Source organism: Apus apus, chromosome 4, assembly GCF_020740795.1.
Source record: "Apus apus isolate bApuApu2 chromosome 4, bApuApu2.pri.cur, whole genome shotgun sequence".
Taxonomy (NCBI): Eukaryota; Metazoa; Chordata; class Aves; order Apodiformes; family Apodidae; genus Apus; species Apus apus.
The window spans coordinates 53,750,882-53,895,060 of NC_067285.1; the positions used below are offsets into that span (position 1 = coordinate 53,750,882).

A 144,179-nucleotide genomic window follows, 5' to 3' on the forward strand; every position below is an offset into this window, starting at 1 on the left:
GATAAGTTGACTAGATCCAATGAAGGTCATATTCGCCTCCCAGCTTCACACAAGTTCATAAAATAGGTAAACACCAAGTTACATATTATATTAAAGCAATCAAAAACCCTGAGAATACTCACTTTAAAATGCTGCCCAAGCTTGATACAAAGTCCATTCTTAAGGCATCACCAGTCATTGCATTTCTATATGGCAGCATATAAGGGCTTCTCAGCTGCAATTGCTCTAGGGACCAGCAGCTGCATTATACATGACCCTGATTTGGCACCTGTACCTGGTGACCTTCCAAGAACTTGAGAACTTTCTCCCAAAAATTTTTTTCCTAGCTGAGAGAATGTTGCAACAAAACTAAAAAAAACAAACCAAACGATCATCCACTCCCCCTCCTGACTGCAACACTGGTGAAATCTTTCCCATAACACTACCCACCTCTCCCTGTTGTCTTGCCACGTGGCCTTAGAATGAGAATCTACAGCTCTCTGAAGTCACGTCTTCTATCTGAGAGACACACCACCTACATGGCTAAACTTCTTTGAAGCTTTATGAACTCCTTCAGTTACATCCACAGCCAGGAACTATCAGCCCAGTTTACTGATCATTTTGCCTAGCCAGTTAGCAAGCAGAGAACCCTTTCAATTACTTAACGCTATAAAGGTGCACCCACAGGTGGATTTCATCCTTACTTCAGCCAGGGAGGGGAGAGGATAATTGGCCCACAGCTGATGAGCAGAGTCCATGGCTGCTGCTAGAGAGCACACAGGAATCAGTCATTTAGCTTGATTATGCTAGGAATCTAACCAATGATGGAAAACTTGAAACAATAAAAAAAGAAAGAAAACTAGAGATTTCCACGTTCTGTCTGAACTTCTGAAGTCAGCTGTGTTCCTGCTTTTAAATAGCAAGATTCAATCAAAATGTCAAAACAAAATCACTAATTCCAGTCCTCTATGTCACTGTTCATCCTCACACCTCCATAAAGTTCTGATCAAAAACTTACAGGAAAGCAGTGTTTAGTCTGCAGCTTGTCCTGGGAATGAACATATAAAGGAGCTGACCTCCTAGACTGCCTTTATAGTCATTACCCCTTAAAGCTCACAAGTTTTGCAACATATTAGCTCCTTCTGGAGTGACAGACAAGCTCTGTCAGACTGTTGACACCTTGATGTTGCCAACAAACACCCCCGGTTCTGGCTGTCAATGGTTATTTGTTAGAGCTGGCAGTCATCCTGTAGTTGTTTGGATGGGTTACTCCATTTGGATGCTCTTCTAAGTAACCCTTCACTGGCCTGTTCACAATTACTTTCTAAGAAGAACAGTGGCATCTGCTCCTCACAGAAATAAAGGGTAGATGGAGTAACACTGTAAATGGTCAGCAATTTTTTCCTTGCCAAGTGCTAAACCAAATTGTTTTAAAAGAGACTTTAAAGATAACAAGAACAACAGTAACTCTTAAAATCACGGGCACAACACTAGTTTGGAAATTCCACCTTTTCTCTTTTTCATTGCTTTTAAAGTTCATTGATTTCACAATTACAAGAAAATTAGGAAACTTTACTAATGGAGACATTTTAGCTGCACGTAATGTAACTAAAACTAAGAAAAGAGAATAAGAAAAGGAAAATAAAACCTACGGTTCTTCCCCTCCTCATATATATATATATATATATACACACTTTACATTTTTTAAATGTTTGCACCAAGTCCTACAAGCTTCAATTTTTCCACTAATGTGGATTTCTTATATAGTTAAATATCAGGTTGCATACATAAGGAAACTACACAATATTATTTGGTTTTTTAAAATATTTTACTCTACAATCTTTCTAATATAGCCTGTGGCAAATTCATACAAATAGCATAGCCTTAGGACTCCTAGTTTCTTAACAGTCAATGCCACATCGGATCACCTGCTGCAAGGACAAACATCATTGCAAGTTTCTTTTTTAAACAAGCTGTTACTCTTCAACAACAAAAAACAGCCAGAAGCTTGCTACTCCACCTTTTGCAGAACAATTGGATTCCGATGCTCTGACTCCTGCCAAGAACTCCTTCCTGCACAAACATTTCCTCTGACTGAAGTGTGGCTATGCAAATCCTTGAACCATCAGGCAAAATGTAAAGAAACCCCACTCAAGTCAATTGCCATTCTTAAATGTGAGTGGAGACATAAACTGCTTGTTGAATTTTGCTGAAGATGATTGTTAGGAATGAAGAAATTAATTAGAATTTTATTTGAAAGGATCTAACCAGCCAGAAGGAAAACAGACCCCTACTGTTTAAGGTGTGTCTTTAAAATCCTACTATGTCTAAGGTGAATAACTGGGTATCCAAAGAAAATGCACCTGTGCCTGGTTCTGACAAAACACCGTAATATAGATATGAAACCCATTCTCCACCTCCTAACTATCCTTTTAAAATATTGTGATTTCAAATATAAGTAGTTTCACTAAGCTCTACAATATAATTATTATCCTAAGAATTATACGTAACTCTGGAGGGGAAAAGAGTAAAATAAAAATTTATAGAGATTTCCACAGACTGTAAGTGTAAGTAACAAAACCTAAGCAATGCATTGGTCATATGTAATAAATAATTGTGCAAAACTCAGAAAAAGTAAAAACAGACTGTGTCTCAAAGGCTATTGAACACACAAGCTAAAACCCATATAATTTAGTATTAGCAGAATTACCCTGTACTCCAGATTTCCTTACAAATGTAGCACAGTTGATTTATAATTAGTATTTTCATGGAAAACAGGATGAGGCAAGTGCATCCGCCCCTTCAAACAGGTGCAATGGAAAGGTCCCTCCCTTAAAGCAGCCTTCAGACCAGAATGAGGCAGAATGAGAGGGTGGCCTTTGTGTGTGTTCTCCTGACTGAGCTTGGGCTGAAGGAGCCAGTCTGAAAAACATTTTCAAGGTGGGTGGGTCTACATTTGTAAAAATCAAAAAGAATTATACAACAGGTAAAAATAGTAGTCAACATTTTTATAAGCCAACATTATTTTGGTAGCATGGTTGGGTTGGGTTTTTTTTTTGATAGGTTGGTTGGTTTAGGAAAACACTTGCCTTTTTGCCACAGTGATGTGGTTAATGCACCTAGTCTCTCTCAAGAGCTCCACAAGCCCAAGTCTTCTTTGCCTTGCTCAAGACAGAATGGCCCGTACCTCTGCCAAATGCTGCCATGGGGATGTGACAGAAATCACATGCTTGGTAAGCACTTGAGGTGTCCCAGGGCACAGCAGGAGAAGTTCAGCCCCTGGATCTCTGGTTGAGTCCCAAAAGAGACACTTCCAACTACTGCAACTTCTAAAATTAAGCTATCCCATCCTCTGGCCTTGAGACCTAACTTTTCTTTGCAGACAGAGCATGTGCGTCTTAACCTCTTAATGCCTTAAATGGTCATCCAGCAAACAGCATCTACCAACGGGACCTTAATTTTCACAATGCCTGTACCAGCAGCAATGCCAGAACCACAGATGATGACAGCGTATGCATTTGTTTCTGAGCCACACGCTGCTTGTCTGAGTTTTGACCTTCAAGCTTCTAATCAAAACTGTTGTTTTTGGCAGAAGCATAAGTTCTTGACCACAAAATAAGGAGGAGGAGGGAGAGGAGGAGCAGTGATGAAATGGAAAAAATCAGGCATCTGACTGGAATTTAGGCTGTTGGTAGAATAACATTTCCAAGTTATTTTTCTCACCAGAAGTAAGGGAGAAAAGGACATCATGAAATTGTGAGCTGCAGGAGTGGTGGGATTTGTGGTAAAAACAACAACAACAACAACAAAACAAAAACAAAACACAGAGGTATTTATGTTTCGTTCAATGCTCTCTAAACGTATAAAATCGAGAAGTGTTACCATTCCCTTGGGGATACTGAGGGGATGAGGCAACATTATGAAACAAGTGTGCCAGGTGACTTGCCTTTATGCCTTCCCCTCCTCATCTTGCCACCCACCTCCAGCTCCATGCTCCAGGCACCATGGCAGAAATTAGCTCTCTTATTTCCATGTGGTGTGGGGCTGGGGTAGTCAGCAAAAGAAAAAAAAAAAAAGCTACAAGCTAAGAAGGAGCATCAGAGAGAACAGCTTTGGAGGGGAACAGGCCATGCACTTCTTTGAGTCTGGAACAGCCTGTAGTTAATAGCTCACATAAGAAGAATAAACTAGTGGTGCTGTAATTGAATTTTTATGGAAATAAACAGGTGGCAGATTTACTATGGCTGCAGGGATAGCAGGGGGTGAAATGCTGCAGCCACATTAACCTGTTTAATTTAATAACCTCTCTACTCCAAGAGAAAAAAAAAAAAAAAAAAGATACTGTGCAGTTAGTTCAGTCAGCTGGATGCCACAATTATCCTACTATGCCCACGTGCTGGATTAGAACGGGGCTTTGTGCCAGCTCTCACTTAGTTGTCATGTTTATTAATTAAGCTCCAGGAAGTTAACAAAAAACCAAACCAAAACACCCAAACAAAAGAATACCCCAAAGTTTTCACAAGAAATGAAGATGGGCAGGAGGAGCATGCATATGGCAGCAAGGCAGGGCTTATCTGGGTCCTCTCTGCAGTGTCTGCCACTGAAACGGCACAGGAGCATCACTGCCAGGGAGATGTGAGCCAGTCAGTAGCTTTGTGCCAGGCTACCTACCACCTCCAGGGCTATTGAAACTGGTCAGCATTTAATAGCAACCTTTAATGCTCACAGGGAACCTGCATCAAATTAGCACAGGTAATCCAAAACCATTATGTATTTGTAATCAAGGTAATTGTATGGGGAGGGCTGGAAATACTAGATTCAGCTTCTTTTCCCTTAACTGCTGGTGTGAAACAAAAAATAGACTGAGGCATTAGTAGTGCTATATTTGCATCCTGGCATGTTAGAAGCACATGAAAGAAATGCTGTGATAATCTTTGAAAGAAGGCTCCAGGGCAGCCCTATAAAATTACACATTAAGGGAGTGGGGAAGCTGGCGGCCACCAGCCAAAAATGGGTTCCAGGGCTGTGCCACTTGAGCGTGTGGATGATGACACAGTCTTTAAGTATATAATGAGTCTTTAATGGTGAAATATAATAACCACATGCTTCCTGGTGCACTGCTTTCAGTAACTTTGTGTAACCCCCTACACCTGTGAGTAGCCATTAAAATACTTTATACATATACTTTTAATTCAAGCAAGTGAACATACTTCTCCAGAAAATTCCTCTGTTCAAGGCAGAGAGTCACACTTTCTGTCAGTGTATACTGCCATTGGCTTTAATAATGCTACAGCAATTTATATGCATTGAAGATCTGGTCCAAGTGATCATGTAATTAAAGGCTTCCAAGCAATTGCATCTCATTAGTATGGCTGAGATAAAGCTTTAATTTTGCCACTACCTGGCTTCTGAGCAAAATATCTGGGTTTTTAGCATACTCTCACTGTTAGTCTTTATGTAATTTCCTAGTTATCTTAAGGAGAATTTGACTGGAAAAAAAAAAATCCCATCATTTGGAACACTTCAGCAAGACATGACAGGAAAACTTCATGTTGACCTGTTGACCTATGTCTCATTCACTATGCTCTGTGCAATATAAATACTGCACACACAAGAATCCTTCATTCTCCACTAATCTTTGGTAAATTACTGCCTTTTCTCATTTTTTCATGGACAAAAAAAAAAAACAAAACAACACAACAAACCTGCCTTCCCCTCTGAAAGCAAAAATGGACTGGAGTTTTTAAAGAAAAATGCATTTTTAAACACAACAAGTAACATTTGGCTTGGAAAAGTCCATTTTTTTCTGTTGTTCTAGGTATTCTCTAAGTCCCAAGAAGAAAAGCAGAAGCTTACAGTCCTGACTCCATTTTAATATTGTACTTTCTGAAATAATACTGATTTTGAGTAGTTACGGTGTTAAAAGTATAAAACAAATGCAAAACGGGCCAAATTTTCAGTCCCCAATGATGCATCTAAGGGAACGGTATTTTTAAATACCAGTATGGACTGCATGTTGCAAACTGCAATTGCTAAATTAGAACTTATTCTTTAGATATTATTAATGACCTTTCTCTTAGCTATGATCTAGCTTGAATGTTGCAATACACAATTAGGGTATGCAAGGGGTACAAGGTAATGAATCTGTAAACTGGGGGTAAAATAATAATTTATCTATCTTCTCTCGACAGCCACGTCCTGAGCTGCATGAAGTCACCCTGTGGGCAGCCCCAGCCCCGAGCCTCAGTTCAGCCCCGCAGAAATGCTCACATCACCTTCCGTGATGCTCCTGCCCAGGAGCAGCATGAAGCCGACAGAGCAGAAAGAACACCGACTCCTTCCTCAAAATGGCAAATCATGACGGCAGCGACATCTTGGAGGCACAGCCCGGGGTGCCGAGGGGAGCTGGGAGCTGCAGCCGGGGTGATGCTACCACCTAGTGGGTACCGCGAGGGGAGCGCGGCCACCCGCGGAGGAAAAGCAGCTCCGAGGAGCACAAAGCATCGCAACTCTCTGACGAGCCTGCGATTTGCCTGAAACCACAGCGAAGTGCTGCTTGCTCATTTCCAGGGAGGTCTCCAAGCCAAGCAGTAAGACTTGCTGGAAAACGCTTTCCTTGAGCAAAAAGCAAGTCAGGACTCTCTCATCCACTGATAGCAAAGGGTGAGCCTTGCTCTGTGTCTTTGGGTTGTAAGAAACAGCCTCAGCTCTGCAAACTGAAAACTCAGTATTTCTTAGTATTGAAGCTGCCTTTAAACTTCTGAGTCATTATTGCTACAACTGAAAGTATAAACTCACCATACTGGCATCAAATCTGAATTTATTTTTAAAAAATAAATAAAAAGAGTTTATTTTATTTTTATTTAATAAATAAATAAAAACAGTTTCTTTTTTCCCCTTGATCTTCAGGAGGGTTGTTTTTCTGGAAGAAATATCTTCAGGCTCCCTAGTCCTTCACACCACTAGGATTTAGCAAGCAGGGAGAAGATATTATTATGGGCAAAATATGCAAAATATTGCACTAGTGGGGACCTTTTTCCTCAGAAACGTGTGTCTAAACTGGCCGCTACAAGCCATAAATGCAGGAGAATTATGTTGCTACTCGCAGTGGAAAAGTATTGGAACTAGAGAAATACGATATAGGTAAATACAAGTCTTGGGAATCTGAAGATATGAACCACTCAGTCTTTTTTTACTATCAGAACCACATAATGCCTATGTAGTGTTTTATCACCAGTTTTTCCTCGGTTGATTCTTTCCTCATTCCATATGTAATGGATACAAATAACTCTTGTACATAGTGATGAAATACTCAGTTATGTAGTAGTGGTAGCCTAAATACTCTGATTTTATTTCTTCTTCAGGGAACTGTTTGGTTTTGGTTGTTTTTACTCCAGGTTACTCTTTGACACACGTGCAAAAGAAATTAATATCCCTTTGAATTAACAAAAAAAAATTAAATAAACCAAATAAACTTAAAAGGATTTCCCCCTGACAGGATGAAACATATTCCAAGGAATTTAGTTCTATATATGTACAGGGATTTTACTGATGTTCTGACATGCATTCAACAATATAAGTGTAAAAAACACTGCAAAACCAAAGACCCAATAGTTGTTTTGCAGTTGTTTAAGCAAGTGTAGCTTAGCTCACATCCAACCTGATGTAGCAGTGCAGTCATTTAAACTGTTTGAGAAGCTCTACAGTTGTGAAACAAGCACAGCTTTGCTTATACCTGTGAGCTGTAGGATAACTTGAATAGCAGGCCAGAATACATCCCATGCCTCTGAAACTTATTTCACAGTCCAGGCCTGAGCCATTGTCCTGGTTTGAGCCAGAATGAAGCCAGTTTTCCTTTTAGTGATTTGTTTGTTTGTTTGTTTTCCTTCAGTAAGCTTTCTTTTAGCTAAAAGCAGAGTGTTCTAAGACTGATAACAATGGAATGTTTTTCTAACTGCTGGGTCTTCAAGGTCGCACCTTCACTCTGCTGGCTCAGACACTACAGGGAGATCTATGACCCCCCCGTAGGAGGTTGAATTAGACAGACAGCAAAACTGGCCAGAGATATTCCATTCCATATATCTACGTAAGCTCAGAGGAAGGTCAGAGATCACAGAAGACAACTTACTTCCTGCTTCTTCTTCCCTTCTCTTCCATCCATGGCCAGCATCCAGGGAGGACTCCATCTGTCCATCACTGTCAACTCCCAGGCTGGAGCTCTCCTGACCCTCATCACTCTGTGCTCTCTCCAGCAGCTCTGGGATTTCTCGGGACTGTTCCCAGCTCAGGAGATGCTGTGGGAGTTGCTGGGAGTGGGGGGAGGCAAGAGGCTTTTGCAGATATCTGAACATATTTGTATATAATTGTATATATTTTCTTTTATCATTAGTGTTTAATTAAAGCTGCGTAGTTTGGTTTTCAATCCAGCAAAGTCTCTCTCTTTTTCTCTCTCTCTCCTTCCCTACCTGGGTGGGAGGGGGAGGGGATCGAGAGCATTGTTGTCAATCCTGAGTCAAATGGTGACAGCATCATGATTGAAGCACTACTGCAATTTGCATGTTTCCATTTGTTTGCAAATTTATCACATGGCTTTTTTTTATTAAACCAACCAGGTGTGTGAATATAGACACATTAACTTGAAGGGCCTGGAGTCCCTGCTTATGAAAGTCAGTTTATATTGGTGGAATTGGGTAATTTACACCATTTAACCATCTGGACCTCTGGCATTCTCTATCAAATACAGCTAGAGTAACAGCTGAGTAGCTAAGCATAAACTAACAGATAGTAAACGTATGCAAAACAGTTGTACAAGTTGTAATTGGAAAGTAAGAAAGAGATTTTCCAGATGAGACTTAGCTCTCCGTCTGGCACAGACAGTGCCTTCACCTGGAATTTAAATACTGAAAATACTGAGCTGTAATCTGCCTGTTGGTAATAGACAGAACTATTGCAGCTGGACACACAGACCTAGCCAGCACTTGTGCTGTGGCAAATCCCCTGGAGCATTGGCCAGCAGCCTTTCCTCACAGCCTAGGGACATGCTGGCTTTCTTCTGCTGAGTGCCTCCACTTGCAAAAAAAGAATCAATATTAAACAAATGATGAACAACAAGCCTGTGCTTAGGCAGCTGGCATTTTTCTTTCTCACTGTAGTGGTAGAATCCAAAATCCTCTCAAGCCCTCAGAGAGCTTGGAGCAAAACCAGTGGCCTCTCCCATGTCCTTTGGACTTTTCTGTTTGTGTGCTTGTTTGGAGTTTTATTTCTGAGCAAGGCAACTAAACCCTTCTTTTCCTTTCTGCTGGTCAGGCTAGGCAGTTCCCTACTCAACGTGCCTTTTATCAACCCTGGTCTTAGTCCTTTAAGATGTACCTACGAAGCCAGGCAGTAGTATTCAAGCTAGCAGGGGTACATGAAAGGCCCTGGCTGGGAGGGAGGCTGTTGGTCTAACACGTCCCCTCTCACTCTGATGCTCCATCCAGCTCTCTGGGCAGTGCAAATTGCATCTCCCTCCCTATTGCTTTGGACTGCAAGATTCATATTGCAGCAGTAAGCCCACTTGGGAACCTATTCTTATTCTTTCCTGTGGCTAGAACTGGCTTATTTGCCTGTTGAAGTGGCAATAAGAAAACTAGATTTTTTTTTCCTCTTTTGAGATTCTGAATCCAACCCTGAAAACCTTCCTCATACTCCTGTCACTCCTGAAAATCCCTTCCATGTGTCTGCCAATGCTGCTTGTCTCTGCTTCAACCATCACACCAAAATAATATGGTCATTGCTCAATTGCCAGCCTCTGCCATCTTCTCAGTAGGAAAAAAAGGATCTTTGATCTGAGCTAGATATTCTTCCTACTCCACACCTACTAGTACTGTTAAAAAACACAACACATTGGAGGGAGATTGTACTATATTTCATGAACATTCACTGCTGGCGCTAAGGGACATACCCATCTGTTATTTGCTCTCAGCTTTGCTTACTGATAAAACAGGAAAGACAGCTTGCTGATGGCCTTTTTGAAGCAAAAGACTTCTCTCTTTTTTACAATTAAAGTCTATAAATTATTTTTTCAGTAGATGGTCTGCAGCCTACCTTAAATCAAAATTACTTCTACTAAATTAAAATTAAAGATTCTGTACTTTAAAAAAAAAGAATCACGTGACTTTGAGTGATGGAACCTTAGAGCAGCCTGACTCCCTTTAAAATATGTTGAATTGGACTTTTTCCCAGCACAATCTGGCTTTCTGTTAGCTGGATTTCAAACATATGCTCTGGTGTGTTTTTCAGTTCTGCTGTCATATAAAAATATGAGTTAGTGTGTTCTGGCTCAGGGACCCAAGAGAGAATTAAGGGCAGATGTCAGGCAGGAGAACATGGCTGCCTATAGGACAGAGGCAATGGCAGACACGGGGCTATGTCTTTTCGAGTGTTCTCTCTGCTCATTTTTATGGCCACCACAGATCCTCCCAACAACATCTCAGTACTGGATAGACAGCACGCTACACATTGGGAGCAACCTTAGCTGTCCAACACACCACACAAATCCCCTCTGGTGGTTACTCCACCCACTAGAATTGTTGGAAGTCATCCTCCACTTTGGGCTCTCTCAACACAAGGATAGAGAAGGTCCTGTCAGAGTAGGTGGGTGCAAGGACTTGAGTCTTGCCATGATGATCAGGCGTTCCTATCAGCTTGCTTCTAGGCATCTTGCTGACCATTCCCAAGCCGAATTTCTGATCGAGATGGTATAGATCTCTACTGTGCATAGAACATACATAAATGCAGAAAATCGATGCCAGGAATATACCTCCCAGAAAAAAAACCATTAAAAACATCCTTGTTTTTGTTGTGCTTCTGCTCTGCGTGGGCTCAGACACTTCAGTTACCTCAGGGTTTTTCAATAAAGCACTATCTGAAGAAGTCACCATCTACACAGAAGTGGTTTTCTCCTCCAGGAACATGCAACCGGAGATAAAGCACATCTTCTGCATGTGGCTGCTGTGTTTTCAGAGTGAGAACCTGTTCCTTCTTTTTGTTACTCAGAGCAATCACTGCATTGCCAACCATCACCAAACAGACCCTCAGCTCAGATTTAATACCAAAAAATATTAAAAGCCTCCTAGAAAGATTTCAGTGTTGCAAAATAAACCCATAACCTGGCAGCAACCCATCCAGCACATACCTGTGCTGCCTTTCAAGGCCTACCAGTGGACCTCTGGCCAGGCACTGGCTTCCTCTTCATTCAGCACAGGTACATTTGGCATTGACAGTTCTGAGGAACAGGAGCAATTCAGTGGAAAGGGACACAAGTGATGGATGCTATACAGTTTCTTTTGATTTACAGTTCAAAGCAACACTTAAAGCTTGGTGATGGAAAGTTACTTTTCTGACATGATAATGCCTGCTAGTGTTATACCATCAGGAAGCATAGGAAGAGCCATCCTCTATGATTCACAGCCAACAACTTCTGAGCCTTCCAGATTTAGTTACACTATCTAATGAAATGCAACAGTGAGCAAGATACTCTGTGCACTTCTCAAGGTATTTGAGAACTCCTTGTTCTGACAAGGCCATTTTTACTGCTCGGACCAATTAAACCTCTCAAAGAGAAAAAAATACATTGTCTGTTAGCACAGAAAATTCACCTGCAGATTCAAGATATTTCAAAAAGGCCTGCATAGTTGAGAATAAACAACCTTATAATATTGGAACAAATTTGCTAACAGAAACATCTCTGCACAAGCGTTTTAATTTTGCTAAATGTGTTTGCTACTCAGAATACCTAGAATAAAGGCCTATAGGTGTGCAACCTCTATGTACAAGATACCCAAAGAACTAGACCAGCAATCTTTTCCCTCTCTTCTTCCTCTACTGCTCACAGCAATTTACAATGTAGGAGCAAATTCTGAAGAGGAGTGTTGGCTGGTGAGTTTCTATTGCTTCAGGAGCCTGGAGGTCTACAGAGCGGAGCTACCATGCCAATGGTGTCATCTTAAGATACCCTAGGAAAACATTTAGGGAACAGTACCAATGCTCTCTGATTGTATTACTATTCTACCTTTCCCATACCAACAAGCCCTCAGAGGAGACTGACAAGCGCTATCTTACTAACACCTGTTGTGTGTTTTGAGATTCTCAATTAAAAACATTGCAGAGGTGCAAGTCTCACAAGCTGTGAGAGGTCTGAGCCACCAGAGCTTGGCGACCAGGGCAGTGGCTTCATGTAGGGACAGGCATCACAGCTGCAGCATGCAGGTTTACCTGGTTTATGCTTAATAAATTATTTAAGACTGAAAGCAAATGCAGGCAAATGCCATGCCAAGTGCAGTCACCTCCTTGTGTGCCTCTGACTGAAGGAACTGATTTGCCTGAAGCACTTTGTACAGGTGGGTCACCTGGGCTCAGGTGGACTTTGGGAGATGCATTGGCAAGTATGAAGTTTGGGTCACCTCACAGTGGAAAAATCTCACCCATGTTACTGCTTTGCCTGCAGCAACCATTCTTATCTCTTCTGTAAGCAGATCTGTCATCGCGGCAGCTGAATGTAATTACAACAGCAATTTCTCTACACTTTGAAAAAAATGTGTAGTTTGCAATAGTGTGACCTCACTGTCACAGACTGCCTTGGCTCCCTTGTTCTCCTCCGTGCAGCTTGCTTGTCACATAGTCAGGGTTTTTTTTTTTCCTCTTGGGCAGAATAAACAAAAAAATCACTAACAAAACCTCTGCCAGCCCCAAGGCCCTTAATCTTTACTCAGGCAAACATGCCATCAAAGCTCAACTGATACCTGCCTGTGTTCAGAGGGACTGGCCCCAAAAGGCAGGTCTGTTTTTTCCCAGTAGACTTCCCTGTTCTGGCCACCCCTGGGCACTGACCTTCACCTGGGAGCACTGGAAGAACAGCAGGGGTGCACTCGATCCTTGTGAAGAAGACTGTCAACATTGACCAGGAGTTCTCCCTTCCTGCTCCTGGCACTGAGGACCTTCCTCTGGAGACTTTTTGGGGCTATGGTACACAGTTCCTCTCCCTGGAAGAAGAAAAGGCCACCTCTCACAGTCCCGCAGCATTTCTGAGAACACAAAAAGGCCTTAAGTAGCATAAGGTCATGCAACATTGTGTCATCTGGAAAGGGCGATCTCCTGTGCCCTTTTCCCTGCTTAGGAAAATGAAAGAAGGAAAAAAAGGAGATACACGCACATGCACAGCAGAAGTGGGGGGGGAAAAGGTAGTAAATAAAAAGTAGGCAGAAATACCTATGCTTATTCATTATTTATGATAGATTCATAAATGTTTTTCATCTCTGGTCACCTAATACAGCCAAGCCTTGAAATATACCTAGATGTGTATATATAGATACATATGTATTCATATTTCCTGGTATAGGTTCATGTTTTTATGCTCTTGAGAGCCTTCTGGGAGAAATACTAGGAATTCCATGTATAGCCTGAACTTTTCATCCCTTCCTGTCAAATGAGGTCTATGGATTATTTATCCAGTCCCTTCAAGTGTGAACACATTCTGTCATACATTATTACATGAACCTCCTTAGGGACTACATAATGCAATTAGACCCCCTTCTGTTACCTTATTTCTAGGCCTGAAGATATTGTACTCTCCAAACCTCTTCTCATACATAACACATACATTCAATTCCCTGCAGTACACTTTTTACCCTTCTCTGCACTTCCTACAGAATTTGGGTACCATCTTCAAACTTTTGTTATGAGACAAGTGAAAAAAACAGCACACAGGAATTAGTCCAATTTTTTGAGATGCTGTAGAGATGTTTTCTTTTCTTTGACTCACAGCAGTGCTTTTCCTGGTCTTCTGGCAGCTCAATCCTTTGAGAAAAGGAGCCTCAAAAGCAAGACATTTCTAAAGGAGAGCTACAGCTTGTTGCTTTTTCTGGTGCATTTCAGTCATTTTCAGGGCTGTACTAAGGATCCTGGGTTATATGATTTCCTTTTGCTCAAGCATCTCGACTCTGTTCTGGTGGTGTTTCAGGCAGCACACAAACAGTGCAAGCACTGAATTTCAAAATTTAGCTGGGTGCTAAAGGGAGTTTTCTTTGTTTTCAAAGTATTGTCACAAAGTGCAAAAAAAACCTTGAATATCTATCAGAAAGAATGAAACATCTGCTTAGGAAAGGAAAGTTATAATTTGTAACAGCATGAGTTGCTATTGGAAAAAAACAAACAAACAAACAAACAAAAACAAACTGAGGGAAGAAAATATCAATCTCTCATCAAACAACCTGCTTGACAAATCAACTATCTTCTTACAAGCAACACCACTTATAAGTGAAGCATTTTCCACTTCTCTTTCTCAAATGAATTTTCTGCTCAATAAAAGCATGAACATGTGATCACATTATGCTTCTTACAGTTGCCTGTGCCGAACTATATTTAGTCCACTTCTAAACCCTGTGAAGTTTAAATTTTCCCTATTGTTAAATAGACTATTTTGTGCAGTTTGTTTCTTCTGCACAATACTGAGCAGACTGGTATGTGTCACTCCTGTACTGTCATTAACAGAAGACTGGAAAGAGGCCATGCCTTGCTGGAGCAAAGCCAGAGCAGGGAATTGTCTTAATAAATGCCAAAGCTTGTCTGAGAAAATACCCCAAACAGAGCAAGCCAGAAAATCTCCAGCAAAATATTATAATTTTAATGCATTAGGTTCCTCAAACACAGAACAGGAACATGCTGATTTCAGTGAGAGGGGCCCTGAGAAATGCAACTGTTTTCCAGCTGGGTGGAGAAACCCTCAGGAACCCAGCATCTGTGGGTGGAATGCATCTTTGCAGTCAGGAGCCTAGCAATTTTTCCATGATTCACAGCCAAGGGGGCAGATTCCACTTGCAGGCTGGCACATGTAAAGGATCCATTAATTCCTCAAGTTATTTTCCCTATTTTTTTTCTTTTTTTCCTCTAAAATTAAAAAAAAAAAGAAAAAAAGGAAAAACAAAGAAATAATTCCAAAGTTCCAGGGTTTCTGAATACCTCTCAGCTTTCCACTAGCTCTGTTCTCCAGTACGTTGACATCTTCAGAGAGCTCGTAGGAAGTTTGAAATGTGGGTCTACACAATACAACACTCAGGGTGAGCGTATGCTTTAAAATGTAATTCCTTTTGTTTCCCTACAGGTGGAGGAAAAAACACATTAACATTACTCTTATTTCTTTTGGTGGAATACACTATATTTCAATTTTTTTCCAGGAGTTATCAGCAACACTGTACAGCCTTGTTGTACGGAAATTAGGCTCCTCAAAGGGTTAGTTTGGATTTAATGGTGGGTTTAATGGTCTAGCTAGTGTGCTTCTCTTCCTAATCTGAGTGTCATTGCAACTCACCTGTGTGAAAGGACACAAAGATTCAAACCAGGTGAACGGGTACTACATCTGCAAAATGAGCAAGGCACTGAACTTCCGTCTTCTCACTAGTGTGGTGCAGCACAACTGTAGAGATGACTTATGAGGCAATTCCTCTATATTCATTTAGGTGACAAGCTCTCCCCTTCCAAAATAACTTAGGCCGCCTTCTGCCCATTGCCACAAGTGCATTCTGCTTAGTCAGCCTTTAGCTAGCCCTTTATTTCAATGCCTTAAATTTCAACAGGTGATGATAAATTATACACTTTTTCTTGCTTAGGAGCACCAGAAGTTTAAGGTCTACATTACTCTAACCCTGGAGCTGGGTTTGGTCATAACAGCAGTTCCTGGGGATAAAAGTAGTTAATTGTTCCCGACCAATACTTTTCCTTAAAAACCATTCACATTTGTATATATAAATATACATGTGTCTGTGTTGGAAAAAAACCTCTTAAGCAAGCAAAAAATTCAAGGGATGTGAAAATTTGCCTCATAGCTGCGGACAGGTGTGGAGGTGCTGACAGCCATATTTACAAATGAAACCACATTCCCTTTTGGTTTTAAGAGTTAAACTTGCCTTAAAAATTCCATCAGCAGTAGCACCTGGTTTTGTTGGGTTTTTTTGTTTGTTGTGTTTGGGTTTTTTTAGAAGACCACCTATACACACTAAATCCTAAAGGTAAGATTTTATTTTACTATTATCTTGAGTCTGATAGGGGCCTGGGTTGCTGTTTCTGCCACTTTAATCTTCTTATTTGCTGGACGCATTCTCCCGGCCTGTGTGGTACCATGCCAGAGCAGGAGAGGTTTGCTTTCTCCTGGAGCCCTGCAAACACTGTCTAGAGGTTCACCGACTTTTAGGGGTGATCATTTGTAGCATACTCAGTACCTGGTCCTACTCAAACAGTATCAGCCTGTGAACTGTATTTCATGTCTAGACAGATTTTATATTCAGTTTGCTTGGCAAGGACAAGAAGATGGGGTTTTAGCTCTCTGTTGTGTGGAATACAAAGTGATCCCCAGTCTCAGATGGCTGTTCTGCCTGGCAAAATGCTCTGCCATAGGGACAGAGAACACTGGTGTTCATGTACATATGCATACACATACATAGGACCTAATCTCAGTCTTTCTCTGTTTTTGTCCCTGACTTCTCTCCAGTGCAGCTTCCTGAAGTTCATTCTTATTTTTGCCTTTGATTCACTTACCACAAGTCTTATGTTGATTATTGTGTATCAGAGTGATTTGCAACATGTGGAGGCTGGTGACAAGTGGAATAAATGTTTTGTAGACCCTTCTAACCCAGACATCAACAGTACAGTTGTCTGTGGTAGTGATCAGATGATTCCTGCATTTCCAACACATTTAAGCAAATGTTAAATGCATCATGCCCCTTCCATCACATTGTTTTTCCTCTTAAAATATCATTTGTAGAATAAGGCTTGTGAGACAGGAACATATCGGAAAATATCTGGTTTAAGGCTTAATGTACCTTTGCTCATTAATATCTGCCATGCCAAGGAGAGAACTCCAGCATCTTGGAGGTAACACTGCAATGCCTTGGAGGAAAGAGTGAGCATCAAAACACAGATTTTGAAAAAAAAATACGTACCCAGTTTCATATAAGCTATCTGAAGGTGTAGGTGGGTATGTTGAACCTTACATTTAACTTCATGGGGAGATTTTCTCTTTGTTTTGTCTGTAAACACAATGATAGAGCAAGCCCAAAGGCACTGATTCAGTTCAAAGGTGGCAAGTGCCCCTCTATATTGTATCTCAGGCCCTGTAGGTGAGGTTGTTTGCTTGTTCTGAATCCCACTGCTGGAAATATCCCCTAAGGGTAGAAATCTATAGTTAACATCTAAAATTAATCTTCACGACTATTCCAAGGTTTCAGTCTGAAGTAGAAGCTTTAAACAATTGCAGACAACTGAAAATTGGATGTTGTACTAGAAATAGTTCCTTTGTTCAGCATTGTTTTTCTCCCTCTCCAGTAGCTCTAATTAGTTTATCTTGAAAGTACTCCTTTTCCAATGGGAGTTATCAGTACACTTGGGCTGATGAAGGTTGACTATGGGGTGTACCAGAGGCAGCAACTCAAGTGAGATATTATTCTCCTCCTCTTTGTAAGCACATCTGAAACCACATCTGGAGTAATGTGCCCACTTTGGGGCTCCCCAATACCAGCTAAGGGCTATGAAGATGGTGTGAGGAGAGGCCAAAGGAGCTGCTCAGTGAGGAGAAGGCAAGAAAGCCTGGGAAGAGAGTTTCACCACAAGGGTGGTCTAACAGTGGAGCAGGCTGCCCAGAAAGTCTGTGCCATCTCCATCCTTAGAGGAATTCAAACCATCTCTAGACATGTCTCTGAGCAGCCTAGTCCAGCATAGAAGTTGCCCATCTTAAATAAGGAGGCTGGACCAAACAACACAAATTCTGCTGTGGTTCTGGTCTGCAAATCTAAAAGTCCTCCAAAGGAGTGGAGCAACATGTGAATCAACAGGCAGAGGTATAAAGAAAGGGAGTAAACCAGGGGAATTTTAATCCTCAGCTGAATCCTCTTCCATTTGAGATGGTAAATTATTTCATAAGCATAACTAGGAAAATGTCCAGCTCCTGAGACTGATTTATAAAATGCACTGACATTGAAAGAAGTCTTCCAGAACAGCATCCTTTAGTGTCTCACAAAATGTGCTTGGATTTTTTATGACATTTCACAGAGGGAAAAGTCAGCCCAGAGAGAGTTCATTAATTCTCCTCCGTGTTCACTGGGGGTAGGTTTAAAGCTGGAATGCAGGCCTCTAGCCTAGCAATACCAATTATGATAGTAAAATGACTAATGAGATGAGTAATGGAGGATATCATGGCTTAAAATTTCACCTTTCCAAGAGATGAAAGGTTGAGAGAGACAGTTGCATTTATACTCTAATTCCTCCCATATAGGGACCAGATGGCTTTTAGAAATTATTCCATTGATTATTTTTTTCTTTTTTTATGTTACATTCCAGCAAGAGAGCTTCTATTTTATAGCAGATGTGTGACTTATCTTTGCATAGTCTGAAAACAGTTCTTTCCTTTTCCTAATCTGTGCTTTTTTTTTTGCTTTTTTTTTTAAATAACCAAAAAGCCAATTTTGCAAAGTTTAAATGTAGCAGCAGTGCAAGATGGAAAGATTATTCTTCTGCTTGTCATTAACATGGTTTGTCACTTATACTTAAATAAAATTCTGCCCTCAGAAAAAAGGTTACCCACAAGACAGATAAACAATGGATTACTGTACAGCATGTTAAAATGTTTTGCCTTCTGCTAGGCCCCCACTAGTCCAATACTAACGTGTCTAAGTCACGCTTGGAAAAGAACTTAGGTATGTACCTATTTATAGGTTGCAGAAGTAGTTTGCTAGCTAGGAATGGGATACTCATCTGGGCACTGCCTTTACAAATTGCACATTTATCAGCAAATCTGAGAAAGTATTTTAAGAGGAACTATCTGAATAGTGCTCATGTGGTGTAGAAATTGCCATATCCCCAGAAAGGAAATAGTGGTAATGATAATCACTATTATAAGTATTCTAATAAATGAAAATGATGAGCAACTAGTAATAATGTACCCCAGTGTTTTGATTGGAAAGTTTATTTTCTGAGATTAGGAGTTTCACAAAAGTTTGCACTATAAATGGCAATATTTCAAGAAGGAAGGAAGGCTTAATGCAGTGTTTTAAAGAGCTCTGAGCATCAGGATATCTCAACAGCCCAGGCTCATCCAAGCATGATTTTGCAGGCATCAGTAGGTGGCACTGCCAGCTCCTACTTCAGGAGCTCTCATGCTCCCTGTGAATCCCTGACTGGTGCTTGAAATGGTGCTGACTGGGCTCAGGTTTGCTACTGTGGGTCTCTCCAAGTAGAATGAACTGAAAATGCAAGACATTTTGTGCTTTACTTTAGACACTTCATCCATTGACAGTTATTGAGATGAATAAGCAGTTTCCAAAGAATTTAGCATCTGTATCAGGCTGTCCTGAAAAAGAAGGTTTCCCTATGCTGTTTTACAAGCTTTGCAGTGGAGACTGTAGCAATAAACAAGGCTGTTTCACAAGGAAACTCTGGCTTTTATATCCCCAACTTCCCTCTGACAAGAACACAGCTTGCAAGATGATAACATCTGCTGCATCATAGAAATAGGTTGATGATATTAGCTCAGCTGTACTGCACAGGCAGGATACTTACATCCATGGAAATGTCAAGATCTGACCATAGGGAGTGCACTGCCCTCCTGTCCTGGTTTGAGCCAGGATGAAGCCAGTTTTCCTTTTTACTGATTATTTTTTTCCTTCAGTGAGCTTTCTTTTAACTAGCTGGGTGGGAGGGGGAGGGGATCAAGAGCATTGTTGTCGGACCTGAGTCAAACGGTGACACCTCCCAAGTCACTTAGAAACTTTTGAGAGTCTTGCACATTACGTTAGATCCACCATTCCCACCAGTCTTCTTTTGCCTCAATGGAAACCATGATAAATGTGTTCACAGATTTACTTCACAGTGCATGGAGAGTGCCAGTAGTCTTTGCTAGGTCTTTGCTAGTCTTCAGATCTTTTGTTAAGAGATCTATCTCTCTATCTGGAAGGGGATTTTTATGTTTTCAATTTACTGCCCTGAGTTACTTTTGGTTGAATGTTGTGTGAGGAGAGGCCAAGGGAGCTGGTCAGTGTGGAGTTTAGTGACTTGAATTTATAGGCCTTCTGATAATAACTTCATCTGACTACAGAGTGCAAACAACAATGGTAAAGACACAGAGTAGTCTTATAGTAAAACAGCTTTTGAAAAATTGAAGTTGAATTTATACAACTACAAATAAATGGAACTAGTCTGTGACATCTCTACAGAGATAAATAACACAGCAGGGATACTTCTTATGGCCTTTCTCACACCTCTTTTTGTGATTATTCAATGACTTTCAACTTCATGCACTTCAGAGAAGAAGTGAAGGGGTGTCTAGTTGCCATGGCAGAACTAAAAAACTTTTAAATTCACCAAGAGTGTAGTCTCTTGCCTGTACAATAGTGGGTTTTTGCATGTTATTGGTGTCCATGAGAGGCATGGTCCTGGTCCATGCATTGCAATCGGGAAATGGCGAGTATTTACCCTGCATGAGTGCAAGATGTGAGCTCCCATGTGGGCCAAAATCTCTTCTCAATTCCATACCTTCAAGAGCCGTTTCTGTTTCCGTTGCCATGCAGCAGAATAAAAACCACTGGCAGATACTTTGGAGAAAGGAGCTTTTCTCACAGTCCTTCTCTCTCTGTACCCCTCCACTCACTGGCATTGCTGAATACACCCAATAAAAATCATAGAGTCAGAAAATTATTTGGGTTGGAAGGGACCTTTAAAGGTCACCTTATCCAACTGCCGAGCAATAAGCAGGGACATCTGAAACTATATCAGGTTGCTCAGATCCCCATCCAACCTGACCTTAAAGGTTTCCAGTAACAGGGCATCTACCACTTCTCCAGGCAACTTGTTCCGGTGTTTCACCACCCTCATAATAAAAAAATTTCTTCCTTATATCTACTCTAAATCTACCCTCTTTTAGTTTAAAACTATTACCCCTTGTCCTATTGCTACAGACCTTTCTAAAAAGTCTGACTCCATTTTCTTATGAGCCCCCTTTAAGTAATGAAAGGCTGCAATGAGGTCTTCCTGGAGCCTTCTTTTGCCCAGGCTGAACAACCCCAACTCTCTCAGCCTTTCCTCATGGCAGAGATGCTCCAGCCCTCTGATCATTTTTGTATAGAAAAGAAGGAAACATACTCCTTCCCGACACCAATGATTTTATTTGCAGTTGACATTTATCCAGGGTTTAGACATCACACCTATCTGTCGCCTTCTCCAGCCACCCTCCTCTCTCTTTTGGGAAATACGAAACCTGTCCCTTGTACTGCCCTTTCTGACTTTTAGGTGGGGCTATGACTTCAGTTGGATTTAGAAAGGTCTGTGTTACCCTTTAACTTTTTCTTTCCATAGCTGTAGTTCAGTCACCGAAGTCTGGTCCAACTACAGCATCAGGAGTTGAAGAAGCAAGAGGGCAAATTCAAAGCACCATATGGGCAGCTGTGCTACATAACTATGTCTGTGTGCATGAGAGAGCCAACACACACACAAACACACACCAATTGCTAAATTACTTTTTTTTCATAACTTCAGTCTGAGACAAATGAAATTGCCCTCCCTGAAATAATGAAAGCCAAATTGATCTCCTAAGTGGATCAATAGAAGCCTAACTGAAATAGATAGGGGAGTTTATCAGACCTGATGTAGTAAAACACTAATAAGATCACTTCCAATTCACACATATAGGACTAAATTTTCAGCACAAATTGATTTCATTGCCAAGGATGAATGGGAACCTTTAGTAATGGATAAGGGATGTAAAGCATACTTTTTCTATACAAACAGTAGATTTTCCTCTTACCCTTACTGATTGCAAGGTTTTACTGCTGCATTTCTTCTGCACAAAACAATAGATTTCTCTCCGAAGTGCCTGTTTGTTTCAGAAAACAAAATGTTGGGTCATTGTCTGCACCATTTTGCATTGAATAGTACCTGAGAGTATGGGATCAAAAATTGCTTATGGCTGTGAATGTAAAAGCATTCCTCTCAGAGCACTTGTTTCTACCCCTGTCTGCAGTGCCCACCAAACCTCAGGGGTGTGGGTGAAGCAGAGCAGCCTCAGGAGAAGGGATGGAGAGAGTTCCCAGCAGCACTGCAGAAGAGGGATGATCTGAACTGGAGGTTCCAGTTGCTGGCACTGACCACTGGATACTTGGCACTGTTTCCTTTAAATTTTGGGGTTTGATGTTGTCTACAAGAAAGAGTAAACTGTTTTCCCCCCGACACTTTGACTATGAAATCTGAAAAAGGCAAATCACTCCCTCTATGTCAGTGATAGGCACTGAGCCCTCTTTGGGAGTGGGGCTGAAACATCCTCTCCTCTGCCTTCATCTTCCCCTGGCTAGAGATGCTTTCCTCCCTCCGCACATTATCCTGGCTGTTTACCCAGCCGTATGTACTGCTAGTTGGATGGGTAATTTCATTGGGCTTATCACTCCTACTTCAAAGAGTGGGATTTAACTCATCTATTTTCAGCTGCTCTAAAGTCTGATGTGTAGCTTATGTTCTTCCATAGCCTCAGGCTATTCTCCACGGTCAGCAGGGAAAACCAGACTCCTCCAGAGGGAGCGATGAGAAAACCCACCCTGCTCAAAAGTCTGGGAGCTGGGATGTGACAAAGAGCATCAGCGTGAAAGGCAGCAAAGCCCAACAGTCCTGGACGTGCAAGAAAGTAAAACTCCACTAAAAGCAGAAGGCAGGCAGACAGAAACTCATCCTACACACACTAGAACAGCTCACATCGCCTCCTGGAAGGACCACTTTCTCTCCAGTGATGCTACAGAGATCTTGCACTGACTAAATACTCGATTTTTCAGATGGTTAAAGGCAAGTGAAATGAATAATGCTTTCAAGATCCAGCCCTCACAGTTGTGAAGTTAGCTCTTAATCTGATCCTACTTTTTTTCTCGAAGGCTGTTCATGCAGCTGGAATATAACTTGTCTGCTGCAGGTTGATCCATTTAAAGGAGAAAAAAAAAATGAGGGGCAAGAGTAAGCAATCCCATTCCTGTTTCTCATTATATATGATAATAAATGTATTCAAAAAGGAGAAAGTCCTTGCACAGCTTTACCTTTCTCTGTCTGACTCCTAAAATAAAAGGAGAAAATAAAAGGAATTGCCAAGGGAAGTCTTCTTACGCTATAGGACGTGATAAAAACAAAAAACAACAAACAAACAAAACAAAAACACAACAAAAACAAAACAACAAAATGCTCTGTCAACACAGTAAAGTATGTAGATGTAAAAAAAATAACAAACAACTGAGTTTTGACTCTGCAAAGTTTTGGTAATGTTAAGAGGTGCTCCCTGAACCAGCAATTTCTGACGTACTGTGCACTGGATAGGGAGTTTTGTCACACCCCAGGCTGAAGCTCATGTACCTTCAGTGAAGTCAGACCAATGATTTTGGTACAGAGACATTAGGTAAGGAGTCGGGCATGCTCTGGGATTAGAGGATCCTGGAGACTTCTAGCAACACAGAGGGAAGATGGCTGAATATTTGTATCCTGAGGTATCACATTTAGAACAACAGCAACGGGAAAAATAGGGATGAAATAGCACAGCATAGTAACAGGCCTTTCCTAATTTATTTTTAATAAAGAGATATTAAAAAGGTTCATTCATGCTTTTTAATTGTAGAACCAGCATATTTCATTAAGAAAACTGAATTCATAGATAAATACATTTATAAAAGTATTCTACTGAAGTAATAATCTCTTTGTAAGGAAACCCTGTAGCAATGTACAAGAATGAACAGTGTCTACTAAGGAAAGCAGAATAATATTGGAGATACTGACAGTAAGACAACTGGAGATTACTACAAATAATCTTGATGAAAGCCAGACAGAACTGGAGAAAGATAAGATTTCTTGGACCAGAACTTCTGAACGTGAACTGTTGTCTGAAAGAAGTGTGTTGAATATGGCATATTATAATAAATGGGAAAACCAACTGAAGTGGAGTTACAATCAATTTTGGAAATAACAGAAACATAAATAAAAGAGCAGCAGTATCATTACACCCATCGGACCTGTATTTTGTTAATAAGGAGTAAAAGATTTCTGCAAAATAGGCTGCTAATGTAAAATCCATAACTGTGCCTAGACTTCAGATACTGTCTCTGGAATGATAGCTCCAGATCGGCTCCTAGCACTGCCAAGAATACAAGAACGTAAACTGGAGTACAGACAATAAAAACAAAGCCTTTTTCTTTTTTCTTTTTTTCTTTCTTTTTATGAACAAAATCTTTTAGCAAAGGACTTGAATTGCAGGCTTTGCAGGGGAAAAATTCAAAGCACTTTTGGAACCCAGTGAGCCATATGCACACTGTGCAGATGGAAAAAAAATAATTAAAAATTACTGCAACTTCTAAATTAAGGCTCTGCAAGTTCCTCTTAAGTCTGAAAATTAAACTCAAAATATATCAAATTAGATGCTTCAAAACACAGAGAACCAAAATCTGTTGCTGTCTTTTGATATATTTTTCTAATTACTTCAAACGCATAATTGTTACTGAAGCACTTTGTGCATGGCCTTTCCATTATAATTTGAACTGAAATGCTTGGAATAGGTGCCCTATAATAACAATAGTATGTGCCTGTCTTAACCAACCAAAATTGTTTTATGGATATAATTCCTCCACTGTAGACTAAAGAATCAAAAAAAAATATTTATCAAATCTGCTTGAATATTAGAGGGCTCTCAGGGAACCAACATTTTTTAATTGATACAATATTAGCAGAAAAAAGAGACAGAACTATCAGAACAATTATTTTAAAAATGCATTGGCCATGTATTAGGAACCAACCACATCAATAAATTAATTTGTATTAGATGCATGCACATTGGAGGCAGGATGGAGAGCCAAAAGTCTTACAAGAATAAATTTTCATGGTGAAGAAAGGCAGGACAGAAGCACTTTCAAACACCCCCTCCACCCCCTGGGGAAGGCAGTGCAGAGGAATGCAGTGGGTACCTGAGCAGTGAACAACCCTTCTCGGGCCATGTGTCACCATGGTCACCTGAACTCAGCAGGGTTTGTCTGAGTACCTGCTGAAGGCTCCCATCCACCTGGTCCCACCAAAGAGGACATTGCTTTCTTCTTCACCTCTTGCCCAAGTGTTCCACAGGATGAAGCGACTGACTCCGGTCATGGCTGTGGGCACAGGGACCTGCTATACACAGGCATTTTGTGAAGTATGACTCAGTCATTTTGGAGTCTAAAGAATAGCATTTTGGTGGATATTTTTCATTAGGAACTCATTAATGCTCAGTTATTTCTTTAAAGGGCTTTGCATAAGGCACAGCTATCTGTTTGGCGTCTCTCCCTCAACCAGAGCCAAACCAGCATCTGTTACACAACTTGTTAAAAATAATAGTTGCCTCTTGTGAAACTTGAAAATAATGTTGTTTGTCTTAATTCTTGGTTCTGACTTGGAAAGAAATTAAAGTAAAAGAAACCAAAACAGGGGGGAAAAATAACAACAGAACAAACAAAAAACAACAAAAAAACACAAACAAACAAAAACAACCCAAACCCACTATTTTTTAAGCTACGCAGTAACAGAAACAAAACTGGCCATCTAACTTTCTGCCTAGATAGGTTCAAAAAGGGAGAGAGAGAGCACATTTTTTGAGGCTGTGTTACTCACAGCTCTTGAACACCTTAGTCCAAATGCATTCCCTGACCCAGGGAAGTTCTTTCTGCCCTGGTTAACGGGAGGCATGTTGGGGAAGCTAAGTCTATCTCTCTGTCTGATACTTTTTTGTTTTCAGAAGAAAAGCCACAGGTAAGGAAAGACACTAGATTATGTGGACCTTTGGTCTCAGCCAACACAGCAACTTCATAGACCTGTATCAGTCATTTACGAAAAATATTTTTTTTAAAAAAAGTTAAATTGCACAGAATGCAAAGAAACTCCTGAGTCTCATTTTCCTTCAGGTTTTCGTCCCACCTGGTGACTGGAGGCTCTTGGGACATAAACACAGAACTAAACCAGGCCTCACCCAAACCGAAATACATTCGCTCCCTGAACATAAATAAAGGAAAAATACAGAAGGCAAATCAGAGAATTTGAAAGTGTTCAATCTGTATTCATACAAATGAGTGCCACAACAGCTTTGGCCTCTTTTCAGCTCAATCCTAGTCAATGCGAATCATCTCAGGCATTTCTTATCTGCCCTTAGGATTCATCCATCAGCCATCCATTTTTGCTGGCAAGGAGTGACAGGTCTGTCTCTCTGGCATCCTCCTTCAGGAGAACATCGAGCCTGTGGTTACCTCTTCAAATCACTGTGACTTGAAATTAATGGGGACAAAACTCTGTCCACTCTTTCTTACAGGCAATGACTCTGTCAGTGTATTGCCTTGAATCTCAATTTGCTCTGCCTCCCTACTGTTAACTTGTTAACTTTCTTCTTTTCTCCAGCCTCCTAAAATAAGCCAGCTTTTAGAACTGCCTCCCTTTTTTTATTTTTGAGATGTGCTTACCTCTCCAGGGAGTAGAATTAATTATCCCCTATGGAGATAGGAGGACAGAAATACACACCACTGACAGCAGTGATATGTTTAGTTTTGGGGCCTAGTTCTTTTATATGGCCCATTGTAGCTCCATATAAAAGACTTTATTGTTTGCAGTCTTATAGTAGCTTACATTTGTCACAAACACCGGTTTCTGGATGTGCTCTTAAAAGCCAACTCTTTTTCCCCTGGCTTTACTCTCATTAAATTGTGCTGGGCACAGCAAGAACAGGAACACAGTGGTGTAGGTCACAGGCCACCTGACCACAGGGCTGATAGCTTTCCCAGCCGCAGCGGTTCTGCTGATGCTCTGCACCTCCTGCCTCCCATTTCATGCAATCATAGAACCACAGGATGGGTTGGGTTGGAAGGGACCTTAAAGATCATCTAGTTCCAATCTCCCCTGCCTTCCACTAGACCAAGTTCCTCAAATCCCCATCCAACCTGGCCTTGAACACTTCCAGGGAGGGGGCCTCCACAGCTTCTCTGGGCAACCTGTGCCAGTGTCTCACCACCCTCACAGGAAATAATTTCTTCATAATGTCTAACCTAAATCTCCCCTCTTCCGGTTTTAACCCATTCTGCATTGTCCTACTCCTACACGCCCTTATAAAAAGTTCTTCCCCAGCTCTCCTGTAGCCCCTTCAGGTACTGGAAGGCCGCTATAAAGTCTCATTGGAGCCTTCTCCTCTCCAGGCTGAACAACTCCAACTCTCTCAGCCTGTCTCCATAGGAGAGGTGCTCCAGCCCTCAAATCATCTTCATGGTTCTCTGAACTCAGTTCAACACCTCCTGTGTTGGGGGCTTCAGAACTGGACACAGCACTCCAGGGGGTGTCTCACAAGAGTGGAGTAGAGGGAAAGAATCACCTCCTCCACTCAGACAGGGAAAACCACTCCTGCCAAATTCCTCCACAGTGTCAGCACCTGGAAAGCTGACAGTGGTGGTGCTCAGGAGGACAGATGTGAGTATGGGAGTGGCATCCCAGAACTGCAGCAGCACAACTCTCCCGCTGCAACACTTGCTCCTTCCCCACGGCCGGTGGCCAACAACTCAGCATTGGTATCCAGAGCTTTGCTTTTCTCCGCTGCCTCCATCTGGAATGCTTTAATCCCTCTCTCACACACACTCATGCTCACACACCCCTATCCACTTTTATTATTTTTAAAATGTTTGCAGTAGTACTTCTGAAGCATCCCCATCATCTGGCAAAAAAAGGGAAGTTAATACAAAACCATATTTCACTTGCTCTCCCAGCACTGCTGCTTCCCCTACAGAAATTGTTTTATTGAATCTGATTTTTTTGAAATTAATTTGGTATTCATGAAAGAGCTCAGATTGATAGCTTGGAAAGCAATGGCCAGATTTCCATGGAGAATCCAGGTGGCGAAAACTGATTTCAGTTTCACACCCACTGCAATGACTGCCTGAAGAGCTCCATTTTGGAAGGGGTTCATCTGGGGCTTTGGGTCTAATCCACAGAGAAGCATTTCACTCATGTGCACAACATCACACAAGGCAGTGTTCCCACTGACACCCAGGCTTCTTCCTGGGCTCATTTTAAAGGCTTGATGCCTGGATTGGGCTCTGTCAGATAGCAGGTACCGCATTTGGTGCCTTCAGGAGGCAGCGCAGTGACAAACAGCAACCAATAATGTGATCAAACAGTGATTCAAAACTACTGATCCAACATCAAAAAGCTGATTTATTACCTGACAGGTTCGATCTCCTCTTTCATCTGTTTAGTTAGAAAGAAAGGAAATTATTGTATTTTAAGAGCAATGTTGAAAATATGGCACCGATGAAGTACAAAATAGAAAACTTTTTCTTTCTTAGAGTATTAGAAAAGACTATCTGAAACCATACACTAATGGTTACATTCTCCAAAGGACTTCAAAGTTTGCAGCAGCGTTAGTAGCTGTCCAAGAGCTGTGTTCACACTACCCGATATGCACAGTCACTTTGATATGAGTAAACACAGGTGCAGATTTGCCTCAATCAATCAGAAAAAAAATAATCTATGTTATGTTTTTCCAGTAGCTCCCTTTTATTACCTTTTCCATATCTCTGTACCTTCGGTCCAAGTACAAAATAACAAGCCTTCACTTCATGCACAGTTGTAGTGTTTGGCAAATCAGGGGCTGGTATGATACCTTTCCAAAAAAGATGTTCCCACTAACTATGCATAGGGAAAGAGAGTCCCTCATATTTTGCCTTATTTATATTTGGGGAAAATAGATTCTGAAGTACCATAGATTTATTGAAGAGAGCTTGAAAGAACCTCCTAATTATTATTCACTGCTTTATAGATCATTGTTAAAAGTATTAATTTCAATTATCTAAATGTTTTTCTGGCTTGTATGTCATTTTCAATAAAATTAGTAGGGCCAGATTTACTGGTGTACACCATTTACTGTGTGCAATTCCAGCCTCAGGTTTACGACTGCTTTGTGTTGCTGGAGTGGTGCACTGTGCTTTCTAATGATTCTGGCTTACTGCCTTTTCCCCATACATTCAATACAAATTTATTATTCCACAGTGGATGGTTATATGCTTTCTGCAATTTACTTTAAAATAGTATTAAAAATGAAGTTGACATGCATTAAATAATACTTTATCAATTTTCTTAAACTTGCAACACAGGAATGAACCTCTGCATTTCAAACTCTAAACCATATATACGTGTGTGTGTATATATATATATATAAAACCACATGTATAATACAAGAAAGAGCCAGATGAAAGCCATACAAATTGGACATAAACACTTCTCAAATGACATCTTGAACAATTGCAAAGAAAAAAAAAACCCTCATACTGCACCAGTCTGTATTTGTGTGCATGCACATTCATAATATGAATTAAATACAATTTCTCCATGAGTGCAGCTCCCAAATGAGCCACACTGCTACAGTGGCTACATGAACCACTCACCAGCCACTTATTCAACAACAGGAAGCGTTGACAGGGACATGCTCCACACTCTCTCTGCCCAGGGAACTTGTTAGATTTCAGTCCGTATTTCAAGCACAGAGTTTTGGTTCAGACATGCTTAGTCAAGAGCCTAACAGCAGAAAATCAAACCTAAATCTGTAGGACTAGGTTGTTTCTGATACCAAATTAGACAGATTTTTCTATCAGCAGGAATACGGGAAGTGTTTGGGTGAGCACCTCACCTTTTGACTAGTGTATAATGATTTCATTTCCAAAAGCAGCAACTCTAAGTGAGCAGGAGATGAGGTATTTTATTACCCACATGTGTCTGCTTTAGATAAAGGCTTCACGTATCCATTTTGGAAAGGATTTTGAAAACAACTTTTGTTTAAAGTACGGGTAAAGGAATAAAAATGGGTCAAAGTGTGTTCAACAGAATAGATAATTATTTGCATGAGCTACAGCATGAAACGTTTTAGAGCACACATGCCGCTAGATAAATATGACACTGCTGCAGCTCTGTTTGCTGTCTTTTAGAAAGTGTGCTTTTCATCATCCAGATGCCTTTGCATGATCTAAAGTAGGGGTGCATGAGACTTTCAGTTGAATGCAGTGCTGTCAGAAGGGCATGATCAATCATCCCTGCCAAGCTGACAGCACAGGACCTGATTTAGCCTGCCTCTGACTCACATATTTATTATAAAATCAAAGCTTGCTGTGGGTTTAGCATCAGTACAAAGTGCTGGAGTTTTGTTCAATAGTGAGTTTCTGCATGTGGAACAAGCATCAAATCTCCTGGCATTTAATGATTCATTTTAAATATATCTGGCACATGAATTAGCAAAGAGAGCAGTGAAATACTAACAGCAGCCGAAAGTAATTTATGAATATTGAATTGCACTGTGCAGTATGTCAAGTAAAAATATGGCAAGAACTGAACTCCCTTGAAAGCTTCTTTGCCTGTCCCAGCTTTCTGGTAATCAGAGCACCTGAGAGAACTGCACTGAATGTAATGCTCCAAATGAATTAAAAAAAAACACCAAATCAACAATCCCAGAAAACCTGAAATGTTCCCCTAGAGATGGATAATATTTTTTTAGAGTGAAGCTGTTGGTAACTGAAAATATGCAAGTAACTAAGTATACATAGATGGTTAATCATAACATTCACTGCTGTGTACACACTTTCACTTTTTCCAAATCTGTCAATACCCTCACAGAGTTTTCATAACTTCTAGCAGGGTTTGTCATGTTTCCAGATTTTCTAATGCAAACTGGCCATGTCAGGACCTCAAATAGGGTATTGGAGTGCAAGTGCAAGCATGCTATTAAAACACTGCAGCACATCCAAGATACCCTAGAGAAGCTGAGTGTTTGCTGCGATAAGCTTTAAGATCCTCCAGTTGCAATCTGCAAACAAAACTATGTTAGCTTGTAAGGGAGAAGCTTCTTGGAAAGGTTTTAGATCCTTATATGACCATAACTCGTGATCATGTTGCTTTTAAAAAGTATTGTAATAGCCTGGAAAACTGGTTCTCTACGACATGACAGTTTTCAGATGAGGAAAAATATGAGGCTTAAAAAAAAAAAAAATCAAAAGTGGATGGGCAAGAATAGTACCTAGCCTAAGACTAAATACAGATGTCTCAAAAAGCTGGCTTGCAGAGGAGACACTGAAAGGAAATGCTTTCACTGAAAAGTTATTTGTAACCTTCAAGTCAGGGTGAATGTAGGAGAAAGCACTGGGGAAATGGTAAGAACAATCATCTGCCCAGGAATTCATAATTACAGCTCTAACATTTTCCTAATTTTCTCCCAGAAATTTTGCCAGTTGCATCAGAATGCACATATATCTACAGCCTAAAACACCTCAGGCTTTGCACACACCATGTCCCAGGCTGTGGCACAAGGAAAGCCCCCATCCACTTTAAGCCAGGGATCCTGCCTTGATGTTTTTAAAATAGCTTGATACCCAGGTACCAACAGCTTAAGTTCTCACAAAGACTCACTCACCTATCTGTAGAAGTCTGCTCTGCTATGCATATTCATTGATCAGTATCCTTAGAAATCAGCTAGGTGTCATAATTAAGACATGCCAGCACTGCTAGCAGCCTGTTATATGTGTGCTTTAGATCCAATTACACTGGTAACGACTGAGTGGCAAAGAGCTTGGCAGCAAAAGCTGCATCAAATGGCTTGCTTGGAGCAGAGCCAGCAGTACAGGGGCAAAGTAGAAAACTGCCCCATAAGATTTAAACTTCTGATAACAAACAGGGAGCAGGGAGGGAAATGAAACCCACCAACATTTCTAGGTAACTGTTTTATAAAACATTAGAATTATGAGTGGTCATTGCAAAAGCTACTTTATAAAAGCCAGGACTCCAGCTCCCCTCTGGGCTCAGCAAGTGCCCCATCTGCACTCTTGGTCACTAGTTAACATCCAAAACACCAACTCTAGGTGTTGAGGTGCACCCCAAAGGAAGGGATGCTCTTTTCCTTTCAAAGAAGATTAATTCCCAGGAACAGAAAAGGGCCTGCAGAAAAGCTTGGCAGTGGGAAAGTTCTGTAGCTTTGTCTTGTGAGGAGAGAATGAGATACAGAAGCATCAAACTGACTGTAGCCACAGAGCTTTTATAATCATGTTAGATCATCATCGATGGTATTGAGAAAATATCAAAGCTTTGATTTAGATCACTCACAATGCTGTAGACATTCCTGTTACAGGAATGTAAAGAGGATCCAAACTCTCTCTTGATAAAGTCAAGCCTTTGTCGAAAAAGGTGTTTTATCCATTTGGGTCTCTGCACTCGAAGGAAAAAAAAAAAATAAAAAAAAAGTCTTTGAATAAAAGGGAAACAAGAAAGCAAATGTAAACAGAATTGGTGTGTCAATTGTATACATGCTCCCCAGCAGTTCCTTGGCAAAAACACAATAAGAGAAATCAAATTAAATTTGCCTACCACGCAAGAAAAATACTTAGGCTTCTGAAGGCAAACACGAAATTCAACATTCATTTGCCAAGTCTCAATGAGTCACTTGTAGTTTCTTAAGGCAAGGAGACTTTTTCTGAGCTACTCCAGACTGATCACCACAGAGAACTGACCTATGTCTAAGGCTTGAACCAAAAATCCCGGAGGTACTGATTGTTATGGAAAGCCCTTCTCATCTTGTTGCATCAAGACAATTCGCTACTTACCTTGTAGATATATGTAACCTCTTTTTTTTTTTATTTTCTTTTTTTTTTTTTTTAGAATATTTGGAAAATATTCTTAAATTGAAGGCTGATTTTCCCCTGAAAATCAAAAAGCAGGAGCATAAACATTCAGCCAAAGAGTTATATTGACAAATACAAAGTCAAAGGCAGATGAACTTCTTGCAAGCAAAGTTTTTTGGCTTGGTTCTAATTCACATTGGAAAATCTGGACAATGTAGTGCATTCTAGTCAAAAGAAACCTCTATTGCAATTTAAATTGAAAATAATTAATTCTTAGGGGATAATTATTATATTCAGTATTCAATCAGTTTAGAACATACAGGCTTTTAGTAATTTTATGATAGCAGTTGCAGTAAGTTAGTGTTCATTGCACTCCTACTTGGTTATCTTAACGTGTTGAACATGCCTAAACTAGTCATCTCATCTCCTCCTTCAAGAAAAAACAGAGCCATGAGCAATTCCAGAGATCAGTTAATCTCACCTACCTTAAATACCTGTCTTAGCATGGGATGTATCACATCCTGGGGCATCTTGGTTTCCTCAGGCTTGTCTTTCTCTAGGCCAGCTTTGCCCTTACTTTGTGATGTCAATCAGATGCATACTTAAATCAGATTAAATGCCTTTGTTACTGTACACTAGTATTAAAAGACATCTTTTGAAATGTGTAAGTGAGACTAAAAAATAAGCAATAATTTCTGTATAAAGTGAAAGACCAACAATTTTAAATGTTGCATAAAACTTAGGACAGTTGCTTTGTTTTCATAGGCTTTTCCAAATGTACTTAGAAGTTTCCTCATAAAAACACAACTCAAATGCACATTATGGCAATACAAATACATACATATACACACTCTCCAATAAGCTGTTAGATGTTCAGCTGAAGCCACAGCTCTGCACTACCTACCTCAAGCCATTGTGGAGAGGCTCCAGAGCCAGCTGCTAAAGCACTGTGATTGATGGCTTAGTGTTTTAAGGCAGACCAAAATCAATGCAGGTCAACTTTATACACTACCTGGCAAAGTGGCAGCCTGGGAGCTGACTGACAAGGCAAGGAGCTGGGGACAGGCATCACAGAATCGTCACAGTTGGAAAAGACCTATAAGATCATTGAGTTTAATCATGCACCCAGCAGGAAAACAAAACAAAACAAGACCAAACAACAACAACAAAAACAAAACCACGAAAGCAAAACAACAACAAATCCACAAAAAACCCACACCACCACTGACGACAGCCACTAGAGCATGTCCTCAAGTGGCATGTCTACATGTTTTTTGATTACCTCCAGGGATGGCAACTCCACCACCTCCCTGGGGAGCTCATTCCAATGCTTGACTATTCTTGGGGAATAATTTCTCCCTAATATAAAGTATAAACTTCCCCTGATGCAACTTCATGCCATTTCCTCTTGTCCTATTGCTTGTTACTTAGGAGAAGAGACCAGCCCCCACCCCACTACAACCTCCTGTTGGATAGTCATGGAAAGCTACAAGGTCTCCCTTCAGCCTCCTTTTCTCCAGCCTAAACAACCTCAGTTCCTTCAGCTGCTCCCCATAACATTTGTTCTCCAGAACCTGCACGAGCTTCGTTGCCCTTCTCTGGACACACCCTAGCACCTCAATGTCCATCTTGTAAGTGAGGGGCCCGAAACTGAACCCAGGATTCAAGGAGCAGCCTCACCAGTACCAAGTACAGGGGGACAATCACTTGCCTAGTCCTTCTGGCCACTCTAGTGCTGATACAGGCCAGGATGCTGTTGGCCCTTCTTGGCCATCTGGGCACACTGCTGGCTCATATTCAGCCACTGTCGACCAACACCCTCAAGTCCTTTTCCAGCCCCCAGTGGCTTTCCAGCCATTTAGCCTTGTTGTACTAAACCTCATCAGTATCTCCTACTCACATAAAATGTTCATTCCCATTGACTTTGGTGACACCTCTGCCTATACTTCAGAAAAGCAACAAATTCTAAGAAAAACAGCAGTACCCACCTAAACAAAAAGCGAGAAATGTTTTTATACAGTCCAGTTGATAAAAAGATGCAAAGGGCAAGAAAAATAAATAAAAAGAAAAAAAATAAGGATCACTAAAATTCTCCACATAAATAGTCTCATTGGTCTGACTGTCACAGGACCTACTATGAAAAATTATCTATAAAGTTAGTCCTTTATTCTAGAAGAACTTCCTTCATTACTCTGAAGACAATACTTCAAAAAAACCTTGAAAAATAACTTGATGCTTAAAAAATATTTTATAACCTGCTTTTCCTCCATTTGAGAGGATATGTATCACTTTCAGATATAATAAAAGTTCTGAATACTGACTAACACAGGGGAAACCAAATTGTAATTTTATGTGCTAAAGAAACTAAACCTGAAAATAGAGTCCCTGTACATTTTTTTTAAAAGTTTTTTATTTTTCAGGGGCTTTTTGCCTTCCTAAAATATACAACTTCACAATAAATGAACCATAGGATTTCCCTTGGGACAAATTAACCCCTTATATGAAATAAGCCTAGTAAAATGCAGTAATTGAATCAGTCTTCAGAAACATATCTTAAATTCAAAGTGTACGACACAAAAAGAAAGCAACATTCAGCTGTATTTACAGAGTCCATTTATTTCCACAAGTTAACACTGCCTAAATTTCAGCTTTCAAGTAATATGGCACAATAGGAGTGAATTCATGGAATGAAGCAGTGGATGCTGAAAACCTGGCATCAGCATTCAGGAGGTTTTGCTTTGGACTAGCACAGGTGGGGCCCCATGCACTCAGCACCCATCAGCGCAGGAGGGTGCTAGGTGTGCTCCTGGAGGGCACCAGGTGCTCATTTTTATCAGAGAGAAATCCTGTTAATGTACTTTGAAGGTGCTCCATGATGACACAGGCCAAAGGATGGCAGGAGACAGTCTCAAAAGCAGGCTTCTGACCCAAACGTAAATAGTAATTAAACACATGCACTGTCAACATAAAAAAATCTCTCTAAAAATGTTTGCCTATAAAAGTCTTCAATTAACACTCTAAGTTACTGTAAACAGAAAACATTTAAAGAAAAAAAATCACTTGCAAACTGTTTTCTGTGTCTTAAATTACTGCTTTTCTACATAATCTGTTACTTCCATTTCCCTACTTCTATGAAGTTCCACCATAGAAATACAAGAAAGAGAAACACGTATAAATTTTACTGTACACTCTTAAAACACTACATATCCTGGATCTATACAACACATATACAATACACAGTCTCCCTTTACTGTAGTGGTCTGGCTGTTAGTTGTGCTTTTCTCCCTATTTAGGAAGTTTAATGTTGCTTAGTTCAGTCAAAGTTTTCATGAAACATATGACTTGCTGATAGCAAACAGCACAAAAACTAGTGCATTCAATATTTAAGCATTATATTCTTAACAGAGTGATATCAAACATTAATCTTAAGGTTGAGTAGTCTCAGACTAACAAGATAAAATTGAATTTCTAAGCATTAAAAATTTTTATTATCTACAACTACCTTAAAAAAGGGCAAAACTTCAGCTCATATTTGAGCCAAATCTCAGCTCAAACATCATTATGAAGATGAATTTTGTTTAATTTTATCAGTTTTTATAGCCTTTCCCCATTTCTGCTGAGACAAAATGGGGAAGAAGACATTGGCAATGCTCCTTCGTGTTTCAAAGCCCTATTAATTGGAGTGTGCCTGAATGAAATACCCTCACAATTAGGCACATGTCCTACTCAAATCAAAACTGTTGTAGCTTGCCTTAGACCTTATTCATAAAAAGGTATTGCATTTATTGCCATGTCTATACAGCAGTTCCACCAGTGACTATTATTCATTTTTACCCCCCAACAATGATATAAAATTTGAAAATCAGGCTTGCTTGACTGGTAGCTGTAGGTCTATATGCTTCCCGATAGGAAATATTAATACAGCAGCGGAGGTCACGTTCAAATGTTTTGACTCGTTCAAAGGTGATTGCTCAGTTGCTGTATTTCCTATAGATATGTACAGAAAGAAACATTGGTAAAAACAGTAATTATTTCCAGGCTGGTAGAAACTTTAACATGTATGAAATTCCTGCCCCCAGGCTAAAAACCTTCCTGCCCCACTGGCAGAAATATTGTCAGAAGATGGTCCCATCAGCTATAGCAGAACAACTCTGGAATGAGGAAGCATGGTGCTCGCCACCACAAAGGTGTGGAAATGGCTGTGCTTCTGCATCAGGGTGCTGGTGCTCCATGGGAGCCAAATGAAGTCGAATAGGGCTGCCAAATGGAAGGATGGGAAGACCATTAGTAAGTGAAACTCAGCAGCTTTATCTCACCCTTTCTCTGGTGAGAGTTGGGTTCTTCAGGGACAGCAAGCAGGATACATTCTTCACAGTACACCTGACCATTACTTACACATTGTTTAAACCTATTTTCAGTGACAATGCAACTGAAATCCTAGTTTGATCAATCTACAGTTTGTTAGAATATGACACTGTAAGAAAAGAAATAGTGAAGAGTTCCCTCACAGCACAGGTTCTTGCTTTCTACACATAAAACAACCACATGAAAATATATTTTGTGACATCGTAAAATATAGTTCTGGTAAGTGACTCGCTTGGTATCCATCTCAGTTGTGACTTCTTCCTCCATTTCACAGGACATACGTAGGGGGAGAAATCTCCCTACTCTCTTCCTCAAGTTGAAATGAAGCACCAAGCTGAAAACTGTAAGTGAAGATCATGATTTCTGGTCTTCCTCTGATGGGACGACTTCCAAGAGGATTTGCAATGTTAGAGTTGCCCTGTCTGAAAAGATAAAAGCATACACACAGAAAATTAAGAGAGGAGAAGGAGAAGGTAGAAACCAGCAGGAAAATTATCTTAGTTGCTAGACACTCTGCTTGCACTTCCAATTCACAGCAGCTATACATACCAGGTGCAATGAAGATTTTCAGGAATGAGGCATCCACAGCTTCTCTGGGCAACCTGTGCCAGGGTCTCACCACTCTCAAACTAAATAATTTCTTCCTAATGTCTAACCTAAACCTACCCTCTTCCAGTTTAAACCCATTCCCCCTTGTCCTATTGCTACACGCCCTTATAAAAAGTCCCTCCACAGCTTTTCTGCAGCCCCTTCAAGTACTGGAAGGTGCACTAAGATCTCCCTTGGAGCCTTCTCCTCTCTGGGCTGAACAACCCAAATGCTCTCAGCCTCCAAATAGCACAGTTAATTTACATACAGAATAGTAAAAGAGAATTCTCTTACCACTCCTTTCACTTGTCATTTTTTTTCTTTAGTAACCCATTTTAACAAGCAGGAGTTGTTGTAAGACAAAGTTCTGATTTTCCTAGTCTAGCATGACATGTCAGCATTTAAACCAGTGCAAAGCCAGGAGGGTAAAACAGCACAACTCACAGCAGATATGAACCAAAACGACTTTTCTGCTCTCAAGTCTAGGGCAGACTCTACCATCTTTTGTTCTTCTCTCTGGAGGTCACCAGTTCAGTGGAATGCCAGGTTGCACTTAGACTCTAAACTGATGAGGTTAGAGAGGATGAGAGTCACCAGGGACTGCATTTTCCTCCTGTCTCACTCTCCTACCCACAGTTGGCACTTCAAAGCTGGGCTGAGCCCAGCCGGGGTGAAGGGCAAGAGGAAAGCCAGCAGCTGAAAGCCAGCAGAGCTTCACCCCTGCCATCCCACCCCTTCCAGGTTTGCAGCTGAGCAAAGGAAGAAAAAGAAAAATAGACTTTCTGTCAAGTTGAGCTATGGCATAACAGCTCCTGGAAAAGGGCATGGCAGCAGAGGGAAAGGCTGGGCATCTCAAGAGCTGGCTGTGATGTTAACATCCCGTTGGATAAACCGGGCAGAGCTACCTGGGGCAGGCCTGTGCCTGCACTGGGGGGAGGCAGCTGCCACTCGTCTATTTTCATCCACGCTGGAATGAAGCCACAGAGGAGCAATGAGACAAGTTGAGGGGGGGGGGGAGGTGGCTTGCTTGCTTGGTTCTTTTTGGTAGCAATATACTGAGGATAAGAAAGTGTGAGGAGTATTTTCCTCACAAAAAGATGTTCCTATTCTGTTTCCCATCAGCATATTTATATTGTCTTCTTTGAGCAGTACCTGGAGTTACAGGACTAACTTCACACTTGTTACAAGACAACTTAATATATCACAACAGTAAAAATTACTTCCCCCACACTTTAAAGCCTGATTTTCCTTTTCAAGAGGAGAATTCACTGTAAATAGGTCCCAGAAGGCAAATTTTATAAAAAACCTAGACCTGGTATCTATAAGCACCACATAAAGCTTGGGTGAGGAAAGAAAGCAGCAATTTACTATATATGTATAAAACTGGACATGAAATCTGTGACAGCAAAATGCTGAGATGATTTCCCATGGATCCCAACATTGCAAACCTGACAAAGAGAAGCAAACTGAGCATATAACACTATGGTCTAGGTGAGTAAGTGACAATAACCCTGAAAGAGACATTTTGTATTATAAACAGATCTCTTTTCCAGCACAGGCTCAAACTATGAGGAAAGCAGGATTCAACTTTTAAGCTCCTCACAATTCAGTGCATTGTAAAGAAACAGATGTTTTAAATATGATTATAAGGTTGGGTTTTCAAATTAGGATGTTCAACAGAAGCCCTCTTTTGTTGTTGCCACATCTTTTTTACACACTAATCTGCTTCATAGGATTTGCTAGGCTTGACTTTTGTCATTTTCACATTAGTTCTGCAAAAAGTGAAGCCTGTACTAGCTGAAAATTATTTGTCCCAGCACATCTGGTCTACAGCAGAATTTCTTTGGACGAGGAAAGAACAAAATCTTATTCTTACTCCAAAATATCACCCAGATCCTATTAACCCCACAAACTGTGAAGTTACCTTTGTTCAATTCAGCAGTCTGGTAAGGATGATGGGCAATGTGTATGCCATTAAGGACAGTCAAAATAACCAGACAAAGACATTCAGCCTTGGAAAGGATTGCTTGGGTAGTCCATCCGAGGGATCTGCTGCTCTAAACAGCATGAAATGCCTTTCATACACGTTCTCATTGTCAGGCTGAGTTTTCTATCTTAATACTCATTCTGACCATTTGACATTCCTATCCTCTAGTCCTTACAAAACCGATTCTGAATATCCAGCCTAACCTTATGTTGAACTGGTCTGTACCCATGTGTTTTTGCACCAGTGCTGTGCTTTACTCCAATAGCAGGTGTTCCACATAGGGTTCATGAGCAGCAGTCAGCTCTCATGTCTGAAGCATGTCTGAGCAGCTGAACAAGTCAAGTACCCCAACAAGGCGACTTTGCAAACAGGCAAAGAGATCCCACAGCACCCTATTCATGTGCTGAGCTGCGCAGGTGAAGCTGCCTAGGAACAGCTTCATTAGCAGGGTGCTGTGTTCAGACTAACTGGCTTTGACTCCTCCTGCACTACCACACAAAATGCTTTGTTGAAGTCTAAGCAGATTGTGTCTATCACATTCTCCTTTGTCTAGAAAAATCAGTGATCTTAAAGAAAATCACATAGTTAATCTGGCAAAAAATCTAACTCTTAAATGACAATCCCATTTTTTTCATGTTGTCCTTTACCTCATGTCCAGAATTACACTTTCATGCCTATGTACATCTAATACATATTGTTTCAAGGTTAGAATATCAAGCTTGCAGCTGCCCAATGACTTTTCTTTTCCATATATCACAGAGGTACCTTAAGTGAATTTATCCTCATTCAATGCCTTTGAAAAATGCTCTCAGGCTGTACGATGGAGCTCCCTTAACATTCACAAAATAATGCCAGTTTAATGACTCCACACAGAAGGTTATTGCTTCTTCCGAGGAAAAAAAAAAACACAACAATTCTTTTAATTAACAGGTAAATCTCCATTCTGATCAATCCCAATCTGTCAGCATCAGTTTTCAGTCATTGCTGTTCTTATTTTGGGAATAATAATTGCAAAGCAAACAAGCTGTTTCACCCACTGACCAGCCTCCACTGCTTTCCCCTCCGAGCCAGTGCATCGTGTCCACCCAGACATATTACACAGGCACCAAGCCTTTTTCTAGGATAATTTTGTGTTATCTGAAAAGCTAAAAGATTCACCTTCATTGCCACATCTGGCAGAAAAAGCTCCACATCTCCCCAGTCTACCTTAAAGAGAATATTTATTTTCTCTCACCCAAGCAATGTAGTTCAACACTGGCATCCTGTGGCCAGAGATTCAAGTAACCACATTCCAAAACCTCTGAGACTTCACAGAAAATGCCAAAAATCTCCCGGGTTTGATAAGGGAAAATTTCCTAGTCCCTAAATGTTCAGGCTGAGAAATTATAAACAGACAAAACCCAAACTATTTAACAGAATGTCCTCTTGCAAACAACTGCTTTAATTTGCACTTTCTAGCCATTTCCGGGACATTGCAAGTAATTTATACATTTATGGACATAAAATTAAGATTACCAGAGTATGGTAACCTTAAACTAACATCTTTTCCCATACATACTTTCTGCCCTATTGCCTATGGACTTCCCAGCATGAATTGAGAGGGAAATTCATTAATCCTACAGTACATTGAATATAACTATGTAACCTATATTTATGTAGAAAAAAAAAACCCACGTGCAAATGTTTATAGTATAATAAGATACATACCAACCCCCCATTCTTCACTGTGAGTAGTTAATTTTAAATCATCCCATAGGACTGAAGCACAGCAGACATTTTTTATTCAGCACCTATATAAACTGTTTTTCATTGAAAAATTTAATTGGCTGAGTTTTTCTTTTGCAGCAGAAGATATTTTCTTTCAATTTTGTTTAATCACTTATCCATCATTTCATAAACATTTTGCATGCATTCTTGTTTCATGTTTTGAAAATTATCTCTATTTTGGAAACCTATTGTTCTGAGTAACAAAAAAGGGAAGACTGGGGAGCTGTAATAAATTATACTGACTTCTTTCTAATTTGAATGCTCTCAATAACCCTTTTCCAACACATCCGAGCTACCACAAATGCTTTCAAAAACTTTCAGAAATGGCATAAAAATGATTCTCCATGTATTTCAGGTGTGAACTGCTACAGCCAAGGCATGCAGAAGTGGTTTTTCATGAAGCACAGAAACAAATTCTAGAGAGGTATGTCAGGGACAGTATATTTTGCTACCATTTTAGTGAGCTACCACTAAGGATGATATCCCCATATCAAGCTTAACAGAGCCTATCCCATTCCAAATACTCCACAGACATGCAGTCTCGAAAGGAAGCACTGAGCCCTCCTGTCATCACAACTGGGATGTCTAAGTTTCCAAACTAATTCTCCTAGGAGTGTAATACTGTCTCTATTAGCATAGGCCAATGGCAAGGGGAAGGATAGGAGCAATTTTTAAAGAATCAGATGTTTGTAGGAGAGTGAGGGAAGAAAGGGGCAGGGGGAGAGTCATCCAAGCATTTAAAGTTGATCACTAGCTTAAGAAGAGGCTTGCTGTAAATGTATCTGTTTAGTTAACAGCCATTGATTGTAACTGGAACAGCAATGCTATCGCATGTGCCAAAAAGACACCTGCACTGTCATCCCCAGCTCAGAGCAGCCGAGAGGATCGATCAGGAGGATTCATAACATGGGGAGCCCTGAGAAATTCCCAGAGTCAGCAGGAAGGAGAGGAACCCCATCAGGACTTACCTAGGAGCTTTCTGAACCACTTTGGCTTCTTGTCCCATACAATAAAGAGGTAGTAGGCAGGAACTCCAGTCAAGGTTATTGCAAACCCAATCCCTGTGTTTACTGGGTCAGAGTAAAGTGACAGTGCAACCATGAAGAGGCAGGTGAAGGAAAACAATGCTGGAATAAATAGAGGCACCTGGAACATAATCATGCAAAGAACCATTACTTTACATTGACCTTGTTAATAAATTACTATAGCATTTCATTTTCCATAAAACAGAAACTGGGTAAAACCAGGCAGTAAGGGGTAGTTCTAGAGAAATACAGATACCTAGAACATGCACACAAAATGGCAGTGACTGCAGAAACCAAACTATGTGGAGTGCTATGCAGTAAGTACCACAGAAGTCTTTTAGTTACATACTAAAACATTACAGTGTTTTACATCCCTTAAAACGTAAGGGCTATAAATAAGTTACATTGCGAAAGCCCTTTCTCTAATCCTCCAGTAGATAAGTAAGCAGCACTAACTGCAGTAAAGATTTCCTCTTTGATAATTACCTATTAGAAAGCATTTTAAAACACAACCAGGAGCTCAAGTCACCTTTTAAATCTATTAGGAAGGTATTGATTTTCTTCCCAAGGTAAAAATCAAAATCTAGCAGGAAGAGAACAAATTAAACACCAATTTGACTAACGATAAAGATATTTGATAGCATTATGCAACTGATAGCTACTGAAAAAGTGCTTTCTGACTGTAGGACTGATAGCATTATCAGTGTCACTGTTGAAAGTACAAAAAATAACAATATCAAATTAATTCTCTCAATTTTCAAGAACAGCACCACAATCACTAAGTTAGCAGCTCACTGAAGGAAATGCCTAGAGGCATGGCTTGTTCCGTGATGTTCCATGTAATGGAGAAATGGAGAATTCCCTGGAGATTATTCTCTTCCTTTCACACCTTGAAGAATTATTGTTCCTCTTTGTGCACTGTCAAAGCATTTTTATTTAATCAAAGCAAAATAGGTTGTGCTGTTGGCCTTCTTATTTACAGATACACCCATAAGAATGCAGCAGCCCCCATTCTTAGTTCTTCACAAAACAGGATTCTTTGCAATATATAAATAGGGATAAATTCCTCCTTTTTTTTCATAATGGACATTACCTTTCTGGATACACAATGGGACAACTTACTTTGTAAGACGTTACTTAAAATAAGCAAGAAGAGTGGCAGAACCAACGCCAAAACAGCTGCTGTTCAATGGGCCAGCCTATTAGCATTTTCTTTCTGGCTTCACAATAACCATGTCTGCAAATCCATTGCAAGTCCCAAATATCATCATAATAACACTAACAATTTAATTGCAAATCAAATTGGCATATCCGATATTGGATAGGCAATGAAAGAAATGTTTAATATTAATGATTACGTGAATTCTGGTGGCAAAATTACTCGGGCTTTTATCAAAGGAGACATTGAACAGAGGACTGGCTGGAAATCATGTTGGCACATGTAACCCCAATATTTGCAGTCTGAGCCCTGTGTAACTACCCAGGACTGGAGGTATTTTCACCCAGCTTGCAGCACACTGCCTCAATGCTACAGACAGGCAAAACTGAGCAAACACCTTCACTTCGGCACAGCAGCTTCAGTTGCTGCCCCCAGGCACCAGGGAACAGGCAAGAATTATCTTTCAGAAGGAAAGGCAGCTGGGGTAGTGCTGGGGAGCTAGCAGGAAAACACAAGGACTTCAGTGCAAAATACTGTTTTCTATTAACTCTTCTATTCTTGAAAGAAAGGGTCAGCTTTCTACATCAGAAAATGCTCCTTTGCTGTCTGACTACACAGGGGGGAGATAGGATTCATGTAAAACATGAGCGGAGGTTACCTTGAAAGGACGTGGCATATCAGGACGTTTATATCTGAGATAAATCAACCCAGCAACTACCAGTCCAATAAAAAGCCACCTGGCAAAACTGAGGAAATTCAGGAGGCTGTAGAGATCCCCGTTGAATAACATTATCATTGTGAGAGGATGCTGCAAAAGAAATTCAGAGCATAAGGGAGGCTTAGTGGATTGATCTCAATTATTTTACAGCAGAGATGTCAATTTTTAACACGGGGACAAGCAGCACAGCCTTTCACAGAGACATCCAAGGGTCACAGACTTGGGGCCTGCTGTTGTCATGCAGTCAGGGGTGTGACCAATACCTGGCTGTCCCTCGAGATCACGTTCAATCAATATGTATCTGTCCCAGGTGGCCACCCATCATCAATATATATCCAACCCCTGTGACCCAGACAAATACACAGGCACAAAGGCCACTGCATCACCAAAATGCCTGAGCATCCTGCATACCGTTATCACAGGGTCTGACAAACAGATTAGCCCACAGCAGTTTTACTCTGTTATCACTGATGCAAATTATAACAGCAGGTAAATTTTGGTCACATCTGGTCATATGAAAGCAGAGGTTTCTAGGTGTCTTGTGGGAAGTCTTCCAGTCCCTCAGGCTGCACAAAGGGAACTCAGCAAAGAGAGCATGGGTAAGGGGCAGCCACACAGAATGGGATGCCAGCTGGGCACACCAGGTTGCCACCAGCTTGTATTTGCAGCATGTCTTCCAGGCTTACAGGGTGTAGACTTACTTCACATCAGAAACACAAACAGAAAGAGGCATTTAGCTGTCACTCAGGCAGCTACTGAGCAGCAAGAAGGAGAGGGTTCACTAGAACAAATACATTTCCTCATTAAGAAGTTGTTCTAAGATACGAGGCTTCTGTGAGGCAGGCAAAAGCTTCAGTATAGAGTGTTGTGCCTTGGGTTAAAGTAGGCTACAGAGATCTATTTCAGGGTAATCTATGGACAAAAGCAGAATATTTTTAGCATGGACCAACTCTGCAGGGTGGTCCACACTTCCCTCTTGAGACATCCTATGCCTACAAAGACACAGTCCTTGCATTCAGGGATGGAAGGAGGAGTCATCTTTGCTGTAGCTCTTATTGTTCATCCAGAGGGAAGATTCTGGCACCAACAGCCTTGCCAGGTTTATAGCAAGGCAATAGAGGAAATCAACTGCAGATGCAGTAAAACAGTGGGCTAAATCTTTATGTAAGAAAAACTAACTTGTATTACCATCTCTTTCTCTCTTCTTTTTTTTTTTTTTTTTTAGATGTAAACATGGATTTGAACCAGAAGGATCAATATTTCAAATACAGGTCTCTGGCTTCCAACATCTAATGACTTACAAAGGGCTCGGTTCTTTACACGCAGATATTAAGCAAACTCCTTCTCTGTAAAGGTCAAAGGAAATTTTACCATTAAATTATATTGGGCAAGATTTCTTCTATATAGAGTGAGCCCCTAAAACTTCAAAAACTCAGTTATAAGCATGCTAATGCAAGAAAAGCCCATGGACAGTGAAGGAGAGATATCAAGAAAAAAAATAGGGTTACAATTGGATTGCATGATTTCTTGGAGTTCCTACACACACATCTGTCACATACCAGTGCATACATATATAAACAGATTTCTTTATCCCTTAAATCCTAAAAGTGCTTCTTTTTTAATTTATCAAGACTGAAACACTGAACATGCTAATTTTCTCAGTTTCTCCTTAGGAGCTCTTTCCTTTCTCAGAGTGTGTAGACCTTGGCAGGAGAAATAAGAGGAAAATGCTAAAATGCAGACTAATGATGCAGAACATACCCTTCAATTGCTCTAGTTGCAATAAGGTAAGAAAAAAATTACGGTCTCTGAAGTAAAGCCATCTTCAGATGAGAATCTGGCTTTTTCAAAGGAAATCGATGCACTGGTGCAACAGGACTAGACACAACAGCAGAAAACATCTTTCAGGAAAAAAATGATATATTAATACATTTTATGCATTTCATTCTACAGAAAAAAGCCAATGCAATTTACCCCAAAGGAATTACTAGTTCAGCCCAAAGAAATAAAAGGCAAAGGAAATGCTTATGTAAAATGCAATGTAAAATGGTAAAACTTGTCACCATCCTCACATTGCCTAATTTTCAAAATTTTAATGCCTACAGTTGTATGCACACATGTAAAATTCAACACTTCAGCTGCCCCCTCAGAAGTGAGCTTATATAGGCATCTGTAGGAAAAACTGCTTTCAATTCCAGTACAAGCATCTGATCTTGCTGGCGTGCACTTGTAGATGCACAGATGTCTTCTGCTGCGGCTAGAACTCCCCCCAGGTGCAGAGGTCTGTCCAGATATAATAGAGTCAGTGGTGCCAAAAGAAGGGCTGAACAGCCATGGTTACAAGGACTGCAAATTAAGTGGAAATCTTCTTGGTGCTATGCAAATTGAAGTTTGAGGTTGGTATTTTGACATTTTTGCCCCAACATTTTACCACACAAATTAGTCTGCACTGCAAGCACAAGGCCAACATTCAGCTCTGCAGCGATTTTAGAAGTCAGTAATAAGATTTCCACTATAATACTTTAGACAATTCACAGACTATTGCCCAGACACATGTTCTCTCACTTTTTAATCACTGCTCAACTGCACTGCTGAGGGTTCCCCTTCCATTATCAGAGGGCATAATTGTTTGCATTTTCCGCTGTAAGGTGGTATAATGAGCCTTTAGGGTGCTCCCAGATGCTGGCGTTTAGTTGCACATTCAGTTAAATTAATCCCTTTTTTGTTTGTTTGTTTAACTGGAATTTGTTTCTCTGAAAGAGAAGTAGCTCATCACTAGCAGGTCCTTAGAAATAAAGGGCAGTAAGACATGAATAAGGCTGCAGCAACAGGCAGTCAAGTGCTACCAACAAGATAGCAAGGAGGAGACAGAATCAGAACAACCCCTAAATCTCATTCCTCTCTTTACTGTCCTCTGCCCTGCCCAAAGCCCACGAACACATTAATAAATGAGACTCAAACATTGCCCAAATTCTGCTCGAATCCTCCAGAGCAAGCCTGTAATACGCATTCTTGTGCAGGAACATTTGTTTGTATGATTTACCAAAACAATGACAGCTGGCAGAGGAGTGTGCTTGCGGACATGAATCATGGAGAGAATTTCCGGAAGGTGACCCTCGCGGGATGCAACGAAGAACATCCTGGTGGGAAATAAATGTGGACAGACTTTAAATGTGCTCATTATTGTGACTAGGCAAAGCCGCTCATGAAAGTCACAGAGCACAGCAGCACTTCTTAGGCTTGTTTGAGGCATTCTGAATGAAAAGACTAACAGGAGAAGCCCCTCCACAGAAATCAAAGTCATCTTGGAACGTGTCCCCTCCTTGCCTCACACAATGATCGGTGGTTAGAATTAGTTCATGTTTTCCCTCCAATTTCCCTCCTTCTCATGAAACAAAGCAACCATCATTTAAGTGCTGCACTCAGAGGGATCCATTTCCAGACCATTCAAAGGGTTTTAACAATAAGATACTAAATTCAACAGGACAAAGTGAGGAAAAGCCCCACACCTGGTAAACATTATAGTAATTTCTCATTTCCTGCTATCAGAATGAATCTTATTCTCCATTTCCCTTGCTTCCTCAGTTTCAGTGTATATCCCATGCCCTTCCCTCCCTGTAGTATTAGTGATGCTCACCTGGAGACTGCAAAAATGCCACCATTCATAGATCCAAAGCAGGAGAGAGCAACAAATACTGGTACAGCCAAAGAAAAGCTTCCCATTAATCGTTCTGCAAAAGTCTGTTAGAGGAGAGAGAAACAGAAAGTTATTTTTCAGAAAATGTGAAAGCAATTTCACTCTGTTAATGAACTCTTTCTATTATTGCATGAATTATTATTATGATTAATGAATAAATATGCTAAGCTTTATTTATATGCATTTTCTGCATCCTTCACTGAAAATTGTGGGTTTTATTTGTTACCTCTTAATTTGTGACACTAAGGCTACTGCACATGAGGTCTCCCACCCTTACTCCTGGCTGCACATGGAAGATCTCTAGCTGAGGCAATGCTGTGGAGGCGGGAGCAGGCCCAGTTTACGTCAGTTTAGACCATTATGACTCCAATAAAGATGACCCAGTCTGAATGGATCACGGTCTGATCTGCATACCTAATATTCATTTTCTATGACCTTTGTTTGACTTAGTTGATGCTATACAGTGGTATAGTCCATCCACGCATGCTTTATTGTTATAGGTTACCAGAAGAGCCTTAATTGGAGTTTTGGGCACCACAGGAGACATACACAATTTTCTCATCAGGTTTGCAAAATGTTTTGGTTTTAAATCTCCCATAAGCTACAGAATTTGGTAATTTTTTAGAAGCCACATCAGTTGAAATAGCCACAGGCAGTGTCACTACTGGAAAACAAACAGAAATTTTTATTTCCTCATTGCAAGACAGATCCCATAAATATAAAAATCAGTGTCATCACCACAATTCAGCAAGAACAATGAAAGCAGTATTTCCAAGCCAAGTTGCCTTGAAACTCCTTCCCAAATGAGCTCCAGTATTCACAGTAACCCCCTTCCTAAGGACACGTGGTGCAGAGACAGCATTACTACTTCCTGCTACAAAATATAGTTTAGAGCTCCCATTTCCACAAATCTCCATGTTTCCAGGTTCCCAGGAGTTCAGCCTACAATTTAGCATAGAATTTTTCAAGCACGTCCTTGGCTATGAAATTTAAGTCCTACTGACTTTGTTATAGCAAGTCAATAAATACAGTCTAACATTACATTCCAAATGCTATTGATGGCCTAAAGTGCAATCCCACTTATCAGTCAAAAATCAGACTAAATTCACTGGGATGTTAATATGTGGTGGAAAAGAGGAGCCTTAGAAAAGCCTGACTGGATGTGTCCCCAGATTTTTTCCCCTGGAAATAAGAATATATCAACAAACACAACTGCAGCAGGGATATAACTTGGTATTTTTCTCTGTAACTTACCACTGCTACAGCTTTTGAAAGCAGCAATTCCCCAGCACTGATTGTAGTGAAATAAGCCACGTTTGTTAACACATAGCCAACTGTGACGATAATCATTGAAATGCATATTGCGAGGGGTATGTTTCTGAAATACACAAGGTAGCTCATTATTTTGCAATCTGGTTGCTCTTCCCTCAATATGAAACAAATAACATGAGAAGAAGCCACTAATGATGGTGAATGCGCATTTGGTGGTCCCCAAATATAATAATTAGAAACTACCAGCAAAAAAGAACACATCTAAACAAAATCATCCAGACAAAGCAAATAGGTTTATAATGAAGAGGTAAGAAACCATTTGAGAAAGGAGCCCTTTGGGAATGCCAAGAGGTTCTGCTCCTAATGCTCGCCATACAAGAAGCCCAGCCCATTTGAGCTGCCTGCCAGTTTTGGCTTCCAAGGTGAGCCCAACAGGGAGGCAGCAGGTCTCAGTGCTTGAACCAGCAGCAAGGTAGACAACAGATGCAGGTGATTCAGCTCTCTGTTTATCAGGAGAGCAGTCACAGTGGCATCTCCAACATACCTACTGGCACTCAATGACTGCCCACCTGGAGGTGTTTCAATATTTTCCCCTTAATGCCAAATCCTCCAGCATGTGAAATTCTTCCCTCTCCTCCTCTGTGCAGGTCTTCCCCTGCATACCTTACCCTATCCCAGTTATCTCACTTGCTATTCTGGGATACATGAGGGCAGAGCATGACACAGAAATAGGTACAGCACCAATATGTACTGTTAGCACAGCACAAATAATACTGAACAGTACAAAACCCCTGACACCTTCACTAAAAGACAGAACAATAACACACAAATAAATAATAATGCTGGACTTTTATACAGCATCTCCTCTCAATCAGCAAAGCAGGGAAGCAGAATTATTTTTACTTTCAAGAAGAGGAACAGAGGTACAGTGGATTTGTCCGAAGCCACACTACAGAAAAACACTCGAGTTAGGAATGAAAACTAGATGCTTCAAGTGTTGCTCTAATTTCTTTCCACTTAATATCATTGCTTGATGTAATTTATATCTGCACCACACCAAGAGGAGACTCAGATCTGAGACCAAAGTTTGGTCCTTTAACTCCAAGGCAGAGAGTTGAAGATGGAAAGATGCAATATGTGCTTTCCCTCTAAGGAGAGCTGAGCTCCTGCTTCATGGCCCGTTCCCTCCAGCTGTTAGTATTAAGATTTCTTTTAAAGAGATGCAAAGGTTGCCACATTTAGAGAACTTTGTTGTGAAGGTCACCCCATCAGGTGGGAGAAAAGGTAGACAGAATGAGGAATTCTGGTGTCTCAGAAGAGACCACAAGCAAAGTCCTAAAGGACTATTGCAATCACCTCAAAGGAAAAGATATTTTTGAAACTCAACACAAAGATTCATCATTTTCTGATTTTTTAGTCCAAGAAAAACAGCTGGGTCAGAATTTAGGGATCTCCTCTTCACTACCAGTCCTTATTTTTCAAAGAAATCCTTGACATAGCTATGTCTGTACAGCTCTGAAAAGAAGCTCTAAACTGAGACTACTTAAATAAAGCAGGACAGTTTCACTGTTGTTGCCCATCTTGCCCACCTTAGGAACCACGTTCTCAAATACCATCATTAACATAGACACAGGGGTAGGTAAGGAGATCAAACTGTATTGCAGCATCAGATCCGGGTAAACATGGTGGTACTTCAGTAAGCCCCTGCTCCCTGATGCACAGTCTCAGGTAAGGAAGCAGGAAGGAGAATCACCCAGCTTCTAGCATATGTGCTTGGTGATGGAGAAAGCAATGGCAAGAACCAGAGGAAACAGCACAGACCACCAGGGCTGCATTGCTGGAAAAGCCACAATGTTTCTGAGTCAGGAAATACTGCAGTGTTGATAATATGTCTGTGCAAAAAGTGGTTTTGTAGGTCAGTTACCACGTATTTTGCCAGCCGGTTGGTTAAGCTTCTTACCTGACCTGGCTGTAAGATCAATTAAATCCTCTTAGCATCTGATTCAAGGTAGGGATACATGGTTTTAAAGCCTCTCAGAACAAAGATTTTAATTATATCTTCTACATCAGATGAATGCTTCCACCACCAAGCTGTTGGGTAAATCAGCACTTACTCCAGCCATAGAAAAATGTTTCCAGCCAGAGATAGTAAATTTGTACTATTTTCACAAATACCATCTGAATGACTGAAACCACAAACTTCACAAACTAACTTTGTCCATTCTAACTCCTACCAAACACCTACTTGCTGTATACACTTCTCATTTAAATCCCAGTCTATTTTCCTCTAAGACAAAATGACAGTTCAGAACTAAGGGGGGAAAATGAGTGTTTTCTTAGCACCAAGAAGCAGTCAGCAAGCCTGCAGATCATAACTCATGCCTGGAGCAGCACAAGGGATGCTGTGAGTTCTAAGCTCCTGAGTACTCATCTTCCAAAGGTAGTGAGAGCTCAGGTTGCCACTTCTTTTGTCTCCTGTACACACCCCCTTCAAGTGCTTCTTAACAGGCACTGTTGACAGATTTTGACAAAAAATGAAAGCCTAGATTCAAGATTTCAGGGGTGAGCAATACAGTACGGGTAATTTCTCACTGGCATCTCAGTTCAGATTTACACTTAGTCCTTGAATCGTCTGAAAGTGCTGACAGACAAGTACAAACCACACATAAAACCACTACGTGAGAACTTTAATCATGCCTTTTCTATCCATCCAATTTAAAAGGTGGTTCTCGAGTTGCAACAGGATACCATCATCAAATTGTCTGCTATGAACGTCAGTCACTGCATTGGAATGGCATTAGCATTAAAGATTACCTCATTTTCGTGGAGGATCAACGTTCCAGTTTTCTTGTATTTTAGATATTCTCCTAGACTTCCAAATCTTCTCTCCAAACCAGGAAAAATAGTATCTGAGTTCTATTCTCTGTTAAATTGCCTCTAGCGATGCAGGTTCAACTTTTCACTTCTGCATCCTATGAATCCTATGAATCAAACACAACCCAGGGTGCCAGCACACCAATAAGCTGTTTCTGATGTAATGCAAATTCACAGCTGGCTAAGAGTTTTGATTTAGATGGAGTCAGAAAATTCAAGAAAAAATATGTTTCTCTTTCAGACTTTGATTCACTGAAGTTAATTTTTTTTATGGGAAACTTGACCATTTCAGTATGACATTTCTTAGGAAAAAAAAAATAATCTTAGAACCAAGACAGAAATCCTGTCCAACTGGTAAAGACCTCAGGACGGCCAATGGTTTAGAAACCACAGCATGGTGTCTGCTCAGATACAATATTTTATTTACTTAAAGCAGTCACAGGACTTGAATTTGCATTGAAGGGACCTCTGGTTACTGTAGGGCAGTGCTTTCCTTTTGCATTTCATCTGAGAGTAAAATCTCAACTTCAAAATCTCAATTTCAAAATCAAGAAAAACTTTTTTCAAATTAGCTGTTTTTCTGAGTAGACTTTCAAGGTGCTGACATTAGCCCCAAACCTATACAACCAATTTCAAGTGTCTTATGTGCGACTGCCAAGATGATGTACAGGCAGGATGTTCCTCTGGTAGATAGGGAAGCTGCTACCAGCAAAGTCTTTTGCAATATTAATCTCTTCTCCCAGAACTCAGAAGAAAAACAGTATCAAAAAGAAAAACAAAATAAAAAATTTGAGGCAACCTGAATCAAGAAAGCATTGACAATATAATTTTAAAGTTTTTATAAAATCAGATGAGAAACAGCTGGGGTAGCTTCTAAGCATCTGCATGTTGATGAAAACTGAATTGAATATCCACACATTTTATGATTTACCTATCCCTAGCTACTATTCAAAGCCCAATCTCCCTCTTCTGCCCTAGCCACAAAGCAACTGTAATGAAGAATCACAACAGCTTAAATGAAGAACACATCTACCTTGTGCTTCCCAGAAAAAAAAATCACTGAGGAATCTACCATCCCAGACAAATTCAGCATTAGTAATACAGCTAGTCCATCCTGTGGCTGTACAGGGCTGAAAGGCAGTGCCCAGTTATGCTGCATATGTCTTGGAAGCAAATTTCTTCCTTCTAAAGCCTATAAAAGGTGCTGGAGGAAGGACACAGAGTTCAGTTAATCAGGATATCCACTGGGTTTTGGATTTGACCTTCTGTCTTGAAGAATCATAGATCTTCTGATAATCTGTTCTGGTACTGCACTACCTCCTACTAATATTTTGAGAGAAAAATCACAAAACAGACTTAGAAAGAGAGGGGGTAAAAATAAAAATAAAAAATAGAGAAAAGAAAAAGGAAGCCAGAGTAAGAACCTGGGGATAAGAACAATAATATCAATAAATCAGCCGAGGAACATTCCCAGTAGTCTACAGCTCATATTCCAGCTTAATGACAACTTTTATAAGAACAAACAGTGAGTGCTAAGAGCTGTGACCACTGCAGGCTATTCTTTCTATCAAAGACAGGCACACAGTCAAACATGCCCCACTGAGTCAGCTGAGTTCATAAGAACGAAGCACATTGTCACCACATGTAGAGGTTTAGAGGCTGTACCAAAATCATTTCCATTTCAAACCCAGGCTTTACAAATGCAGAACACAGACAGGTGAGGTAAACCATGTATTTCCTGTGCTATAGAAATTGTGAAAGATACTTTATGTCACATTTAAATAAAAAAATAAAATAAAGAGAGAGAGAAGAAAATTCCTAATAATGGTTTCCTGGCAATGATTTGCTTGTTTTTTGTGAGCATAAGCCTGTATATACTATATTTACTAAAATAGGTGAAAATTTATGACCACAGGAGTTTCAAGATCCTTTTCAAAAGTCCCCTTGTACAATAATTTACTCACCATTTGCAATCTGTTAAGCGACTTCCCAAATGAACTGTTTCCAAATTTGGGCACTCTTAAAAAACAATCTAATCATCCATTGCACCACCCATAGGGCACTTCCTTCAGAAGTAGTCACAAGTGCAAATTCATTGAAATAACGTGACACTGGAAAAAATAACCAAATACAATGCAGGGAGCAGCAAAGGAGCCCTGGTAAATTTTCCCAGGACTTCCGTGCAAGCCCAGACTTGTCTTAGTAAGTACCATATTCCAGAGCCTGACCTATATCTCTTACCATTCCCAGGTAGTCATTATGTAAACTGTGGCGAACTCAAACCTTGTAGAGCAAATCAGCATGCTCTGATACAAACTTACTTATTTCTGATACATCTTTTTCATGTGAAAAGCAGCCTACGAGACAGCTCATTACACTGAATGAATAAAATGGTTCTCACCAGGTCAACATGTGAAAAAAAATTACAATCCTACCCATCCATTAGGAGAAAAGGGAGATGCAAAACTTAAAAGGAGGCGACCTCCTAGGACAAAATCAAAGCTAGGAACAGAGAGGAAAAAGGGGTGGGAATGATCACAGCATCTCTCAAATCCACATATTTGTAAATGCTAATACAGGTCTCAGTAAGCTATTATTATTTTAATGGGTCAGTGTCCCGGTGGAGACAAGTGATAGACAAGTGACAACCCCTCAGGGGTCAGTACTGGGACCAGTGCTGTTTAACATCTTTACTGGAGACAGGGACAGCGTTACTGAGGATATCCTCAGCAAGTTTCCTGACAAGACATTATGAAATTATCTGACTTCTCTTCATCTTCTTTTGATTGTGATTTTCGAGGGGGGGGATGGAAATGGAAAAAGGAAAGATCAGTTATTAAGCTGTACTCTCATTTACACCACCACATGCTCCATGAATGCCACTGCTGGAGCAAGGATTAAAGGATTTCCTTCTCCATTTTGGTGCACTGGTTCTGCATCTCTGACATCTGCAGAAATACAGCAGCATGATGCTGACGTAAGAGAGTGAAGAATTGGGCCACCATCTGCATTTAAAAACATTCTTGCTTTCTTTCACCCAGTAAGAGAAGAAAAGAGATTCTGCTGTGCCTAATTACCTTCTTTCTTCCTGGTGTTCAACTTCACTAGTTTGGATTTTAACTGGTTACAGTTCATAAAAGGGGTCTTCTATGACCAACTGATTTTAAAGGGACAAACTGAGTTACAAGTGTGCTGGGAAGGGCAGTAAATTTTATTAATTTCTCAGATATTTTCAATACCCTTTCCAGCAGGCTTTCCTAAAAAGTGAATTAGCATAAACATTCTCTTGACTAAAAATTAAGACTTAGAAAGGTACCAATTGCCCAGGTAACAATGTTCTCCATTACCATATCCTTATAGGCAAACCCTCCCAGTTGAAGTCCTGAGCAGAAGTAGATCTGCCAACAGCCCTGGAAAGACTTAAGGGTAATTGCGATGCTTGCAAGGCCGTTTGCTTTATTTTAATAGATACTTGAACCTGTCTGCAGTCTCACCATGTACCCACTCAAGCCAAATCTCACCAAAGTGCCATATTAATTTATGTCATGGCCCAAACTCTAACTTCTCAAGGCAATGCTCTCTATGAAACACCTTTCTTTGAGGAGCGGAGTGGATTCCTCTGAAATTTAGACTACCGCTTAGAGAGACCTCTCACCTTCATGCAGAATCCTGAACCTTTTTGCACAGAGCAGAGAGCATTCCTGGCATTCCAAAAGAAAACTAAGCCCAGACAGCAGGTATTAAAGGTGACGGCTAAATCCACAAAGGACTTTGGAGGTTACAACACTAAATATTAATCACATTGTGTCTGCTAAGCCATGAATATTTCTTGTACGACAGAGTCATGAGCACTGTTAGGAGTTAGAAAGTGAGCACAAAAGGCAGTATACACAGTGCTGAAATTATATGAAATGCAAGTAAAATGGAAGCTTAATTTTAAAAATATCTCTTTAAAAAAATACATGGACTTAAAACATAAGACATAACTCATCCCTTGCGACTTCTCAGTCAACTCTTTGATAAACTATTTTCGTATGTCCACCAAGTGCCAGTATCCAACATCTTCACATGACCTCATTTGCAAACTTATTGAACAAAGTTTATGAGTGTTTCCAAAAGACGTATGAATAAACAGACCTGGCTTCTTTTCTGCACTGTAACTTGATCCCAAATCACACATCTCCTGAGGACCTAAATGTCCCAAAGATCTAAGCTGGCTTTTCTTTCCTATCGTAACACGCTGAGGCCTAGCCATCCCTGCAGAGAGCTTGCCCTGGAAACTCAGGCATTCTTGTCCTCAGGGATGCTGGGAGACTTAACTGGAGGAAAGTCAGGTGCCTGGAAATGTGGCCAGCAGCTGGGCAGGATCTCTAGCAAGGGATCTGCACTTCACATTTTAGAACCTAAAATGACAGTGAAGTTGCTTGGATGAAGATGCTCATTTATCAAGGGCATCGCAATTAAGGTGTGGTTTAGGTTGGACCTGTAATTAAAACAGTGACTGGCAGTTTCTTTCACAAAAGCTTGCCTTTCAAAAAGCAGCATAGTCTAAATTCAGAGGATTCAAACAGAAATATATTATGACTGCCAGGTTTGATTAATTACTTCCAGGCTTTTACCTAACACCAGCATTTTGACATGGTCTCTTTATTTTATTTGTGGGAAACTTTCATGTAGTCTAGAAAGTTTGTGACCTTTTCCACCAAAGACGAAACCTCAGATTTTACTTTTATTACCTTGCTCAGCTGGGAGATGAAGGGAGCACCTCTGCTCTTTCACAAGCTCCAGCATTTTATCTTCTTTCGAGGCCTAGTTGCTGGAAGTGCTTGCAGAGAAGCAATAGTAAATCACAGTGCTTGCTTGGAGGCAAGGAAGCTATAACCACAAACCTGATACGGGGTTGTAAAAGCAAAATACCTGCCTACACCAAGCTGATGTATGGAAATGAAGAGGAGGGGGGCAAAGGTGTGATTCAAAGCACTTCCTCCAAGCTGCCTTATCTGCCACGGGATTGCAGGTCTGACTTCCTCTGAACAGCATCACACAGACACATACTTCACTACCAGAGTTAAATGTAAAAAGAAGGATGTGATGTAATACTGTATTAAAACTAGTCTTACTTATTACAGGAGGTCCTCCTGGAAAATTGAAATTATTAATTCCCTGATGGCCTGATTTATGAACAGGGTCTGTTTTTCCCAGGCAGAGTCACTTTTTGTAAGAAAAACAGTCTCCTGAAGTTCTCTGCAGACTTACAAGCAGGCAGAGCTGCTGCCCTGCACGGCCACTTTCCCATGAAGCACAAAGGCAGCAGTCGGCAGACCGCTGGCAGTAGCTGGGGGAACATTTAGCAGTATAAACAAGGGAACAAGGGAATGGGAACGTGGAAATGAATGGATCCACCCTCAGAGCTGGGAAACTTAAGCCAGCAGCCAGCAAATACCACCTAACCATAAACATCATGGCCAGGGAAAGAGATCACAGAATCATTCTGGTTGGAATAGACCTTTCAGATCATCGAGTATAATCACTAACCGTTACAGTGGTTACAGAAGGAATCCCACTAAAAACCACGCTGCCTGTCACAGCAGCCCTTCCATACTGCTGCAGGGACCTTTCCCATACTGCTGCAGGCAGCCCTGCTACCCTGTGCTGGCAGCAGAGCTGGGGTAGAAGCAGAGCCCTGACTTGATCTGTATTTCCATTGTCTACAGCGAGGTTGTATGTATCTGATTTATGGCACAGCAAATGGCAAAGTGACACTTTGAGTAACATGAGGGAGCAGGCGGATGAGGCTGCTATTATTCCCAAAATGAGCCGCTCAGGTTCAGAGCCTGGGAACAGGCAGCCTGAATACAAAACACCTCACTCAGCTCCAGCAGAGGGTACAGGAGGGAATGATGTCTGCTCGGCACTGCAGCTGAACTTCTTAGGAAGGATCAGTGGTAGCATGTTAATGACTCCTTGTGGTAACGAGAGAAGACAAACGCTTAGGTGCAAAGAGGGATGAAAGAAAGGGCCTGTATTGCTGTGTGTGCATAAAAGGAGCCAGATTTTTCATACTTGTTAAATTCCTTGACATTTAATTTGGAGCAGGAGAGTTTCCACAATGCCAAGGGTCATAAAGGAACAATTTGCTGTTGTATGTTACCATTGATATTTTGGCATGAATGAAACTCACACTATTCGGTGATGAAAAGAGCAGCTACTTTTAATAAGGAGCACCATGGAAACTGAAATATCAGTTATCAAGTAAGATGCTTCTTCTGAAAGAATTCAAAATGAGAAAAATGGAAACTGTAGGTACCTTGAAACATTAGCATTTTAGAAGATATTAAAGGGTTTAAATTAAATTAAAAGATATCTTAACAATACCGATCCGCCATGATGGGGGCTCTTTGGCAGATAAATGGTTTTCTCTGCCAAAAGAAAGGAAATGAGACTTCTCTTAAGGACAGCCTAGCAGAATGGCTTCAAATGTAGAGCAGCTCATAGAGTATTTTGAAATTAATCTGTAAGAAATTACTACATTCTGGCACAGAAATAAAATCTAGAAAACTCCAAGAGTGAGCTGAAAGATGCCTTTGCAGCATGCAGTAACTGGAGGCACTTGACTGGAGTTCAAATGGGAATATCAGCTTTTTCTATTATTACCTTGAGTAATACCAGCAAGTTGAAATCCTCTCTTGCTAAAACTTCATAATACTTGAACTATAATCATGGGTATAGGATTTTTTTTTAAAATAAGTGATGAAGTGATGCCATGAAGAGAAATACACAAAGTTTCCAAAATCACTGGTAAGGCTGAATTTCCCTTTTTCTGTGTCCAAGCTGAGACATCTTAAACATAATCCTTAGAGATTCAGTACTGAAACCTTTCTGCAAATCAAGTTCCTTACAGTTTGCACAGTGACATGAAATAGCCAGAATTCTAAATATTTTTCAATTATCTTGGACAGCATGGGCACTGAGACTTAGGATTTTAAATCTGACTCATTCTTGCAATTGCACACTGTTCAGTGAAGCCTCTGTCAATTATCTGCTACTCTTCCATGCTAGAATCTTAACATCAAAGTGAAAATGATGGTTTATACAGAACTTACTGCTCTGTATCTCATTCTGACTCAAAATTAACCTGTCCAAAACCAGGTACTGGGGCCATGAAAAAGCCACACATCCTCTATTCCATAACACACTGTCCAGTACCAGCCTAACATCTGCACCTGAAAGTAAGCCTAGAGAAAACATCAGCTCTGTGGAACAGGACAAATTTATGTGTTAGTTTAGCAAACGTGCATGCAAGACTTGTTGCAGTAACCAAAATAAGCACAGAGCAAATGGCAGGATTCAGGCCACTGTAGGGGAAATTATTTTCATAGGAGGAGAGAAAATATGTAATTCATTACACCCCAGGGCATAACATTCCTCTAGGACAGCATTCTGATTGTGAAGATGGTCCACACCATGTCCAGGTGGCCCACAGTGGGAACCTACTTGTGTCTGGGATAGGCTGCAACTGAGAAAAAGACTCTCTTCATGGCCTTCACAAGCACCGAGCAAGAATCTTAAAGTGATTCTGTTCATTTTTCATATTAATAAAAACATTTTGTCCTTAGACCCACAAGGAGCTCCTCATCTAATGACGTTTTGCTCAAGGAGAAGGAATTTCATAATTTTTATGTAAAAATCTTTACTTTTATCTGGTTTCACTTAGCAGCTGTGGGTTTTTTCCTTTAACAGCCAAATATGAAAAAATAGAAATGACTGTCATTTCTTCACCGTAGGATGAATCTAATTCCTTTTTTCTCTAAAATAACCCCACACAGAAGTTAAACCTGTTGTCATACTAGAGTGCTCCTATTTAACTATTTTTCATGATCTATGGAGGAGGTCTCTCCATTTCTGCTTATTTTCAGATTATGATACCAAAATTACTCTTCTAAGGGACATTTCATTCCATCATACTTCAAATAATTAAATACTGTTATTATATAGTCCTTTTTTTTTTTTTTCTTCAATGAACAAAATATAATGACAAGGTGAAGATGCAAATAACAGTACTTGCTCAACAACAAGTGTTACTAGTGAATGAGGATTGACATAATAGACCACAGCAGTGCAACTTATAAAATGCAGATTATTCACTTCGTAGCTCCTCTGGAGCCATTAGAACCTTATATAAATCCTTTTAGTTTACAGTTCATGGACATAGGCTGTACTGCAATTTAAATGATTGAAAACCCTTACGCGTTGTTAGTCAACATTTAAAGAATTTAAAATTCCAACATACTCACAGTCAAATATCAAAGTACAAGCTACACTGTAAGTGACCCACTTCCAGAACATCAGTACACCCATAAACACACACACAAAGCAGCTACCATGTAGGGAAGGGGATGTGCAGGGGAATAGGAAGCTGAGCAGTCGCTGGGTAAGAAGAACCTGCAGCCTTCGCTGATGAGAATTCTGTGATCACACAGAAAGGGATATGCTCATCTACAGGAAAGATGCACAAAGCCAAATTATCTTGTTTTGATACCACTATTACATACCTTAAATGTAAATCAGCAAATTCACTACTTACTAAAGCTGAATAATCAAGTAAGACAACCCAATTGACTGTCTCATCCAAAAAGACGGTGTAAAAGTTGAATAAATTGTCCTGTGAGCTGAACCAAGTGGAATGTATTGATGATATTTTGACCATGCTGTTCTAAAGAATAAGTGATCTTGATGATGTAGCACCTGTAACTGTTTGTGCAGCTATAAAATGTCAGTCTGAGGCACATGAGTACAATAAAGAACATGCTACCCTTTTAATTTTAGTGGTCCATTCCTTTATTTGTATTTTATTCTCCCATTTTCTATTTTACTCCAGGAAAACAAAAAAAAAAAGCTATCTCACTTTCTCTGTCAGTCAGCTGCCAGCATCAGCCTAGAGAAATTTTAGATGGTGCCCTAGTAAAAAGTTACTGTTAATAGCATGCAAGACCCAAGACCCTCCTTTTTCTATATGCAAGACATAACCTACACTGGTAGTACTCATGAGCAAAGACTTATCTACACTTAGACCATTTCATAAGGAATGCACTGGCTTCTGCTGGGTTTTATGGTAAGACTTGAGTGCTGTTCGAGACCCAGATTTAAATCTCAGACTGAAACATGAAGGTTAGTTCTCAGAATCACCTCCCCCACAGCTAATGCTGTTGGTAAATAAGGAAATAGAGGCACCAGCATCAGAGGAAACCAGGCTCCTGTGAGAAGGGGAAACCTGGGAAAGGTTGGCCTGCACTGCAGAGCAGCATCAACACCAAAAGGTTGCATCAACACCAAAAAGTTGTGTAAACCACACTTGCTTTCTTTCACAAAGAGCACGAAAGCCCCATGGGGGCCAAGGTGATTAGTGTGGAGGCCAAGGGGGAGCAGCAGTGACTGTGCTGTGTATCAAATGCAGGCTCTGAACCACATCACCTGGACACACACTTTATCACCTTAGCCAACTGTTAGCCCAAAGCACAGTCTGATAGAGTGTATCAGCAATCAGGGGTTTCAGGCATGGCATTAGCATACAGAGAGGCCATACATCATCCTTAAATGAAAAACTGCCTCTCAATCCACTCATTCTTACACAGACAAAACATTTGTTGATTTGGCAGGGTGTTTGGCAGGAAGGACTCAGTGCCACAGCTGATGTTGTCAGCCTATAGACAAAGCTTTAGTTGATCCCTGTTTGGACAATTTTTATTTTTACCACATCTGGTTATAACTGATCTGGTGACTTTACTCACTCTTCTACCTACCATAAATGTATTGCTGTCTCATCTCTTTTCCAGTAACTTCAGTCAGACCACCTGTTTATGAGCCACAGAAAAGGAATGAAAATGTCTAATGAGAGCCTGGGACCTTCACTGCAGCCAAGAGAAGAGCAAGCTTAGCCCTGAGAGACCCATGAGCTCTCCAGTAAAATACAGTGTGTTTTACAGCTCTGGACCTTTAGCAGTACATCAGTCTTGTAAGAGAATTTTATTCCTGCAATGAATATTCTGCTGAGCAGCTCGGAGTTCCCATAAAGTGGGTACTGTCATCCTCTGTACAGGAACTGCTGTGTCTCTGTGTGCAAGAAAAATAGGTGTTCAAATAGTCTCGCACGTATTTCAGGCGGTGAAAATACAAGGCAGGGCAGTGGAAACTTCGAAGGCTACATTGTTTTGTTGTTCCTTTACATTAGCCTGCTGGTAAAAGGATTAGGATTTTGCCAGATACCTGGGGAGACCGTAAATAAACGTTTGTTTTACTTCCTTAGCAGGGCTGATTCATAGTAACAATGATTCACCTATACAAACAAGAAAAGGGGAAGAAAAGAAAAAAAAAAAAGGCAAGCACACCTTGCACTCAGCAGCCTGTGACATCAGCAAGAAGCAAACGGAGCCTGGGGCGGGCTTTGGAGAGGAGGAAATAATATCTTCTTAATATGTAATCTAAGTCTTTATCACAACGTTATGCCTCAGAGTCACCAAAGCTCCATGAAAATCAGAGCCAGAGGTGCTGCAAAACTCTCAGCAGCAGCCAGCCAGCTGCCACAAACCTGCTGGGGAGGAGAAGGGAGGGCAGGAAGCTCCAGTTGGGTTCCCTGAACTTCGTTTCCTCAAAAGAGATGCCACAGCCTTGGAAGAGGATGAGAAACCTGGTTGAGAGTTTGTCTCTTCAGTGTCCACTTCTGTGTAGATGTTTGCCTCTTTAGTGGATGCTCCAGGCAATAACTTCACCTGTGCCCAGTCACAACACCTTACACCATCAGCATTGTATTGACAAAGGCAGCCACTTGTAAAAGTAAAAATGTTGGAATATCCTCATGCCCTGCAGAAGAGATAAGCCCAGACCTCGTTTCTCCAGTACTCTTGGATCAGGGAAAATAAGACGATGCACCATGGCAGCCCACACACATGCTTGTCTGTGTCACCCCTGCAGGAACCTCTCCCCTCCAGCAGACCTCTCTCCTTCAGCAGGACCCTGCCCCAGGGATGCATTTTCAGAACTACAAGTCATCTCCAAAATGTTTTGAGGGTTTCTAGAATTCAGAGAGATTTCAATCTGTCATTTTCATTTCAAGTTGGGCCTTTTATCTGAAACCACAGAGTCTACATAAACAGAAACAAACATATCAAAGCCCCAGCTTCTGAAGCATTGCCTCAGTGCAGACACTGCCTCAGCAGGGAGACCATCACACAGGCAGCCTGCTTACCCACCCACCCTTGCCCTCCTCCCTCCTAGCAGTACCCAGAGGAACAGAACCACTGCTAACTCCATGTCCTGATATGCTATCAGGGTGGTATTATGGTCTCTGCCTTTGCAATTTATCTTTCCCCACTTTTTCCTTCCATCCTCCAGCTATGTCTGGTGAATATCTTTGATTTTTCAGGTAGCTGGCTACCATCCTGATTATTGTGCTGGCACCTTTATTACAAGATAAAGAATGTCATAAAGATATTGTGGTATCTTTATTATATTCTTGAGTATTACATGCTTGAGACATAAACGGAACTGGAGTCAGATCCTACATCAATTAGGAGAAAAAGAACAGTTAATAGTACTGTTAATTTTAATACACATATCCACAGCTAAAACCCAGCACAGCAATACTGATCTCACCTTGCACTGATAGCATTCATTTTTGTTCTTACATTTTTCACTCTTCTTTAAACACCCATGCAGGGCATGTGCTATAAGTTAACTTTGACTGTATGAAATAATAAATCATGCTACAAACATTTATGCATGAAAACTATATATCTTAGTCCTGAATACTTCCACTGCCAGTAGCTCAACTTTTGTGTGAGTAGGAGCATTTTTATACAAGGAATACCAGTGTTAGAACAGGTAATTACACAAGTGACCTTGCTTTTCTTCATTCAATAGTGAATTATTAGTCTCCTCAACTGTAATTTTATGAGACATCCTTATTGTCTTAATTAATGATCACAGTACTTCTTTGAAACCTTTAAAGACACTACAGATTACATCATTCTCTTTTCTAATTTACACACATTGACTCGCATATCAGTTTAAACTGTCACAGGTAGCTCTTCACCACAGTCAATTTCTAAACAGAACATCAGAACAGAAAATAGAAACAACATAATTTTTTATTTTATTTTTTTTACACTAAAATAGATAACAAAGTAGAAGTAGAAGCTAGAAAGACTGGAAATCAGCTGAACCAATTCAAATGCTAAATTGGTGTTTAGAAAGCAGCTGCCAGTGACAAAGATACTGCACCCACAGATCATTCTCTCTCCCAAGGTGTGAAACTGCACCACAACACTCAGCACTGATACAAGCACCAAAAAACATGGGAATGAAATATAAACTGCACAAGGGAGAAGGACAAAGAAATAATAACATGCATTGAATGTGTGTCACGTACACACTCCTGAAGATTATAGATTGTGACAGTATGTATTAGGTCAGTCCCTAAGTAAATGTGTAAAGAAAACGTGCAACCTCTTGGAAGCAGTACAGACACACAGCAGCTGCCTGCGACTGGTAAGGAAGGGGAGTGTCCACGGAAATCTGAAGCCTTTTTGTTATCCCCGCTGCTGAAGCCTGGGCTCCCTGTGATCCCTGTTCCAGATGATAAGTTAATTAATGTGGTGAGGAATCTTCCCAGCCCCTCTGTTTTCTGCATATATTGCTCTGGTGAATTCAAAGCATTTATCAGACACAAAGTGCGGGGGATTCAGGTGGTCAGTGTGTCTTTCTGCCTACAGCTGGATCACTCCAGACTCAAACTGCACAGCGCACCATATGTCTCCAGCTGTGCTCTCTGCTTCCTTCCCACAGCACCCACAGGGCAAGGGACACCCAGATGTGGTAGGAGAAATTTTTGTTCAACAGCCTTGAATGGGGAAATTAGAAGTGAAGGGCTGAGTCTGTATCCTCAGTTCATTATGAAACGTTATACATGGTAACGAGTGTGCTGGAATTCTCAAAAAAAGCAGGGCCAAAGAAAAGTCTGTGCTGCAAGAGATTGGGGTGACGCGCATTATCAAATCCAAAAATCTAATTCAATGTACTTAAATTTTTAAAAACAAATGACTAAAAAACCCAACTATTTGGATTTTTATTTGTGTTACCAACTTCAATCCTGTCTTGACACTTGCCCCTGCTTCAAGTCAAGCTGCTAACGTGGTGAAAATCAGTTTCCCTTCATCACTCCAGCTGTGTGGAAATATTTTGTGGATTCAATGACTCTCACATAATTCTACCACAGACGGGCCCCAAGTATGGCTCACAATCAAGTTGCAGCCTTTGAAACATTTACATGTCTCATATGTGGCTCACTTAATTGCACTGAGCAGGCCTGGCAGTACCAACAGATTGTCAGTGTTAGGGCATTTACAGCATGTCTCACAGAGGGTGGGGTGGAAAGATGGAAAAGGGAGACAAGGAGAAGTTGGAGCCAGAACTCAGCTGAACCTACCACAGCGTCTCCTGCTCCTGCATGGACTTTTCCTCCAAGATCCTTCTACTTTTGACTCTAAAAGTACCACTCACTGATGTGCAAGACAGTGCAGCAGTGAAAGCCGTATGTCCTGAAGGAAGCTGAGTGGCTTTTAATAAAATACTATAATTCCTTATTGATTTACTGGTATCTCCATTGGGAATTAGGAAGCATTGCAGAAAAATCTGTTTAAGGTGAGATCAGAGATGGCCAATACTTCTCCCCCTCCAGCTTTGTAATTGGTTTTGAATCCAAGCTGCCTCAAACATCACCAAAAATTAGCTGAGATCAGGAGCAAAAATAAGTAATAATTATTCCTTCCTACCAGCAAGTTGTATTTATGAAGGATATCATGTCACAGCTAATGCCTGTGTTGCCTCCTACATAATGTTTTGTTAGGCAATTCTCAGACTGATTTTGTACACATGGTCTTCAAGGGACACAGTTTGGGAAACCCCTGTGTACCAAACTAGAGGACAATTAAAGTTTCCGAACGGGAGTTTTAGTGAAAATATGTTATAAATACTAGCAAAGTAACTCAGAACATTTGGATCCCATTCATAAGAGAATTTCCAGCTTGCAGCAAGAGAAGCAACAGCATCCTTAAATAAATAAATAAATAGTCAAAAATTAGTGCCTATGCTGAGATTTCAGAAAAGCGAACCCATCAAAAACATACATCCAAGACTGAAATACAGAGTTTCAGAAATAAATTATCAGTCATTAATAAAAAACTGATAATGAATCACAGAATCATAGAATGTCTTGGGCTGGAAGGGATCTCTAAATGTCATCTAGTCCAATCCCCCTACAATAAGCAGGAACATCTCACACTAGAACAGATTGCTCAGAGCCCCATCAAGCCTGACCTTGAATGTCTCTAGGGATGGGGCCCCCACCACCTCTCTAGGCAGCCTGTTCCAGTGATCCAGCACCCTCATATTAAAGAACTTTTTCCTAATGTCCAACCTAAATCTACACTTCTCTAGCTTGAAACCATTACCCCTTGTCCTCTGGTTACATGCCCTAGTGAACAGGTCTTTCCCAGCCTTCTTATAGGCCTCTTTCAGGTTCTGGAGTTGACAATGTGAAGGCATGCAAGAAATAAGTAATTAATAAGCTTAGTGAGAGAGCAAAAGTAAAGTTGATTTTACCAAGAACAGTTTCATACTGGTGAGCAAGCTCCCCTGTGAGCTAGTAAGCATGTTTGAGAAGAAGACATAGACACAAATACTACTGAATTACATTCTCAATTAAATGATTTTAAATAAACTTTACAATTAAGTAAAACCCACGTTTGGTTTTGTGTAAGTATATTTGATCTAGCAAATTAATGTGTTGTCTTTATTTGGCAGACTCAGCTCCCCATTAAAGGATTTTATAGTTCTGAAGACGTGATTGTGAAGCTATCATTTCATCCCTCACACAGGGCACAATTAAACTGTTCAAAGTGATGTTGGATTTACTAGTGTTTGGACACCTCATCTTCTGAGATGCTTAGCAGTGAACAGAGAATTTAGGTAGTGTTAGGTACAGTAAAAATTTAGAAAGAATAAGATTTCTGTTGAAGTGGCATATAAAAATAGCTGGGGGAAGGTCCTCATTCTATGATGGAGAATAAGTATTTGAATATAAAAATAATCCAAAACACAAATAATGTGTTGAAGAAAAAATGCAAATGCTCACTTAAGTGACCTTACTTTCCCTTTAAAGTAATCTGATGAATTCACATGAGCAAATGGGCTTTGAAAGATATTTGACAGATTAGCATTTTTCTCTTTTGATCACCTTCAGATAAAATATTACAATGTAATCCTATAATTTCTGCACTGAATATTTGGTGGTGTAGCCTGACATGAAGAAAATTAATTGGAGTCAAATGTATCATTCATGAGTGTGGTACAGAATAATGCAACAAAGATTTCAAATCCCAGGTAGCAAAGCTATTCTGCTTATGTCTACGCAGGATAAATGCAGCCAGTGTCAGACTTAAATTTTAAGTATTTATGGCCAGCTAATTTGTGAGAAAGGCTTGACCAAAGTTTATTTAAAAATCAGTTTGTATCCTCATGGGGATACAATCTAGACTTCCTTGTTCCACTGATACCTTGTGAACCTTTGCAGGACTAGGACCTACAGAACCCAGACCCAGGCTTTAATAAACATTCTAAAGACTTCAGTTCAAGGAGGAGGCACTTGTATTTTTAAATCCAAATAAACTTGGTTCCCCTTTGCCTGCATCTTACCCTCAACCTTGGAAGGACATTGATACTCCAAAAATGAAGTCAAGAGGTTATACCTTCTACTCCATAAAGTGGCAAGAGGAAAGAAGGGGAGGAGAGAAAGAAAGGAAACAGGAAGAGAAGTGATGGAGCAACCCACCCTCCGTTTTCACAGCAAGTTTGTGCATGAGCTATATCTTCTGAGTCCCAGTTCAGTGCTCCAACTACACCATCTGTCTTTCTTAAATAAAAAGCAGTGATGAGGTGCGTTTGAAATGATAGACAGCATAGCTGCAGGGAGATAAACTTCTGACTATTAATTTTTTGATGTCTAAAATAATCAATATCAATATTCATATTCCTCTTCAGACTAGAGCTTGTAATTGAATTAACAGAAATGAACAAAGCAGAGAGGCAGAGATGGCAAAGGCCTCAACATTAAAAATATTTTTCATTGTTGTGATTACTAAAAATAACTACTCAGGGTCTAAGTCAGTAGTGAGCAATACCACAATTCAATCTCTGATTGATTTTGGAAGGGGGGTGCATCCTAAATGTGAAGTCCCAAAAATCAGATGGCTACCAACAGCTAGAGTGCTGTGAGAGTTTTAGTGTCTTAGATGCCATTCCCTGCCCATCCATCTGCATCTCTGTCATGCTCAGACAACCTGAAAAAACCTCTAATATCACATTTCTCTCCCTCGGTCCTCATACATGTGAAGTGTGACTTTAAACATTAATTAATACAAATGGGTGGTACATATTAGATTAATCAGACATGACACTCACATTATTTAAATCCAATAGAAAAACAGAATATATAAAACATTTTGATATCCTGATTTTACAAAAAGCCTCATGACATCAAGCCTTGGTGACTTGCTATACATCTACTGTTTCTTGGTTCCTTAGAAAAGAAGGAATAAATGAAGTGAGAAGAACACTGGAAAAATCTAATAGACAAACTGACTAATCTCAGACCCCAAGGTCAGAGCAAAGCAATTCATTTCTTGGCTTTTCAACAGCACAAGACATGATTTATCAATCTGAGACCAGGCTTATAAACACTATACATCTCAATAATATGTTCTTTGCACTGTGTAACTTTTTAAACAATGATAGATTGCCTGGGCTGGATCAAAGTTATTTTACAAACAGAAACAGAATATTTGCAAATGAAATGGCCTAATAAGGGAGGGAGGGGGGGGAAAAAAAAAAAAAAGAAAGAAAAAAAAAAAAGGATTATGCCAAATAGCAGCTATACTTAACTACAACTGGAAAAGAAACTAACTTTTTGCTGTTAAGTATTTTCAGAATCCACATCCTTAAATGACTAAAAATATCCTAATGACTTAAATGACTGAAAATATCTCAAAAGTTCAACAAACAACACTAACAAAAACTTTCACTGCCAAAAAAAATAATATTACTTTGAGTTAAAGGAAAACTGTGAATCAATACCTTCAGTTACACATTTGATCACAGACTTCCCTGAAGTCTTCAAGTCTTAGTATGCCTTCCCTTAAATAACATTTTCTTTTTCTTCCAATAAGAGCCTGATTTTTATAGTGTGCAGCATTTGGACTCATCTGCTAGTACTGAGGACACAGAACAATTTTTTTTTAAGCAGGATTCTCTTTGGCCAGCAAGTGGCATAATCTGGCCCTGATTTTGACAAGGCTCTGCAGACATTGTTGTAATGTAAAAACACTCCTGTGTTACATTCTCATCTGGAGGCTGTCAAAATTCCTGACAAACTAGAGCACTGATCCTGGACTTTGCCCTGCTCAGGAAGGGAGGAAGGATTTTGGGCTCAAGCTGCTTTTGGGGTGTTGATTGAAAAACCTCGGTCTGTTTCTTGAGAGTACAGAGTGAATGCTCAGGAATACAGATGAGTTCAAAGACTATGTATAAGAAATGAATTTGAAAGTTCAACATGCTTGATTTCCAGTCCTCTAAATTTACTGCTCCAGGCAACACGGCTCCTGTCAATTTTCAGGCGACAAATTCTCTCTCAGAGACCTGGCTTTTCCTTCGTTCACTTATTATTTAGACAATACAACACGACCCCAGTTTGAGTAGGGCTGATCCATATAATGTAAGAAAATAAAAAAGATCAAAGCTGCACATGACGTGGCTGCATGAGGTTATTTTAGTGAAGCTCTGCTTCAAGGATTATTCAGATATTTCATTTCAAACAGCAATTGCTATGGACTCAGCACACACACACAAAGCATAATTTTCAAAAGTAAAAGAAAATTATTATTACATTTCAGTGTTGTTCCACATATTATTGATAGTAAAATTATTTCAGGCTCTTTTTTTAAAAAACTGTAGATTAAAGCAGCTGAACCCTGCAACCACAGCTCCTTGTAAAACAAACATCAACTTCATGTTGCTTCAGGTCCTACTAATGCTGTATGAGGGAAGCACTTTAACAAAGAGGAATAAAGAAATGAGTCCAAGCTTAAAAAATGAGACATCAAAAGGGGGCTTAGCATGAGACATAACCAGTTACTTCTACATCTTATGATAACTGAGTCTATAATAATGTCCTTTTTCTTATACAAAACAAAGGACTGTGACATATCCAAAATGAGAATTCAGCACTACTTCCAAAAATCTGTCCAAAAAGTAATGGCATTCACTTCTGGATTTTTTTGTTTCCTTTTTCCATTCTCCATTCTATAATTTAAACATTTCTTCCTCTCCATTTGGCTCCTTTCCACTGCCTCTGTGCCAGCTCTCTCTCTCTCTCTCTCTGTCTAGAATTTCATCTTCTGGGTATCTCAGTGCCTCAGGCCCACATTATTTATCCTATTCTATATAGACCTATCCTATAGTCCTAAATCCACAATTTATTGCACCTGAGCAGACTTCTGCACCAATACAGACTCCCACAGCCTTCAGGAGCCCCTTCTGCCTGTAGAAACAACCTTTCCAAGGGAGCACAAAGGTGGCTTTCAGCTGAGCAAGGCCATGAGCATCCCCCCTTTCCCTGCCTCTCCCTACATTCCCAATGGCACTTGCTCTACTCCAGCAAGCTTTCCTGGTGCTGTGAACAGTGCAGCAAACAAAGCAGTCCCTAGCTAGAAAACTTTAATGTCTAAAAATTGATGTTTCCACACTCCCAGACATTTCAGGATGTATTCTAGGGCCCTGACCCGTATCTCTCTCTCACCCTCCACAATACCACAAGAGCAAAGAGGGAGTCTAGGTCTCACTAGATAAAAAGGAGCTTAAAGCCAGATCTCCACAAATGTGGGCCCTTGGCAGCTATGCTCCAGCTCCTTTCTCTGCCAGGTCATTTCTGCACTCCCTCTGCTGTAGCTGTGCTATCCTGCCTTCAACTCCTTCAGCACACTTTCCTGCGACAGTGCCCATCATCCATCTCAGCACCAGCTGTCCATTACCTTAAAAGCCACCTGGAAATACACAACTGTGACTGATTCTCAGACAAATATTTACCTTGGTGTGCACAGTGAAGAAGACATCACCGTGCTCACCTCTGTCACTGTAAATATTTTGCATCCCTAAACATTGACAAACCTTGCAAATTGGAGCTGTTACAGACTCTTAAGCGGTTTGGGCCTATACTGACCTCTTCCCTTTTAAAAACAGCTACCTAGTACCTCGGCAGCACAACATGCAACCTTTAACAGAAGGCATACAACAAGAATGAAAGGGAAGGCAACATTTTAGGTAAAAAAGAAATATAATATTAACAAATGCCTACAATGGCAGCACAATCAGTGGCTCATTTAATGTCTGCACTGAGTTCGACTGAGCTGAGACAATCACCCCTGGGATTAGGTCACACTATTCTCTTGTTCTGTATCTTTAGGAATGGCAGGGTAGCAGGCTCTGTTCAGCAAGACGTCTTTCCGACAGAGCCATCCACAGGTGGCAACTAAATAAAAAAATATTCCAACTATTATGTTTAATTGTTTGTTTTAGGTTAATGGAATCCAGAATCCCCATTTTGAGGCAGTGCAGAGGTCTTCATCAGCGCAGCTAACAGCAATTCACCTGCCATGCTATCAACTGCCCCTTATTAACAAGGTTTAAAGTCCCAATCTCTTCTACTGTGTACTTGTACTTGCACACAGAAACTGTGATCCCTGGCATCCCTGGGCAGCCTCGCTTCTCGTTCTCTAAAAGAGCAACCATAAGAAGAAGAAAGGAAAACTTTGAGAGCTTTGTGACAACATTGCACATGCCACTGAGCTGTTTTTCCCACAGCCATCCTGGAATACACCAAACAAGGTTATGTGGCTTGCACCCTGGTCCTGCATCCATCCCCTCTAGCACAATTAACTTCAGCAGCTCCCCAAGAGTAACCTGGAGAACAGAGAAGCTCTCCCAGGATGGGGGGAAACAAAGAGAGTGCCTCCCTCCCTCACATCCCAGCTGCAGTGAAGAAAACCCTGAAATCTAATGCACACCATTTTTCTTAGCTGTGATACAACATGCTTCAAAAGGTGCTTGCTTTAAGAGAAAAAAAGGAACTATGCCTTTCTGTCCTACGCAGCAGAGGGCAACATGTTCAAAAATACACACTCCTATGACTCAAACCACAAGAAGAAGTTATAAACAGAAACTAAAATACCTGCAATGAAAATTACCAGGAATTTCAGTTAATCACCATGCAGTTGAGAGGACTGCAGGGGCGTATCAGCAAGAAAAGTCCCAAACAGTGGTAGGCATGCGCATGTTTAAAAACATCACACAGTATTAATGGTAAACTCATGATAATTTTACAGATTCTATTACTTCTAGCAAATGCTTTTGATCACATCACTAAGACCTAACCTTTCTTTTCAAGTAAGTCTGCCATACAGTTTTCACCAGAAAGAAAAAAGAAAAATGTCTGTTTTTTGTTGTTTTTTTTTCTAAATGTCTGCCTCCCCGACTTCATAAAGCACACAGATCCTTGGTAGCTAAACCCAGATTTGTTACTAGTTCACCTAGCCTGAGTTCCTGTGTGTCCCAGGCCTGGGAAGCATTAGCCAGCTGCTCTCCACCAAGCCAAATAACTTGTGCTTTACCAAAGCATGGCTTCTGAAAAGGTTTCTCTCTGAATTGAAGACTGCCGATGAAAAACCCAATCATACATAGGTAGCTATGCTAATGATTAGTCAGGCACTTTGTTAAATACTAATGCTGTATTTTTTACTTGCATGTGTCTGGTTTCAGCTTCCAGTCACACATCACTCAGTGTACATATCCTGATTGAAAAGCCAGTTGACACCCGAGACCTTTCAAAGGCACTGAAATGATGGAAATCTGCCAGTCCTGTCATCCTCATGTTTTATCATCAGTTTCTTTGTAAGTATTTTCAGGTCTGTGAAAAAATACTGAGCAGCTTCAAGCTTGGTTCAGACTTTGAAGATACCCACTAAAAACCTCCTGCATGCTCCCCATCTATGACTCTTTAGTTTGTTGGTTTTTGTTGTGGGTTTTTTTTTTCATTTCTCTACATGTCTGAGATATACAGCTTTATATTTTCAGAGGGTACAGTGCCGCGGGTCTTTTTAAACAGTAAATTATTTGGTACTCAGGTAGGTATCTTATGTTAAAAAACCTAAGAAAATTATATCTACCCATTACTTTTTAAACAAATTAATTTTTAATTCCATCAAATAACATTATTTGATTTTACAAGGCATATTTTCTTTAATTTTTAGAAGTTTAGTATTGTTTTATTACTAGCCGCATGTACCAAAACATATCTACCAAAATAGATCTGCCAAATCAAACTCTATAACAGGGCAGCTTTTCTTCCCTTATTTTACAGACAGGCACTGTGAGAGTATTCATCTTTGGATTGAAACACACTCCCACCAATATTCCCTGTTTGCCTTAATTGGATCAGATGCTGTGCTATGTGTATTCAAGATCCTGCAACTCTGAGACATCACAAACAAGTAGAAATAAGTATTTGATTAATATTTAAACACAGCAAAACTACCAAATATTGCAGCAGATAAGTTTCTTGAGCAAGATTTCCCTGACAGGATACCAGTAACTTCCACTGAAAGGAGCCACTGGTAGTTACTTGTGTCCTGAGGGGGAGAATTGGAGCCCTGGAGATCTGCTTAGTTTTCTGCTTTCTGTGCACATAAAAGCAGAATACATAACAAGGTCACAACAGGCCAAAAATAGCAAATCTTCAAGCAGATGCAATTCAAATAGATACCAGATCTGTGGGAAAGCAAGCAACTTGACCAGAATGCAGAATTTCTGAAGATCACTGCTTTTATAGCATTTTAAATATTACAACCAATTTTTCAAAAGCCAGGAAAAAACATTAGGTACATACTTTTCAGGGTTCTCCACTTCTTCAGTAACAAAATTGAGGTAAAACCTAAAAGAGAGTTATAAAATGTATTGTAAGATCTCAGTAGATTTTTATTCTCTCGTTCTTTCCCAAATAATCAAGAAGATGCTTGTAGTCAAGGTGCTGTTAAGTTTTGTAGACTTTGCAGCCCCATGTTTGGATTAAGGAGAGTGTGAGATTTAACCTTCTGTCATCCCCATACTCAGGAAGTGAATTCTCAGAAAAGACAGAAAAGCAGGAAAAAAAAGACAAAAGATATGGAATGTTAGTAAGGAATTAAAATTAATGTTTTCCCTGGCATATTAGACAAATTATGGTTTACCCTAATTCTTTACACAAAAGTGCACACAAACACTAAAGCCCCATATTCCATTTGTGGCTGTAGCCTTTTACAATTTCAGATTATTCTGGCAAAATTCTCATCAGGGTACTCAGCAAGGACTTTTTAACAATGCAAATAAAGGAAGCCTCAAAAAACCCTTCCTAAACCCAGGATTTTGATACTAGTGTGACATATACAATCACAAATCCAGGCTGTCGATCTTGCATGCTCTTGCACAACCTCCCATACAGGTTGCACTCCGGTTGTATTCCAGCAGCATGCCAGAGACAGCTACAGTGGGAATTCATAGGAGCTGCTCACTGGGCACAGCCCTGCATACAAAGCAACCATAAGCCTCAAGGTCATCAAACCCTCTGTTCTGCATTTATTAGCGTGAGGTCTGAGCATTGCTGGATCACAGAGATGTGCCTGGCTCAGATATGGGCACAAAGTCCCACCCTGGCTAATTAAACAGTGCAGGAAATGCAGAGCTTGAGCTGGCTTTCTACGTCTAGGACAGATGCAGGAAGCCAAACAGTATTGGACCCAACAGTGCTACAGTGAATAAACAAAGGGTACTTGAGGGGCAGAAAGTCCGGGAACTTTTCTCCATCACAAGCCTCAAACCAGATTTGGCTTAGCAGAATGAGTTGGCTCATAGTTCTTAAAAATGTGATTTTGTGACCGAGCATGAAGTTCTGTAAAACCAGATTTGCCACCTTATACCACAACCTCAATACTTGTCTATTAACTTACTTGTGCAGAGAGCACAGAAGAATAGGTTGGGGTAGTTTAAAAGAGAGATGGCTTCTGACATTCAGCTGCTGCTTGCTGGTCTTAGTTGTGCTTCTAGACAGAAGTAACTTGGCAGCCCTGCCTCAGTCCTTTTATTGATGCAAAACCATAATTCCTTGCATTCTTTTCAATATTTGTCCTTTTTTCTCCAGTATTTTAATATAACCCAGTAGTCTGCACTTGCTCTTCGCAGGATGAACCCACACATACAGGCAACACTACCTTTGTTTTGGTTTTTAAAGCTCTGGTATTAAAAGTTAATAGTCTCATAGGCTATGCATAAAATTCTGCCTGAGTCCTGGGACACAGCACCAACACTTGCAACACTCCTTCACATTCAGCTTATTGGATTGATTTAGCCCTATGAAAGTGATAGTGCAAGGGTATTGACACTCCACTTAATAGTCTGCTCTTCTATGCTCTGAGGCAATCAATTTGAGGTGGTGACAAAGACAAATAGGCAGCTGGGAAGAAACACTAGCCAAATTAGGTCTTTTCCTGCTGATTTCTTTTATAAATTACAAATAAGGACCTTGAAATAAAAGTCAGAAGGTCTAAAGGAAGAATAGAGATTATTTTTATTTTAGGGGTTTGTAATGCTCAGTGGAAAAAGGAAAGAAATGGGAAAGAAGCAACAGAATATCAGTATTTTTGATGTAGCATTTCACAGGAAAAAACCTCAGTCTTGGTGATGAATAATGTTAAAGAGCTTTTAAAATTGCCTTCATACAAAAACACAGAGTTAGGGTAATACATCAGAAGTGAGAAACCATCACATGTATGGAGATGACAGACAGAGACAGTTATATTAGAGTGAGGAAAGAAGGAAGAGACTGTTTGCATAATAAGTTCAATTTCTTTCAGGCTTCAAAACGTCAGGCTCTTTTCTTCTGTATCTATCACAGATAAAGGCTTTGGACTCTCTTGGGTTCCCCCTCCTCCCTGTCCCCCATCTAATATAAAAGTTCTGTTCAGTACTTCAATGCGCATGTTTATAACACTTCTGCAACTGGGGAGTTACAGATCAGCAGAGAACTCAAATGCTCAGCCCATTGTCCCTCTGAATTTAATAAATAAAACCCTTATCTCTCAGCCCTCGTCTTTTGTGTGAAGTAAAGAACTTGTCTGCCTGTGAGGCTATGGAAAGGAAAGAGGAGACCTGCAGACAAAGCTATCTTAAAATAAGCCCACTCTGTGCATTGTAGTCTCTTTTCCACACACACCCCCACTGCTGCTGCAAAAGTGCACTGGCACTGTGCAGCGTGGAGCCCTCACTAAGCAGGAATACATTGTAAGGCAGATTTGAAGAGTGGCAGGACCTTTCAAACCAGCTTTCGTTTGTACTTTGGTGGGGGCAGGGGGGAGAACTTGAGAGAACTTTCTGAGCAGGATACTTGAAGGCCAGATTCTCGTACCTTTGCTCACAGACAATAGCACTTGACTTCTATGGAAACCAGTTAAGTGAGGTCCATTTCTCTTGGAGCAAGGGGCTTAAGAATCTAGTTTTTAACCTTATTTGTGATCTATACTGATGTTATCATGGTTCACTTCTTCTTCAAATACTGCTTTTGCAAATAAAAGGCTGAGGTCTGCAACAGTGCGATGGAGATCCACAACTTTGTAACAGTTCATAGATTTTTCATGTAATTACTGACTTGTTCAACAATAATAAAAGCTTTGTTATTCTTCTAATCCTTTTATCAAAATACCTAATGAAAATTAAAGAACATTCCTTTCTTGTTGCCTTTCTTTCTAGAATTAAAAACTGATTATTTCTTTAGTGTTCAGTGCATGTTTACCAACTGTACAATGTAGAAGAGAAACCTGTTCTTTGTAGAGCAGCTTGCAGAATAACCACTGAGCATATGGAACAGGGGTGAGATATACCCTTACTACATCACATAGTTTGGCAAAAGATGTAGAACATGCTACTTATTTTGTCATATAAATAAATGTCCTTGTTAGAGCAGATTAGTGTCAGTTTTCAGGACAAATACTACCAGATTTCAACAACTTACCAGCCCGAATAGGCATACATTCCTGAATAGAAAGCAAGTGGTAATCCCATAACACTGGCATCATTCCCTGCAAAGGCATTTTTAAAGTGCTGTGTTTCTCCTGCAACATCAACAAAAACAATACTGAAAAATAAGCTCTTTGGTCACCTACTACTTTAAAACAAATAAATATATCACACCATGGAACATTTAATCACCCAGCAGTTCACTGACATCAAGGTCTGCCCATGACCTTAATTCCTGACCCAATCCTTGCAGCTGGAGTTTGCCAGCAACTGTAAAAGGTTTTGTGGTGTCCTTAGTCATGAAATGGCAGAATTTGACCTATTAGGTTTTTTTCAAAGCATTCTGAGCCTGATGACACCTGCTGCACTGTCATCTCCAGCAGTGACTTACATCAACATGAAAGCACAGAATGAGCCCTGTTGTTTTTGCTGTGGAAAATTTCACTTGTGTAACATTTTAATCAGAAGAGACGCTGATAGCACTTCACTCACAAGCAACATTTCTCAAAGTAAACAAACCAAACATCTTAACACATTTCTACCACTGAAAAATTCAGTAATTCCCTACCACATTATAGTCAGTTCTGTATTAATATTATACTAATTAAGAATTATATATCTATACATGCAAACATGCAAGGGTTGTGTTATGCTCTTATTCACTTACAAGGTGCTTGTAAGACATGCCTACAATATCCCAAATTTCCTCAGAAGCAAAGATCCTCCACAGAAAAGGAACAGGAAGAAGCAGAATTAATTCAGGTTTAAGTTAGCAATGGGTCAAATCCTCTACCCTTTACTTGCTTTTTACTCAGCCTTCAGTCAGAATTCCCACTGAAGCAGAGAATTTTTAGGTAAGGGAAAAGCTGTGCCCAGAGGAAGGTCCCAGTGGGGAAGCGGGGACACTATCTGAACTACTTAAGGGCAGCAAAACTCATCCAAACTGCAGTCTGCTCCATAGGACTGGGAAAAATGGGATGGATAGGAACAGATAGAAATTTTGCACATGAAGGGAGATGATGGAAGAGGCACTGCAACTGCCAGAAGGGAAGTGAAACACATGAAAACAGGAATAGTGAATCAGCAGAGGGTTACACAGGAAAATTTTGTATTTCAGAGTCTATTGCTAACCACAGAGAGCTGCCTGTCCCTGAGAAACTGAGCTCACCACAGAGCCTGACACCACACTGTTGACTTGGAAGGGAGGTTTTGTGCAGCACCACAAAAGAGCATCCCCAGGGACAGAGCCAACAGCTGTGACCATTTTTGTTATATAAAATCTGCCATCAATTCATTACAAAGTGCTCCCCATTCTGACCCTAAGCACTGAGAAGCTTCTTGTGCATTGGGTAGTTACTGCCTGGCATTACTGTAAAGAGAGGGGGCTGGGGCTAGTCACCATCTTAGGGCTGTAATGGAAAAGCCTCTTCAGGTAGCTAAGCATGTCAGCGAAGAGAGCTGCTCTGCCAGCATGGCTTTACCCAAACGACTTCCAGAGAGCCAAGGAAAGGGCCTGCAAAGCCATGTCTGTGCTGGGGAGAACACAGCTGTGTTTTCACACTCCTTGCTTACACAGCAACATTGATAAAGTCTGTAGAGTAATTCTGGCTCTCCAAACATTTCTGTTTTCCTTTCCTACGGTTGGGTTAGCCACAGACTATTACTTTTAGCTGTATGCTTTAGTTTTTCACTTGGAAGAAGTGAAGCATGCATGCAGCATGAGCATCCAGTACTATCAGGCAGAAAGACTGCCATGAAGCCAATAGCTAACTACAGCTTCTCTTGCCAGTACAGCACCTTGAACTTCACAATTTACATCAAAGTGGTAGAACTGTTTCACTCATATATTTCCAAATTCTGAACCACTCCATAACCACACACTCAGTATCAAACAGGACTAGGCACTAGCCCAGTTAAAGGAGATATATTCTACCTGTAGTAGTCATGTGCTCTGGGGGGGGGGGGGATGCCCATCTGTCATTAAAACCCACCCTGTCGCTTTCACAAAGTCCAAGCTGAAGGCAAATTGCAGAGAAGAGAAATCCTGTAAGCCCACACAGAGGCTGATGTGAATAGACTCATTGGCATGCTGGAGGAAATACCAGTTCATCCCAGTGTAGTTCCACTTCTAATCAATTACATGACAGTAAAGAGCTTCATTTAAACAAGCACAGACTAATTACGAGATTTTGCTGCTATAAGCATTATTTGGTGAAGGCAGGTGGGGAAAGACTGGGGACGGTAAAGATAAAAGCACTTTTAAAGCATTTACTTTTCATTTCATACCTTTAATTAGCTGGATAACTCCAGGGACTATAATTATCAAAATTGCTACAAGCTTGCAAAAGGTAAGGAAGATCTGAATGCGGGCACTCCAGCTGACACTCATGCTATTCAGGACCATCACCAGCGCTGCAAGGGGAAAAAGAAAAGTCAGAAAGAAGTATTGGTGCTGCTGAAATTGCTACAGATCTCTTTGCCAGCCGAGAGGTCACATTCACAATAAATCCTGATGCATTAAAGGAAATACACCCCGATAACCTTCTCCAGCTGCTGCCCTCCCACTTCTACCATTCCCCTTCCAAACACCGCATGCAAAGTTTGAGCCGAGCCCCTCTGCCTGACCCACTGCATGGCCCATCCACCTCTCAGTTCTCTGCTTGGCTCCCTCCACACCAAATTACAGCTTCATTTACCCAGAATCGTTAGCTGTTGATAGATAATAGGCTGGCAGGACCCTGCCTTAGATGAAAGAAATTAATTGCCCAACCCTTGTCACTCCAGATTTCTGTATCAGTGCCAGTTTGAATAGAGATTTGCATTTTGACAAAATGTAAACAATTAATAACCATGTTAAACTTTCTCACCCTCATCTAGTCCACTCATAAATTTGTCACTCACTACCTTATTTACCCACATTCTTCTCTTCCACTTTTTCTCCTCCCTTATTGCTGTAACAGCAGAGATGCAGGAGGACCAGAGTGCAAATAACCTGCCCATCCTTGTTGGGAATTGGTGAAGAACCAGAGACCTTTTACCACTTGGAAAAACAAAACAAAGCCAAACAAAAAAAAGCCTAGGTTTGCACCTCACCAACACGTAGAGATCAGTGAGAAGAGCATTTACGTCCTGCCTGCTCAGCTATCATCTCTTTCTGGGCCAGGGAGGCCTGTACTGCACTGACTGACAGCAGGACAGTAGGTCTTAACATTTGAGTGCCAATTATTCTAGTTTATTTAAATAATTACCCTGGTAAAACAGAATCAATAAAGGATTTTAGATATATAAAAAATAATTTTTAAAAACGGCAAAAAAACCCAACCAACCAAAAAAACCACACATACACAAAAACCCCAACAACACCAAATAACAACAACAAAAAAAAAACACCACAAAACCAAAACCCAAAAAAGCCCCACTACCAAAAGAACAGAAAATGTGATTCATTTTACTAGATAAAATGTCCCTTTCTCCCTCTGCTGCAGGGAAAGGCAGAGTCAAACAAGCCTGCTCACTCCTCCTTCTTGCCATCATAGAAAACTAATGAATTAGCTCTTCATCAAAGTCCTCCAGTACTTCCAACTCTCTCAAGAGCACGAGTTTGCCCATATCATCAGCCATATCACACATCTTGGAACACATAAAAACACAAGTTGCTATCTCCAGCCAGTCTGGGAGCTAGTTTGCATGAGCTAGCATTGTAAATCTGGCAGGGTACAAGCTTTCTGGCAACAAACCCTACTGGTTTATCCCAAGCCTTTTTATACAGACTTTGTTCACCAGCAAGGCCAAAAAATACATTATGAAAAATTCTTCTCAGTTGAAACCAGAAGTAGTTTTGGTTTAATGGAAAAGGGAAAAAATTCCACGTAATCTGGATTCCAATGTATTTTATATGTGTATTATTCACCTAATGTGAATTTTTCACCAAAAAAGATCTTAAAGGTCAAAAAGTTTTTCCAGTTCTGTATTTCACCATATTTCACTGAGGCATTCTTTTAAAAATCACAAAGAAATCTCTTGGACTTATCCAAAGTACCACTTTTTTTTTTTTTTTTACACTTTTTTTTTTCTTTATTACTTCCGTGTTTACCTGTACTCAGCAGGAAATAGAAAATCCCTACAGCCAGATTCATCAATGCTACTCTGACATATCTTCACTTATTTAAATGTTGAAAGATCTCTCTAGGTTGCTGCTGAATATTAGCATTGATTGAGGCCGCCCTTCTTTTCCCAGAGCTTTTTTACCAGGAAGGTTAACAACTGCCGTTTAAGCAGAATATATTTAAAATATTAATTTGACCAACAGTTCTAAAGAAAATCCAGTGCCATGAGAAAGCACTGGCTTATTTCAGATTTCCTAAAGAGTTCAGGATATTGTGCTTTTCTTTCCCAGAAGACAAAGTCCATGCAGGGACCAGGCCACAAGAAAACATCAAGGAAGAGTTTTATGTGTAAGAAAGTATCTGCAATTTGACATCCAAGCTTATTCAGAGTTCAAGCTGACTGCAGTAATTGCTCTGTCACCTTACACAGGTCAGAATGGGTAACGTGAGCATCGACCCTGGAGAGAGCCCTCCTGGAGGTTTTCTAATGTACCAGTTTCACCTTCCTGATACACATATGAGAACAGTACTGGATGGCAAACTAGAACCAACACTAGCATCAGCTCTTACAGAAACTCATAACCTTCCTTGCTGGGCAACCACACACAAACCACAAGCCCCAGATCTGTATAGGAGCTACATTGGCTTGAAAGGGGGGAAAAAAATAAAAATAAATGCAGCCTAGTATCGTGATGAAGACAGCTTGCTTGTGAGCAGATTGTGTCAAAACCTTCTCCATCCCCAACTGTGAGCTCAAACCAGCCAAATGTTTCACCTGAGGAATTCTAATGAAATAGCTAAAGTGAAATGGACACTGCAAGGACCTTCATTTGATGGGGAAGCTGACGGGACACTACAGATGCAGTCAGTCCTATGCATGTGCCATTAGTTTTGATGGTCCTCTACTAGAAAGTCCCCTGTGGATTTGGACAACTGCACAAACATTAGGTTGCAGGGCTGAGACAAATTCTTAGAAGATTTGAGACCAATTTGGTAGGTTTTTGGCATTTCATTTTATTGGGTTTAATTGGCTATAAGAATTTACAGTCTTCTTATAATATTTGGTCTTGGTAGTTCTATGTGCGTAACAGACATACAGGGATGTGGGGCTTGCACTGCTACCACATATTAACATCATACTGGTTGTGTTAGCAACTGGATAGTGAAAGGCAACAGAAGAGTCATGAGGAAAGTTGCTAAAGAGTAGGAAAAGAGTCTGACAACTGTGCCAAGATTCAAGAAAGAAATTATATCTTGGGACTGTGGTCGTTATTCAATACATCTCTTCTATTAACAGGGCCTTATGGAGATACTTCAAGAAACTGATTGCAGAAGCTTTGATACCAGATCAAAGCACAGATCAGAAGAAAGCAGCTACTCCCCAGACAAAAGGACAGTGAAAGGAGGACTCATCTCTAACTTAGCTAACTAAAAGTCAGGCATCTAGTGTAGCTGTGTTCACCATGAAGAGACAGCTCCCACCAGAGGATTAATAATAACATCTCTCCCGCATGCATCAGGAAGCATTTCATTCCCTCTTTCTCCACTAACTCCATGGGGAGCATAGACAATTATCTTAAACTAAACACCTGACTAAAATGAGATGAATCCTAACCGAGGAGAGTATGGAGGGAGAACAAAATATCCTCTGTGAACAATCAAACACAATGGCAACACGGATTATATTGTTTTTCACAATCTCTTTCCTTCACACAGCTACAGCTATAGATGGACAGCAAAATCTAGTGGGAGAAGCAGTAGGAAGCATTACATCCTGGCCTACTTTTCAAGAATATATGTACCATTGCCTCAGGGGGAATCCAAGGAAACTTCCTGCTCCTAACTTGTCAGGCTTTTAGGGTTAAGGCATTCACACAAGGTAAAAAAATACCCTCAATTTGCAGACCCTAATGTGTCAATTAAAATGAAGTCTAAGGAGGCACAGAAGCACTCATCAGAGCAGTTTTTGCTATTCCTGCAAGCCAAGAGGTGCCTTAATTTAAACTGAAATGGTCTGAAAACGGCCAGCACTGCAAAGTGACATCTGTAACATCTGCCATGAAGAAAAAAAAAAGCAACTAACTATAGACTCATATACATATCAAATCTATGCCAATAAAGCTTTGGGCTGGAGTATTTGCCAGCAAGCACCAATAGATCCGTACAGCTGACCTTGTTTTTCACATCTAATATTGTCTCTAACAGCCACAGTTTGGAGTATTTGAGAGTTTTTATGGCAGACCTACAAAAAGGGGGGAAATTATACATTATTACGGCATAAAATGCCCAAAATACACATGAATGAGTGTAAAAGCTTTAAAAACATGAGTGAGTTTGTAAGCTGCTTTTAATTTTACAGTTTTGAATAGCTGAAACCTGTTTATCTGCTTTCTGATATGGGGGTCAGGTGAAAAGATTAGAACAGGCTCAGTTAAGATTGCATATCTATTCAGGTTACATATTGATAGTACAATTCAATATGTTAGTACAGTGTCATTTTTCTCTTCCTGTTGCCAATATTTTTAAGCTTACCATTAGGAGAATTAAAAGATACAAATAAAGCAACACACAAATATAGGTGGGGTTTTTTTGTGCTGTCATGGTGATAGGATGGGTCTTCATTGGAAGAAACAATAAATATGAAGGAGCCTACTAGCTGTCACTTAAAGACAAAAATTATTTTTTAACTCTTTTTCCTAAAAAGACTGCCTTCAGCATCAGAACAAAAGTGGACAGCATCCCTTCTGCTTTGTGTCTTGGGGCTGTTGTGTCCAGCTCAAGCAAAACTGGGCATTTAGATGCATTTTCTTCAGCTGTTCTTCCCTATTTGGGGGCACATCCAGCTTCTCTCCCCTCTACCTGGCTGCTTATTTTCATTAAAATTGTAGTAATTAGGTATTTTTGAGATGTCTGCTCTTCTCTCAAGTATGGGTAAATTGATTAAGTTTAGAAAAACTTTATGGCAGACTGACTGAGCTATGCATATCCAGTGTAGAGGTATTTCTCCTTGCAGAGATACATTTGAGAAACACCAAGTGAAATAAAGTGATTTGAGTTTGAAAAGAAGAGGCAGCCTTTGCTTGAGAGGTTCAGAAAGCTGTGGTATCTGAAGAGACCCACACACACACACTAGCATCTTTCGCTCTACTGAGCCATTGAAATGTTTGATTTTTTGGGGTTTTATTTTTGTTAAAAATATATATTTTTTTTAATATATATATTTTTAATGAAAGCACCATATTGTGAAACAGAAAATTTGCTTCCACAGATTGTTCAAAATTGCTCAGAACACATGTGATTTCAGGGGGAATTTTGTGCCCAGCACATGCTTTTTTCCTATAAACAAATAAACTAAGAATGAGTAGGTTTTTTTTTTAAAGGTCACCATCTCCAGTAGTTCCATTTGAGCTCTCATCTGACCTACATCATCTCTGTAACATCATCATTCCTTTTTCATCACAGAAGCATTGAGATGGAACCACAGGGCGCAGAATGGGCTGTATCTCTTCTACAAGAAGCACTTCTTTGCAGCTGATAGAGGAGCAACAGTATTTGCCAGTCCCTATCACAATCCTTGGTGCATCCATCTCAGGCAACCTTTTCATTATAGGCTTGAACTACAGAAAAGGAGGTTTAGGTGAGGAAAAAAAAATACATTAGAAAAGCTGTCTTGTAACAAGGATAGAAAAAACTGGGCTACAGTATTAGGTGAGGCTTTAGAAACTCCCTCACTGGAGTTCTTAAGACCAGTTTAAACAAATGTGTCAGAAATTGTTTAGGTACACTGATTGTGTTTAGGAGCAGAGCATCACCTGGAGGTTTTTCAAAATCTCTTCCTGCCCTTTCTAGTCTGATCAGAAATGACAAGGTAAAACCACAGAAAAAAGTCTGACCCAAGGACAGAGCTTAATGGTGCTTCCCACTACCTTTCCCTTGTGTAATAAAGACAGATAGGCAGTGAGCACTCTGCCATCAGGCTCAGGAGAATGAAGGGACCAGGAGCAGACAAGACTACAAAAGGCATGACAGTTCACTTTCTGATTAACTTAAACATTTCAGTGGAAGCAAACACTACCTTTGGCACCATTAAATAGAATTATAAGCTCTTCAGACTCCAATGTGTCTGTTCAGCTCAACAACACCTAAATCTTACCTATCACTCTGCCAACATGCACAATACAAAACATTCTTAACAATTACCTCCACACAAGCTAATTCTCACCAAACAAGAACAGCAATCACATGCTCTGAGATCCCTGAGCTTATGATCAAAAAAACACTAGAAATGAAACTCCACTGTACAGCATACTGCAATGAATAAAGATAACGCCGCAGTCTGACAGGTCGCTGTTTTCCTCAGCACTGTCGCATTCATCATTACAAAGTTTCTACAAGAACCCCTTCCTTCAGTGAAATTACAGCTCATCCTACCTGCACTGTATAGACCCATGCTCACCATAGGAGCAGGCTGCTGTGAACTCCTCTTTCCCTTTAGGCTGTAATTATTTCAGCCCAACTCCACCCCCCCTGCAATGCTACTTCTTTGTTTAATTGCCTTGTGAAGCCCTCTGATTTTCAATTAAAAGTAATAAAAACCTTTTTCAAATTGTTTGCTTATTCTGCTCGAATCACACACGCTTAACAAAACGCTTTGATGGACTTCACTTAACATTCCTTCTGCCTCAGTGACCTTGAAGTTACTGAACATCTGTTTCACCCTTATCTTGCTCTGAAATATTTCAGACAGATGTAGCTTTAAAAACTCATTGACCTCAAAATTCAAGCGCTTAATTCAATTATTCCTATGAAACCTATAGTTTGTGCATAATGAAGTTAGAATGAAATGCAGTCACATACTGATTGTTTAACACTCCTGGCAGAAGGGAACTCTTATCATGAGAGCTCCTACAAAAGCCACAGTAACCTGGAGCCTGGAAATTTCAATGTCAATTGACCTCCCTACCCCCAAGAAAGAGAACGTCATCCAATCCTATTATTGTGTAAAACTGAAGCGATCTCCCGGGTGCCTTTTGTATGTCTTAATTCCTTTTTCCGGTCCTTTTGTTTCTGATATGTGCACTGACCAAATTGAGAGGAACAATCTGTTACTAATTACTCAGGTCTACTCTGCACTCTCCTCCCAGCACAGCAGAATGTGAATGTGCCCACACATGCGCAAGGAGCATCATCACCAGTGACCAGACAGAACTGGACACAAGCCTCTAGTGCTACACAGCTCCAGATTCCCATTCCCATCTCGGTTTGTGCAGCCTTGCTTCATGCAGCACAGGTACACTGCAAAGCTCCTGGTCTCAGGATAGCCCTCCCTGCCTTCCACTGACAATTACTGGTTCTCTGTAGCCCTAAATGGTCCCTTTTACACTAATTGCAAAGTTAACAAGAGTAGGACAAGCTGCTGGTCACAAACATGCATTTTAACCAAGCTGTACACCCTGCTCCCAAAGTCATCTGTGGGGTTCCTGCTTCCTGAGCTGCAAGCACCTCAATAAGTTTTATTGCTATACAGGACAGAGTGGGACTAGGGAAAATGATCTCATGTTGCCTGTGCTCCACTCAAGAGAACTACATTTCTTCATGGCATCATACTTGGCACTCGATTGCCTCCTAAAACAGAAGTAGAGCAAAGCACTTAAGATCAGGTAATCATTCTTCCATATCTCTGGCACTGGCTCACCATCTCATAGGGACTGAAATTGCTTTCACAAAAGTAATGAGAGTTCTGCCATTAATTCAAGTGGCAACAGAATCAGTCTTGGCAATAGATTTTTCTCTGCCATTAATAAAGTCTGCTATTCTTTTTTACTACTGCGTATGTTCGCAAACACACAAACCCAGGCAAAAAGTCACGCTGATGCCCTTGGAAGTGGAGGCAGAGTCATTTTGTCATGATTCATATCAAACGACTACCTGTTCAGTGCACAATTCCCCCCCCTCAAGTTACATCACATTTACCCTTCCCTGAAGACTAAAATTGGATACTTACTGATGCCAACAGCTGTAATAAGTTTAATTGCAAGTTCTGGGATGTCACATTGCATAAAGAAAGGCTCCAAAATGTAACGTCCGAATGCCAACGATATCACTGCTGTGGCAGCAGGGCTAGAGTAAAAACAGCAACAAAAGAAATAAATCACAAAATTAATCTGCAATAGTACAGATTGTGGGCTCATGCTGTAACTTTACTATCACAGAATGGTGAACTGTACTTTGTTTTGGTGCCTGTTTGTAACTATGCTGCCATGTACCTTGATTTCTGAACACAGCAAGAGACCATGAGCGGTTTAGTTTTGCTCAGCAGTTGTGATCTTGACAGCAACACTTCTGACCAGGATTGCTCTTACAGCTTCCATGGTGTGAAGCAGCCACAAACAGAAAGGAAAGGTATCTATAGAAATTTTCATTCTCTCACTTGAAGTGAACATGGACAGAAGAACAAGACAAGGGCAAAAATGTTAGTAAAAGTCATTGAGGACTGTATTTTAGTGGCCAGGCATATCAACCCTGGGAGGCACAAGAAAATTAATTTCCATCAACCTGAGAACTCTGCTTTACTAAGTATCCAAAAACTACTCAAGTCCATTATTAAAATCTGAGTCAATGCAAAAAATTACTGAAAATGGGATTTCCTAAAATGCAAAGAGAACGTGTTCCTCTTACTGACTAACAACTTCCTAGCACTGTAAACAAGAGCAAAAATCCTCAAAATACAGAAAGCACCTACCATGAAACAGAGAAATGTGAAGAAAGGCAGGTGTTAAGTCGTTTTTAAAAATTTCAAATACTCATACTACTCATACAGCTTTTCTCTGCGAGACAAGCTAAATGTTTGCCAGAAGCCTTAGCACCAACAAATATTAAAAACAAATTATACTGTGCTTTGGTCAGACACTGTCTGCCTATTACAGTTCCAGTGGTCTGTTCATGCTTGGTTTGGGAGGACACTTTCACCACAGCTGGTGGCATCTGTGCTTCGTCACACACACACAATAAGGACAAAAGGACACAGGATTCTGCCTTAAAGGATTTTTTAGTTTAACAAGAGTCCATGCAAATTTCTTATGAAAAAAATCTACAGTATTTAATAAAGAAATGCCTCACCTTCCAGAATTTTAATAAAAATATAGTTGCTAAAAATGCTATGGAACAGTGTAAAAATTCTGCAGAAAGGTATTATTCTCCATCAAATGATAAAGAAATTTTCCACAAGAGAGTTTTGCCCTTGAAACAAAAGCCACTTTCTTAGTGTTATGACTCAACGAAAATATCACACATTGTGCCGGACCAAACTGCAGAGCAGCAAAAAACTAGAAATATCTTCCTTGGAAAGTTTAAGCACGGAGAAGTGAGGCCTGCTGCTTGTGCCCCCCCTTCCATGCACAAGGACTGTTCCTCTCACTGGCCAACAACTGTCTGCAACTTTTACCTTCGCTCAGGGCCCAAGTATCCTCTCTGCTGGAATTATACAGCATTTGCTGACTTTACCTCAGTGCACTATTTCTAACTTACCTAAGAAGATCACCAGGTTTCTGGCTTTTAAGTACTGAGGTCTGCCAAAATTAGTCTGAAGTGTGCTAGATCAGATGAAAGATGAGCTCTCTGGAGCTTTCCCAGACTATTTGCCTCAGTCCTGGCTCCTTTTTCCAGAACGTGGATTTTTCCCTCTCATTTTAAGAAAGGTCTTTCTGAAGAGGAAGTTGCTATCCACACCACTGTGTTTTTAAAAACAAGGCTTTAGATCCTAAACTATACCTCTAATAACTAGCCATGTCTCTCACATTCCCATGTGTTGGGGGAGATGCTGCTGGCAGTATAGTCAATCAATGGAGGTGGAAGTTGTAGGAACAGGAAATTTATTGCCATCAATTCCTTGTGACAGCAGTCCTAAAGAAAGGCTGGCAGCCCCCTGACAGCTGTGTGCTCAGGAGCAGACAGAAAGCACATTAGCAGCTTTCGCTGAAGGGCAAAGATCACACAAAGCCACCAGGAAAGGAGCAGGGATAGTGGCCCAGCACACACCACAGGTGAGGGCCTCCCTTAGCAGCACTCACACCCAGCCTGCAGTTAGCAACCTCCTTAGCTAAGCACTTCAGACAACACATTCACATGATCATCATAGACTTTCAAGACCATCTAGTTCCAACTCCCTTGCATGGGCAGGGACACCTCCCACTAAACCAGGTTCCTTCAAGCCCCATCAACCTGGCCTTGAATACTTCCAGGGATGGGGCCTCCACAGCTTCTCTGGGCAACCTGTGCCAGTGTCTCACCACCCTCACACTAAAGAATTTCTTCCTCATATTTAACCTAAATCTCCCCTCTTCCAGTTTAAAGCCATCCTCCCTTGCCCTCTCATTACAAGCCCTTGTAAAAATTCCCTCTCCACCCTTTCTGTAGCCCCCTCAGGTACTGGAAGGCCACAATAAGGTCTCCCCAGAGCCTTCTCTAGGCTGAACAGCTCCACTTGTTTGAGAATGAGCATTTTTTAAATTATTCGAATTTTTAAAGTTATATAATATACTCATAACCTGACTTCTGGGGAGGAGCAAGTCCCAACTTGTTCTGGATGAGGAGCAGCAGTGTAAGGCATGTCTAAAGAGCAGGTGATGCTTCCACAGTTTATTCAGTATGTGGGCAGTTTAAGTGTGTCCTAGACTGTAAAATAGTGGCTGAAAAGATATGCGAGAGCTGGAAATGTTTGTTTTGGTTGCTGCTGCTCCACAAGCCCGTGGGTGTGATGATCCTGAAATCTTTCAGAGGAAAAAGTGGCTTAGCTGAGAAACATGTGTGCAACTTCATCTGCTGAAAGAAACCTAGATACATATTAGGTCTCAGGTTCTTTGATAGCAGCAGCCAATTAGTTTACCGATGCGGAAGTCAGATAATAAACTCTACGCAGAGTTTCAGCAGCTCAGCTCTGATCATCACAAGTTGTGACAAGCACACCTCCCTCACTGCCTCTCAGATTTGATGATTAAAGAATCCACTGATGTTCCTTACCATCAAGATTATTATTTTCTGGGTGTGGGGCACATTACGATGACTAAGAGTGTTTTTATTGCACTCCTGGGACAGTGTCATAGAATCATAGAATGTATGGGGTTGGAAAGGACCTTTAAAAGCTGTCTAGTCCAGCCCCCCCTGCAGTGAGCAGGGACATTTTTTACTAGATCAGGTTGCTCAGAGCCTGGTCAAGTCTTACATTTAATGTTTCCAGGGTTGGGGCCTCCCACCACATACCTGGGCAACTTGTTCCAGTGCTTCACCACCCTCAATGTAAATAACTTCTTCCTAATGTCTATAAATCTATCCTGCTCTAGTTTAAGACCATTGCCCTTGTCTTATCACTACACACCCTTGTAAACTGTCCCTCCCCAGCTTTCCTGTAGGCCCCCTTCAGGTACCATTATACGTATAAAAATAATCATTTTGTGAGGAGAGGAATTTATAAAGCCTGGTTTCTTGTGGATAGTTGTGCCTAGGTTATTAAGATACCCCTGTCTAGTGAGGTGCAGATTAAGAGGGGAATTTCTAACACTATTCTGATTAGAAGAAATGCAATGATACACCTATGCTCACAAGTCTGTGCTTTTCACAGTGAAAGCACAGGTCTGCTTCCTCTCTCTGGTTTTCCTTTTTGGCAAAAACTTAATACAATTAAGACATCTGCTCTTTCGTCATGTTTGATGGATATTATGCAGTGAATTCAAAGATTACATATGGGTGGAGAGGATGTAAGGGGCCATCTGACATACACAATCATTTCCTCTGGAAAAAAGATAAAGATTTATGGATTCATAATGACTCAGCACTGTCAGTGCTTTTAAACTCAACAGTTTATGCTAGAACTTGTCAACATTAGGTAAACATAGCTGTGATTTGAAGTGAGGCTTGAGCTTTTGTGACTAATTTGCTGATTATGGAAGAGAGGGGAAAGGAGTGCTATCTAGCCTGAGGCAGGAATGGAGCATTCCCAAAGTCATTTTTCATAAACGAGCTGCCCTGTTCTACATGTAACAAGCTCTCCAGCCTCAACAATACTTTAACAAAAAATAATCAAAAATTCAAAGGGCCTCATCTAAGCTTGATATCAAAATGTATTTAATATTATCTTATTATTTGGTATCTTTGTATTGTAATTCATCTACACAATGCCAAGGGCTGCACGAGCCATGGGCTCACACACCAAAACAATACTTTGGATATTTTGGATATGCAAGGACTTAACATAGCTTTATTTGGCTACTAATTAATGCTTTTCATAGTAATCAAGAGTTAAGTTCTCCAACAGCCCACACAAAAAAAAAAAAAGAAAAACAACACAAAAAATGGAGACCTGAACTGATACTCATAAAACACATGATGCCCCCAAATCTGAAAACTACTGGGCAGTACCTTCACCAGGAGTTATTCCTGTATCCACAGACAACAGCAACTGCTCCAAAAGCTAGCACTAAGCACTGAGAAAAACATGAAGGTGACCTTCTTCCACTGTACTACATGTAGTCAAGAGTATGAGCATTATTAGCGACATTAATGGATACAGTAAGCTTAGCAAAATTTAAGCAAGTAGCAAAACTTGTGTGGCAGGCAGTTTTGTCAGAATTGTTATTTTCTCCCCATGCATGCACATATGTCTATTTGAATGTTTCAACGCTAACAAGGAAAACATCATTGATCAGCTCTCTGAAGCAACCATACTAGAAGAACACAGCTTGTTGATCAAAATATATTTGTTTTGTTCTGCCCATCACATGTTGAAGATTTTTCTTTATGACTGAAAAGCATATTGCCCTCAGAAAAGAAACACAGAAAAGGCAGGTTTCACTTACCGAATGATGAGTAATTCAACCCAGACTCTCACAAAAGCAGGTAACGGGCCAAAGGCTTCCAGGATATAGGTGTAGTGACCACCAGATTTCTTAATGCATGTTCCTAGTTCAGCATAGCAGAGGGCACCTGTGAGAATTAAACCATGGCATCACAAGAGATATTCGAAAGTACTTTACAGCATATTTATAAACTAGATAATGGAGCTGCCATGGTATCACAGCTATTTTTTATGTAATTGCATCGTTTTCTTCAAGCAACTTTCTAAGCTTTAACTCATTCAGGAGGACCTGCAGTTAACCAACCCGTACATGTATCAGGTTACATTTACGTGTGAGCCACTGAACAAACTATTTGCTTTCAACACATTTCATTACTCATCTGATTCTCGTGAAGAGGGACACCAAAACACTGTATCACCATGAGGCTGCACCACTAAGTGAAAGCCTTCTGACGTGGTTAGTTGTTAGCAAACAGTGATCAGCTCCTTTCAGCCTCTGAAGCCTAAAAACTGTATTCCACCCCCCTCAGCCACAGGCAAAGCAACCAACTGGACAAAATATGGAAGCAGAAACTGCAGGTTAAGAATTTTCCTCACTAGTACTCCCAACACCTTACATATAAAACTCAGAGGATGGCTTAACCCTGGCTTTTCCACACTGGTTTAGTGTTGTTGTGTACTACTAATGCAATGAAAGCTTCATGTTCTCATAGCAGGAGGCTCATTTCATCCTTTGGTGCATTTACACTGACTAAAATAAACCCCAAATCATCAGGACATTGCTGCATTAGTCCCTGCAAAAGTGGTCCAGGCCCCTTTAGTGTGCTACTGGCCTTCCCAGCAAGTAGCTCTTCTGACTCAGAGCTCCCTGAGGCTGCTGCTGGCACAACACTTGTGGCCTCTGGCATTACAGAGCAAGCTGCAACTCTGAGGAACTGCACAAAGCCTTGTTCACCCAGTGCAACTGCTGAACAAGCCATCACCCAGTCTCAAAGCCAGTGGATTCTCAGCTCCACAGGTGGACCACATTAGTAGAGAAGTGTACCATGTCTGATAAATGTTGGCAGCCCTTTTAGGAGAGCCTTAGAGGCCAGATGAAAACAGTAACAAAGTTTGTAAACATGGCATCACATAGAGTCAAGATCAGTGACATGTATGAACTCATTTGTGTTCTGTTCCCGGAATGCCTTGACACTGCAGCACTTTCCGATGAAAGCTACAGTTGTCAAAATCACATAACATGTACCAGTCCATCAAAGTTGCACCACATTATGACAAATTCCATCTTTATTCATTTACTTTGTTTCTGGTTTTGTAAAAATACACCAGCTTTTTTCTGCTATTCTTCAGCCTACCTGAAATTGTACTTAAAGAAATTCTTACAGCCACACTGAAAAAAAACAACAAGCTATTGATGAATTTTCCTCTTGCCAAGCTCTTCTGTCAAGGTTCAGGATGAAATCAAATTGTGTTTCAATACATTTTGGTCTTGCCTTCGCAGGACTGTAAGTGATCTTTGTATGTGATTGTACTATAATTAAGTCATGTAGGGAATTACAAACATGAATGGCATAAAAATATGAAAAAAACCCACAACTGAAACGGGTCCATTCATAGGACGATACAGTGGTTTTTGCTGGGTCAAATTACACAGCTCTTCGTATCTTGAGATCTGGAAAATGGCCTAGAAAAGCTCTCTGAAAAAAAGATTTTTTTATATTATTTTTTCAAAAGACTTTACCTCACAGCCAGAAAATTACTACTATTAGAGTTAAAGCAAAAAATGCAATGCTTAAGCAAATTCTGTTTTGACTAAATCTAAAGACTGAGGTCTTTAGGTTACAAATTGTGTTTCAGGTCTTTACGGGGGAATTTTGGTTACAGGCAGGACGTCACCATTTAAACAACAAATTATGCTGCACATTGTACCAATGCATGTAATATATGACCAAAATGGGTCCTAACTCGTTTGCACTGTCTATCTGGCTTGGGTGGACTTAGCATGTAAACAGTTTGTGTTTCTTTTAAACTCAGAGCCAATCTACACAGGGTGGCATTTGCATGTTCCACCTATTAAGCAGACACGTGTTAGCCTGTGTTTGTCCTCTTCACCTTCTGCCAGAAAACAAGCCGTTTCTGTTTCAAATAAAGCCAATACTCATGTTAGTTCTTCAGCTTCTTTGAGATTAACTCATTAAGTAGGTCAATGGACCCTCTGTCCCACAGAGGCAGGGTGAGGTTTTTCACTCTAAATGGGATCTTTGTGAATAGAACAAATAAACTGGCATTCAGAACTTAATACTACTCAAAAACACATAAAATTAGTAAAAACTGTCACAATAGGTAGGCCAGCATAAAATTCGTATTACAAATTTGTTTCCAGTACACTTTTTTGCAGCACAATCTCTCAAAACAACATCATGAACGGGAATAAAGTGAAGAGCAGTGATACAAGACTGGAAAGAGGGATTATTAGTGTTATTGTTTTGCTTCCTTTTCATGCCAATACAGCTTAGGTCCAGGGGGAATTGTTCCTCTCAGACCCTGCTCTAGCCCCAAGGGAATTAAGTTGAGCTGCTGAAACATTTTGCTGGTGTTCAAGCAGAGTGACTTGAATCCCCAGCTGCCGGGGGCCTTACAAGCAAATGCTAAACTACATTTTACAGCCAAAAGAAAAACATTATACATACAGTACGTTGTATGGCATAAAATACATTTACATTTCTTGTTCCTTTAGGGACCCAGAGGAAACAATAATTCAGGCTCCCAATCTTTACCTCCCAGGTGTGAGGGGAACAGAGATTGCATACCTCTGCACCCTTCACACAACCTATCACACAGAAAAATATCTTCTGTAGCCCTATTGGTCCTCAAGCTCCATGCTGTGCCTTGCCATCCAATGGCAAAATTGGAGAAATAATAGTAATAATCCACCAGCTGCCCCTCCGGACCAATTAGAAACTTTTAAGGGACTTACCGAAGAGTGAGAGGATACCACACACTGTCCAGACAATCAAGGACATGCCCACGCTGCCTGTGTTCTTCAAGATGCCTTTGGGGGAGATGAAGATGCCAGCTCCAATGATAGTGCCAATGATGATGGATATCCCCCTCAAAAGTGTCACTTTCTTCTTCAGAACAACTTTTTCCTTCTGGGCTGGCTGTCCGTTGTCCATAGATGGCAACCGGCCATTAGCTTGCCCCTGCAAGTAGCTTCCATTAGAGACAGTGGTCACAGCAACTTTCCTAACCATGCTCCAGCACCACCAGCACACCCACAGCAAGCACAAGCAAAAAAAGTTTGCAGCAGAAACTCAAGGTTGTTGGTCCTTTTCCCCCTCTCTCTGTAGTCAACTACTTAGTCTCTTCCTCTGGCTTTCTCTTATCTTCCCAGCTGCTCCTACGCACAGGTAGCAAAAGCTCCTACAGCAGAGCCTTTCCCTGGGAGGGGAGCAGTGCTGGGAACACCTGTGCTCTCACACTGTGAGCTGGTACTGCCCTATCATTGGAAACCAGCTCTGCTTCCGCATGGACTTGTATTTAAGCTCTTGTCATACCAAGTTACTCCAGCTGAATGATGATGCAAATTCTCCAGGTTTGCATCAGCCATTTGAGAAACCTCTGGCATTACTCAGCATTTCTTTTTTTTTTTTTTTTCCCTTTCCTTTTTAAACAGTAGGGGCATGTTGCACAACAGACCTGAGGGTGGTGGGAAGAACAAAGCACCCACAAGCAAATCGAGCCAATCAAGCTAAGCACATCACCCTCAACACCCCGAGACACGCTCCCAAATTTTTTTAAAGCAACTCAGAGCCAGAAACAAAAGCCTGCCTAAACACAAAGCTCGTCAGAGCGCAAGGGGAAAAGAAATCAAGCAGGATACGTCATGTCTGGGTCTAATCCAATTTCTTTCTTGAAAAAGTCCTCTCTTAATGAAAGTAAAGTGTGTGGGGCTTAACTTCTTGTGCCGCAACTCATCAGCCCCTCTCACATCTACATTACTTACCTGGGACTCTCTACAGGGACCTGTATCTACCTAAAGAATATATACATAACCCCCTTGTTACCCCGAGTTGCTTAGCAACACGCCCAAATCAGCCTCATGAAAACCCAGGGTTATTTTCACAGTACAGTCATTTTCATACATGCAGAGTTTTCTGGGGATGTCAGTAAGCAATGCTGCAACAAAACTTCCCCTTAAGAAATACTATTAATGTTTACAGTCACCTCGTGTGTGTGATCTGGCAGGAGGAAGACACAACACCCGAGAGCCTGGGATCTCCAGCTGCTCAAGAATCAGAAAGAAGCTTTTTTGTTATCAGTGAGCTTCCCTGGCCAGATAAACAGGTAATTAGATGCATAAATGCCTTTGTTTCTCAACCTGATCATTCAAATTCAAAATTGAGAAATTAAACTGTTAAAAAGATAAGCACTCTTATAAAACAGAACAAAAAATCAAGAGCCTTCAAGCACTTGTAACCTAATCAAGGGCCAGTCTGTGCAATATATGCCAAAGGGAAAAAATCCTTTGTAGCATAACTATTGCAGCTGCTCGTGGCTTCAGATTAGATCAGTGCAAAGAGAAATTATTACTGCAGTTACTGGTCTTACAGCTACTGCTCTTACAGCTACTGCTTAATTAGGAACTAGAACTGAGGGCAGAATAAAATAAATAAATAGCAGTTAAAACATTTGAAAAGCAGGCACTTAGCTCAGAGCACTACTGTGCTTTCAAATTTATTTGAGAAACAGGAGATCCTGGAGTTTCACACATTGCAAGTGTAAAACCTCAGTACTTTTAAAACCTCACATTTTCAGTTATAACTCATATAAAATAATTTACAATGAGATAAAAGATGGCATTAAAAAGTTCATCTGGTTTAAATGCACACGGGTAAAAACATCAGCGTGCTTGACTACCTACCACTAGCCCCTGCCTGTTTTCTGAACACATCCTACCTCTTCCTCCATCTGCTGATGCCTACTGCTCTGTACAGCTCCTGTTGTCACTGCACCATGTGCCCGACCCTTTGCGGAAACGCCTGCCCCTCCAGCAGATGCCACAGGTGACTGCAGGGACCAACTGAGAGCAGGACCTCCTCTGGTCCCCACACCAAGCCACTTGTCACGGCATCAATGACATGCAAAGCCACAAGCAGGTGGCATGCTAGGCAGAACTGTTTTCCTCTGATGTACACTTCATAAGCTGCCCCCCAGTAAGATCATTAAGTGCCTGAAGTTACTAAACCAATCAAATCGAACCAGTAAAAACCATTTGCCACAGAAGTAGGTTGGACTGATGACTTCTATTTTGTTTTTCAAAGGCTGCTCAATGAAAAAACACATGACTTCTTAAATAATCTAATAATGTAAGGTAATCATTCTTAACTAATGCTTACCCTTCATTTACACAGGAAGATGGCTCCAAGATTAAATCCAAAGCTTAGTAACCTCCCAGGCAGCTGCCAGTAATCCAGCGGTCTGCATCAGCTATTCAGTAAAAACACTGGACAGTATAATGTCTTTCAGCTTTCATCTGACCACTAGCTAGAAGAATGCATGTTTGCCCCCTGGACATAGCTATTAATGCTCTCCCACGCAGGGAAAAGGGCACTTGCCTCTTCTGTGGTAGAGGGATAACATGCATGCAAAGCTTAGTACTATGTGAAATTCCCAGTGAAATTTCTAAGGTGGGAACTAAGGAAAGCTGGATGCAGAAAACCCTTTTTTCTGAATACTGGCAGCTTGCTTGTGATCACATTATTTGTAGCCTTCCCAGTGAGTTCTGCTGTGTACACTGCTTCTCAATGCTATCCACTAAAAATAAATATTAAAAAAAAAAGGAGTACTTTTTCTCCTTAGAGAAAGCCTTTGATTTCAAGCATTGCTTCCAACTATCAGTTCTACCCACAGTAAGGAATCCTTATTTAGTGTTGGGGGATTATTTGTTAAATTCTGGAAATTTCTTGAGAAATCACCTGAGCCCAGTCCCAAGGAGGGCATGAAGCTGGAAAAGGCCCACTACTGTCTGCTGCCCCCCCGTTATACAGTATACTCACAACATTTGTTTGGACTATTTATAGCCCACCAGCTACTTTCATTTGAATTATTCATCACAGAACAAGGACCGTAGTATCATTATGCAACTGCAATACACAATGCTCGGTGTCTTTTCAGAGAGCTCTTCAGAAAGCACAGGGCTTAACTTGTCCAACGCTCAGAACAGCCCTGCTCTTCCACAAAAATACAATCTGAAAACAGAACAAAAAGACAGAGTGCAATTTTCTTTAGACTGATGTGGCACCCCCATATTTCATACTAGTAGAGCTCATACCAAATACCTGGATACAACTGTATCTGTGATACAGAGAAGCTATGATTTTGATATTTCCCCTGGGGAATGCTGCAAAAGACACACACATAGCATTCCCCTTTATGGGAATGCTACAACACACAGAGAGCAATGCAAAGGACCTAAAATTCAAGCCTGGACTTGAGTTCAAGCCCAGAAAATCTCCTTAATTTCTAGGTGCAGTGAGCATACCTTGACAGTCCTTCCAAGCATTTGTATATCAGCTTATTGCATCAAGCAAACCAAGAGTCACAAGCCAAGCCTCCAGACCACACATAGCCACACTGACAGGAGATACGGGAATGAAAAAAGGAAGTATATAAAGACTGAAGAGGCGAGGAAAGCCCCAAACTCTTTTGTGTGGGTGGCATGGCATGAAAAAGTTGTTTAAGAAACTGAGCTGAGTCTTCTCCATATAATGCCGAGCTGTTTGGGAGCCCTGGAAAGCAACCCTGTAGGGAGGCAGTAGTCTGGTTTCAAATGTCAAAAAAGGGCAAAATACCTAAAGCATTTGTTTCATGAAGATAATCTAGCATTGAAAAGTTTTGACTGGGGGATTTTTTTGCTCCTTTTGTAGTTTTGAGAAATAGCTTAACTAGCTTTGGGGCAGGGGCCGGGGGTGGGGGGGAGGAGAGGGATAATCTGTACACCATTTAAGAACTAAGGTGTCCTTGGGAATTAAGTGAAAATAGTATCATCATTAAGTATACAAAACCTCAGTAGATTGGGACAGAGTTTTAAGTCATAATGCAAACCTAGAGCTGTGAGAAGACTGAAACGATTTGTTATTGTCTCTACTACAGGCCAAAGCTTAGTTAAAAATGGAATTACTGAGAATGTCAGGGGGAGTGTTATTTTGTAGTCAGAGACTCACAAATGACTCAATTATTTTGCATTCCACTGTGTGCCAGATACAAATAAAATATTTAGAAGAAAAACAAAAAATGAGAAGGAGTGAAATACATATCCAGCTTCAAGGCTTTGAAAATAAGACAAAATCCTATAAGAAATCCAAAAGCAATTCAAATGTTACTTCTTTTATTTTCAGTAAAAAGATTCTAGCACAGTGCCTATGCAGTCAGCAAATAGAAATCTGGTTCCAAGAAGACTGCAGACAATGATAGCAGTTTAGAAGGGAAATACACCTGAACGTTCCCCTATCTTAAATTGGCTGATAGCTGCCAGTCAATTTTCAGCTGGACAAGAAAATAAAAAAATCACTGTTAAAATTATCACTATTAAAGCTTTATTTCAAAAGGCATGATGAATTTGGCTGAACAGTTTGACATTTCAAAGAATCAGCAGCAGCTGCTACCAAGCAAGAAAGCTCCACTTGAGAGAAACCCAGGCCTTACTGAAGCCCTGTCTATGTGAAGACATGATTGTGTTTTATACCATCTCATTTTTCATATTCAGGATATATGGAAATATAACCTAAGCAATGCTGTACATAAGTATTATCTTTGAGTCTTTTGCATTTGCATTTCTCATCAGCAGAATGAGAGAAGAATATTCAGTCACTGTGTTATTGCTCCTCAGCTTTTGGATGCAGACATTGAGAAACTTACTGGCTTTCAAGAAATCAAGACCTCAGGGTAAATTTCCATCAAAACTCCATGTGCGAAATACCTGGCACAATGGCAAGATTGCTGTTGGCTTGAGGGATTTTACTTGAGCTGTCTCAGGCTAGGCTGGGCATATGAGCAGAATTAATTAGCACTTCTGAAAAAAAAAAATTGGATTTCTAAAAAAAAACCTAGATAGAGACAAAATTAGCACCATGAACACTTTCTCTCCTAGCTCATTTCTCCATTTTTCTGATGAGAATTCTTCACACCAGATAAAAAGCTTATAATGTGAAGAAATTATACAACAGATGCCTAGATTATTGAATTACAGGCTTGGTTATTTAACTACTCCCTATTCATTCTGATTTCGTACACTCATACAATATCTAGTATACAAGAAACAGGATCCCGGGCAATTTGCCTTACTCCTCTATCTGGCCAGGTGCTTTACTTTATGTGAATCATGTTTTTCCACTATGAATCTTTTTTTTTTTTAAATATTATTAATATTTATCCCAAGTCATAGGTGTGAGACAGATTCAGCCACTGAATTCTGATACCGAAATAATAATAAAATCATAGAATGATTTTGTGTTGAAAGGGAACTTAAAGATCATCTAGTTCCAACCCCCTGCATGGACAGGTACACCTCCCACTAGGCCAGGTTGCTCCAAGCTCCATTCAACTCAGCCTTAAACACTTCAGGGAGGGGGCAGACACCATTTCCCTGGGCAACCTGTGCCAGTGTCTCACCACTCTAAAATAAAAGGTTTTTTCCCAATATCCAATTTAAATCTACACTCTTTCAGCTTAAAACTATTCCCCCTTGTCCTATCACTACATGCCTTTGTAAAAAGTTCCCCGCCAGCTTTCCTGTAAGTCCCTTTCAGGTACTGGAAGGCTGTTATAATCTATCCAAAATCTTGGAAGGGGAATTTCAATTTTAACTCACTGACCACTCTATGGGGAAATCTTTCATATCATTTGTCTTAATCCAAACTCCAGTTCCTTATTCTCAGCCTTCACAGAAGGTCACCCTTCTTTCCTGTCAGATTTAGCAAGCTCATTATCCTCTGTTGCACACAACGTAGACTAGATGGAGAATACATTCAAAGTTATTTGATTTTGCTGAAACAGAAAATGACACTCTTACCCAATAATAATTGTAATGCGATTTTTAGATCCCTTCTTATTCCTCTCTCAATTGCCAGATGCAGCAATAGCTGCACCTATGGATTTCTCTTTTGGTTCATTTAATGTAGCTTTTTGTCTAGAGACCAAACAAGACTTGGCGGTGGCGTCTTGCAGATCGTGAACACAGAAAGGTCAGGCTCCAGCCAATAAGCTGCCAGGTGGTTAGGGCTTCTTTAGCATCAGCAGCAATAGCACAACATGTGCATTCAGAAAGATGGACAGAAGCATCTCAATTAAGGGCTGAAACAGTGACAGAGTTTACCCCAAGAAGGGATTAAACTGCAGAGAAGCAAAAGCATGTGGTGTGCAGAAATGCTTCACTGGTGATTGGTGGTCAATCATTCACACTGTCATCATAATTCAGCATTGAAATGTAGCCTGTGGATCCTACAAGGAATCATTTTATTGGCATCTAAATGTGCATACTATGTCTTCTTGAAGTATTAAAAACTCCATCAGAAAGGGCACTCATTTGGAGCACCGCCAAGGCACTTCAGCAGTTTGTACTAGTGCAGCTCCATATATTATTCCCACATTTCAATAGAAAGGAGCATCTTGGTGCCGAGGTCAGCCTCTGTTTCTTCTTTGAAAGTGAAATTCCTCTTTTTCACATTCACAATACGTTCTTCAGAGACACTGACTACTCAACTGTAGTAATTTTGCCATGTTTTTGTGACATTTAGTATGAAAATCATGAAGCTCATGCACAGCAGACATATGCAGTGCATGGACATGATAAGGGTATCACTGTCTTGTCTACTCCAGACTCTAAAATTTTGTGCAAAACAGCTACCACATCAGAAATCTGCCCTCTTCCCCCTAACCCCATTTGCGGGGAGGTACAGGTTATCCAGAGCCTCAGAAGTCAAGTCTCCAGGGCAACAAGAAGTACTGACATGGATTTCTAAGTACATTTCAAATTCAAGCTTCACACATAAGCAAATGAACAGCTAACAGCTCAGCCCCCTCTGTGTATAAATCAACTTCAAGTCTTTTTCCATTCCTCCCACATTTAATTTAGTCTGGAGTTTGAGAGAAAGCTCTTCTACCAAATGCCTCTATTCTATCACAGATTTTTACAACAAAACAGACAGTAACTACAGTGTTTTTTTGTTTTAGTTAGGATCTTGCTTGCACTTCAAGGAGGAGAATTGAGAGGACTCTCTAAGAGCACACTTTGAGGACTCCTGCCTTAAAATAAATTGATATTACCAGCATTGCTCACACTTTTCCAGAGGGTCCAGGATCCTCACTGTAATGGATGGGGGGTAACAGAGAGGGGTTCGATGGGACAAAATACTCCCAACTCCTCTCTCACACACACTGCTGGCATTTGGAAGCAATACACAGAACACAAAAGGTGCATAGTCAGCTGCCTCTATAGCAAAAGCAAATCCCATCCACTCCATAACCTGTCACCCACAGAAGGAACCTTCCCCTTAAGTACACCATCCTGAGTATATAGATATCTTCATTAAAAGGGACCTCCTCAGCTTTGTGAGTCAAAGTACAAATTGTACTTGAGTTAAAAAAGTACATGAAATTAACTATGGTCATTTTCAAGTAAAACCATACCTCCCTAAAAAGATACTCTTTGTGCATACAGAAGGCTTGGTCAGGAAGCATAGAAGGATGCTGCACTGTGTACACTTACCAGAAAATAGGTCAAACTACCACAGAAATTTAAGTTGGGGAAATCCTGACCTGCTCCTGCATCATTTTCTAGTCAGGTTATATAATGCAGGCTTTTATTTATTCTTAGTTAAAAAAAAAAAATAGAATAAATGTTTCTTGGGACAGGAATAAAATCTAAGCAGAGATACCAAGCTAATCAACTGAGTATATTGTTTATTAATAATTAACTTCAATTTATTAAACCCTTTCATAGAAATCAGGGAAAATATCCCAATGCAGTTTTCTGAAAACAACATAAATTTAAAGGCACCTCCCCAGACATGACAGTAATGAGTTTAGTACATGAGTGCTACCTTGCCCTTAGTTGTTGCTTAATTTTCATTTATTCAGCTTTATTTTTCACCTTTTCTCTCACTTAAAGCACACTCTTCAAATTCTGAGGTAAAATAAGAGCTATTCAGAATTTCCTCTTATTTTTCTGTATTTTTTCATGTCCCTTTCCAGGGGGCAATGAATGCCCAAGTCTCAGTAATCTCCATGAATAACATAGAATTCATGTTTGATTCAGGTACCCATCATCAGGTTAGTCTGCACCAAGGAGAGCAATTTAGTTCAGATCTTTTTTGTATCCTGCCTGTCCCTCTGGTGATGCCAGCCTTGCACACCGGAGGAAGACTTGACCAGCCAGCTCAGCCAACCTCGTGTGTCCACATGAGCACACAACGAAGAAGAAACCTCAGTGAGGAAACAGCAGCTACCAGCTTGGCTTTTGGCATCGTTGCCATTTCTTAAACCAGGTTGGGGGCTGCCACATCTGCTTCCCTCCAGAGCAAAATCAACTCAACTCAGGGTACAAAGACAGGAATTTCTATTTCTCCTCTTGGCAACACAGAAATGATGAGCAATATTGTTAAAAAAGGGACTACTCTTATGGGTAATTTGGGAGTACTTCCACTGATTCTCCTTTTCCACATGGGAGAGGTTTCATTGCTCCTTTATTAAGGAGAAACAGAAGAAGCACTAACAGTCAAAATACCAAAAAATGCCAACAGATCCTGTAATCAGAGTAGTTTTTTGATGGCCTTTCCTCTTTGCATGGACAGGCTTGCCAATCTTCACAGAATGGAGGGTATCACCATGAAGCACAGTGAAAAGGACTGAAAGGTCAAAGTAGTAAAGAATCTCATTTTAGAGAATGCATTTCACATTATATTTCTAATATTGCTTCTCCTGACAAAAGCTATTCTAAAGCACACTGGGTGACAAAACAGAAATTCAACCTCCTGACAATTACTCTATCAGAGAACTGGAAATGAGAAATAAAGCACTGAGGCACTGTCCATCTTCCTAACTCTCCCTTCATCTCCCCATGAGTCATCCAAAGCCCAGTGTTCCTGGGAGAATTTCCTCTTCTCTGCATAGCACATTTGTGCAACCGTCTATTAGGGAACTTACACACCAACAGTGAAGCCACAGTGACAGACGAATCTCTCCAAGATTTGGGAGAGCTTTTTACACACCCTGTTCTAATTTTAGGTTTTATCCAGATGCAAAAATTCTACATGTATGAGCTTCTGCATCTCCTAATAAATTAATCTTGGTCATTCTGAAAATTAAGTTACCTTCCCACTCCAGTCTACTGACTGCTTAGTCAATACATTTTGTTCTCATTTGTTCTCAAACAAACAATACAAATGCAATTTCAATCACTTAGGCTAAAGACTCAAGCTAAAACTCCTCACCTCAATACACCAGGGGCAGAAATTCTTCCACCACCTTTTATGCTATGCTGAGCATCATAAACTCAAATGACATAACATCACACTACGTCTTGTAAGAAAGAAAGCTGCAGCTCCTGGGGGTAAAAAGACCCAGACATTTGTATTTTCTTTTGCAGGGCCTTTCATTTACTTTCTCATCTTCACTTCTGATAATTACTGACTTGGGCGAGGGGAGAGCAGAGAGAAAGCTGGGAACACAAGCCAGGAATTTTGCCAATCCCTGGTTTGAAAAAGTTGTTTTCCTCTCTATTTGGGTAGTAAAATCTTGCATTCTGTAACTGCAGCTGTCACCAACTTAGTTTATAAGGGGAATTGTCAGAATATGCAAAAGTCATTCCAAAGCTAAAAAGCAGGAAAGCTTCAGCCTCTACATTCTGAATGTTCATATGTCTGTTGGCAGTTTCTGTGATTGAAGCAGCAGATTCAAAATTCAGCACCACAAAATAATAATGAGGTGTAACCGTACAAAAGTTTCCTGGGTTAAAAGGAAACCTGAACTATTTTGTTCAGCAAATAAAGCCTGAAAAAACCCACCACAATAATTCTAGGAAAAAAAAGAAAACCAAACAAATCTGCATAAATTTGTTTTTTCCCTGAAAATAAATGTACAGGTACTTAGCTATCACCCAGAGAGCGAACATTTTGACACCCTGGGGAGTATGCAAGCATAAATAAAGAGACTTCTGGCTCCTTTCTCTGCAATCTGTTTACAGGCCACTGCTCTGTGTGTATTTTAACAGAGCCTTGGGATTATATGCCTTTATCCCTGTTCAGATATGAAAAGGGGCAGCCATACCTGAAACATTTGCTCTAAGGACTGCAAGACAGAAACAGCAGCCAAAATGGCAGACAGGGACCAGCCTCAGTCCAGTAGGACAGTACAGAAGTACAAAGGCCAAACCTCTATTCCAGTGATCACCTTGGGGCGCAGCCTAAGAACTTCATGTTCAGAATGTGCCCCTGCATAAACATTGACCTGTTGGTCACATCTGTCACATTGAGAAAGGGATGCTTGTTTCCTCCAGACAAGAAAGATGAGCAGTTTAAGCCTCTTGGTTACCAAAACCTTTTTCCTACCTAGATGTCAGGTAAACTAGTCAGCTTTGTATGACAACCTGATAACATGAAGCGCAGTACATCAACTCTGGTATTCAAAATTCAGATGCTGCCTACAGTTCAGAACTTTATTTGCATTGGTTTTCTGCTTCCTTACTCCTTTTCTGATTTGATATAACAGACACTGGTTTGTATTCAGGGCTCCTCAATATATCCCTTTTGGTTCTTTTTTCTGTTCATCAGAAGGATATTTTCATCTAGAGTCTGACACCACTCTGAAGAGCAAAACATTATAAACAGATTACAAGCAGTGTGCATTCAAATAAATTACATGTTTAAATGCGTCAGTTAAATTATAATGCTCAATTAGACAGCTAATTATGTTGAAAATGCAGTTGTGTGCATTAATCAATGGCCACTCCCCCAGTCTGCCTGGCTGCTCCCATTCTTGTATTGTCCCTTTACCAGTTTTATCTTTCAAGTATCACCTGGCAGGAGGTTTATCTAAGTATAGTCATACACTCTTTAGTACTATTTCTTAAAAAAAAAATCATTTCAAATACAATTCCACATTCACATTGGCTTTTACTAACTGCCTCCAGAATTTTAGTGGCAGTAGGATTTGTGGACCAGGTTCCCAGGCTTCTCAGGATCACATTCCCAAAGGGCTTTCCCTCTGTTTACAATGTCTCGTTTTCCTGGATACTTTTTAATCACTCTCACTGCATCATTTTACAAGGAAAAAATTAATATATTTTAAATTTACATGTACATGTTAATTTTACAGGTGACCTTTTGAGTTGACAAGGAAGCTGTGCATGAACCAGTAACACATAATGGCACACTTATATTTGTAAAATAAAGTATTAAAATTTCCACTGCAGTCATTAATACTAGCTAGGACCTGGAAATCAAGTAGGAAGAAGTCTGTCAGCATCAATTAATAAAAATTTTATCTAAGGATAATACTTTGGTATGACAAAATACATCCTCATGTATTCAAGAGCCCTCATCCCACAATCATCATGCAAAACATCTTTTCAGGTACATTCTCCGTGTTTCACCCTTCATCCAGTTTACACAGGTTTACAATGTTTATTGGCAACCAATATAACTGAAGCATTTATGCACAGCAAAACCCAGGCTCTCATAACTAATGCAATCTGTGAAGACCTAAACGACTTGGTGTTTGCAGACAGCTACCTATTTCTTACAATATGAACGGAAGAATCAGTAAAGATAATCAGTATCACAGTGCTAAACATTTAGGCAAAATAAAGACTGTGTGGTACCATCAAAGAGATACAAATAAACTCCACTCAAGCTCAGCATACAGTAGTATTTCAGTATTTCCAAGCATGACCATTTTCTTTCTTTTCTATCTTTTTGGTCTTCTGAATTGTGAAAGGTGAAAGTTTCATTTTAAGCTCTAAAATGACTGTCACACAGTTTCTCCATAATGTCAGGCCCTATGAGCCATAAGTATTTGTGAAAGCGTTCTCAGTCAGCCCATATTTCCTGATAATCCATTTAAGATACCTCCCAGTAAAGAAAAATCAGCTGAAATAATCCTGTGTCTGTAGCTCTGGGCATATATGGTAGTAAAATCCAGCTCCTGGAGACATCCAAAATTAATCTAGATAAGTACTGCAAATGCCAATGCATGAACCTATTCCAACTTTGACAACACAAGGAAAAAAATTATCTATTGTACTACATACATATATATATGTATTAATTCTACTGTCATTCAAAAGGGGAAACCTTCATAATTATGCCCTGCTTCATCTTTTTAGGACCTGTACTAGCGTCTCTGAAATATGTCAACAACTGAAATCAGGGAATTCCAGGTTATGTTTTTTATGGCACATGCTACAAATTATTAAACTCCATTCTGAAACTAAAACCTCTTTTTAAGTCTCTTTCAAAAAAGGCATTAAAATCCACACAACAATTTCTTACACATCCATTTGAACCACTAATCATGGTACAACAAACTACTTGAAATACATAGAATCAGGGTTAGTATTTATCATTTGGGACTAGGTCTCTGAGCAGTGCCAGTCTGTCAGCATACAGAGAGAGACACTGAGAAGGGCTAGAAACTGCTTAGAAATTTTAAAGGTTCTTATGACTGTCACTAAGCTCACTTCTCCACAACAGATTAAAAAATGCAAGAGGTTTTCCAGCTGAAGTCACGTGTGTGTTAAAGAGGATTAACATGAACAGCCAACTAGCAAATGCCCGTTTCTTTCTTTCCTTTTTTAATCCTCCTTTCTTCCTATCCTGCAATAAACCCTTTTATTTTATTATTTTTTCCCTTTCTAGTCTATGTATTTTTCCACTTTTGGAATAACATATAAAGGAAGCTGGAATGCATCTAGCACAACAAACTTGTGTGCTACACACTCTGAGGATGGGGACTGTGTAGTAAATCTCACTCAAAGCAGACAGTATTAAATCACAGAACCACTGGAACAACTCCGGGTCACAAGTGTTCAATTACACAATTCAGTTGTTGCCTGCTTATCTCTGCATACTCTCCCATCCCCAGTGCGTATATCAACAAAACCTGTTTGGTCAGAAAAACACCTTTGGACGAGCATCCAAAGCTGCTGCAGACAGAAACAAAACAGCAATGCTTCGGGTGACTCACACTAAAAGGCAGCAGCCTTCAGAGTGACACCCCTACCAGGGCAGAAGGCAGCACTGCTGCTGCTTTGGGACATTGTGCAGCCTCGTCCCATCGGCTGGCCAGCTTTCACCTTCAGCTACGTCTCCACAACATTAATGACATCACAGTTTGGCCCAGTTCTGGAATTATTATTCACACACAGTAGGTGGGCTGAGTATGGCAAAAAAATTGGAGAAACAAACATTGTAACTAACAGATCTCATCATTTTTCCAGGTTTCAATAATTTAATCAATTAGTTGCATACCTCATGTTGAAGTCTTTCCATGATAACATGATGTGTTCCCTTGGTGCATTCTCAACTAAAAGTTAAGGGAAAGAAAAACTACAAAGGCTTTTTTCTAGTGGAAAAGTGAGACCAGAGGTCTGTGATTAATACTGAGCCAGTATTATTCACCTTTCTCTTTTAGGAACATTTATTTTCACAACCAAGAAGTGCGTTCAGGTGATGTTATTATCTGCTGTGTACCAGCTCAATGCCACTATCACAGCAGTTCTTCAAGGCCTGCCAAATTGGGTTCCCCAACGAGCACCATCTGCCTGCAGGTCACTAAGAGTTCACTACAACTGCAGTTCCAAGATTTCCTGACAAATAAATTGCATCTGACTTATCACTATTTTAATCGCAAAAACACATCTCCATCATGAATTTGCATAAGCCCTTTTCAGATACACTTGAACTCTGAAGAAAAAAAAAACAAAGATGTTTTACTTTATTTTTGCTTGAAGTTTTCTCTTTTGTTTTAGACCATCCACTCATATTCAAAAAAAAAAAACAACCCACCCCACAATGAGCTCTTAAAATTCCTTGCTTTCAGTTTGGAGGGAAATTTTCTAAGATGTATTTTTCAACAATTTTAGAGAAACATATGAAAACAAGAAAAAAACAACAAGAACAAATCTTGTTCTTCAGTGAATTCTATAATATTTTTTTTTTCCATTAACATTGTTGAATGTAATTCAAAAAGCAATTTTACATCTGTATGCACTTAAACCATGAACATCTCAGCATTTCCCTTTTAAATTCCTCAGGATGTAGTGGTCAGATTTTAATGCCAAAGATGAGGAAGATAAATTTTAGAATGGGACCTCTGAGAAATGGATTATAGCACATTGTAGCTATTTCAGTAATTTTTCTCCAGGTGGAAAAAAAGCCAAAGTAAAGGATACCCCTGGGTCTCTTACACTGTTCATTTAGGTCAGAAACCTCTGTAGTGCTCTAGTGCTTAAATATTTCAAACTAATTCCTCCAAAAAATTTCAAACAAGTTGTAATTAATTTTTTTTTTTGTAACATTCTCTCAAAGTATCAAGTTGGGTGAACCAATCTGAGATGTAGATATGAAGAGTGGTATGTTAGTTCAGTGAGAGACTGATCTCACTGTAGTTATATACCAGCACCCTAATGTTTTACTGCAAGACTTTCTTTTCATGCCCTTTTGTGAGTGAACTTGATTTGGAACAACTCTGCTCTCAGATATGATTCCAAAAATGGGGTTATTTGGATTTCAGAATAAAATAAGCAGGATTTTTTGTCTACCACAGTTCATTTCTTAAAATTCATATACTTTTCATTCAATTACCTTACACCAGAGCCTATATATGTTTCAGACCTTAATGAGCACATAATGCCCTTTCAAGAGATGCCTGTTCACTGTGTTTAAGGCATTAACTATTTCAATGCTATTTGGTTCTCACAGAGATCTTAAACTCCTGCTTATTCAGGTAGAGTTTTCTAGACATAAAAAGCACCACTTTGGGAGATTATCACCCACAAACTGTTTCAGTGTATATTCATTATTAAGTTAAAAACACACACACACAAAAAGAAAAAAAAAAGCACCACAATTCAGACAAATTTCATAGCTCAAAGTAAGTTTGATTAGACCCTCATTATGAAGCAAATAATATTTCTACACTGAAATTAGCAACTAGTGTTACTCTCTACATGTGAAAAACAGAGAAACCAAATCAAAAAGAAGAAAACCTCAGCTTCATGTTATCTCGGGAGGAGACAGGGATGAAGGTTCATAAGCAGCTTCTTGCATCCCGCTGTTCAAAGGAACACGGGCTGGCTGCACGACAACCTCTGTCATGAACCATCAAGAAAATGCTGAGCCTTATAACATGAACCACTGCAAAATAACTACCAGCTGGCACGAGCAATCAGGAACACAGTAAATTTCTCTCTCATGCTACACAATCTTTGTGAAAGTAAAATGGAAGCAATTGTTACATTTACTTTCTGCACAGCCATGCAGAAATGCATGGCCAAGTCTATGTGATTTAACTACACTTACTGCAGAATCTCATCCAATTAAATAATCACTGACTAATGTCAGCATGTAACTGCAGAGACACTGAAGGTATTGACCATTTTACTTTTACATGGCTATAAAGTTTTAAATAGAAAACAGTGCACCCTTCTTTGTTGGATTCAGTGTACCCATTACCCCAACATGCAATTTGCTTCTGTTGCTTTCTTTCATAACTTTCAACATAATCTTGTGCTTGTAGCATCACTGTTTGCTGTGAAAATCATAAGAGATTTGTGCATCATAAAGAGCAAAATGGGTTTATTTTAGAGTACGTGTCAGGTTTTCTAATGTAAAATTTTGGTAATTTTCTCAAAACTTCCCCCATGCGATTAACAAACAAGAGGGAATTTTTTTGCCTTCTTCTAAAATGAAGAAAACAATTTCTATCCCTCCAAGCAACTGTGGGCCATGGGAGGATCCTGGGCCTTTTTTTTTCTTCAGCACTTCCTCTTTCTTGTAGTCACAGCTAACATCACAAATCCCACTGCCTACCTAGTGACTCCTATGCTTGATTGCAATCTGTTAAGTAGTCCCGTGTATTCCTGAAGGATTTAGGCTGCAAACCCTTTAAGGCAGGGATTGGGTAAACCAACTACACAACAAAAATTCCTCAGACCACTCTGTACATGGGCACACCCTTGTAACTTTTCATCCTGGGTATTCATGCCATTGTGTCTACTCTGGGGCCACCGTCCATCCACATCACTTCATTAACATGGTGGGCACCTCTCCCATCTGTAGCAGAAACACATCAACAAGACTTGATCAGTTCTCAAAATCCAGCTGCACCCAATTCTATGGAAAATAAAGCCACATGGTACAACATACTTTCTCATTGAGCTCTCCTGATGGACCAGAACCAAAGACTTCCTCATAACATGAGAAGATCATCACTGCTTCACTAGAATTGTTGCCATTAACTACGTAAAGATGGGTGACTACTAAAGCCCATGTTGACCTCTGACTCTTTCCCCAGATATTGTGTAGATGAGCAAAAGTGGCTCTTTAGACCTAGAATTCCTGTTCTTTTGAGAGGGTGCTATCTATACAACAAGGTTTGCCATTACAACTATACTCAGTGGCAGTAGAGAAGAGAATACATCACTTTGTCAAGGCAAGCAAAGATAGCAAAATCCCTGCTGTAGAAACAGATTCATTAACAGCTGAGTACTTTTGCAGGCTTAGATTATGTCATTTGTAATTTTTTGTACTATGCAAATACTCTGCACCTCTGTTAGACAGCATCCCCACCTTCACCATGTTACCATGCTAAGGTATGTTACTATAGGTGTCCCAGTGCTGGCAAGGTCACAACAAATGTTCAGCAACCCCAAATATTTTTTACGTTTGCGTCTTTTCGACAAGGAATATAAATCCTGCCTGGAGATTCATTACAATCTTCTCCTTTTCTTCTTTCAGGTATGGGTCAGCAGAGGCAGACAGAGGTTTGACTGGGTTCATAAAAAGACACAGAACATGCAGAGTGTGCTGCGAGAACTGTCTTGCTTTCACCCCTTGCCCTGTTCTCAGTTAATATAAAAACTATGCATGATTAATTTTTTAAAAATTGGAAAAGATGGTGCCTAAGGCATCTCTAATCAACTTGCTAGAGAGGAACACAATTCTGCTGCAGTTCTTCAGAGCAAATAAGCTACATTGAATTTTAATACAGCAATTACCGCCTGCCACTTCAAGATAATGATTACCCACCAACCCATTTAAGATGTGTTTTTATGTGCATCAACAAGAGGGATAAATTGCAAGCTCTTCAGAAGAGGAGGTGGCAGAACAAGGTTTTACTAGATTAACTACCCCATAATACTCAAGGAAGGTAAAAGGAGTCATCTAGGTGAGGTAAACCTAGAGTAGAGCATACCTACTTACAAGGCCCCTTTACAAGGCTCCAGGGTCAGACAAAGCCAACATAGAGAAGAAACCGAACCACTCATCTACATAACAACACCCAGCACTGAAGTGAAGCCAGTAGTCTGCCAAATAGGCCAGCATGGACATCTTTGGGCAGTGAAAATGTTGGTAACTGAGGAAACAACACTAGGAAAGTGGCAAAGAGGCTTTGGAGGGCACAACTATTACAGGGAAAAGAGGAACTTGAAAAAATCGCATAATTTCTGCCTTCTTTTCTTGTGTTTCTGACCTGTCCCTAAGCTCCTCTGCTTTTCAGACACATCCATGTAATCCTCCTGGGCCATAAAGGCTCTCACAACAAAAAGTGTTGTAGTTCCTCTGCTTATCTACCATTACAGAGCCCAGCTTTAAACCAAGTGCAGCCAGATGAAGAGTCAGAGGTGACTGGTTATTTTAAGCTCCATCTCTCTAGAAAAAGCTTTTCCCATGGATGTTAACTATCAGGTGAAGTAATTGTACTCTAGTGTATATTGAGACATTATTTATGCTACATCCAAACTATAGCAAGCTTCTCTCTAGATACACAAAAGAAATACTATGTATTATTATGACATAGTGACAGGCAAAATTTGGCAGAAAATCTTGTTTAAGGCAGAAGAATGCAAGAAGCTGACCTTGGATGATAAATAATTACCCATGTAAGCATGGCTTGGCTTTGGACTTTCATACTTTGGACTAGCAGACCATAGGAATATAACTGGAATCACAGAAGCACCAACTTACTGCTACATGCCTCCACCCCAGTCAAGCAAGGGAGCAGCTAGCTCTGAAAAACAGCCTTTTTCAGAATAGGGCATAGATGTATTCAGAAAAGCAAGAGGTGACAGTGAGGAAAACTGCAAAGTATCAGAAAACTGCAGGGTTTTTACTCCTGTGGGTAGATGATGAGTAAACTAATTTGTAGCCGTTGGTCTGCTCTGTGTTTTGTTTTTAGAGTATGAACCCAATAACACGTGCACAAAATTCTACCAAAATGCTCAATTCTTGGTACCTCATATAGGATATATATCCATAATTAAACATGCAATTCTACACTACTTAAAATTAGTAGGATGACAACCATTTTAGTCATAGACAACATTAATGTGCTTACACAAGAATTTTTACTAGAAATTTCTGAGCATGACACTTCTCCTCTAGACAACAGCAAGAATTCCTAAACCAGAAACAGAGCTGGAAGGTAGATTTAGAGTTTCAAAAAGATTTTTTACAGATTTTTTTTATTTCAATGAAGTTCAGGAATTAAATAAATAAAAAGAAATTTCTGTTACAGATTAAAAGCTGAAAAAGAGTGCTTTTTAAGGCAGATGATAATTGAGTTACAATACACTAAATGGATTTATAATAACTATAATGCGCTTTGCTGTAATCATTGGCAAAGTGGGAAATGGGGTAAAACAGAAAAAACTACTGATGACACAGAAGTAATAAGAAATCTGAGGAAAAAATTCTGAAGTCACAGTAATATTAAAGATCCAGAGAAAACTGAGTTTAAGCAAAGGCCATGAACAGAGATGCCTTATGAATTACTACAATTGCAACATCTCAGGACAAAATAAATGAGAAAAAATACACAATTACTGAGGAAGAGCAATAGGGAAGACTTCTGCTCAATGCATAAAAGGTCAGAGGAAAAATATTCATTGACGTGCTTTAGAATATCCTTCCTGAATACACTTTTTTATGATCATTTACAAAGCTATGAAGACCTGGAGATCCATTTCTACTCTACTTGTATTATACACAATCACATATTTCCAGCTTGCAGCTCTGCAGAGTGTCCTTGGCTCTGCTTCTTTCAACAGTTCTGTTCTCACCAGCCCATTGCCCTCAGAGCATGCCACCAATGACATTGAAAGTCAATGCAAACATTGTAGACTTTGGAGGAGCTACACAAGTACACACAGGATCTGAAACAACAGTGGTATGTGGACAGCAAATACCACTTAGTTAAACAAAGCCATCAGCCATTTTGACCATAGGACATAGCACATCTTCCTGAGTCGTGTCACTTGTGCAGGGCTAGCAGGATTTTATGTTAAAAATTGACATGGATTTTATTTTCCCCCAAGGACAGTATGTTTGACTCCAAATACAAAACAGAAGCTGAGACCACTCTGGCACCTTATTCCTCAAGTTTTTACAGATTACTTGGCAAAAATAGATCTCCTGCTGTGTTCTCCTGCTGCTCTTCCTGTGTTTCAGGTCTACTTCGACATCAACACAAGGAAGGCCAGCAGACAGCATTTTCCATTTAAAGTCTACACTTCAATATATAGCTTCTGTACTGCTCCTCTGCTGAAAACTCTCTATATGACTAAGTGTGGAAGATAGGCATTTCATAAGGTCAGAGCATAACATGATACACACCTGCATTTCCTCAATCCCCCTTGCCAGCTGCTTCATACTCAGGTCTTCCTTCTGGAAATGACATATCACTGCAAGTCACGAATGTTAGGTCAAAAAGATTTGAGGTCCATGAGGAAGTATTTCAACCTGTTACAACTTTGTTAACAATTACTTGTCCATCACACGCTCAAGTAAAATGAAGATGTTACAGAAATATTAATCAGCTCTATAGGTAACAACACCATAATGTTTTACTTCAACTTCCTGCTAAGATTAATATTTTCTTTTTCATAGAAACGCATTCGCTAACTTATAGCATAGCAGGAAGAAATCTAAAGAATCTTTAATTGTTCCCAGCTCTTGATCTTTTGATACTTAAAAATTGTCTTCCCAAACCCAGTAATGTGCCAACAGAAGAGGAAAATTTTATCAGAATAGAACACAGCTTAGGCTGCAACTGAGGTAAAAACATTCAGCAACTCCAAAATTGTAATAGCTACAGCAAGAAAAGATATGGAAAAATCCATTGTGCAAGGGAATCTTTAGCCACATGTGAATAATCAGAGCAAAAGTCTAATTGTGCAGTCACCTTGTGCTATGGCAGGGGATGCCAGTGCTATTCTTTCTGCTAAAGCACAACCTCTGTGATGAAGACATGGCAATAAGTAAGTCTAATCTTGTGTCCTGTGGATAGCATTTGACAGTTACATCTCTAAAATGCTTGGCTGCATGTTTATTAAAAAAAAAAATAAAAAAAAAATACTATGGCAAGCAGTGATTTTTTTATACTAACAGCGATATCAGGCAACACTAGCACCAGTACTTCAAGCTGCAGGACAATGGAAGATTGTAAAGCCATCTACATTCTGCTTCGATGTAGTGTTGAGATTAGTGCTAGACAGTTGACACCAGCAGCAGCTTCAGCAATTCCAAATAATTACACAGCAAGCTTTCCTGTAAAATGTATTCCAAAGCTGCTATAACCTGTTAATAACTTTCTGCAATGTGTGAAGCACCTCTGAAAGTCACACACTAGCCAAAATGTGCCTCGTCTCCTTTTCATCCCCCTGATAAGTTTCCAAAAAGATGTTACACTTCAATTCTGGTAATTTGACAGGAGACGAGGGTGGGTATTAAGTCATTACTCAAGTCTGCAGTTGCACCTCTGTTACAACATGCTTTTTCAGCACTGATGCAAGGGAAAGACGGTGTCACTTTTAAAATCCAACGACGAAAGATGGAAACATTCCAATTATTCCCAAATGCACAAAAATAGAGCAGGCTGTACAACAGGTCTGAAGTTTCTATTAGCAGGCGTATCATGAAAGACAAAAATTAAAAAGCATAAAACTAAACATAGCTTAATGTGAGTAAAAAATTACTGCATAAATATAACTAAATTACTGTGGAGAATAAGAAGTTTTCTAAAACAAATGTCTCTCATTGGTCTAAATGGATGTGCTAGTCTCATATCTGCAGAAAAACAATCATCCTCCATGTATATGAATTGAAGGGTTTACTTAACAAGTGAATCCCCTAGAGTTTTCATGGTGCCCATAGATGACAATTTGGGCCCAACAAGACAACTTCTCACCACAACAATGAAAGCCTGTTGAAGATGAACAAGTATAAAAGCCTTCTTTCATTTTGCATGGTCACAAACATGCTGATTGCAGCACAGGAGCAATTTTTTAAAAAATACTATCTACATAACTGAGTTACCAACATCATCTCTCTTCACTATCACAGAGGCAATTTTCTATCATGAAATAAGAGATAAGATGGCATCTTATCAAGAGAGAAAACTGAAGCTATCTGTTGTTTACACAAATTATCCAAGTTCGTCATATGCTTTAATAACATTTCCCCATCCCAAGGGCACCACCTAGGATTATCCCAAAAAGCATGTACCAGGCATTACATAAAATAACTGGTCTTTAAAGGAGCAAAAAAATTCAGAGTCCAGTTAGGATCAATGAAGATCAGGAAGCAACTTCATAAAATCAACTGTGTTAGTGACAGTGTACTAATTAAATTTCTACTCAGGTAATTGCAATTCCATGCTCCTGCAGGCCCCCTGCTTCCCTCCCTTCCTACCTTCTCCATTTCCTCTGTCAAATTTGTCAGAGCAGTCACAAACTCTTAAGAGACTACTTTGTTTCAAGGGTAGTCAAAGTTAACTTTGTATAGCTCCATCTTTCCATATGCTGTGGAGACGCAGCCAGTTAAAATAAGGACACCAATATGAGGCTTTTCTCTTAGAAGACACTGTAAACACTTGAAGGAATGACTTTATCATCTTTAGACTATCCTGGGGACAACTCCTCTCTTTCTAAATTCAAAACTTCTCAATAAAAGAATAATGCCCAATAGAATAACCTGGATTAATTTTTTTCCTACCATTGCCTATCTTATTTTACAAATAGCCTTTCCTGGGCTTCAGGCAGAAGAGCTTATGAGCTCCAAGCACATCCCAGTTCCAGTGGGCTTCACAGTATTTTCATGTCTACACCCCCCCTCCTATTTAGCAACTAAACATCACCATAGACACACTAAAGGAAGGTAAATAAAGTGAAAAAGTTTAAGTGCAGCACCTAAAATCCAGGCTCACTGCTAATCTGTTGTTCTGCAGCTGCTTTCTTTCAACTGCTGCTTTCTTTGTATTATATTTGTTTTGGTCTAAACAAGAGACCAAAGTCTTTTCCTACATCAAAGTTATTCTGAAGTAAATCCACAGAAACTTGTGTGGACATAGCACCTCCTGACTTAGGCCCAAAGTCAGGATATATAAACCTGGTAGTAAAATTTATGGCAGCACTTAAAAATGACACAGGTTAATTAAAATGAGAGATGCTAGGGTGGATTATTTTTTTTTTCCTTTTTATAGTTTCATGGCCAGACTGCTGTGGTAATTGAGGACTCATTTTTATGATCTTCATCGTAATTATTTTTCTTTGTTTAATGTTCAAACAAAGTTCTGTTTCCATCTTCCATTTCACTTTAGAGATTTTGATCTTACTAGCAAGCCTGGAGAGCCTTGCTTAATTCTCCTACATGTTAGGACCAAAAAAGAGAACTAATTAAAAAGAAAAACTGGGAAGTACAAAGACGGTTTAGGGCAGGGGGAAAGGAGCACAACAATTGCCAATAAATGCACATCTAATCAGCAAGCAGAATTCTTGAGTTATTATTCCAAGTAGAATTCTCTTACCTGAGAAGCTGTGCCTTTCTTTACTAGGTCTGGAAGTGCCTTTCTAACCATATTTTCATGAGGCCCTCACACGTCTAAATTTCCTTGTGATGACTTTAGGCCACATTGTGTCTTGTAGGAGTGTTCATAATAAGAGTTTCTCCAAAATGAGGAATTAATTCTGTCACAGATTACCCTCCTTCCCCCATTTTCATGTAAAAATTCATCCAGATTTATGGAGTCTTGAAAGACTAAATCCTTATCATGTAAGGCACTTCTGGAAATTAATGATGCATTAGCAGCTCACATTTCTCATTCACGTTTGTACACTCATCTTGTCCTAAAGGGGAAAAGAATGTTCTACCTAGGGAAGCAATATGTCTGCTGGTTTTATTTCAATATAAAATAATCAACTTGAAAATAGGCATAAGTTTACACATTTTCTCTGAAAATAAAATTGAGTTGTTTGCTTTGACTAGACAAAGGTGTAAATGATTGTGTTGACAAATTATTACCCCTCTGTAGCAGACAGTAGTTCTTGGTCAGTAGTTAACTATTGTATTTATAGGTAATAAGGTAACTTAAGACCTTTTTTTTGTACTATAGAATTTCTGGGTTTTGTCAGCTGTAGTAGCCATCATTTTATAAGGCAGAATTGATGTATCATGGAACCAAAGAGGTGCGTGTTTAAAGAACTTCTGGGAACTTTACTATGATGTTCTCCTATTTGTTCGCTCATCTTAAGAAAAGCCACACAACAATTTAAAGAGCTTATAGCCCCTCTTTGTGAGCTAAAAGCCAATACAACATGAAATCTATTTAGTACAGAAATTATGAGTTCTGAGTGTGAATTATGCTACAGTTAAAATGTGTCAACTGAGCTATCCTTCCCTTATAATTGTGACAGAAAAATATCCCCAAATTTGGTCTTGCTGACTTTTTGGAACAGCTGAGAAAGTACTGCTCTGCCAGTAAGGGAACAGAAGATCAGAACCTGTCACACTAAGAAGCTTAATAACGCAGAAAAAGGGCCAGGAGGTCACTGTTAAATTCCTTCCACTTTAAGAGAATTCACGTGCCTAGACACTGGCATCTAGTTCATTTGCAATGCTTCCAGGTATCTTCCAGCCTCAGCTGATGTTCCAGCTGGGCACAGGCAATCCCATGGATGCTGTAGCACATCTGCCAACCAGTGAGAGGTTATATCAGCAGGTATAGGTGTCTACTACAGTTAAGTACCCGAATCACTTTACTTTTATCTGGCTTTCACTGCCTGCAAACTGCAATCTTGTAAAAACATTCCTTGTAGCAGTATTACTCCTGAAACTGCATCGTCCATCACAGTCCATTGGCATTGGGACATTCTATATTTTATCTTAGAAAAAGGTCAGATTTCCTCTTCTCACACTTGTATAATACAATATACCAAAAAGGCATGTGACATTTAAGCAGGTGGAAGCTAGACTGCCCTTGAGATCGAGTATATTTAATTCTCAAATTTGTAGTATCAAACGGATGAGACTGGGACAGATTGCATTGCAAGGTGCTTCAGAACAAGGCATAATTTAAAGAATCAATTTGCAGCTTCCATGCCTATGGCCCACCTGCATCCCAGCTTCATCAGAAGGAAATCCAGGCAGCCAGACTTGCCAGAAGCTGTGGTGCGTCCCCCCAGGCATCTCAAAATGGAATTTGTGATTCCAGGGCACACTGCAGCATTGCTCTGTGAGTTATCTAGATGCCACTGCTTATAACATTCAAGTTGCATTTCCTCTCTAGAATTAACGCTGACTCCTGTGTGCAGAAGGAATAAGAAGAAACAAAGATTAGAATTTAGAAAATAAACAGAATTACTCTCCCTAACTATTGGGTTTCAGAAGACTGGCAGAAATTACCAGCAAAGACACTTGCTTTGAATTACAAAGAGCAACAGGGAGACAGACTTGTTAGGCTTTCAAAATTGCTTTCATTCCATTTACACCAAAGAAATCACACAGTGCTCAACACTTCTAATTTTCAATCACAGCTAGCCAGCCTTGATACCATGGTCTCTTATTAATTTTTCCTTCTTGCAGTCCCAAGCAGCTATATTAGTTCACCATTTTAACGTGCTTTCATCCTGCGTGGTTTAGATTCCAGTGGCCAAACAGAGAACTTCTATTACATGTGTCACTGAAAATGGATGAAGGGCTTCACACTGCTTTGTTTAACAGAGGACAGCTGATGGTTTTTCAGGGATATGCTTTTAGCTTGTATTTGAGATGCTGCTGCTGTTTTGCATCTAAGAGGCATTGTCTAGAGTCCATACATCAGAGCTGCATTATAATGAAAATATCACACAGATGTAAATCTTACTTCACAGACACATCTTGAAATAGCATATCCTCCTCAGCCTTTTTCTTTAGGTGGAGCTATTTGTGACCCATTTCGTACACACACTTCTGAAGAAGTAAAGAGAAAGAGGTACCAAATATTCGTTTTACAAAATAAGGTACGTTCAGAAATAGCTATTGCAGGAATTAATATCCTATTGTCTGGTAGGTATAGATGGTAACACACATGAAAATCAGAACTAACACACCAGGTTGTGTGTGAAGTTATCTGTAATGGCCAGTGCAAAGGGAGTAAAACTTGCCATACCTTCATGGTCTATTTCTTCTACGACTGTGGCTATAGATCTGGTTTACCTAATGGAGACCAAAAAGTCATTTGCAATTAAAAAGCATTATTACACTTTACAATATGGTAAACTGAGAAAGGGCAACATTTTCAAGCAAGCCTTGACCTCAAGTACGTGAATACTCATATTCACAGTTTTCTGCTCCTCAGGCTACTATTTCTCCTGGGTTTATGACCATTTTGAATTTTTCCAAAACAAGTATTTAGCTGCCAATATTTAGGTTTAGATGACTAAGCTTTTACAGGTTATGTAAGGTAGGCTTCACAACAGACAACTGCAGATTGCACCATAGGCTCTGTTAATAGCAGAGAAAAAGGCTTTTTTAGGGCCAGGTTCTTGTTTCACATGTTGACCTTCAGAATGAGATCACTCATATCCCAGCATTCATCCTTTTTTCCATTGACTGCAAACAGAGGCTAGCAGTTTCCTCAGATAGATATACCATATAGGTCTACATCTGAGCAAATGAATCCTAGCCTGGTGGAGGTCCCTGAGCCACTGGTGACCAAGCAGGTATGTGAACAGACAGCAGCAAAGAGCCACACAGCAAAATTAGTCAGGGACCTAGAAGCAGCAGAGTGCTGTATTCAGGACAGTCCATTCTGCTTTCCAGACAGCTCTGCTTACAAATCCACCTTCACAAGGAATGCTCCTCCATTTCAGGAATTAGTATCTTATTCCTATTTGTTGAATACAAACAATCCAATGCTATTCAGCTCCAAGTGAGGCCCAGTAATGCATTATTTATAATGATTATTTGCTGTCAAAATGCTTTCAGGCATACATTTGAGGTTCAATTATATTTTACATGTCAAACCCGAGTCAAGCAGTGAAAGTAGGCTTCCCACTCTAGCACTTATGAGCTTCATTTCTATCTGCTTTAGGTACTAATGGGTGTAGGAACAATAGTTACTAAGGACTCAAATTAAGATCTTCATTGGAGAAGCATGTATTTTTCTTTTTTTAAAAAAAAAAAAGTACTTGAGTTTTGAGTTTAAAGTTAGCTTTAAAGTTTAAAAAATAGTTGAGAAATAAAGTCAGTTATCTGTATTTGTTTCCTCTATTAAGAGTGTGTCCATTTGCAGGGAATATGTTTTGGGTATGACATCATGTAAAATTCAGATGGCATTTACTTTAGGAATGCCTCCAAACAGCAACAAATTAATTGCAACTTAAAATCTCTTTGGAAGTAACTGTTACAGGCATTAAGTAATGTTGAGACTTCACTCAGAACATTCTCTTCAAAAAGCGTTCAGCTAGAGATCCATGTCAGCAGTTTCCACACTAAGTCTGATCACTCCACAAACACCATGACATCTATAGCAACTGTCAATCCTATAAATTTAGCCTCGGGCATTAAAAGTCAAACATAAATGTAATGTATTTTGTTGCCAGTACAATAAAAAAAAAATAGATTGCATGTGCCCATTGTCTCCTAAGCAAGGACAGAATAATACTTCTAGTTTATATCCTTAATGTGTGACACCACACATTGGCATTTAATGCTTCACCCTTCAAATGTCCATTAGGATTAACAGCTCCTGTGTGTGAGGATTAAACTTCAAGAATTAATGAAAAATAAGACTGAGAATAATGGGATGAAGTGGAGAACAGAGTAACACATTAAACTTCCCAGGTGCTGATGGGAGGCTAGTGGACTTCTCCTTCATTTTGCCCAGTTTCTTCTGTGCTCTCACAAAGCAGCTCAGAGTAAACTCAGTTACAAACTCTCATGCTCTTCTGGAAGCCTGAACTCTTAAGATGTTAAATACCATAACAAAGTATAACATGCTCTGGAGAACAATCCTCACCCCTGCTAGAAGGAGTAACTTTACTTTATAGACCTCTCACACTGAGGATCACCAAACCTATAGGAAACTAACACATGCCCTACAACACAAGTTACTGAATATATCAGTGCACAGCAAAATACTTTGGGCTAGAAACATTACAAACAAATAAATTTGTAGTCCTATAGCAGATTTCTCTCAGCTGCTTTAAAATTAATCAGACATTAGTAATTTGTTTTGCTGACTACTCAGTCCTGGTCTTCTCAAGACAAAATAATTCAGTTTTGCTTACACTTCTCTGAGCATCACAAGGAGAGAAAATGGAAGAATATCTTCTACAGAAAAATTAAGTTCATTTAAAACCTGATTATTCTTTTAGTTAAGAAATTTCACTCTAGTGTAACTGTTTCACACTTAGGGCTTTCCTTCTTACATGAACAACGTATGATAGACTAGTTTCCTTAAAAATTAATAAATCAATCACTCCTGCCCATATTCCTATGCTCTTCTCTATTTTTTTTGAAATATTGTAGATTGTAGTTCAAAATGTGCATCATATCATATTTTACACCAAGTAAAACTTTTTTTTAAAAAGATAGCAAATTTTGATCTCTTCTTGTTGCTTCTAACTTAATTTCCTCAACTTATCCTTAAAGATTTTTGGATATAAAGGATGAATAGCTAAAACATATGGCAAGTAACAGCTGGAATTTTTCACTGTTATAACAGGAAATATCCCACAGCAAGTCAAACAGTAACACTTCCTGGATCTTCTTTTTCCCCTGGGAAATCGTTTGCTCTGGAATAAATACACAAAGGATTTTGGTTTGCTTTTATTTAAAGAGAGTAATGAATTCTGCTGTTTGGATCACTGATGATATATTATTAAATCTGACAATCGTTTTATTATTTATCCATTATTTGTCCATCAGTATCTTCAAAAGAACAGAGTATAAACAGTATGAGGATTCATCTTAACAGAGGGAGGGTAAAAAGGCAGCTGCCCAATCAGGACTACATGGATACAAACATCTCAGTGAAAATGTTTTAAGCTTCCAAAAAAAGGGTTAACTTAAAGGGTGATCAGAGCTTTGACACTCTGATCTTTTTCTTTGTACCAATCTGATATAATAAAGTGCATATCAAGACTGTCACCTGATCAACACGCTTTTGAGCTGGGCATATCTGCATGCAGAGAAAGCTCTCAGTCCCTGAGTGACAGCAGCTACTGCAGCCACTCATACTTAAGGAAAATATATTTTCTCTTAACACCCGCAAGTGCTCTACTAATAGGAATTTCCAAAATCTGGATTATAATGGCTTCAGCAAGCTTTATTGATCTATTTTATTTCTTTATTGGAGTGTGGCTAGAAGCTAGATGATCTCTTTTATATAGTGTACTGACTTTCCTCTAAGCTTGGCAAAATCGCAGGCATAGCTGAAAGTATGGATGTCATGTAAAAAATAGACTTTGAAAAGGCTTTTGAAAAATCATTCTCCAGCTAAAGGTCATTGAACACTAGTTAAATTATATAAGGGGACTGGGAATTAAGATTATGCTCCTTTGGCTGTTTTCCTGCTTCACAGAAAGTGAGAACAATTAATAATGCAAAGAGCTTACAGTATTTAATGATGCAGAGTGCTTAGCAGAAATACCCATGCTATTTTCAAGGCACCACAGCAAAGCCTGAGCCATCTGAAGGAGGTATGCTTTGCTGCCTGCACAGGCTAGATCTTCTTCACGATTTTTGAAAGCTCGGCCTCGCTCACTTCTTTCCTTGAAGAAAAAAAGACAAACAAAATCCAAATTCCTCTGGTATAGTAAACTTAGAATCACTGAATGGCTTGGGTTGCAAGAGACCTTCAAAGGTCATCTAAGACCGCCCCACCTGTCATAATCAGGGACATCTTCAACTAGATCAGGTTGCTCAGAGCCCCATCCAACCTGACCTTGAATGCTGCCAGGGACAGGACATACAAAATCTCTCTGGACAATTTGTTCCAGTGTTTCATCACCCTCATTGTAAAAACTGTCTTCCTTATATCTAGTCTAAATCTACCTTATTTTAGTTTAAAACCCTTATCCTTGCCCTATCTCAATAGGCCCTGCTAAAAAGTTTGTCTCCATCTTTCTTACATTAAAGTACTGAAGGGCTGCAATAAGGTCTCCCTGGAGCCTTCTCTTCTCCAGACTGAACAACCCCAACTCTCTCAGCCTTTCCTTATAGCGGAGGTGCTGCAAGCTTCTGATCATTTCTGTGGCCTCCCTCTGAACCCAAAGGTCTACATTCTGTTCTCAATTACACCCAAACTTCCCATTAACACCAAAAAAAAGTACACAGGGGAGAAGGGAAGATCCTTTCCTGGATTAATAACCAGTTAAATTATGTGAAAAGGGCCAGGTTTTGCAACAGACAGAGACTGCTGTCTGCTGTCCCTCCCCAGCTTTTCTGTAGCCTCCTTCAGGTACTGGAAGGCTGCTATAAGGTCTCCCCAGAGCCTTCTCTTCTCCAGGCTGAACAGCCCCAACTCTCTTAGCCTGTCCTTGTAGAAGAGGTGCTGCAGCCCTCAGATCATCTTTGCGGTGCTTGTCTGGACTTTCTCCATGAGCTCCATGTCCTTCTCATGTTGGGGGCTCCAGAAGTGGACACAGTGCTCCAGGCAGTATCTCATGAGAGCCAAGTAAAAAGGGGAAATTCACCTCCCTTGACTTGCTGGAGACACTTCTTTTGATGCAGCTCAGGACATGGTTGGCTTTCTGGGCTGCAAGCGCACAATGATGGCTCATGTTGAGCTTCTTGTCCACCATCACTCCTGAGTCCCTCTCCTCCGGACCATTTTCAATCCATTCTCCACCCAGCCTGTATTTGTGTTTGGGATTGCCCCAACCCAGGTGCAGGACCTTGCACTTGGCCTTGTTGAACTTCATGCAATTTGCACAAGCTCACCTCTCAGGCCTGTCAAGGTCCCTCTGGATGGCCTCCCTTCCCTTCCATGTGTTGACCTCACCACACACTGTGGTGTCATCAGTGAACTTGCTGAGGGTGCACTCAATGCCACTGTCCATGTTGCCAACAAAGCTGCTAAGTAGTCCAAGTGAATCAAATCTAAGCTGGCTACAAAGAATGTTAAAAAAATCGCATGTAAATGTATTATAACCCTGAGTCTCAGACTCGTGCATACGCTTGTTAGAGAGAGGAGAGGTGGGAACTGCAGAAGTCAAAGCATTATTTTAACACTTCCCAGAAGCACATGCTCAGAATAACAAGTCTGAATGAGAAAAATTATGAAGAAATAGCCAATCTTCAAGGGTGATAATGAAAACATTTGGTTGACAACTTCACTTACATCCCCTCAGCAGAGGTACTTACAGTGGAAGTTAAAAAACAAAAAAACTAAACCAAAGAAAACAAACCCAAACACAAAACAAAAAAAACCAAACACACAACCAAAAAACCCACAATCATACAAAACCAAAAAAATGAATATATGAAAACAAAAGTTTGGGAAGACTGGCTAGGAGGAAAAAAGTCAGAAATGTCAGATACTTCGGGATATGGGAAAATGGGAAACAAATATTTTTCTTTTCCTCTTCCCCTCCCTCTCCCCACTTTCTTTCTGTGGCAGGTCATAGTTGTGGATTTTAATTCCTCATTAAAATGCAGTTAAACTCATTGTGACACACTGTGTAGCAAGGGCTACTTTGAAAAGAGGTTCAGGAGAGTTTGCTAGGGGTCTACTTCAAGTCTATCCATGGCCTTTTGCATCCTAAACCACAGGCAAGCCTACAGCAGACACCATCTGTTTTAGTTATCTTCATTCATTAATCTGAGGCAGGACAAGGAGAGAGATCCTGATTGGAAGGAAAGGAGAAAAGAAAACAAAAGCAAGAACACACCCAACACCATACCTGACTAATGCAATATTGCACTCACTTCAGAGACATAAAAACAGATTAAATCTCAGATGACCTTTGTCCACATCTTGCCTTCTGAACTAAAAAAAAAAAAATCAAATCTAGATTAAAATTTGGCACAAACTCATGCCAACTCCCACATTAAACAAATACTTCCCTGAGCTATATATATTTACCTGATCAAGTCTCTCTCACTCACTCTAGAAGCAATGTGATTCAATAAACTTGGGATAATGAAATAATCTAGTTAATAGTTTTAAATAACTGAAAACAAAAAATTCCTCATCCTGCAAGAGGAAGACGAGAAAGTAAGCAGATGAACATGTCAAAGGGGAACATTTTATTTCAGAGAACTAGCAACTTCTTTTGGGGGCGTTCAACAGATTTTTTCTGTCCTACTATGCTAGTGGATTTAGCATAGAATCATAGAATCATAGAATCCTAGGGGTTGGAAGGGACCTTGAAAGATCATCTAGTCCAACCCCCCTGCCAGAGCAGGGTCACCTAGAGTACATCACACAGGAACATGTCCAGGCGGGTTTTGAATGTCTCCAGTGAAGGAGATATAACTAATCTGAATCCAGCCCTGTACTTCTACAGAGCCAAGACAATCTTGGCTCCTTATGGGAAGGCTAAAAATGAGGAGATATATCAGGCACAATATTTTCCTAAACTAAGGTATATATCTGATTCAGTGTCTTTAGGAGAATAATAATCTCATAACTGTAAAGTTATGGGATGTGAACTGGCTAAAGGAAAACCACGGGGATCTAGCAGAACAAAGGAAGAAAGACATTACTATTCAAATTACATCCAGATTTTTCAGTTTAATTATTTTGACTACAATGTTCAGGACTGAATGTTTTATATGTTTATCAGTGATCTGGACAAGGGGACTGAGTGCACCCTTTGTAAGTTTGCACATGACACCAAGTTGGACAGAAATGTTGATCTTCCTAAGTGCAGGAAGGATCTACAGGGGGACCTGAACAGGCTGGATTGATTGGCCAAAGGCCAATTGTACAAGATTCAACAAATCCAAGTGCTGGGTCCTGCACTTGGGTCACAACACTCTCAGGCAACACTACAGGCTTGGGGCAGAGTGGCTGGAAAGCTGCCCAGAGGAAAAGGACCTGGGGGTGTTGGTAGACAGCAGCTGAGCATGAGCCAGCAGTGTGCCCAGGTGGCCAAGAAGGCCAACAGCATCCTGGCCTATATCAGCAATAGTGTGGCCAGCAGGACTAGGGAAGTGATTGTCCCCCTTTACTCTGCACTGGTGAGGTTGCTCCTTGAATACCAGGTTCAGTTTTGGGCCTTTCACTACAAGTAGGACATTGAGGGGCTGGAGTGTGTCCAGAGAAGAACAATGAAGCTTGTGCAGGTTCTAGAGAACAAATGTTATGGGGAGCATCTGAAGGAACTGGGGTTGTTTAGCCAGGAGAAAAGGAGACTGAAGGAAAACCTTATTGCTCTCTACAGCTACCTGAAAGAAGGCTGTAGCCAGGTGGGAGTTGGTCTCTTCTCCCTAGTAACAAGTGATAGAACAAGGGAAAACAGCTTCAAGTTGTGCCAGAGGAGGCACAGGGTTGTCAGGCACTGGAACAGGCTGTCAAGGGAGGTGGTTGAATCACCATCCCCAGAGGTATTTAAAAGATGTGTAGGCATTGTGCTTAGGGACATGGTTTAGTGGTGGACTTGGCAGTTCTGGGTTAATGGTTAGACTTGAAGATCTTAAGGGTCTTTCCCAACCAAAACAATTCTATGGATTTTTGTCCATGACAGGTTGTCCTTAGATTGAGAACAACTTTGATAGTAGAGATAGAAGAGATATGCTGTTGACCAGACTAACCCTGTGGTATCTGGATGGCTAACTGCTGCTGCATGAGCACTGTCTTTAAGATCTGAAGAGGGAAAAGATTTCATGAAACATGTTAGAAAACTGTAGTGCAACATAAGCAGAGAAAATGACTGAGCTTTGTAAAATTCATTGCAGGTGTTGACAAATCCAGTAAGGTGGAGAAGATGTCAAAAAAACTGTAAAAGCAGGAGGAAAAGGCAGCTGTTGGAGTTTCAAACTGCAGTCCTCCCTCTCCTTGTGCTGAGGGCTGGAGAAAGTATAGCACAGCTCAGGCTGCTTTGGTAGGAAGAGTTTGCTTTTGCAAGAGGCCTGTGGCCGTATGGTGAGCAAAGCCAGAATCTCTGATCCTGTAAACCTTAATGCCACTGAGAACAACAAGCAGCAACTCTCAGCCTGGGAAGGACATTTTAATCAAGCCCAACCTGTGACCGCAGGGCTCTGATAGACATGCAGCAGCAGCTGAAAATTGGACAGCTGAAGCTGCTCCCACTCCCTGCCTTCCTCCCCACCTGCCTAACAGATGTTGCTGCCCCCAAGGCAGGGATGTCTGATCCACTCATGAATCAACTTCTAATTCACCCCGCTTTGCAGTCCAGCATTTTCAAGTAACCTGAGATCAAAGCTGGTTTACCACCGGCGGGGTGGAGCAGACAGCTACAAGCAGTAACAGCTTTAGTTGTCTGATGCTAATTCACTGCAGCATTCCTGGTGGAGCTGCCTGCCCCGCTGAGCAGCCAGCCGTGCTGGAGGACCAGGATGGTGGTGGTCCCTCCTGGAAGCAAGCCTCAGCAGAAAGGGGTGGTTTAGCTCTCTCTGCCCAGGGACTGACTTGTCCTTATCAGCAAATCTGCTCCAGGCTTCAAAAAGGACAGCAATTTGGGGAAGAATTCACAGGGGCAGGAAACCTTCAGCTCTATACAGATGCTGAGTCCTTGCCTTAAGCATAAACTCGACCCTAACTGGATGTTCTTTTATGCTATAAAATTCAGTGTTTCAGTGGGTTTCCAGGACTAACCAGAAATAATAAATATAATGCTTACTGATCTGTATCCACACATCGAGGCCCAATGGGCATCTTCTACAGATGCATGTCCTTATATTCTATTTCTGCTATAACTTCACAGGTTATTTAAATTATTATTAGGCTATTTAAAATAACTGCTTTGGTAGGGGATGTTTTTTCAATTTGCATTTGCATATATGTACACATGATATCCTCTTCAGATGTGTGAGAGATTGGGCAAATTTTTCACAGTAATATGCCTTGAAAGAAAATGGAAACAAAAGTCAGACAAAATCATCGTACTCCTTTGCTCTGCCTATACTGATCACTATCTCCTCCTTCAGCACAGACCCTGCATTCAGAGGCTTTTCCTTCTAGTCCTTGTCCTTAGAGCTATGTTTCTAACTAGCTCCTCAGAAGCCAGCCAGCCAGCAAGGGGATACTGCCAGAAAAAGTCAGTAATAAAATCTAATTTTAATAATAATAAAATGTAAACTGATAGAGTGCTTTATATATAAATCTAATTGACAAACTAAAAAGGCAGAAATAAAGCTTTGGGGACGTGGATCTAACAGTGTACACATAAATCCCAAATAGATCCTTACCCTCAGTGTGGAAGTATACCCAACAGACAATAACATACAGAAAACAGCTAACGAGAAGCTGTGCTTCATCTCTGACAAGTTATCCAGGGTGGTTTTTGCAACGTTTTCTCTGAGCCCTCTGACACTGGTAGCTCTGGGGGCATCACCCTGGGTTAGGCTGGCTGGTGAAACATTTCCATGCCTCAAACAGGGTTTATGTAGGAACAAGTAACAGCTTCCTACTTCTGTCCTGCCTGAAAACAGCCTGTGTTCTTAAGCAGGCAGGCTGGTACCATTGGTACAGCATGTGCCAGTACACAACCATGGCATCAAATTGTGCACAAGCAGCCCAGAAACTACAGCCTACCCATTCATGTCCACAGCTGCTTGCTTAGCAGGAAAAAGCCTGGCTTCCATGTAATTTCACTCACAAAATAACATCACTGATACATACAATGACACGAGTTACTTCACACTTCGCTCTTCCACCAAAATAACTGAAAAATTAGTTTTGTAGTTATGCCAGGCACTGGCTGCTTAGCTCTAAAAGGAATATTCTGAAGGCAAGATTTTATTCTTAGTTACATCTCTCTGAATCAGAGCTGAAGTAGTAACCCTACAAAAGACAGCCATCCCCCAAAAAAGGAGGTAAACTTTTACAGGGAAAAAGGTCCTCACAAAATAAGGTTATGGAAGTATGTGGAACCTACATATAGGTAGCAAAAACCTGAGTACACAAAACTCAAATTCTGATCCTTAAAGAGTTACCAACCTGGTTGCCTGAGGAAACAATACTAAGGACAGTATTATTTATAACATATAATAAAAGCACAACTTTAGGTCCTTTTGAAAAGTTAGTGATATTGATCTTAGGTTCTTTATACAATATCTGTTACTCTCCTAAACATTTACAGGACTGCAGCTAAATTTATTTTTTCATATAAAATGAAAGCATGCCTGGCACAATTGACTTTTTTTTATAACGCCATATTAAATCAGTCTAGAGACACTGACAACACAGCAGAAAATATTTAAGATTACATCTTCTTACCTACAACATTACTCTTCTCCTCTATCAGATCTACTGTCAACTCAGTTCCTCCTTTTATTCTCACTGTTTCACACACTCTGCATCTCAGTTACTCTAAGATCATCAAGTTTCATCAGAAAGATGAGCAGACACGGAATATCTGAGAGCACTTAGGGTGTGACTCAAAGTTACTGGAGTAATCAAGAAACTCTGGCTTCCATTAGACTGGCTCAATGTTAAGCTCCAAGTATTTATTGCTACTTCTAGTGATCATATGCCAGGGCCTTCAATAATAATCATTACAATAAAGTGTTTATTGTAAAACAGTGACAGTAAAGGACTAAAAATACGTCCAGATAGAAAAGCTAATGGTCATAACCCTTCTCCTATCAAGGGATTATTAGAAGACCAAAACAAGTATTTCCTTCCATTTCTCCATCTAAGAAAAAGACACCAAAAAGTCTTCAAACAAAGTTCTGGGGAAGCATTAGAAAAGTCCAGAGAGCTAGGATAACCCTGCAATTATTATTCTAATCTAGAATTCCCAGCAGGTTGACAGCTATCTTGCAAGAAAAAACTGGTGAACATGAGGCAATCGTACACTTCCTATGGAAAAATGAAAATCTCAATTAACCAGTTATGCTTCAATACGGCGGCACAAGACAAATGCTAGCTGCCATCACAAACATTTCTCCAACAAAAGCTCCTATGTTTGCATTTCTCTGATCACAATGGGCCAAGCAGGGGATTGTGTTGGTCGGTTGGTTAATTGGTGATGGGCTGCTTCTGTTTTGTTTCTCCTAGATCACAGACTTGCCTCATTTGAAATTCTGATGCAAACAACAGTGCTAAGGCAAAGTTCAACATTTCAGAGATCTGCCTTTAGCCATAATTATAGGCTCACCTTTGTGCTCTGCACTTTCAAGGATAGCAGTTGCTATAAATTACCACAGGTAGGAAAAAACTTCTCAAAACAGCAGCATTCTTAAAGGGGCACCAAACAAGCTACAACTTTGTCCACTGACATTTTCCTCCTGGATAACTCAGGCCAGGAGGTCAAAACAATGGCTGACTAACAAGACAGCATGCAGGGAAAAGGTTACCATCAATAATGCAACAGAAGAGCATTGTATGGACAAGTAATATAGAAAAAACATACCGAGGCAACCAGTAGGATACAGGGGTCATGCAAGAAATGACCAGACACTAGTAAGAAAAGCAATTTTCTGAAAAGGATGTAATGTTGTTAGCTAAATGTCCTTCCAAGCTTTCAGTAACTTCTGCTTCCTGTCTTCCTTCAGAGACAGAAAACACAGATCTACTAGTGTTCTTACTTTATTATTAACATAAGTCAGTGCTTTGATAATCTTGCTAGGTGACTGTCCTTAAGAACTCCTGATTTGTGCAGACAAAACAGACAATTCCAGAAAAAGGAAAATAGAAAAGAAAGGGGAGCATGTGAATGGTTCTGTTCAGGCACATCTGGAGTAGAGGATTTCCTGCTCATGGCAAAAAAAAACAACCCAAAACACAAGCAGTGGTGGGTCAGTCATATGGTGCTACCTCTCTCATACAGTAATCCTTAACATTTTCTCCAGACTACACAGTGCTTCAATCTTTGGTCTAACAGAGGGATATTGATACTGCCAAAAAGATTCATGAAGGATTTCTGAAGGAACAGAATGCCCACTAACGAAATGAGCTTTAGAGATAGCTGAGAAAAGACTTCATAACCCATCATTTCCAGAGCTATGAAGAACTGAGTCCTGTACAAAACACAATTTCACAGCATCACTCTCATAAGCAATTCTGGTACATAACAACTTTGCAACTAATTTGGATATAGCCTGCAGGTCTAGGTTTCCTTTCTACAAACACTGGGGTGCAAACCTTGGTAGTGGAAATCCAAAAGCTCCAAATAAAAGCAATACAGGCTGAAAAACCCCATGTATTCTTCTCCAGACATCATTGCATTTCAAATCCAAGGTGGCAGAGACTTGGAAGCTCAATATTTGAATGGTGTAGATTCCTGATTTCCCAAACAAATTACATTAGCAGCATTTTGAGAGGGAAAACAAACAAACAAACAAAAACCAAAACACGCACACACCAAACAAAAAAAACCAAAACAACCAAAACAAATAAACAAAATCCCAAACAAAAATATAAACAACCAAAAAAAAAACCACCTTCCTACAAGACACACATACGGTTCCAGGAACGCATAATGCCAGGTATTAGTGAACTGCAAACCTGCTCCATTTCCTTAAAGCTATTCCCCAAGTGCAAGGTCCTGCACCTGAGTTGGCACAACCCCAGGCACAAATACAGGCTGGGGGGAGAATGGCCAGAGAGCAGCCCTGAGGAGAAGGACTTGGGGGTGGCAGTTGATGAGGAGCTCAACATGAGCCGCCAGTGTGTGCTGGAGCCCTGAGAGCCAATCACATCCTGGGCTGCATCAAAAGAAGTGCAGCCAGCAGGGCCAGGGAGGTGATTCTGCCCCTCTGCTCTGGTGTGGTGAGACCCCACCTGGAGTACTGTGTACAGCTCTGGTGCCCTCAGCACAAGAAAGATACGGACCTGTTGCAGAGGGTCCAGAGAAGGGCCACCAAGATGATCAAAGGCCTGGAGCACCTCTGCTGTGAAGACAGGCTGAGAGAATTGGGGCTGTTCAGCCTAGAGAAGAGAAGGCTCTAAGGAGACCTTATAGCACCTTCCAGTACCTGAAGGGGGCCTACAGGAAAGCTGGGGAGGGGCTTTTCATCAGAGAAGATAGTGATAGGACAATGGGGTAATGGTTTTAAATTGAGAGGGGGGAGATTTAGGTTAGATATGAGGAAGAAATTCTCCACTACAAGGGTGGTGAGGAACTGGAATGGGTTGCCCAGGGAGGTTGCTGATGCCCCATCCCTGGAGGTTTTTAAGGCCAGGCTGGATGAGGTTTTGTGCAGCCTGGTCTAGTAGCAGGGTTGATGATCTTTAAGGTCCCTTCCAACCTTAATGATTTTAGGATTTTATGCTTCTCACAGAGTACTGTAATCCAGGAATACCTTCAGTGAACTCCTGAGAGTTACAGCAGTCTAAGGCTTATGTGAGTGGGAAGAGAATCACGCTGTCTATGCTCTATAAACAACAAGCAGGGCAAAGAATTTACATAACAGATTCATAAACAAAAGTCCTTCCTATCTATAATCCATGACCAGAAAATTAATCTGTCCTGCATAAAAAAGGAAAGAGGGCCCACCTTTAAAACCCCTTGTATAAATAATAAAGATGAGGTTCAAGGCGGTGATTGATATAAAGGAATTACATGGTCAATGTGAACATCGTGGGGTTTTTTCTTACAATAGATTTGGAAGTGGTTTTGCAGTTAACTTGTATGCAGGCAGTTCTTCTGGACAAGATGATGTGTGTGAGAGTATGTAATTGTAGTGAGAAGACAGAGAAAACTGTAGGTAGGTTGCCTGTTTAGTAATCTTTATTTTTAAACAACCCCATCTCCTGCCAATGGCAAAACAGAAAGCAGTTTCAGAGTGTCCTTCCATTGTTTTTTGTCTGCTTAACAAAGTATATGTGCAAAGAGGTTTTCAATCACTGCCTCCAAGTACAACACAGTAAAATTATTTCAGACCTGCTTTTGGTGAGGTAGGTGGAAAACCAGCCTCAGCATGGTATCCTTCCTGTTTGAGCTCTGTAGGAGTGAGGGAGAGAATAAAAGTTTCTGTTCCTAATACTCTTTCTAATTCTGATCTCAGTCTTGTGATTTCAGCTGATCCTCACTGCAGTCTACTGAAATAAAGACTTACTGAGACTATGAGTGGGACTTACTAAAATTAGCTACATGTTACTTACCTATTTCCTCAAGAACTAGCATACATGCTGTATTAGGTCAGAAGCCTGTGCTGGCTGTACTTGATCATGTCTGGAAGAACAAACTGTGTTTCTTGGCTGCAAGGTGTCTGAGGTGTAAGCATGAATGCTGGAGAGAGGAACTGAATGTAGCTTTAAAAAAATAAATTAGAAAGAACTATACTTATTTTAAGGATATTACCACCTCAGAAATGGTAACATGAGTATGACAACCAGCACAAAGCCATAAAGTATGTTGCTGCTTTATCTGCAATATCCCCAGTCGATGTGAACAAGCCTTCCTGCATTTTATATTATTTCTTTCTTCTCTTAAATGTCAAACGCTTTCCTCAGAAGCACCAGGACTACACCACAGAGATCAACAAGAAGACAGATTTACACTCATATCCCAACTCATTTGTTTCTAAAATAATTAAGCTACATTCTGAGACATTCAAAGTCTCTTACAGTCTATATGCCTCACTGGCTTTATACGTAGCCCTAAAATCACTGTATGTTAAGCCACAAAACCCAAAATTATCTGGACTAAGTGTTCTCAACCAGTGATGTTCCCACTGCACTCCTTCTTCTGACAGTGCAATATCTGAGAAGAAAAAGACAGAGAGAAAAAGACAGAGAGAAAAAGACAGAGAGAAAAAGACAGAGAGAAAAAGACAGAGAGAAAAAGACAGAGAGAAAAAGACAGAGAGAAAAAGACAGAGAGAAAAAGACAGAGAGAAAAAGACAGAGAGAAAAAGACAGAGAGAAAAAGACAGAGAGAAAAAGACAGAGAGAAAAAGACAGAGAGAAAAAGACAGAGAGAAAAAGACAGAGAGAAAAAGACAGAGAGAAAAAGACAGAGAGAAAAAGACAGAGAGAAAAAGACAGAGAGAAAAAGACAGAGAGAAAAAGACAGAGAGAAAAAGACAGAGAGAAAAAGACAGAGAGAAAAAGACAGAGAGAAAAAGACAGAGAGAAAAAGACAGAGAGAAAAAGACAGAGAGAAAAAGACAGAGAGAAAAAGACAGAGAGAAAAAGACAGAGAGAAAAAGACAGAGAGAAAAAGACAGAGAGAAAAAGACAGAGAGAGAGAAAGATGGATCCAGCCAATGAGACAGACAACACTAATCCACCACCCTTCAATGAGAAGGAATAACTTTGCATAAAGCTGAGCCTCCTTCTAATCATGTGGATATTTCACCTCTAATATATTAGAGATACATACTAAAGAGATCAAACAAGAGCACAATGACAATGAGTTTTGCTAGACTTTTGAGTGTAGGAGCTCCACTGCCATTAGAAACCCAAAGCAATGGGGAAGCCAAAGTGCAGGCAAGTAAAAGTGGTTTTCCTGTGACTTAAAAACTCCCTGAAAGGCACACAGAGACAGTGGCAACAGAACACCCAAGCTCACTGAAAACATGACAATCTGATTTTGGACTGGCACGCTCTTTTCATTCTTTATTTAATGAACCAGTGAATTCAAGCTAGTGTTATAGCACACTATTCATGTCTTGAGTGCTCTGTAACACTGTCAGATTTTATTTGCACCATCTGAATAATAAAATTGACAGAAATGAAAATTTATCTGAGTATAAACAAGGAAATACGGTGCAAATTTGTGCAGCAATTCAAACGGGGCTAGGTGTCCATTTCCTCTTCTCATACCAGCTGATACCCTGACAAAGAGCAGGAAAAAGAGATGCTCAAAGTATGAGCCAGTGAATGAATACTGAAGCACCTGCCTTTAAGGCACCTAACCCAACCAAAAAGCATGCCAATGTTACAATGAAGGCCTGCACTCCTTCATGAGCACACATCCCTGCAAGCCAACGTGAGCAGCTGGTCTGCTCTAGGGATCAGGGAGCAGCTGAGTTAATTGAGGAAGGGTTTGGTTCACACAGCAGCCCTTAGGGTTCTTTGGGAAGGAGGGAGGCAAGCCAGGAACTGCCTCATCCACCATCCTGATACAAACCTCTGTGAGGACTAAGTCTCTATCTGGACTAAAACCAGCACCAGCCTCTCTAAAACTTCCAGCAGTGGCAGCAGCTGCTGATGGTGACCTCACAACCTGCTCCACCAGAAGTGCTGCACATCTGCCAGCCTGGTTCTCTTTCCCTGACATAAGAGATCATCTCCTCTTTGTCCACCAACAACCAACGTAACACAAAACTATAAAATTATGGATATGATGAGAAGGGGTCAACTGAAGCGACAAAGAGGATGGCAAAGGAAACAAATGTTTATTACAGAAGGCGTGTTTTACACAAGAGCCAACCCTGAATCAGCCAAGACTCCTGCAAGCCTCACATCTTGTACTTCAGCGGGAATTTGCTTTGAAAGGGAAATTTGCAGAAAGATCAAAGAGGCACACTGAGTTACTGTTCATATGACACCTCCTTTTGTTAAGGTGACCTCCAAATGAAACAAGGGCCTGCAACTGGGTGAGCAGAACACCCAGCACACTGCTGAGCTTCAAATTATTCAGAATCTAAACACATCTGTTTAATATCTGAAAGATTATCTTGCGTTATAACACACAAGCAATTAGAGGATCAGAGTAATTCTTTTGCAAGCACAGGCGCTTTTTGTTCCCTTAATCCACTAACCAGGAAAAGCATCTGACCTGCACAAACAGAGCAGATTAAATTGTTCGCTGTCACACACAAGCGAGAAGTCATTTCTGTGCCTACAGTTGCACAGGCTCAATTAAGCTCCAGAACACAGTCTTGCCAGGTCCTGGCATTATGAAGTTCATTAGTCATCCTTTACCCCTCCTGAAACAAACTTCTTCCTAAACACGTTTAAAAAGTATATTTCTCATGATGGACCCCTTTGTCTCGTGGTGTCTGGACACTGAGTAGGAATTAAGTTTTTATTTTCAGGCTTTTCCCTGCAGAACAGCAGAGCCAAGAGATCTAAAACACATTCTCCTCTTTTTCTATTAAAAAATGAGGGTCTCTCCTCCAGAAGTCAGGGGTTCCAGAAAACTGCAAAGGTATCTGATGAAGCACTGACAGTCATCAACAGCTCATATGTATGGTGAAGAGACACCAGTGGTTAAGCTAATTTTGACACAAGTGTATCATTGTAAATTATATTTACAAGAAACATTTAATTACCTTATAGGTTTCTAAAGTGTTTCTACAAATCTATGATACAATTAAAACACAATAAATTTATTTTTATGTATGAGAGAAAAAATTGAGAACTGTAGAGACTTGCATCCTTAAGTGTCTGGCATAAGCCAGTCAGAATCAGCCACCACAGAATTTTGTACCAAATGAGGTGTCTCTAATTCAAGCATAAACTATTGGGTTCACTCTAGGCACAAAGGGTAAATCTCTATGACCTGAAATACCAGTTTTATAAATACAAAAATACTGATTAATGACTAATACATTTAGACTGACTCAGGAAGTTCCAGCACTGAGACAATATTTTGGCAGAGTTTTCTGATTTACCTTTAAAAATAAAAAAAATTTAAAACATCTATAGCTGACAAATCAACAGACAACAAAGTTTTGATTCTCCTTAATTGAAACTTAAAGTACAGAGCATCCCTGTTCATCTCTACTTACTAGAAAATTTCAATAATCTGTAATACCAACTCAGCCCCCCCTTTTGTGGCTACAGCTTATACCTGTAGGGTACTCTAAACCTCAAAATTTTTCTGAACCTGTACTTTGTAGCTGAGAAAACCCAAAATAGTATAGAAATCCGGCCCACACAAACACATAGAAAAGAAAGTTGTAAAATGAACTAATAGGATTTCATTTGGGCCTAGGCCATGTTCTATGCATTAAAGAGTTTGTATATGTGCAGAAGAAGAAGCACTTCCATGAAAAACAGCACAAGCCAAGAAAGTTGTGATTGAAAACTTCAATTTCAAGTTAAATTCTAAGGGGAGCTTTTGTTTTACCCACCTATTTAGATAATCTCATCAATGTCTTGAGATCCCTCCTCTATTACCCTCTCCTAAGAAAGCTGTTCATGAAATACACATTGACAATATTGATTTAAAATGTCCATTACTCTACAGAAATGCATCATTCCTCTGACAAGGGGGATATGCCTACATCTGGTATTCCATACCCTCCTTCAAGTCAATGGAAAGTAACAGGGCACAAGTTAGTAGGAAGTGAAAATGGACTGGGGGCATCTCATACTACAAATACACATTCCTCTCCTTTGATTACACAGGGAGCTTAGGGTGAAGTCAGGTGAGACAAATCCCAACACAAATGGATTCCTGAGAGTACCTCTATGTGGTCCATAAACTGGAACCTCATCTGACTGAGAGGAGGGACGGACAAGCAGCTGAAAAACCACCTTGCCAGAAGGTGTCCTGGAATTTGGGACTTCTCTGATGCAATCATAAATGTACACATAGAGAATATAAAGCAAAAGAAAAAAACCCACACAACACAGAATACCCAGAGACAATAATGTTGCTGAGAGCTCCTAGTCTTGTCAGCTACCATTTGATTCAAAAGATCACTCTCATATTTTCCACAAATGCTGCATTACATTTACACTATATTCAGATTTTGGAGGGACAGGCTCCATTAAATAATCAAGTTCGTTTCATCTGTTCACCAGCTGTTTTTCCTCCATAAATCTATGTTTATTATTTATCTCCATTTTCCAAACATATATTTGAAATTCCATGTCCTTATTTTAAACGAAGGATATGTGTTTTATATATGCAATTTTTAATGAGATCTGTTCTAAACTGCTGTGTTTACAGATTAATCTCACATAACCAGACGTCCAACCAGCAATCTAGAAGACATCTTGCACGGGCTCTCTAAAAACGGACTTCAAACTCAAAAGGGTATATTGTTGCTAAATTATGAGTAACTACTAAACTGTTATGCAAATGCCTTTGCAGGATAGGGACTTGAAACTATCAAGAGAGCAGCGAGTCTATTCTCCTAGGGATTTGTGCGAAAAAACCCCAAATCCCACATATAATTAGATAATATTCAAGAACTGCATATTATGCTAAGCTACTCAGCACCTGCATATCTGAGAGAACACAGAAAACTTCATATTTGTTTTAATCACCACTATAGATTCCACTTCCCAAGAATGTGCCATGAAGAAGTAGAGTCATTAAAGACAACCTTTAATATGGGGAGAGAAGAGAAGAAAATGTAACAAAAGGTAGGCATTCTGAAGGAGGACTAAAAAGGGAGGAACAAATTTTTATTCTATTGTTATTGAAAAGCTTTTGGCTTTTTCCTTAAAAAAAATAAATAAGTAAAATACTAAAAATACTTGGAAAAGTGTTTGTTCTAACTATAGTTAGTTATAATTAAAAGCCATCCAAAATCACAATGTAGTATTTAGCAAATGGCATTTCAGTTAGTGGCTGTTCAGCTGCAGGTTTATCATACACAAAATTAAAGCCCTCAAAATTAACAATAGAATGTATTTTATTGATTCGTCTAGAGGAAAAGATTAGTTATTAGTTCCAGCACAGTCTTTGCTGTGATCTCATTATAAATTCCTGAAAGAAAAACACGTAACCCTTTTTTGCCATTGAATGTGCTTTTCCTGTCTTAGAACATTCATCTCCTGTTGACAGGCTACTGCTGTTATTTACTGGAATGGTTTCCACACATGGTGGTACATGTATTACCACACACAAGTCTGCCAGCAGTTTGACCTGTTGGGTAGGTATTTCCAATACCTATCTTCTTTCCTTATGAAAGATTTGTAATAAGATTTGTTCACATAGTATGAATTATGTGTTCTAGAAAGCCAAGAATTGTAGAATAAATTTGACTGTAGGTTTGGGATGGCACTAAATCACATTTTAAAAGAAACTCTCCGTTTGAAAAGGCTGCTCACGGGATCATCCAGCTTCCTATTTCAAATTCATGAAATTCCCATTTCATTCTCATGTTCCAGGAGTGATTACACAGGAGCAACACATCCTCCCACTTCTCTCCTGAAATGGGAGGACATCTAAGTCAAATCTAAACACCTTAAATCTTCCAGCTATTTTAACTCCACCAGGACTTGACTCAAAACACATTCAAAACACATTTTTCCTAATGAAGACACAGCCCTCCGGGAAACGAGGCCCAAATTTGCCCATCACAGCTGTCATTCACTCAGGTATTCAGCACATACCATCACCTGAGATGGGTCCAGGTCATGAAGGAAAAGTACAGAGAGCAGCCTAGGAGTGCCAATTAGTGTTCAGATTCAAGCTGACTCAGCTTCAGTGGGGAGAGACAGTCCAAGTTTCTTGTGTACCAGCAATTTTCTGCTTTCTTGTGCCCATCCTCCAGCTATTACCGTACTTCACTAGTAAGACCTTATTTTCTGCCTCAACTCCAAATATAGCTACTGCTTCCTTAGGCTCCTGGTCTTTTCTTACCTTTTGTATTACAGGCTAATGATCTGTCAACTAATATTAAGTTATTTGCTCTCCTAATTGCCTATTTTCAAATAATAGATTGGGGAGTTCACTGGCTACCTTAGCACTTTCCCTGTATATTTTAGGAGAAAGAATTGATACATTAGAAAGTCTCAAACCACAAGAGAACCCTAGTCCTACTTATTACTCACAAAAAAATGTCATGCACTATATGAAAATATTTTACAAAAGTTCTGTAGTATTTATTTTTTCATCACTTCAAGTATCAGTTACTTTCATTCCAAAGCCTATAAGGTTTTCTCATTTTCAGATCAAACATTCAAAGCATCCTGAAAATTTAACACCACCATAATGCCATATTTCAAAACAGAAAAAAAAAATGATGCATCCACTGATGTTTTTTCCACCTTTTAAGAATTCTTCTTATATGCCAATAAAGAAGAAAAAATCCAAAGCACAGACAGCTGACACTGTTACCAGTTTGAGATCAGTTCTGCTGTATCAGACAGGGGCTACACAGATAATTTATAAGAGAACTCAGACTTTCCAAAAGTTAAGGAGCCTCAGCTGATGAGCCTCTCCCTTTGTAACAGGGAAAACACAGAAAGCCAAAGGTGCAAATGGGATACATACATACAGGAAACAAGGTACCCTACCTGTGTCTTCCAAATCCTGCAATTATTTTTCTTGGATGGATTTTTGCACGTATTTTCTTCAACTCTTTCCAGACTCTACAACAAATCAATTACACCAGTGGAGGACTCGGGTTACCCTGAACCTCTGAACAGACTGAAGGTGGAAAAAGACATGGAAAAACACTGACTAAAGACCTGCTGGCAACTCAATAGAGACAGAGAGAAAGGAGTCAAATAAAGCTGCTCTCTTTTAGTCCTTTCAGATTCACAGAACAAATTTTCTCCTGATCTCCACTGAGAGCTTCATTCTCATTTCACGAGCACATTGCAGTCTGACAAAAGAGGAATGTGAGGATTGGGAGGATACAAAAATGAAATTTTGCATCATCACAGGGCACAAGTAAAGGCAATGAGAAAATGGTATAACATTAGTTATAGTGAAGTTGTGACATTAAAACTATCCAAAACAGTATTCCATCCCTTTTGCTCAACTGATATCTCTGAACTCAGTTGCTTTATCAAGATATCTGAACAGAGAAGGACAATCAAGATTGTATGACAATGGGTTAAACCTAGTAACGTCAAATATTTATTATTTCCTCAAGGAGATAAATCAAACTTTGTAAAAACTTCACAGATTATTAGTACAGAGTGGTAGTTCTACCAAAATTATCTTTCAGGTAAAAAATAAAACTCACTTTAAAGGCTAATATGACAGATTAATTAATGCAGAACATTGCTTAGCTTTTAACCATGTCTTAATTATCATACTCTAAAAAACTCAGTAAACATTCAAAGGATCCTCAAAGTTCTAAGTGATGTGTGATATTAAACACATAAAGTCTTTTTCAGCTATGCCAAATATTCATTTCTCAAGATAGACAGAAAAGCAAAACACAAAATAACCAGATAGACCTTAAGCTAATATAGGTAATCCAAATATTTAATGACTAAAAAATAAATCCTAAAATAACTTGCACATGAAAAAAATAGACAACTTTAAGATAACATTTCCTTCTGATTGACAGTTGATTTTTAACAAAAATATCAGCATCTGTCAACAATTAACAGTAGCTGAATATAACTTTTCAAAAACTTAATCACAAGATACTTCTTCTCTTACCTCATTACATAATCAAGAGATGATGAAGAAACACTTGCATAAACCAGCCATTTTGTCCTTGAATCCATAAGTGTGACAGAGGTCCACCACTGCAGACAACACAAGCGGCAAAAGATGCTTGGACAGTACAAGTGTAATGTCATAATAAGACATGAGACACCTTGTTGGTGTGACACCTAATGCCAGAGCAGGGCTTGTCATCTGCAAAGAAAGGAAATATCTACTATTTAATAAACATTTTATATATATATATATGTATTTGGGTGGGTCTTGCTTTTTACTAGCTTATAATCAGGAACACTTAGATCAGACCATAGTTGCTAACACCACTGTCAGCCTCTTTGCATAAACTCTGTGTGAGGGCAAGTCACACAAATATCCATCACCATATGCTAGCATTCCCAACAGCATCTAGTACTTACCCAATCAAGGCAAGTGGCCTATGGTCATAGCTCATTACTTCAGTCTGAATCATGGACTTATGGCTCTTCCACAGTATCTACTATGAGTGAAACTGTTAGTGAAAAATAAGTGCATATTATTAGAAAATACCTTGCTCATATACTTAGACTCACACTTTACAAGCAACTAACAACAAAGCCAGATAGATCTGAACATTAAGATTTTAAAAGTTACCCGTTAAACTGAGAAAAGCACTTCCCATTCTGTTGGGAATACCCAATTTGCTATAGTTTTAGGGGAGTCACACATTTAGTGGTAACAATGAGAAAATAGGTTCCCTGTCAAACTCCTTCAGCTCCCTTAGTTTTGGAATTTTCTCATAGATTTCTTTCTTCCCTCCACATAAGCATTCTAGCCCATATTCTGCAGAGCTTTTGGCCATCACCCTTTTAAAGCACATTTCCTTTTAAGAAGGAAAGAGCTTGAAAATAATGATTCTTCAAAATAGAGACAGAAGCTGCATAAAGGCAGTGGTGAAAAATTATTTTAAAAATAAACTCTAATCCAACCTCAGT

General features: G+C 40.1%; 1 protein-coding gene across 2 annotated transcripts; it reads right to left on the reverse strand.

Moving 5' to 3' along the window:
* Window positions 1-35,294: 35,294 nt before the first annotated feature.
* SLC7A11 (solute carrier family 7 member 11) lies at window positions 35,295-98,350 on the reverse strand. Of its 2 annotated transcripts, XM_051619573.1 has the most exons (13): window positions 98,339-98,350; window positions 95,257-95,482; window positions 92,281-92,407; window positions 87,435-87,550; window positions 79,611-79,736; window positions 77,320-77,419; window positions 74,167-74,211; window positions 49,230-49,353; window positions 47,916-48,019; window positions 47,322-47,418; window positions 44,219-44,368; window positions 42,345-42,522; window positions 35,295-37,456 (listed from the first exon to the last, which is right to left on the reverse strand). In XM_051619573.1, the coding sequence occupies exons 2-13, from the start codon at window positions 95,453-95,455 to the stop codon at window positions 37,389-37,391; spliced, it is 1,434 nt and encodes a 477-aa protein (XP_051475533.1). In that variant the 5' UTR covers window positions 95,456-95,482; window positions 98,339-98,350; the 3' UTR covers window positions 35,295-37,388. The 2 variants fall into 2 exon arrangements, with proteins under 2 accessions (XP_051475533.1, XP_051475532.1); XM_051619572.1 differs by lacking the exon at window positions 98,339-98,350 and having other exon boundaries at window positions 95,257-96,324.
* Window positions 98,351-144,179: the final 45,829 nt, after the last annotated feature.

Bases quoted from the DNA above. Each gene is read 5' to 3' on its own strand.
- SLC7A11 (XM_051619572.1), bottom strand. From the start codon at position 95,533: ATGGTTAGGAAAGTTGCTGTGACCACTGTCTCTAATGGAAGCTACTTG. The intron at 74,212-77,319 runs GTAAGTTGTTGA...ACTCTCTTTTAG, and splicing joins ATGTATGCCTATTCGGGCTG to GTTTTACCTCAATTTTGTTA. The intron at 37,457-42,344 runs GTAAGTCCTGAT...TTATCTTTTCAG, and splicing joins GTGGTTCAGAAAGCTCCTAG to ACAGGGCAACTCTAACATTG.